This window comes from Bubalus bubalis, chromosome X (genome assembly GCF_019923935.1).
Source record: "Bubalus bubalis isolate 160015118507 breed Murrah chromosome X, NDDB_SH_1, whole genome shotgun sequence".
NCBI lineage: Eukaryota > Metazoa > Chordata > Mammalia > Artiodactyla > Bovidae > Bubalus > Bubalus bubalis.
The window spans coordinates 136,998,745-137,131,688 of record NC_059181.1 but is presented as its reverse complement, the minus strand read 5'-3'; the positions used below and the strand labels follow the sequence as shown (position 1 = coordinate 137,131,688).

General features: G+C 47.3%; 2 protein-coding genes across 8 annotated transcripts; one reads left to right on the top strand and one right to left on the bottom strand.

Moving 5' to 3' along the window:
* Positions 1 to 22,894: 22,894 nt before the first annotated feature.
* LOC123465423 lies at positions 22,895 to 111,560 on the bottom strand. Of its 5 annotated transcripts, none has more exons than XR_006640655.1 (4): positions 107,308 to 111,560; positions 86,339 to 86,390; positions 70,788 to 70,911; positions 49,936 to 50,997 (listed from the first exon to the last, which is right to left on the bottom strand). XR_006640655.1 is itself a non-coding variant. In XM_045164487.1 (2 exons), exons 1-2 carry the CDS (start codon positions 74,857 to 74,859, stop codon positions 50,628 to 50,630), a joined length of 648 nt encoding a protein of 215 aa, XP_045020422.1. In that variant the 5' UTR covers positions 74,860 to 76,079; the 3' UTR covers positions 49,936 to 50,627. The 5 variants fall into 5 exon arrangements, 1 of the variants encoding a protein (XP_045020422.1); XR_006640654.1 differs by lacking the exon at positions 70,788 to 70,911 and adding an exon at positions 65,358 to 65,515 and having other exon boundaries at positions 107,308 to 111,549; XR_006640656.1 differs by lacking the exons at positions 49,936 to 50,997; positions 70,788 to 70,911 and adding an exon at positions 22,895 to 24,078 and having other exon boundaries at positions 107,308 to 111,551.
* Positions 73,801 to 83,038, top strand: APLN (apelin). 3 transcript variants are annotated; one of them, XM_025276901.3, is made up of 3 exons: positions 73,801 to 74,191; positions 79,822 to 79,993; positions 80,594 to 83,038. In XM_025276901.3, exons 1-2 carry the CDS (start codon positions 74,125 to 74,127, stop codon positions 79,986 to 79,988), a joined length of 234 nt encoding a protein of 77 aa, XP_025132686.1. In that variant the 5' UTR covers positions 73,801 to 74,124; the 3' UTR covers positions 79,989 to 79,993; positions 80,594 to 83,038. The 3 variants fall into 3 exon arrangements, with proteins under 3 accessions (XP_025132686.1, XP_044793168.1, XP_025132687.1); XM_044937233.1 differs by having other exon boundaries at positions 73,979 to 74,191; positions 80,650 to 83,038; XM_025276902.2 differs by having other exon boundaries at positions 73,979 to 74,191; positions 79,822 to 80,008.
* Positions 111,561 to 132,944: the final 21,384 nt, after the last annotated feature.

Below are 132,944 nucleotides of genomic sequence, written 5' to 3'. Positions count from 1 at the left end.
TATCAACAAAGATGCCACATCTATCTGTGATTCAGGCCTCCCCACATGGGAATTTCTGAGCCATGCCAGTAAACAGCAGATGAGGGGCGCAGTGCCATTTGCCACACAAAGAATGAAAGAATGTCACAGCCCTTCACAGGTGGGTGGGTTTAGGTTATCTCCCTGAGGCAGGTCATTATGTATGCCTATAATAGCAAAAGCGGCAAAATAAGGGTTACTTACAGTCACAGAAGCAGATCCAGTGTGAATTCAAAATTAACCTTTGCAGTTACACTGCCAGGGAAGTCCCTCATCAATGTTTTAGAATTTTGTCAGTTTGATGGGTGAAAATTAGCCTCACATTCTTTTATTTACACTTACCTGATTGCTAGTAAAGGTTAATTATATTTTTATATGTTTTATATGCTTTTATTTGCCCTTTACTTTTTTCATTCTGAGTACCAAGGAAAGCCTTGGCTCATTTTCCTATTGGGTGGTTTGTCTTTTTCTTATTGATTAAAAAAAAAAAATATTTGGGACTTACCTGGTGGTTCAGTGGTTAAGACTCCAAGCTTCCACCGCAGGGGGCATGGATTCAGTGTCTGGTGAGGGAACTAAGATCTCACATGCTGCATGGCATGGCTAAAAAAGAGATCTTTATATACTTTGAATATTTTTCCATTATCTGTTTGACATATGACAAATATTTATAAACCACAAATATTTTCTTCCTTTTAGCTTTGTCTGTTTTTGATTTAAAAGACTTAAATTTTTTATGTAGTCAAATAATCTATCAAGAGATTATTTTATAATTTCTAAAATTTGTGACTTACTTGAAAAGGAAATGTTATCTCATATTTTCTTCACAGTTTTAGATTATTTTTTATGAGTGCATGTGTGCTTATAGCTCATTATTTCATCTGGAATTTATGTTTGGTGGAGGGATTGGGGGCAGGAGGAAAAGGGGGCGACAGAGAATGAGATGGCTGGATGGCATCACTGATTCGATGGACGTGAGTCTGAGTGAACTCCGGGAGTTGGTGATGGACAGGGAGGCCTGGCATGCTGAGATTCATGGGGTCGCAAAGAGTCGGACACGACTGAGCGACTGAACTGAACTGAACTGAACTGATGGTAAGAGGTACAAATTCAATAGTACTGTGGCTTTCCCCTCCCCCCAATTTGAGAACTAATTGTCACAACACCATTTATTGATTAGCATACATGTGTGCGTGCTCAGTCACTTCAGTCATGTCTGACTCTTTGTGACCCCACGGACTGTAGCCTGACATGTTCCTCTGTCCATGGGATTCTCCAGACAAGAATACTGGAGTGGGTTGCCATGCCCTCCTCTAGGATCTTCCTGACCCAGGGATCAAACCTGGGTCTCCTGAATGACAGGCAGAGTCTTTATCGTCTGAGCCGCCAGGGAAGCCCATTGACTAGTATACCTTTCCTCAGTGATGTGCAATGCCTTTTTAGTGTGTATTGTATTCTCATACATACCTGGGACTGAACTAGACTGTTTTCTTCCATTGATCTGTTTGTTACTGTGCCATCACACTCTTTAAAAATTTTTTTTTAAATTTATTTTTGGCTGCCTTGGGTCTTTGTTGCTGCATGTGATATTTCCCTAGTTGAGCCTAGCAGGGGCTACTCATCACTGTGGTGCATGAGCTTCCCATTGGGGTGACTTCTCTTGTGGCGGAGCACAGGCTCGAGTTCAAGGACTCAGTAGTTGTGGCACATGGGCTTAGTTGCCCGTTGACACGTGGCATTTTCCCAGACCAGAGATGGAACCCATGTCTCCTGCCTTGGCAGGTGGATTCTTAACCACTGGACCACCAGGGAAGTCCCACAGTCTTTTAATTAGTAGAATCTGTGTTGCGTTTTGAGAGCCGGTAGTGCAAGCCTTCCCCCTCCCAGCCCTTTTCAAATACTTTTGTCATAATGACATATTTTCTGCTCTACATGATCTCAAGATCAGCTCCTCAAGTCCCTTAAAAATCTATGTCATGATTCAAGTTGAGATTGCCTTAAATGTATGGGTTAATCTGGGGGAAGTGTCTGTCTTTCTAAGATGACTTCTTTTTATTCTGAAACATTTCATGTCTTTTTATTGATTCAGGTATTTTATGCCCTTTGGTTATGTTTTCCATCCTGATCCTCCTCCACTGTGGCCCGATTTTAGCCCCTACCACTCCACTCCAGCTGCTCTTGTTAGAGTCAGCCCTGAGCTTTGGAGATTTGGGTGTTCCCCCACAGAGACTGGGGGACTGTGTCTACTCCCTTTGAAGCTGAACAGGTTTTTGTGACAATTTTGGCCAATAGCATGTGATAAAAGTGACACCATGTGGCTTCTGAGGAGAGGTCAGAAAAGGCTATATGGCTCCTGCCCTGTTTGCTGGAACATTTTTTTTAATGGAGGTGAAATGCACATAATATATAATTAATCATTTTAAAGTGAGCAATTCAGTGACATTTAGTACATTTACAGGGTTGTGCAACCACCACCTTTATCTAGTTCAAAACATTTCCACCACTCCAAGATGAAACCCCACACCCTTTAAACAGTTACACCCATTCCTCCCTCTCATCTTCCCATGCTTGACAACCACTAATCTACTTTCTCTCTGTAGATTTACCTATTCTGGAAATTTCAAATAAATGGAATCATACATTATGTGATCTTTTGTGTCTGGCTTCGTTCACTTAGCATAATGTCTTCCAGGTTCATGCAAGTTGGATCAATAGCTTATATCAGTACTTCATTCTTTTTATGGTTGAGTAATATTTCATTGTATAGATATATCACACTTTGCTCATCCATTCATCCATAGATCCAATCCAAATTTGGGTTATTTCCACCTTTTGGCCATTGTGAAGAGTTCTGCCACGAAAACTCATGTACAAGTTTTTGTTTAACACCTGTTTTTAATTCTTCTGCGCCTATGCCTAGGAGTGATTCGAATTGCTGTGTCATATGGCAATTATGTTCAACTTTTCAAGGAATCACCAAAGTATTTTTCACACCTTTTTACCTTCCTACTAGCAATGTATGAGGGTTTCAGTTTCTCCACAGCCTTGTCAGCACTTGTTATTTTCCATTTTTAAAATTAGAGACATGCTGATGGGAGTGTGAAGTGGTAGCTCATGGTTCTGATTCACATTTTCCTAATGACTGATAATGCTGAGCATGTCTTCAAGTGCCTTTTGACTATTTGTATATCTTCTTGTAGAAATGCCTATTCAAGTATCTTATTCATTTCAAAATTGGTTTGTTGACTTATAAGAGTTTTTATATATTCTGGACACTAAACCCTTATCAGATTCATGGTTTGCAAATATCTTCTCCCATTCTGTAGGTTGCCTTTTCACTTTCTTGATATGGCCTTTGATGAACAAAAGTTTTACATTGTGATGAAATTCAATTAATCTATTTTTTCTTTTGTTGCTTGTGCTTTTGGTGTCACAGCTAAAAAATCCATTGTCAAATCTGGGAGGTCATGAAGATTTACCTCTATGTTTTGTTCTAAGGGTTTTATAATTATTTCTTTTATATTTATGTCATTGATTCATTTTGAGTTAATTTTTATGTAATAGCCTTGGTATCCTTATTGAAAATGTATTGGTCATAGATATGTGTTTATTTCTGGACTCTCAATTTATTTTATTGGCTTGTATGTGTGTATTTATGCCAGTATCACACTGCTTTAGTTACTCTAGCTTTCTAGTAAGTTTAGAAAATGGGAAATGTGAGTACTTCAACTTTATTCTTTCTCAAGTTTGTTTTAGCTCTCAAGGCCTCTTATGATTCTACAGGAATTCGAGGCTCAGCTTTCCCAGTTCTGCAAAATAGACCATTAGAACTTTTTAAAATTCATTTTTATTAGAGTATAGTTGCTTTACAATGTTGTCTTGGTTTCTTCTGTACAGCAAAGTGAATCAGCTATACATATACATATATCCCCTTTTTTTGTGATTTCCTTCCTGTTTAGGTCTCCACAGAGCTTTGAGTAGAGTTCCTGTGCTGTACAGTAGGTTTTATACGTAGTAGGTCACAAAGAGTCGGACATAACTGGGCGACTGAGCAACAAGAAGTGTATATATGTCAATCCCAACCTCCCAGTTCATCCCACCCCCTCTTTCCCTCTTGGTGTTCATATGTTTGTTCTCTATGTGTCTCTATTTATGAAAGGGCCACTGGAATTTTGACAGGAATCATGTTGATCACTTTGGGCAGTATTGCCATCTTAACAGTATTAAGACCTCTAATCCGGGAACACAGAATACCTTTCCATTTATTTAGGTGTTCTTTAATTCTTGTAAGCAATGTTTTGTACTTTTCAGTATACATGTCTTTCACTTCATTGGCTATATTTACTGATATATATTTTATCTTTTTGCATGCTATTATAATTGGAATTATTTTCTTAAGTTCTTCTTGGATTGTTTGTTTCTGGCATATACAAATGCAGAAGCCTCACTTTGAAAGCCTTCAGCTGCCAGGTCAGCAGCCCACCTATATATAGCCTGAGACCTCCATACTGTGAGAAAGCTCAAGGTAGCCCATGCAGACACGTGGTTTGGAGGGGCCTTGTGACCACATGGAGAAAGAGAGCTGCCCGGCTAGGCCTCAGCTGCTCCACCGCCTCTGTTACCCAGTGTTCTAGCTCCAGTCACTTTAACTGCGATTGTGCGAGAGACCCTGAGCCTGACTGCTCAGTGCCCCAAATTCCCAATGTGTGCAAACTACAAGAGCGAGTAGGATAGATAATACAGTGATTTTTGTTGTTTTAAGCCATTAAGTTTTAGAGTGACTTTCTTAAAAAACAAAAACAAAAACAAGAACAAACAGCAATAACCAGAATAGCCTTCTAATGACAAAATTTAAAAGACCATTTTAAGGGCGCTGACCTCTCTGTGGTAGTTGATCTAGTAGAAATGTCTCCTCCTTTAAACGTTCCCTTTCTTTGATGTCCTTGACAATTTTTCCTGGTTTTCCATGGTTACTTCTTAGTCCTTAGTCCCTACACTGCTTTATATTCTCCACCTTAAATTTTGATGCCTTGCCCTCAGCCATCTTCTTTTCTCTTGTATCTCACTCTCCCTGGACAATCTCACTGATCTACCAAGGGGATGCCAGTCCACACCTCTTTTCTGAGCTCAAGACTCATAAAACCAATTGCCCCTGGACCATTTCCCCTTGGATGTCTCACACTCACCATTTCCAAAATGGATCTCTTCATTTCTCCTGTACCCCAACAGGTTTTTCATCCAACATCTCCAAGTTCCCAACTCTGTGACTGGCATCCCTAGCCACCCAGTTGCCACAGCCAGAACATTGACAACCACTTCAGACCCTTCCCTCCCCTCTGCCCTCACAGTCAGTCAGGTACCATATTTTGTCAATTCCACCTCTTAATACTTTTGAAGATCTTTGTGGTTGTCTTCCGAAGCATCTGCAGTCTCCGCTGATCAGCACAGACGCACATACAATCTTCCATAATCAGAACAGACATACCCAAGCCCCAGCTACTGTGGTCCATGAGCTTGGAGCTGTTTCCTTCAGCCAAGAAAGTGAGCTGCTAGAGCAGCTCCAAAGTCTTACCCACCAACCATGGGTATGGAGGCCAGTTTGAGGAGAAGACAGTAGAGGCAGGCAAACCAGTTAGGATTGGTGGCAATTGCTCCATCTCTGCCATTCCCTGGCTCTGTGACCTTAGGCAAGACATTCACTTCTCTGAGTCTCACTTTCTTCTGTAAAATGGAGATAACAATAACTTTTAAAAATTATTTATTTATTTGGTTGTGCCAGGTCTTAGTTGCAGCATGTAGGAGCTTTGATCTTGGTTGTAGCATGTGGGATCTTTAGTTACGGCATGTGAGGAGATCATAATTTTACCTATTTACAAGGTTGTGGCCAGGATTCATTAAGATAATGCATATGCAACATTTAGCACAGTGCCCTGCACACAGCAAAGGCTCAGGATCAATAAATGACTGTGGAACCTTCAAGAAGGAGGCGTAGATCAGCTCGCTTTCTTTGCTGAAGACAGCAGCTCCAATTCGTGGACCATGGCAGCTGTGGCTTGGGAACGTTGTCGGGTCCGAATAGGCAAGACTAAATGCGCGTTCGTATTGATTAGGGTTGAGGGCAAATGTTGAAGAAGACATTAGCATTGTGCTCCTGAGCTCAGGGTGGCAGCTAGGGGCTGGAGAGACTGAACCTGCCCAAGTGGAGCCTGCATGCCTGGGGCTAGACAGCAGAGGGCAGCAGAGGTTGATTCTATCACAGTTCCCTGGGTTGAAGTTGGGGTGGGGAAGAGAAACCTAAAAAGAGTACTCGGGATCCTAATTTCAAACTGGGCTGGGGAAGCTGTTCAGAGAAGAGACATGCTCTCGGGATCACTCTCCCTTAGGCTCTGGAATGAAGATGATTCATGAAGTAGGGCAGCTTTCAAGGGGCCGAAAAAGCTTAAATTTAGGGGTGGAACTTAAGTGAGTAAGTTGGGATGTTCTCCAAGTATATTAAAGAAATGCATCTATCCTAGTCTTGTGTCCATTTGGGCCTTCTCACTTTTCTTGTAGTCCCACTGGTCCTTCTAAGGGCAGAATTATCAACTGGGGACCCTAGAGGGTGGAGACACCCTTATGTGTGTTTGGTGATGGATTTGTAGTATAGGTAGGGACCACATTCCTAAAGTAGGGATGAAAGAAACCTCAGCCTCATAAGAAGGGAAACCAAAACCTAGAGAGAGGAAATGACTTGCCCAACGTCACATAGCTAAGATTCAATGTCAAAGGCAATCCTCACTGAGACCCTACAGGTACTGCCACACACGTTATACACATGACCTCACTTAACCCTCACAGTAACCTTATGAGGCCGAATCAGATGTTTTCTTATCACAGGAAACTGAAGCTCAGAAAGCCTAAGCCGTTTGCCCGAGGTGCAGCCAGGATATAAACCCAGGCTGTTTCCTAGGGCTGTTTTATTAACTACCTTGTTCTGCTACTTGCCTAGACCAAGGGTTAGGTCTCCAGACTCCCAAATCAGGGCTTTTCATCACTATTCTACATTGTCTTGGATGGAAATCCAATTTTAGTAAGTCAAATCCTGGTCTTAAGTATAATAACTGCGGCAGTTTGCTTCTTTAAGTGGATTTTCAGTTAATTCTTTTGTAAGGTAAATACCCCCATTGAAAAAATCTCCTCTCATCCATAATTTACCTTCTCTGTGATGTCCCTATATTACGTGAACTGTCTGGGGAATGTGTATTTGGTATGATTCCTACAGAACATTAATGTCAATACGTGTTCTGCTTTAAGTGGTGTCTTTCTCAGCCTGTCTGCCTTTCCTGGTTCACCTTCCTATGTCAGACTGTCAGCGCAGGTCCAGGAACAGTGAAAGAAAGTTAGTGAAAGCAGTGAGATTTTGGGACGATGATCATCTATTTTGTTTTCCTTGTACTATTGCTTGTTGTTGGCCGAGCAGCCATTCTTATGCTTATTCAGTATCTGTCTGCATGGAGGCATGCAGAAACACATTCATTCATTCATTCAATACTTGCTGATCCCCTACTCTGTGCCAAGCACTATGCTAGATCCTGGGGATACCATGATGAGCAAAGTGAACACTGTCCCTGCCTTCATTGAATTTTAAGTCTAGATGCACAATACGTGCCCTTCTCACTGGGACTGGGCATCGCCCGCCTTCTCCATCCCCACTGCCTCAGCTTGAGCTCTTGCCATCTGTCTCTTCCTTGGGTCCCTGCAGCTGGCCTGCCATCTCTGCCTCCTCCCAACCCCCACCCCAGCCTGCACAGAGCAGACAGCAGCAGACGGACTCCACCTTTGAAAACATCCCTTTCAACATGTCACATCCTTCCCTGCTCAACCTGCTCAAAATCTTTCAATGACTCCCCATTTCCTGTCAAATGGGATCCAAATTCCTTCACCATCTGGCCAGAGTCAAGCAATTCCGCAAGCCCATCCTGCCCTATCCCCCCTCCCCTCTCTTATTTCCTACCTGTTCCTCTGCTCTAGGGAGGGTCTTCTTACTGTCCCTATACACTGCTGCCTCATTCCGAGGCCATACTGCACTTCCATCTCTGACAATCCCATCCATCCTTCAGAGGTACCACGGCCTGCAGGATGCTTGCCCTAAAACATCCCACCCTTTTCTGCTTCCCTTCTCTGTGATCCTGGGTCCAGGTCCTGGATGGTGTGAGACTCAGACAAGAGCCATCATGGGCAAATGCTTTGCATTGCCTAATGTGAGGCTGTCTTCATGTGACTTCTCACAGCTACCATTTATTGAACATGTATTCTCTGCCAGACAGTGGGGCTCAGTGGTTTGCAGGCATCATCTCACTGAATTCTCCATGAAACACATAATATTTATTAAACCCATCATTCAGATAAAGAAACTGAGGCTCAGAGAGGTTAGCGATCTAGCCCAAGATTGCACTTAAAGATTGGTCCATCTGGGGAGCCTGTGCTCTTTCAGGAGATGGTCCATTGGACTGAGCCAGATTGAATCCCAACTCTGTTCTTTTTAGCTCCCTGTGGTTCAACACGAGATGGCCTTGAGGGTATTTTACACTTGGCTTTTAAAAAGTTCTATTGATATTTCCACTGCTCCTGACTCTCTGTTTCTATTTTATTGTTATTTTATTGCTGTAAGCCACCTGAAATCTTTGGGAAACAAGGTGTAAGTAATTCAATTTGATGCAAATAGGATGCATTTCTTCTGTCTCCACTCCCAGCATCCAGGGGAGAGGTGGGTACCAGTACTGTGGGTGAGCATCATCTCACTCTGGGCTCTCTGGGACCTTGAGGAAAAGGCAATACAAGTCAAAAGCCAAAGGTCAGTTCCTTCTGTGAGATAAAGGGTGCAGAGTCGGTGCCAGGTCCTCTAGCAAAATGCTAAGCTGTGGCACGGACTCTACTTCCTTCCCTGGTTTTATTTTTAAGGAACCATCAGGTGGTGGTGGATGATTCATGCTTTACTTACTCTTCTTGTTTATTTCCCTTCCTCGACCTTCAGATTTTTTTCCTTTTAATGTTTGTTCCGGGTTTTGACAAAGCGCTGAGGTACTTGACTTGCGTTGGTAACTTTTTTCCTCCTTAATGTCTTCTCAGGAATAAAAATGAAAGGAAATGACAGTATTCCAAAACTATCTTTTATTCCATCAGTGGATAGATTGCACCTGCTACTCCTAAGGTCACTCTATGATTGTTTCCTTTTACAGTAAAACCTCATTAGAAGACACTCCATGAGTACCAAGTGCAGGTGGCTTGGGCCTTACCTGGCCTTACTTTGCTCACTCTCAGCAGCAAGAGTTATCTGAATAAATGGGCTCCATGCACTGAGTTTCCATACTTCAAGGCAACAAACTTTGTTACTCCTTTGGCAGCATCATTTGTGTACAAATGATTGATGCTGGGGAATCTTTTCATTCAGGCAAGTCTCCTAAGAGCTCGATTAGGTTACAATTTGTTAGCCTACTTGGAGTGATCGTGAATTATTCAAAGCAATAAAGCTTTGTTTCTTTACGAGTAACCTACAATACAAATGATTCACTAATTTGAAGGGCTAACTCCAATTAGTTTGAGTAAGTGAAGTTGGACTGCATTCAATAGCAATTTATCGATTTCTTTAATCATAGAAATCGCTCTCACTAGGCAAGAACACTTTTTAACAGCCCCGGCACTGTGGGAAGGCAGGGTCCCCCTGAGACAAAGATGTGCTGGCCACTCACCCATCCTTGAGATGCAATGTTAGTAACAGGGATCCCTTTCAACTGATATACATCCATATACTTGTTTTTTTTTTTAATGATTTTATTTATTTGTGGTTGTGCAGGGTCTTCATGCTGCGTGGGCTTTTCTCTAGTTGCCGCGAGCAGGGGCTACTCTCTAGTGGTGGTGCGTTGGCTTCTCACCACAGTGGCTCCTCTTGCTCCAGAGCATGGGCTCTGGTACCCACAGACCTCAGTAGTTGCGGCTCCCAGGCTCTAGAGCAGCAGCCCAGTGGCTGTAATGCATGGGCTTAGCAGCTCTGCTACAGGGGGGTCTTCTCAGAATGAGGATGGAACTCGCATCCCCTGCTTTGGCAGGGGGCGATTGTTTACCACTGAGCCTCCAGGAAAGCCCCTGGGCATATTTTAGATTCTAGTTTTCCACACTCCTATCTGGTGAGAGAGGCCTGGGAGCTGGGAGTCCTCAGCCACAGTCTTGGCTCCGCCATCAAAAGCTCTGGGGCCTCCGGCGAGCGTCTGTTCCTCCCTCAGTCTTGTCCAACTCTTTGCAACCCTGAGGACTGTAGCCTGCCAGGGTCCTCTGTCCATGGGATTTCTCAGGCAAGACTACTGGAGTGGGTTGCCATTTCCTTCTCCCATATACTTGTTTTAAAACAATATTTATGTATTTGACTGTGTCGGGTCTTAGTTGTAGTGCACTGGATCTTATTTTTATTATTTTGATCTTTTAATTTATTTTTTTTACAGTTGTGCTGGGTATTTGTTGCTGTGTGGGCTTTTCTCTAGTTGTGGAGAGCAGGGGCTACTCTCTAATTGCAGTGCAGATTTCTCACTGTGGTGGCTTCTCTTGTTGTGGAGCACAGGCTTTAGGGCTCTCAGGTTTAGCTGCCCCACAGCCTGTGGGGTCTTCCCAGACCAGGGCTTGAACCTGTGTCCCCTGCAGTGGAAACACTGAATCTTAACCACTGAACCACCAGGAAAGTTCCACAATGGATCTTTAGTTGTGGCATGCAAGCTCATAGTTGTGGCGTGTGTGGGATCTAGTCCTGGACCAGGGACTGAACCCAGAGTCTTAGCCCCTGGACCACCAGGGAAGTCCTCACATCCATGTAAAATGTGTCTGAAATTCATGGTCAGCATGTGGCTGGGATGGAGGATGGGTTCTCTGTGATACTGACCAAGTTGCTTTACCTCTCTAGGTTTGAGTTCCCTCATTCTGTGACAGTATACTTAGCCTGTGAATGTGACTAGGGACAGTCAGTGGCCAGGGTTAGGGCTCAACCCTGTGGGTGAAGAACTAAGCAAAGGGATCTGACTGCTTGCTCACTCGCAGCCTGATGCTCTACCCCACTGAGCTTAAGATAAAAGACACTACACTAGAGGAGACTAGAATTACAGGACAAAGACATTAAGGAAGGTGGGAAAAGATGCTGGATAACTCTTATTCCCTGCCCAGTACTTAAGCACTTTTTGTGAAGAAGGCAAGAAGGAGAGGGTCACTTTCACAATCATTGGTGTTGGCAAGGCCTTCTCAGATTCCAAATAAATATTTGAAATGGGTGCCTTTGCTGTGAATTCCTCCCTGGGAGCCTCTGGCCCTGGGGAGCTGCAGGAGCTTGTTTCAGCGAAGCTGTCTTTTCTCTGCCTATAGTCAGGGTGGGGAGGAAGGGAGATGGGCTGGGCCACCTTGGCCATGTTTGACTTACCGAATGACAATAGAATTCCTGCTCAGAATGCTAGGGAAATGGGTTTCTCTGATCTCCTGGGAGGAATTGTAATCACCAAGTTTTGAAAAGCCTAGGGAATCTGTAACTGAAGGCTGCCTTTCTTTGGGGACAGGAAGAGACAGACACGGAGGGTGAGACTGATAAGTTCAAGGGCGTGAAGCACTGTTTCCCTGGCAGGATGCTGGGGCTGGCCTGGAGAAGAGGAGGTGGTGGTAGTGGGGAAATCTACCCTCCTTGATCTAAATGCTCAGAGCCACCCTAGGAGGTCATTACCTTTATTATCCCCTCTTTACAGATCAGGAAACTGAGGCACAGAGAGAAACAGAGATCACACAGCTGGTGAGTTACAGAGCTGATATTTGAACCAAGGACTGACTCCAGAGCCTCCAGCTGTGGTTACTGGCCACATGGAATAGCAGGGAAGTATGGAGAAGAAAGGATGGGGCGGGTTTATGGTAGCATGGCACCTCAAGGGCCCTGAGATGGCCTCCACACCAAAAGGCAGTATAGTGTCGTGGGGAAGAGCATGCATCAGTGAGCCGACAGTCCCAGTAACTCATCTGGGTTCAAATCCCAGATCTGCTGCTTCCTGGCTTGTGACCTTGAGCAAGTTTCTTGACCTCTCCATACCTCAGCTGCTTTGTCTGTGAGATAGGGATGTAGGGGTAATCATAGAACCCACTTCCTGGGGTTGTTGTGAGGATTGAACGAATTAATACAGGATTGAATGAATTGATGCCTGACATCCCAGTGAGGACCACCTAGCTAGTTAGAACCTTGTGTGGCAATGAAGTGCACAAGGGTTAGGGCTGTGGTTGGCTGGGGGCTCTTTGAGCCCTAGTTCCTCCCTGCAACCCACTTTGGGGTTCCTGTGAGATGTAAACCAGGCAGTGCAGAAAGAGAAGGGCGCACAGTGAGTCCTCGATTCCCCACAGCTGTTTTTGCGTAATTACATCAGCCTCCTGCAACTCACCCTAGAATCCACATTCTTCTGTTGACGTCAGTCTGGGAGTTCAAACATTAAATGATTGGATCTTTGGCAAGGGATGGGGAATACCCTTTGCTATGCAAAGAATTTTTTAAAGTTAATTTTTGTTGGAGTAGAGTCGATTTACAATGTTGTGTTCGTTTCAGATGTACAGCAAAGTGAATCTGTTACACACATACATATATCCACTTGTTTTAGATTCTTTTCCCATATAGGCCATTACACAGTATTGAGTAGAGTTTCCTGTAGCTCGGTGGTAAAGAATCCATCTGCAATGCAGGAGACCCGGGTTCTATCCCTGGAAAAGGGAATGGCAACCCACTCCAGTATTCTTGTCTGGGAAATCCCCATGGACAGAGGAGCCTGGTGGGCTATAGTCCATGGAGTCGCAAAGAATTGGATATGATTTAGCGACTAAACAACAATAACAACAACCCTGTGCTATAAAGTAGATCCTTATTAGTTATCTATTTTACATATTATTGTTGTTTAGTCACTAGGTCGTTTCCAACTCCTGTAGCCCACCAGGCTCCTCTGTCCATGGGATTTCCCAGGCAAGAATACTGGAGTGGGTTGCCATTTCCTTCTCCAGGGGATCTCCCTTACCCAGGGATTGACCTCAAGTCTCCTGCATTGGCAGGCGGATTTTTTTACCACTAAGCCACCAGGAAATCACTATTTAACACGGCAAATAGATGGGGAAACAGCGCAAACAGTGGCAGACTTTATTTTTTTGGGCTCCAAAATCACTACAGATGGTGATTGCAGCCATGAAATTAAAAGACACTTGCTCCTTGGAAGAAAAGTTACGACCAACCTAGACAGCATACTAAAAAGCAGAGACAGTACTTTTCCAACAAAGGTCCATCTAGTCAAGGCTATGGTTTTTCCAGTAGTCATGTATGGATGTAAGAGTTGGACTATAAAGAAAGCTGAGTGCTGAAGAACTGATGCTTTTGAATTGTGGTGTTGGAGAAGACTCTTGAGAGTCCCTTGGACTGCAAGGAGATCCAACCAGTCCATCCTAAAGAAAATCAGTCCTGAATGTTCATTGGAAGGACTGATGTTGAAGCTGAAACTCCAATACTTTGGCCACCTGATGTGAAGAGCTGACTCATTTGAAAAGACCCTGATGGTAGGAATGACTGAAGGCAGGAGGAGAAGGGGACAACAGAGGATGAGATGGTTAGATGGCATCACTGACTCAATGGACATGAGTTTGACTAAGCTCCGGGGGTTGGTCATGGACAGGGAGGCCTGGCATGCTGCAGTCCATGGGGTCACAAAAAGACATGACTGAGTGACTGAACTGAGTGTGAATATGTCAATCCCAATCTTCCAATTTATCTCTCCCACCCCTCTTACTCCAAGTAACCATAAGTTTGTTAAGAATTTCATTTTTAATGCAATTGACCTTAGGCTTTGCTGATAGATAGTGACAATGGAGAGAGGCCATGGCCTCAGGTACCACTGGGCCCAGATCCAGAGCCTCAAGAATCCAGGCCTGCAAGGCGGTAGAGCCCATAGGGACAAATAACTCAGCTTCCAGAGCCAGACCCGCCTGGGGCCAGTCCTCCGTCTTTCGCAGACTGTGTGGCTGGGGCAAGTGACTTCACCTCTCTGGGCATCAGTTTCCCCATCTGGGCTGCTGTAGGATTAACTACCTAAACACGTGTAGAGAGCTTAGAGCAGTGCCTGGCACATAGTATGAGTATTGTTGATTTATTTCCCGAGAAACCAGGGAGACAAGTAAGAGAAGAAGGAAGGCAGGCACTCCTCCCCACCCTTTCCCCTTCCCCACTGGCTGGAAGATGCTCTGGTCCAAATGGGACATTGAAGCCAAAATAGCACAATAAAGGAGAGGAAGCGCTCGGGGGGAGCAGATGGGCTCCCCATTGCCTCCCATGGAATGTGCTGAGTCTTCAGGAACGGTCTTTGGCAGTCACTTCACACAATCACGGAGCAAAGGGAAATGATCAAGTCTGTCACCAGGGTCAGTGCCAATTTATTTAAGAAAGTGGTGAGGCTGAAAAGGAGGATGTAGGGAATGGGAGGCCCCCGACATTCTTGGAAGCAGTTTGCAAAACGGCAGCGATCCCAGGTGAATGGGGAAACCACCCCTCCACACACGCCCTTCCACAGTCCCCAAGGGAGCAACCTTGACCAGATGCTGGGGTTGGAGGCTGTGAGCCAGGCCTGGGAAGGGGGCTGGTGGCCTGCGTGGGCTGAGTCCAGTTGGGGCTCTCGTGCTTTCTTTATTCTATTCAGCAAACTTGTAACAAATGTCCACTGTGTTCCAGGCACTGGGCCAGGAGCCATGGGAGATGCTGGGAAGAATGATACAGGTGAGGTCCTTGCCCTGGGAAAGCTCACAGAGGACAGAGGTGATGCTCATTATACCCGGGGAAAGTATCTGAGAAATACTGAGGGGTCAGAGACCAAACGGCCACCCCTTCTCCAGGGAGTTTACCTGGAAAACAGGGGATGTCTGGAAAGGATAATGCTTAACATGGAATAACCTCCTTTGCTGGAATTAGCGGGGGAGTTATTTCCTGGGGAGTGGAGGAGCCATATCAGACTGTAAACTCATTAAAGAAGAGGCTTATGCTTTTGTCAATCCCTGGACCAGTCATTAGCCTGGCTTTAAACCTAAAGAGACCCATAGGCAGAGCATTTAGAGATGCCATGCTCACAAGGCCAAGTGCTCCCCCATTCTTGAATATCTTAAAACATCTGAGTTGGATTAGTGTAAACACTGATTGACCATGAATCATAGAAAGGCACATGGATGTCATATAACCCAGTGGTTCTCAAAGTGTGGCCCTTGGACCAGTAACATCGGCATCATCTGAAAACTTGTTAGAAAGGCAAATTCTTGGCCCCATTCCTTATGTACTGAATCAGAAACTCAGGCGGGGGTCCCAAAAAGCTGTATTTTGCAAACCCCCTAGGGGATGCTGATGCATATTCAAATCTAGAGACCAGTACTTTAACCCAGGGGTCTTTAAAAGGGAATCTCTGCTGCTGTGGAGGTTCTGGGGGCAACTCTGGGGAGGAGAGAAGTAGCCCAGTTTTCATCCGCTTTATATGTTGAGCTGTTCTGTCGGGCTTTGTTTAAAGAAAGTACTTCAGACTGAAAAAGTTTGAAAGCCATGACTCCACTTCACCTTTCCCGCCTCATCACCTGTACAGATGGGAACACAGAGGCCCAGAAAAGGAGGGTTCTGGGAAGCAGGACGGACTAGCAGCCAGGCCTCCTGACCCTCAGCCCAGGGTGTTTTGCGGCATCTCAGGCAACCCCCTCATGAGAGAGGAAAGAGGAAGACTAGCCTTTGAGCCATCTGTTAGTGAGATCCTGGGGTCTGTCTGTTTCTCTTTCTAGTTATGCCAGGATAGGCCAGGGGCTTCAGGAATTCTTGCAGGAAGCCCTTCTGGTTCATCTTTCATCCTGTGGCCCAGGCTCGGTAGCCCCAGACTCCCTCGTGGCCAGCCTGACTCTCCCGCCCCCACGCCAACACTCATCTCAAGACGGAACATCACGGGGGGTCTGCCTGAGCTTCCAACCTCTCCCTCTATCCCCCAGCCCACCCTCTCAGGCCCACCTGATGCCTGAGACCCTGTCCAAGTCTGCATTTCCCTGCCTCCATTCCTTGCCCAGCCCAGTCCCAGCCCTGCTCCGTCAGTGCCATCATGCTATGAACTGGGGTCACTGGCAGCTCCTCCTGGGAGGTCACTGGAGTCTGCACCATGGCTCTCCCTTCCCAGCCTCCAACATAGCCAGGCCTGTGGTCCCAACAGACAGCTGGGGCAGGGGAGATGCTGTTGAGGTTGGGGTCTGTGCTACTTGCTGCTGGCTCCTCTCCAGACCCAAGGACCCAGCTGGCACGACTCACCCACTTCTGCCTGTGCCCTTTCGGATGCCAGGCATCATCTCTGACTTAGGATTCGAGCTTCTGCCACTTCTATGACTTTCTCCAGGGCCATCAGTGCAGCCATCTTCACAGTGCAAGGGAGAATGCAGCGGCTCCTCAAGGTGCCAACTGAGGACAACACCGAGGTGGGACAGGAGTCTCAAGCCGCTGAGCGTACGTGAACAAAGTCAAGGCCGTGGCAGTGTGGTGTGTGAGTCAGCTGCTTGGCTCTTCCCTTCTGGATGTGTGTGTATGTGTGGGGGGTGGATTCTGGAGGAGGGAGAGAATGAAGAGAAATTGGAAACGTGACCACTAAAAGGCTAACATTCATAGACCCAGCCAGCTCATCCCTCCTGCAAAAGAGTGCTTGAAACCCTAGCCAGGCCCACCCCTGGCCGACCTCTTGGCCTCTGTGGACTGGCTTATAGCAGGAATTTTACAGCTGATGAAGCCGGGTAGAGTGAGGGCAATAGCTCAAGCTCTGGCAAAGACATTCACATCTGAGCTCAGTCCCTCACTAGGTGATCAACTTTCATGAGGGACTCCACCTCTTTGAACTCTGGTTTCCTTAGCTCCCTCAAAGGGATGGTAATATTAGGTTGAACCATATGAAAATGCTGGGTTAAGAAAGGTTGAAAAGTGCCAATGTCATATTGGTTCAACCCAGTAGCCCCTTTCTTCCAGTGTTGTTGTGCAGATGAAATAAAGGCAAGATACAAAATTGTTTATCCCAGTGCCCACTGGGATAAGTGGGCACTAAAGTGTCCACAGACTAATAAGTGCCCACTAAAGGGTAGTGGTGATGATGATGAAGACAGTGGGTATCTGACACCTAATATTGGCCACAGACTGAGGCCCAGGTCTGGCCATCTCACAAATACAGGTCTTGGATAAACCAAAATATATCAGTGACATAATCTGAGGGGTTAAAATGGAACCTTGGCCAAACACTCCTCCTCTCTGGTCTGGGTCAGCTCTTAAAATTTCTTGATTATTATAGGTCACTCTAGTGGTAAAGCCACTCTCCAATGATGGCTCCCAATTAAGAGTCACAAAAGAGGAATAGAGTCAATCAGTGACTCATTCATTTATTCAACAACAAGATCAAGAGCCTATTATGTGTCAGACACTGTGCTGGGTGGAAGAAGCTATGGTCCCTGCCCTGGAAGAATTTGCAATTTGGTATAGGAGAAAACCCCAGCACAGGCACTGAGAGTCCACTGCTGACAAGTAGCATCATCATGAAAAGTGTATCCCACGACTCGTGGGAGTACTGAGAAGGGATCAGCCGACTCTGGGGATCCAAGAAGGCTACACAAAAACAAATGTCATGCCAGATGGACCTTAAAAGATAGGAATTCCTTGGATGGAGAAGGTGAGGCACTAGAAGGACATTTCAAGCAGAGGAAACCTGACATGTAGAGAAATAGGTTTACAAGGGGGGAGTGACTGAATTTCAGTGTGTCTGGAGTATGGGGTAGGGAAGGGAGTCTCAGGAGCTGAGCTGAGGCTGAAGGGGTAGGTTAGGGCTGAGTTAGGAAGTGTGTGGTAGGCCCACCTAAAGGGCTTGAATGTGATCCTGTGGGCAATTGAGAACCAACAGATAAGGGTTTCCCAGAGTGTGCAAACAGATAACAATCTGATTCTGTCTAGAGTCGGTCCTGGGAATCTGACATAGAAGGGGTTTTTTAATTGTTAGTAATAATTCTCAACTTTATTGAGGCATGATTTACATATAATGGAAGGCACCTATTGTAAGTGTACAGTTCAATGAGTTTTGACAAATAGATATTATACCCACGTAACCAGTACCATCTTAGACTTGGGCAAATGGGGCCCCTGCTCCACACCCTGCATCTCAAGGGTGGGGGACCATGCTTTGCAACACCTTCATTACAATTTTCCAAGGTCTCCTTTCGTGCCTAGTCAGGGGTCAGCAATATCATCCAGGTGAGGCTGGCCAGAGTACAGAATGGGTTGCAGGTTGGCAGGAGACCAGTTTCTCCCCTTCAAGGCACACTTTGAACCTCTTGACCCTTACCCCTCCTGCTTGGGTCCCCCAGATACCCCAAGGAACTTCAGGATTCTCACTTGTGGGATCATCTATGGCACTCACATTCTTGGGACCTGGTTTCCAGAGGGCAGCATGGCAAGGAGATTGATTCACCAGCCACTGCAGTGTTTCTTTGACACAATGCATGAAATGGGGCAACCAGCTGACACACAGGTTTTGGATGATTCAGATAGTCCCTATAGACAGGGGCCATGCAAAGTGTATTTTCCCAGGTTCTGAGCACCCAGGGAGCGGCCACTGTAAAACCATCACTGCAATCAGGATTGACAACATTTTCCTCGTGGTAAAAAGTTTTCTTGAAGACCTTTCCAGTCTATCTCACTCCCACTCTCTATCCCTGACTACCACTGTCCTACTCTCTATCACTTTAGGTTAGTTTTTCCTATCTTAGAATTTCAAATAAATGGAATCATACAATATCTAGCCTTTTGTGTCAGGTTTCTTTTAGTTAGCATAGTACTTTTGAGGTTTTCCATGTTGTAGCATATATCAGTAGTTTGTTCTTTTTTATTGCTGACTATACATTGTATTAATATACCATTATATAGGTTGCATATCAATACAATTTGTAACGTATATTGATATACCATTGCATCAATATACCATCAGTCCATTGTATACCACAATTTATTTATCTATTCACCCATTACTGGTCATCTAGCCTGTTTCCGGAGAAGGCAATGGCACCCCACTCCAGTACTCTTGCCTGGAAAATCCCATGGACATAGGAGCCCGGTGGGCTGCAGTCCATGGGGTCGCTAAGAGTCGGACACGATTGAGCGACTTCACTTTCCCTTTTCACTTTCATGTATTGGAGAAGGAAATGGTAACCCACTCCAGTGTTCTTGCCTGGAGAATCCCAGGGATGGGGGAGCCTGATGGGCTGTTGTCATGGGGTCGCACAGACTCAGACACGACTGAAGCAACTTAGCAGCAGCAGCAGCCTGTTTCCATTTTGATTTTATTTTTTTATAAAGCTACTTTGAACAAGGCTTTCTGTAGGCATATGTTTTAATTTATCTTGGACAAATACCTAAGAATGGAATTACTGGGCCAAAGCATTGGCTTATCTTTAATTTTATGAGAAACTATTTAACTGACTTCCACAATGGTTGTACCATTTTATACTTCAGTCAGCTATGTAAGAGAGTTCCCATTGCTTCCACTTGGTATTGTAATTATTTTTTTTTACTTTTCAGCCATTCTAACGGATGTGTACTGGTATCTTACGGTGGCTTTAATTTGCATTTCACTGACTAATGATGTTGAACATCTTTTCATGTGTTTATTGGTCATTTGTATGTCATCCGGCATGAAGTATCTGTTCTTTTTTTTTTTTTTTTTTTTTTTTTGTTATTTTTGTGCTGAATCTTCATTGCTTCTAGTTGTGGAGAGCAGGGGCTACTCTCGAGTTGCAGTGCATGGGCTTCTCATTACAGTAGCTTCTCCTGTTGTGGAGCACGGCTCAGTAGCTGTGGTACCTGGGCTTCGTTGCTCCACAGTATGTGGGATCTTCCCGGACCAGGGAATGAACCTGAGTCTCCTGTGTTGGCAGGCGGATTCTTTACCACTGAGCCACCAGGGAAGCCCTGAAGTATCTGTTCTTTAGGTATAATTTGCAGACAATAAAATTTGCTCATTAAAAGTGTGCAATTCAATGAGTTTTGACAAATGAATGTGTGTGTATGTGTGTGTGTGCTTGTGTATTTGTTAGTTGCTCAGTCATGTCCAGCTCTTTGCGATCCCATGGACTGTAGCCCACCAGGCTCCTCTGTCCATGGAATTCTCCAGAAAAGAATACTGGAGTGGGTAGCCATTCCCTTCTCCAGGGGATCTTCCTGACCCAGAGATCTAATCTGAGTCTCCCGCATTGCAGGCCATTTCTTCACCGTCTGAGCCACCAGGGAAGCCCTGACATACACCCACATAACTAGCACTACCAACCTAGAAATTTATCAGTAGTCCTGATCTCTTCAAAGCACCAGCTTTTGGTTTCATTGAATTTCTTTTTTTTTTTTTTGGAGGGGGTGTGCTATTTCATTGATTTTTTGCACTTTTATTATTTCCTTCCTTCTACTTACTTTGGGCTTAATTTTCTCTTCTTTTTTCTAGCTTCTTAAATTTGAAGCTGAGGTCATTGAAACATCTCCTAACTACTGTTTTAAGGGTGTCTCACAAATTTCATATGTTGTTTTCATTTTTTCATTTAAAATTACTTTCCAGTTCCTTCTTGATTTATACTTTGACCCATGGATTATTTAAAAGTGTGTCATCTAATTTCCAAACAGTTAAGGATTTTCTGACATCTTTTTGTTATTGACTTCTAATTTAATTATATTGAGGTCAGAGAACATATTCTTTTTTATTTCAATCCTTCAAAATTTATTGAGACTCATTTCATGGCCCAGCATGTGGTCTATCCTAGAGAATGTTCCACTGTGTTCAGAGAAGAATGTGTATTCTGCAGATGTTGGGTGCAGTGTTTTATTCATGTCAATTAGGTCAAGTTGATTGATAGTGTTGTTCAAGTCTTTTATATCATCATGGATTTCCTGTTTACTTTTATCAGTTACTGAGAGAGAACTGTTGAATTCTCCAACTATAATTATGACTTCAAATACTTCTTGTTTCAGATCTGCAGTTTTAGCTTCATGTATTTTGAAGTTTGTTACTAGGTACTTAAATATTTAAGAACGTTATATTATTCTGATGAGGCGACCCTTTTATTATTATCATTTTACCCTTATATCATCATTATCATTTACTCTTGGTAATATTCTGTGTCTTGAAGCTTACTTTGAAGTTAATATAGCCACCATTGGTATATATTTATCCATCATTTTAGTTTTAACCTGTGTCTTCATACGTGAAATATATTTCATATAGACAGCAAAAAAATTGAGGTTAATTTTATTTTTAATACATTAGGATGATGTCCAATACTTTGGCCACCTGATGCGAAGAACTGACTCATTGGAAAAGACCCCGAGGCTGGGAAAGATTGAAGGCAGGAGGAGAAGGGGACGACAGAGAACGAGATGGTTGGATGGTATCACGGACTCAATGGACAGGAGTCTGAGCAAGCTCCAGGAGTTGGTGAAGGACAGGGAAGCCTGGCATGCTGCAGTCCATGGGGTCACAAAGAGTTGGACATGACTGAGTGACTGAACAACAGGATGATCTCCTTTAATAGTACTGCTTAGAGTATATTTACATTTAAGGTCGCTGTTGTTATGGCTGGCTTTAGGTCACCCATTTCTGTATTTGTTTCCTATTCTTCTCATCTATACTTCATCCGCTTTTACCTTTTTCTCTGCCTTGTTTTAGATTATCTTTTGAAAAAAATTTATTTTGAAATAATTATGAAAGAGTTGCAAAGAGAGTAAAAAGTGTTCTCAAATACTTTTTAATCTAACCTTCTTTACTGTTCACATCTTACATAAACATGCTAGTGTATTTATCAAAAACTAAGAAATTCACATTGGTACAGTATGATTAACTAAACTACAGATTTCGTTTGGATTTTCCCTTTTCTATTCCAGGACCCCATCCAGGATCCCACATTTCAGCTGTTCATCATGTCTCCTTAGGTTCCCCCTGGCTGTGGCAGTTTCTCAGATTTTTCTGGTTTTTGATGACCTGAACAGTTTTTAAGAGTACTTGTCAGGTATTCTATAGTGTTAAGTCTCTTCAGTCGTGTCTGAGTCTTTGAGACCCTCTGGACTGTAACCTTCCAGGCTTCTCTGTCCATGGGGTTCTCCAGGAAAGAATACTGGAGTGGGTTTCCATGCCCTCATCCAGGGGACCTTCCAAACCTGGGAATCGAACCCGGGTCTCTTCTGTCTCCTGCATTGGCAGGTGGTTTCTTTACCACTAGCGCCACCTGGGAAGCTTGTTCCTCAGTTTGCGTTTGTCTGGTGTTTTCTCTTGATTAGTCTGTGGTTATGGATTTGGGGCAAGAATAGCACTGAGGGGATGTGCCCCGTCATCCTGTTATATCAGGGGATAGATGAGATTAATGTGACTTACTGGTGATGTTAACTTTCATTACTTGGTTAAGGTGGCTATTTGTCAGATTTCTAAACTATAAAGCTACTGTTTTTCCCTTTTCAAAAAATTTAAACTATATGCAAGTCACTAAATTCAGCCTACACCCAAGGGGAGGGGAATTCAGCTTCACCTCGTGAAGGGACAAGCATCTAGGAATAATCGAAATCTTTTATCTTCTATTTTATCTCCATCATTGGCTGCTTACCTGTAATCAGTGTTTTTTGGAGTTTCTCCAGGGCTTAAAGCAAACATTTTTATCCAAAAAAAACAAAAACATTAATTCAAAAAGACACCTGAACCCCAATATTCATAGCAGCATTATTTACAATTGCCAAGATATGGAAGTAACCTAAGTGTCCATTAGATGAGTGGATAAGATTTATATACACAGTGGTATATTACTCAGCCATTAAGAAACCAAAATTTTGCCATTTGCAGCTATATGAATGGACTTGAAGGGCCTTATGGTAAGTAAAATACATCAGCGAAAGACAAATACCATATAAGTATGCTGTCACTTATATGTGGTATCTAAAAAATACAACAAACTAGTGAATTTAATAAAAAAGAAGCAAACTCACAGATAGAACAAACTAATAGTTACCAGTGGGGAGAAGGAAGGGGGAGGGGCAAGACAGAGGTAGGGGAGTAAGAGGTATGAACTATTAAGTATAGAATAAGCGACAAGGATATGTTGTACAACACAGAGAATACAGCCAATATTTTATAATAACTACAAATGGAGTATAACCTTTAAAATTTCTGACTCACTGAACTGTATACCTGTAACTTATATAATATCATACAACTGTATTTCAACTAAAAAATCAAGTCAAATCAAATAAGCATTTTTAACTTACCATAATCTATCTTCGAATTCTGTTCTATGACTTCATGTACAAGTAACAGCCTTAACACAGCATGCTTTGATTTCTCCTATCCTTTGTGGCATTGTTGTAATACATTTTGCTTCTACATATATTATAAACCTCCAAATACATTGTTATTGCTTTAAACAGTCATTTAGATCTTTGGAATAATTCATCCAGGTGAAATTCACAGAACAGAAAATTAACTATTTTAAAGTGAACAATTCAGTGGCAATTAGTAGTCAATTATCTTTTAAAGAAAAAAAATTTAAAGGTTGAAAACAAGTCTTTTCATATTTATCCACGTTTACCATATATGGTGCTCATTATTGCTTTTCTTAAGTCTGACTTTCCATCCGGTATCATTATCCTTTAATCCGAATAACTTCCTTTAACATTTCTTGTAGTATATAGACCTTTGAATATTTTAAAGATGTCACCCATTGTCTTCTGGCTTGGAACATTTTGGTTGAGAAATCATGGTAATCTTTAGCTTGGTGTCCCTGTATGTAAATGTGTCTTTTTTCTAAGGCTGTTAGCATTTTCTCTTTAGCTGTGGTTTTCAGCAATTTTCTATGACGTACCTTGGTGTGATTTTCTTCATTTTTACCTTTCCTGAGGTTTGTTGAGCTTCTTGAATTTGTAGTTTATTGTTTTCATAAGATTTGCCAAAATTTCAGCCATTATGTATTCCTTTTTGCCTGCAGCTCCTCCTGGAACAATAATTACACATATGTTAGTATCTGTGGTATTGAAACATAGGTCACTGAGGCTCTGTTAACATAAAAAAAAGTTTTATTGAGATATAATTCATGTACTATACAATTCACACATTTAAAATATGGAATGCAATGGCTTTTAGTTATAAATAGATATGTGCAGCCATTACCATGGTCAATTTTCGAATATTTTCATCTCCAGTGAAATTCCATATGCTGGCTATCTCCCATCCCTAAGCAATCACCAATCTACTTTCTATCTGTACAGCGTTGCCTATTCTGGAAATATCAAATAAATGCAATAATATTAATTGTGGTCTTTTGTGGCTGGTTTCTTTCACTCTGCATAATGTTTTCAATGTTTTTCCATATGGTAGTATATATCAATACTTCTGACTTTTTATAGACAGACAGGGAGGCCTGGAGTGCTGCAGTTCATGGGGTCGCAAAGAGTCGGACACAACTGAGCGACTGAACTGAACTGAATATACCTTTGTATGAATATACCACACCTTGTTACCCATTCATTCTGTTAACTTTTAATCAGCCTTTTTGTTTTCCTCTCTGTGATTCATTTTGGATAGTTTCTATTGCTATTTCTTTCACTTCACTGATATTTTCTTCTGCACTGTCTAATCTGCTATTATGCCCATCTAGTGAATTTTTTATTTCAAATATTATATTTTCACCTATTCATTTAAAAATATTTTAAAATATATATTTAAAAGTTTAAATATATAATTTAAAAGTTAATAATTTCAAGTTAAAAAAATAGAACTACTATATGATCTAGTAATCCTACTTCTGAGTATATATCCAAAAGAAATGAAATCAGAATCTCAAGAAAATATCTGCAGCCCCATGTTCATTGTGGCATCATTCACAATAGCCAAGATATGGAAATGACCTAATTATCTGTTGATGGATGAGTGACAGATAAATGGATAAAGAAAATGTGATAGATATAGGTATATCACATTGCTATCTCTTTTTTCTTTATTTCTATAGTAAATATTTATTTATTTTAATTGGATGCTACTTACTTTACAATATTGTGGTCGTTTTTGCCATACATTGACATGAATCTGCCATGGGTGTACATGTGTTCCCCATTCTGACTCTCCCTCCCACCTCCCTCCCCATCCCATCCCTCAGGGTCATCCCAGTGCACCAGCCCTGAGCACCCTGTCTCATGCATCGAACCTGGACTGGCGATCTATTTCACATATGAGAATACACATGTTTTAATAGTGTTTTTAAACGAATCTCAAGTATGTCTTTTCGTGCTTACCTACTTCAGTACGTGTCTCTATATCAAGCCATGAGGCTGTATATTTTAATATATACTATTTGTAAATTAAAAAATAAATAAGTAATAAACACATTAAATATATAATTTAAAATTTCTTTCCTCACCATTTTCATGTTTTCCTTTAAATCCTTGAATATATTTATATTAGACGTTTTATTAATAAAAGTCCTCTGTCATTTCTGGCTCTGTTTCTACTGACTGATTTTTGCCCTGGCTTTGAAAGCAGCACATTTTCCTGCTTCCTTACGTGTCTAGTAATTTTTTTATTGGATCTTAAATACTGTGAATGTTTGAGCATCTGGATTTGATGTCTTCCTTTAACTCTGTTTTGGAAGTCAGTTGAGTTACTTGCACATCAGCCTGAGCTTTTCCAGGCTTGTTTTTTGGTTTCATCAGAGCAGATCGAGAGTAGCATTTATTCCTGGGCTGTGTGTGCTGTGCTTAGTCATTCAGTTGTGTCTGACTCTTTTGCAACCCCATGGACTGTGGCCCACCAGACTCCTATGTCCATGGAGATGCTCTAAGCAAGAATACTGGAGTGGGTTGCCATGCCCTCCTCCAGGGGATCTTCCCGACCCAGGAATCGAACGTGGGCTAGCTTATCCTTATTGCTAAGGTATGATGTTTCTTGGGGTTTCTACTGAATGCCCTGGATTTTCAAAAGGTTTCTTTATGCTGGCTGGTGGGAAATTGAATGTCTTTCAAACCTGTGAGAACTCTGGGAATGTCAGCTTATAGCTTCGTGGTAGTTCTTTGCCTGACTTTTTGGCATTCCATCCTATGTGTGAATAGCTTACTGTCAAGCAATCCAATCAAGTCCCCATGCAGATATCTAGAACTCTTTCTCTGTGTTGCTCCCTCCTTTCCAGTACTCTGCCTTGCAAATTCCAGATTTCTCAGTCTCCCAAACTCTAATGTCTTCCTCTTTAACTCACAGAGACCACTGTGCTCTTCGAGGGTTTTTCCTTCTCACTGCACGGTCCAGAAAGTGCCTCCAGACAGAAACCAAGGGCTGTCACAGACTTTACCTTATTTATTTTCCTTCTCTCAGGGATCACTGCCTGTTGTCCAATATCTAAAAACAGCTGTTTCATATAGTTAAGTTTTCTAGGTGTTTTTTTTTTTTTTTTTAATGGCAGGAGAAAAAGTTTGGTACGATTTGCTCCAACACAGTTGATATCAGAAGTCACAGGAGAGATTTTTAAGCAGGGATATGATCATATTTGTTTTGAAGGAAAACCTGGTGGCCATCTGAGAGTCTCTTGAATGGACAAGAGGTAAATACCTAGATAGAAAGACAGAAAAGGAGATTATTTAAGCTGTCTGTGAAGGAGCTGATGGTGGTCTGAATGGGAAGAGCAGCAGGGGAACTGGAGAGGTGTGAAGACATGAGAGCTCTTTAGGAGGTGGGACTGGCAAGACTTGCTGAGAGATTGCATGTACATGACAGGTGAAATAAGGGGTTCAAGATGACCCCCACTTATGGTAGTGCCATTTACTGAGACTGAGGAAGAAGCAGCCTTGTTTTTCTTTTTTTAAAGGAGTATATTGTCTGTAGTGAGTTCAGTTGTGGACATATGGAATTTGAGTCGCTGGTGAGCTGCCCTACCAGAGGAGGCAGTTAGATATGTAAACCTGGGATTCACAGGAGAGCTGGTGGCTGAAAAAAATCAATGTGGGGTTTATGGCATATACATGACACGGTAAGTGAGGCCACGGGAATGGGTGAAATTGTCCAGGGAGAGGGTGTCCAGTGACCAGAGAGGGCAGCCCTAGACAGAGTGAATGTCTTCATTTCTACTGTAGAGCTGGATGCTGAGAGAATGGGCCACAGCTCAGAGAAGTTGTGATGGGGAGGAAATGGGATTAAGTGGGAGCCCTGCTCATCCTGTCCCTGGAGAAGAAGCCCTGGGGGGTAGGGGGCTCAGGGCCCAGGGATGGGAGTAGGGGTGCTAGGAGAGAAGTCATCAGGTCCCAAGGCACATTCTGCTCACTTCAGTGTTCCTTTGGTTTCTGTCTGGCCCTGCCTGTCTCACCTCCAGGCACTACCATTAACAGTAGGACAAAGAAATGGAAAACTAGGGCAAAGAAATGCATAATAGAAATAGAAATAGTTTCTAAACCCCAAAGTAGGAGAAAACCTCAACTGGTATTTTGGAGGCGACAGGCAGCAGTTGCCACTCCGTCTCCACAGGCCAGCATTGTCAACTTGGCCCTGCGCCCTGCAGCTGGGCCCTGCGGGCTGGCCACACTCCAACCCGCCCACATATCTTCCCCCCACTTCTGGCACTGGGAACCATGCCAGCGCCTCCCCAGGCAGCCCGCCGTGTGGCTAAGCCTAGGGAGCGAGTAGGAGGACTCCAGAGCGACTGGGACAGGGAGCAGCAGAAAGGCTGCCGCTCTTTGTGGTGCTGGCAGGGATGGTGAGCCCAATCCTGTGTGCCCACCCTCAGTGGTCTCCCTGACTCTTCTTTCCTAATCTCACTCATGCCTCCTGGAACTAAGGAACTAGCCATGGTGTCACCACCCAACTCTGACTTGAATTCATTCTCTGTTGGCCTATTCTTCCATTGGCTCTTGTCTGTCTCCTCAATGGGCTGGGGGGCCCTCCCAGGCCCTGGACCTGCCAGCAGTTGCTATTTGTTTGATTTCTCCACAGTCCACCTAGCTTGGAAACACGCCAGGGCCACGCTGAAGGGACCCTTCTTCATCAGCTTTGCCGTCAACTTTGCAGTCAACTCAGATACGTGGTCTGCTGACTGACTTGTGATGAACTGCAGTGTTCCTTTGAACTGGGGAGCCTCTTGGGGCATGGACAATAAGACCTGGCTCCCCCTGGCTTCATTTGCACTCAACTTCTCAAGGGCATGGCTTTTGGGTAGAGCAAGGTACAGCTGGATTTCTTTTCTTTTTTTTTTTTTTTTTTTAGGTCCTGCTGTGGGTCATGTGGGATCTTAGTTCTCCAACCAGGGATTGAACCTGTGCCCCCTGCCTTGGGAGCACAGAGTCTTAACCACTGGACTGCCAGGGAAGTCCCTGGATTTCTTTTTCTGAATTAAAATAAATAATTGGCATTGAAACATGTATATTACTATATGTGAAATAGATCACCAGTCCAGGTTCAATGCATGAGACAGTGTGCTCAGGGCCAGTGTACTGGGATGACCCTGAGGGATGGGGAGGGAGGTGGGAGGGGGGTTCAGGATGGGGAACACATGTACACCCATGGCTGATTCACGTCAATGTATGGCAAAAACCACTACAGTATTGTAAAGTAATTAGCCTCCAATTAAAATAAATTAATTAATTTAAATAAATAAATAAATAGTTGGGGGCCCTTCCAGACCATCAGCAGTGAGCCCATACTCATCCCCTCCCCCAGACCTGGGAAAACAATGCTCTCTCTCCAGTGGGTACTGGACCTTCTGGGCTGCAGGGGGCATGTGTATCGACAAGGCTACTCATCTTGACCCACTGCATCTTTGACTTCTGTCAGTGGAGGTTCTCGGAGAAGCAGACATCAAGATAAGATTAAATGTGCAAGTGCTGTCTTGGGGGAGACCCCTGTGAAGGATGCAGGGGAAGAAGTAGAAGCAGGCAGGGAGCATCTTCCCATCCCAGTGCAGGACTGATCCCTGAGAAAGGAGAGGAGGAAGGAAGGAAGCACGATGTGAGGCTGCTCACATCACAGCCTGGTTCTGAGAAAGTTTAGATCACCGGGAATTACCTGAGCAAGGCTTGCTTATTGGAGGAGTCTTGTCCCAGGGATGGGCTGGGATTGGCATCCTCACTGGACTTAGTCCTTGGCTGGGAGCAGCCTGGGGGGAATTTGGCCTTAATATAAACACCACCGTGGATCCCAAAGTGGAATCCCTGGGGCTGTTGGTGACCTCTGCTTCCCACAGCAGCAGGTTTTCTTGAGGGAAACTCTGAGCAGCACATATCCATGCCCACCTCACCCTCCCTGCAGCCTCCTGGGCTTCCCCACTCTGCCACCTTGCCTGGGACCAGTCTTCACTGGTTTGTTCCCAAGGCAATCGTTTCTTCCCTTCCAGCCAGACTTGGGGCCAGACGATCTGCCTGGGCCTCCTCAAGCTCCTCAAGCAGGGCCCAGGCCCCCGATCCCTGCCTGGGTGGAGAGCTGCTTGGAGCAGGCTGGGAGCAGGGGCCAGTGGGAAGGGGCTGGGTGCTTTGGTTCACCCACCGGCCAGGTGGTCAGTGCAGAGACGTTAACAACAGCTCCCAAAGGAAGGCTGCTGCTACTTCTGTCCTTGGTCTGTGCCCTCTGTTCTCAGGTAGATCTGGAAACCCAATCCTTCTTCCCTAGGCCTTCAAGGAAGCCATGACCGGTTCCTCGGGGAAGTACAGATGAACAGCTCTCTGAGTGCTCTTGGCCCACCTGTGTTGCTTGTGGTGGGAAAAGGGTAAAGGGATGGGCCAGTGGGCAGCGGGCAGCTGACCAGAGCCAATGGAAGATCCAACCAGGATCCTGAGAGAAAATATTTCCTCTGGAAGGATAGCCATGACGCTGGCCCAGCTGGTGGTTTCTCCTGGCCCAAACATCAGTCTGCTTTGGTGGTAGGCCCCCAGGATCTGGTCTAATGCCTGGGACACAGTGGGTGCCCAGAACCTGTGGGTGGAACAAGTGTCTTCTCCTGGTTTGCCCTCCAGTGATCCCCTTTACCCTCCACTAGAATGTCAAGTTCATGAGAGCAGGAACTTCGTGTTTTCCCTGCAATATCCTAGCTCAGAGCTGGCACTCAACAAAGAGTGTCCATTGGGTGCCAGAGCCCTTCTCCCAGGGGCACAAGAAGAAGGAAAGTGTAGGCCCAGTCCACGAGAACTCACAGTCTACTGGGGAAACACAGCCTTGCAGGCAGCAGATGGTGAGCCTGGATTTACTCTGAAGCAGCTAGACATAAGGACTGATTTAAAAGAAAGCTCTGAACAAGAACATAGCTGACCACAGCTGGTTGGTGGAGACTTTGGTGTGGAGGGGGACATTGGAATGACTGAGGTGAAAAGAGCTGGCTGAAGCCAGCTGCCGCACATTTCCTTTCTAGGCTTCTTATTTAAGGGGAACACATGTGCTGACCCAGAACTCTGGACACATGGCTTGGATGTGGGAAAGTGGGACTGGCCTGGAAAATCCGATAGGATGCTTCCTAGTCTCGTGCTGGAACCGCTCATGGTAAAGAAGAGCCCAGAGGGAGGCCTGTCTCTCTGCTGGTGGCTAGGCCAAATTCCCAGGCAATGGGTCTTACCCGTAGGCCTGTCTTTGGCTCTCTTGCTGGAGGTTGGCAGAAGTCAAGTGTATCGAGGAAAGAGAAAGGCTTCTTGGACCCACGAGAGGGAAGCAATACAGTCTCTGCCCCTGCCACCCCTCAGAGGCGCATCCTCAACATGACAGCACATCCCTTCAAGTCCTTCAGCCTTGATCCGTCAAGAGAGAACACCTTATTCGTTCGCACATTGCCTTTGGACTCCAAGTTGTCACTGCCAGCCTGAGACTGTAAGTGCCCAGAGCGCAGGTTCCAATGCCCTGTCATTTGCTGGGAGATTATTCTATGCAACTTCAGATGCACTAAGGGCTCTAACTGAATGAAAAGGAATTAATGAACAAATGCCACTCCCCTGAGATATCATAAGGCTCTTTTTCCTATGTTGGGAATGGTATGGACCTGAACCTTTCACACTCCATCTCAGCAGGCAGACTAGGGTTGGGGTTTAGGTTGAGGTTAGGGTTATGGTTGAAATAGGGCTTAGTCCATGGCTAGGGCTAGAATAAAAGAAGTAGTCCCCACTGGGATGGAATCCAGTCTTTCCCCCTCCTCCCCACCCCACTGGGCCATATCACCCAAGGCTGCTTCATGAATCTTTGAGGAAAAGCTCAAAGTTCAAATTTTTAGCTGGAATTAAAGGTATGGCAGTCTCTATTGATGCAAGAGTTACAGGTGGAGCAAGAGTCAACCAAGTCATGGGGTCACAAAGAGTCAGACATGACTGAGCAACTGAGCAACAACAACAGCAACGAAGATTCAGCCACGATTGGCTGTGAATGTGGCAGTGGTAGTTCTTTCAGGAGCTGAGGCTTGGCAGAGAGCAATGTTGAGAGGAGGGAATGGATTCGTCTGGAGCGGGCAGGTTCTGAGGGGGAGACCTACGGAGGGACACCTTGGTGAGGGCTCCAGCAGACAGTCTTTGGTTTCCTCCTCCTCTTCCTCTTGGCTGACACCATGTGATAAGAATTGTGCTTACTCCTTTGCAGACATCTTATTTTGTCCGCAGGACACTCTACAAGCAAAGTCTGATATCATCCCATTTTACAGATGAGGAAACTGAGGCTGAAGAACGTTAGACAACTAGTCTACGAGTTCAAATGGGGCTAGGGGTGGGACCTGGCTCTGACTGACTCCAGAGACTTTATTACTGCCATCTGCTCACTCAAGTTTCTCTTGGGGTCTAGGCTTGCTGTGGGTGTCCATGGGACAGGTGATACTTCTGACGCAGAACTGTCCCAAGCCTGACTCATGCATAACACCCTTCTGTCCAGTGCCCCTACAGCTCTACTCCCCTGGAGCCCTTTGGTCCTCCTGGGCCTCCTGGGAATTCCAGCAGGTCCACGTGAGCAGAAGCTTGCTCCCCAGGGTATGTGATATCTCTACAGACTCACCCCAAAACGACTGGGGTGGGACCAGCCTCCAACCCCTGCCCTATCCTGCTCCTCTGCCTCTCTTAGCCCTGCTGTTCTCAGCAGTCTTCCTGCCTCCTGATAACTGTGGGAGGATCTAGCAGCTTGTGCATGAGGTTAGCTGGCCCCCGTCCAGGCTGAATTTCACTTGGTTATTTCCTAACCATATTTCTAACCTCCTCTAGAGACTCAATCTCAGTCTTGGCTGATTCTGAGCAGTCCAGTTGTTAGCTTCTCTGTGGATTTCATTAGTATCTTCTTTATTGGCATCTTACAAAGTTTTTAATGAAGGTGTTCCTGCAGAGTGAGCCTGGAGCGGGTCACTCCGGTTGGTCAGAGTTTGGTGTTGATAAAGCCAAGCATGTGGGTTCAGGCACACCAGGCCTGCTGAGCTGAGTGGTGCTGGGCTGCCAACCATAGGCTGAGGCTGAGCCCACAGGCTGACTTTGGGGACCTGAACCCCGGGTGACAGTGGGTGTGGAAAGTCATACTAATAAACAAACCAGAGTACCTGTAGAGATGCTGCCTTAGAAGTCTGGCCCCAGGTGTCTGCCTCCTCCCTCACCTCCCTGCCATCATTACACAGGGTTTAACGCAGGCCTGCACCCTCCTGCATTGGGAAGATGGTGTAGTGATGGTGTGCAGAGGGGAACCGGTCTGGACCCTGCTCCCTGCCCTGGCACTGGCAAGGCCCTGTGGTTTCAGTGTTACAGTATCTCACTGGGGGAGGGCTTTGCTGCCAGACCTGCATGGGAACTTTCTTCTCTGCCCTTCCTTCTCCTTCTTCCCCCTGAACTGACCCAAACTGGACCCTCAAGGAGTACATATGGCTCACCTGTGGTGTTGATGGCTCCTCTGGTTGGAAAGGGCCACATCTGCCTCATTTCCAAGATGGTACAGAAAAGTGGGATGGGACCCTGGTGACCTTGTTGCCCTGTGTGCCCAGCCCTCTCTGCTCCAGTGGTGGAAATGGCTGGGTGGGCGCTGAGGGGCCATGATCCCTCCCCAGGACCCTCTGGGCCCATTTACAAGGCCCCACAGGGTAAAGCTTGTAGCTGGAAAACAGGGGCAAGCACCTTGGCTGCTGAAAGGCTGGGTCCACGCTGTCACCCTTGTTAGCCTGGATTCTCCCCTAATAAAAGGGCCCCTGTATTCTGGGACAGTAAATTTATTTTGCAGCCTCTGTGAGTTTGTAGACTATGGCTTCTATTCTGTTTATGATTTTTCTATTACTATTTTTCTCTGCCTCCTAGGGGCTGAGTATAAGGGAGACAGATAGCAGAGTCCAAGGGCCACTCCACCAAAGGCTGCCAGCATCACCTTTGCTTCATCTGCAGTGCCAGGCTGCTGTGTCACCCAACTGCAGGGGTGGGGGACATGATATATGCAACATGATGGGTGCTATGGACTGTATGTTTGTGTCCCCCTGAAATTCATGTTGAAACTCGAATCCCCAGTGTGATGTTATGAGGAGGTGGGACCTTTGGGAGGTGATTAGGTCATGAGGGTGGAGTCCACATGAATGTGATTAGTGTCCTCACAGGAGACAGAAGAAGGGAGCTTGTTTCTTGTTTCTCTCTCTGTTCTCTGTTGTGTGAGGATATAATGAGAAGAAAGCCAACTGAAAATCAGGAACAGGACCTTCACAAAGAACTAGACCATGATGGCACTCTGACCTCGAACTTCTGGCCTCCAGGACTGTGAGGGGAAAAATTGTTGAAGTCACCTAGCCTCTGGTATGCTGTTATAGCATCCTGGGCTGATAAAATAGGAATCTTCACAAAGGAGGTGATTCCTGGCCAGGGGGCTGAAGGGTCCATCCTTTTTCCAGATGGCCAAAATCAGGAGGGCGATGCTGGGGGATAAATGCGGAGGGAGATGCTGGGGGTGCATGAACAGCACGAGCAAAGGTGCACAAGCAAGAGCAGCTGGGTGGGCTTGGGGACCTGCAGTTATTTCGGCACAGCTCTTGACTTTGGCCTCCCAGTGCCTGGCACTTGGCTGGTGCTTAGAAGACACTGGGTGAATGAATCCATCTCCATGCCCGGGGGTACCACATGCATCTGTAGAACTCCTGAGCCTGTATCCCCCGCTAGACTGAAAGCTGGTCAAGGATGGGTCTGTGAGGGAGTAGCTGCTTAGGGTGGCACAGAGGGTTGAACTGGGACTCTAGAACCCAGTTCTCCTGACTCTCACCTCGGTGCCCTTTTCATTCCGTCTCATTTCCTCTCAGTCCACATCCATCTCTTCCTTCTGTAGCCCCTTCTGTGCTCTCAGGAAGAGCCCCTTACACTCACATGACTCCTCAGCTCTTGTCTTGCACAAGAGCTATTTCTAGCTCATGTGTTCCACCTGTTTCTTCAACTAGACTGTCAGCAACTTCAAGGTCGAGATTGGGCCTCTTCTGTGTTCTGTGAGTTACACACTTCCTACACCACACTCTCTTGCCTCCTTCCCCAAGAGCTTTGTGGGCTCATCTTTCAAGGGCTGGCTAACCCAAACTTAAGAGTTCCAGACCTTTCTATGTACACACCTGTGGCCCTGTCCATGCCATGTACAGGGAAATCACCTTAGTAAGGAACCTCCACTGTCCCCTCCTTTCGGGAGTTTGCAGTCAGGACAGGGAGGGAAAATGGCCTCCAACATAGCAGAAATGTGGACCTCTCTTATTTTGTGAGTGTGTTCTTGAAATGTATGTGGGAGCTGAGTCCGCCATTGGATGCGCTGGGAAAAAGTCACTAACTGAGGAAATCTGATGGTGAAATTTTTTAAGCTAATGACATTGAATTTATTTCACATTTCCATGGTATCGTTGGCTTATTAGGGTTTGAGTCTATTCATTTACCAGTTATCTAATAAAAATCCATCCATCCCAATGAATCTGTCCATCCCAGTGAATTCCAATATACAGGAATTAATTTTATCAAAAGGAATACTTGTATTTTACTTGCAGTAACTTCTTTTTCAAAGTGACAAACACCCTAACGGACCCACTGTGTGATATTATGACTAGAAGCTGAATACAAATGAAAGTGGGCCTTACTGTTCTTGTCCAATAGATGGTTATTGAAGTGTGTTTAGATTTGTATATAAATGTCACTAGGGCCTACAACCTAATTTCTCCAATGGACTCTACCCATAGAGTACAGGGAATCAGATAGGCTGTCTCTGCAACCACTTCTGCCTCTTACTTAGTGATGTCAGGCACATGAGCTAGCTTTTCTGGTCCTCAGTTTCCTTGACTATAAAATGGGGACAATCAAAGCAACTGCCTTGTAGGGTTGTGATCTAGGTGAACATGGTGCTGAACGTCAAGGGCATGGAACACCTGAACTGGGCAAAGGTAGGGACTGAGAAGGGTAAGTAGCTCCCTCCTAAGGTGATCCTGAAGCATAAACACATTCCCCTAAGGGCAGTTCTCCCCACCATGCCCCCACAGGGGAAATGATTGTACTCATTCTGAGGCAAGGTGGGAGTAGGGGGAGCAGTAAGGGCCAGATTCTTCTGTGACACCCTATGGGCAGGGTGTCCACTGGCGCTGGATGCAACCATATAAACATAAGTATTAGCGAGAGCTTGCTTTCGGAGCTCATGCACTTAAAATAGAATGGTAGAGACACAGATGACATTCAGACCTGGAAAGCTTCTGGAGTCCATGAGGCCCTCCCCTATCCCGGGCTTGCTGAGGTCGGCTGCAGCGGTACCAGAAGGCTCTTTCCAGTGGGCCTGCCTTTCCACTTGCAGTGCCTGCAGCTTCTCTGATGGAGGGAGGGCTTTCTCCAGCACCCTGGTGCTTGCCCAGACCGACCCAGGGCACGCCCCCCTCCCCAACCCCAGGGCCAGCATCAACTGATGGGGGATGGGAATCAGTGGGAAAATGCTCCACCCTCCTCCCATCCCAGCTATCCAGTGGAGCACTTCTCGGGAGGGTCCCCACTCTCTCTCAGTCAGTCCCCAGCTGGTTGTGCCTGAGGCCACTGGCTATTTAATGCCCCGCTTTGTGGCTTCTCTCCCTTTCTTACTTTCTCTGTTTCCAAATATGTACTTCCTGTGACCACCTCCCCAATCAACTCCCTCAGCCCTACTCTTTGTCTCTGGGTCTGCTTTGAGGGGGAATCCAAACTAAACCCCTTTTTCTGTCTTCTGCAATTCTTGAGTGAGCCAGGTGGGCGGGGAGACAGGAACCTGAGGAAAGCTCCTTACAAAAGAAATAGAATCAGCCTACTGGACATTTGTTTTCCAAGCACTTTCTTTCACCTCCATCCTTCTTATCCAAAGTGCAGAGGAGCAGCCAGGGCATCACCTGGGAGCTCGAGAGAAATGCAGACCCACCCCAGGCTGGCTGAATCCAAACCTGCATTTTGAACAAGATCCCTAGGTGGTTCGCGTGCCCCTTAGAGTTGGAGAAGCCGCATACTGCATCTTTCTCCAGTCACATGAAGATCCTGTGACAAAGCATTACCATTTGTAGTATGTAGTGGCCCCCCAAATTCATGTTCACCAGAACTTTAGGATGTGATCCTATTTGGGGCCTCCCTGGTGGCTCAGTGGTAAAAAATCTGCCTGCCAATGTAGGAGACACAGGTTCGTTCCCTGCCTGGTCCAGGAAAATTCCACATGCCCTGGAGCAACTAAGCCCGTGGGTCACAACTACTGAGCCTGTGCTCTAGAGCCCACGCTCTGCAACAAGAGAAACCAGCGCAGTGAGAAGCCTGCGCACCACTAGAAAGTAGCCCCTGCTCACTGAAACTAGAAAAAAACTTGCAAACCAAAGAAGACCTGGCACCGCCAAAAAATAAAAATAAATAAATAAAAATTAAGAACATGATCTTATTTGAACTTGGGGTATTTGCAGATGTAATTAGTTAAGATGAGCTCATACTAGATGGGGTGGACCCTAAATTTGATGACTAGTGTCCATATGAGAAGAAGACAGGATGCACAGAGACACACACAGAAGCAGGGCACATTTCAGAGACTGTAGTTACGGTTACGCTGCCATAAGCCAAGGGACACCAGGAACCACCGGGAGCTGGAAGAGGCAAGGAAGGATATGCACTAGAATCTTCGGCCCAGAGGACAACTTGATTTTGGGCTTCTAGGCTTGAGAGCTGTAAGAGAAGAAGTTTCTGTTGTGGGAAGCCACCACATTTGTGGTACTACATTACAGCAGCCCCAGGAAACTAATAGACTATTCTTTCCAATTTCACAGCCACAGAGGTGGTAAAGTCAAGACTTGACCGAGGCCCAGTTTATGTTGCTGAGTCAACGTGCTGTGGTAGGTGCCAGGCCCGGGGGGCCCCAGGAGCACTTCCAGGGCCAGGTTCTTAGACTGGGCCTGTTCCATGTGGTCACCCAGGACTTGGAGGCAGCCACAGGGACATATGACTCAGGGGTGCAAATGACATGAGGTTGGGAGTGATGGCTGAACCAGGACTCGGAAAGATTTAGGCAGGTTGGAACAAGGGTCCCAACACTAGATGATGAAACCCCACCAAGATGAGAGGAAAGCTCAACGCTTAGGTGACAAAGAACAACCATACAGAAATAGGATAGGGAGAGCTAGCTTGACAGATGTTCTGATGGAAACAAAAACTAGAGCAGGAGTGTGGGTGGTTTATGTGACCTCAAGCTCAGCTGGAGCTGAGAGGGTGATGCAGTTAGTGGAGTGGGACCGTAGCCCTCAGCTGCATCAATGGAAGTGGGATGCCTATCCCCAGCGGGTGGGGGCAGCATCTTCTGCTTCCGCTCTGTGTTGCTCTTGCCACCCCTGGAGGACCAGGTCAAGGCAGGGGCACCACTTTTAAAAAGGACTGCAAACTACAGTGTTTGTGGGGCAACCAGAATGGTGAAGATTCAAAAACAAGAGTGATAAGAGCTGCCATTTATTGAATACTCCTTATGTGCCAGAAACTGGGCGAGGTGAGTGAGATAGGCACTGTCTTGTCCCCAGGGGACGCTTACAGCCTGCTGACCAAGGAACCTGGAAGCTGATAAATACATGTATTTATTTAGAAATGTATACATGCTACAGAGGAGTGCAGGGTGCTCCGAGAGCACTAACCCAGAGAACCTGACACAGACTGGGGATTCAAGTTTTCACCTTTGAGCCCATTTATGAAAGCTGACTAAGTGCTACCCAGGGGAGCATGGTACCTTTGAAACAAAACACAGCAGGTTCAAAGGCCCTGGGGCACATTTGAAAAACAGAGAGAAGAGTTGTATTGAGGGATGTGGCTTGGTTAGTGAGGGTCTTGGAAACACTGTTTTGGCCATGTTGTGAGGAATGGATTGGAGAGAGGCAAGAGTGGAGACCAGTTAGGGAGGGGTTGGAGACAGCCTGGGTTAGTCTCCTATCACTGCTGTAACAAATCATCACAAAATTAGTGGCTTAAAATAACACAAATGTCTCCTCTTACAGTTCTGGAGGTCAGAAGTCTGAAAGGAGTCTCACTGGGCTAAAATCAAGGTATCAGCAGGGCTGTGTTCTTCTGGAGGTTCCAAGGAGAATGCATTTCCTCCACCTCTTCAGGCTTCGACAGGCTGGCCACATTCCCTGGCTCATGACGCCTTTCTGTCTTCCCAGCCAGCAATGGCCAATCAAGACTTTTTCATCAGTTGGGAATCTGCCTCCCTCTTTTATGTCTAAGGACCCTCATTATAATGGACCCATCCACATAACCTGAGATAATTCCTTAATCTCCCTGTTTTAAAGGCAGCTGATTAGCGATTGTAATTCCTTCTTGCCATATAACATAGCACATTCATTGGTTCTGGGGATGGAGATGGAGATGTCTTCAGGAGGCCATTATTCAGCCGACCACACATTCTGATTTACATACATCACCTCATTTATTCCCCATGACTCCTCCCATGAAGTTGGTACTATTATTACACCCCTCCCCCATTAAAAAGAATTTTTTTTTGAGGGAACCACACAGCATGTGGGACCTTAGTTCCCCAGTCAGGCATTCGAAACAAGGAGTCTTAACCACTGAACCAACAGGAAAGTCCCCTATTAGTCCCTTTTTATGGACAGGATACAGAAGCTCACAGAGGTGACCTACATAAGGTCACACAGTTGGGAAGTGGCAGAGTCCAGAGTCAGATTCCAGGCTGATGTTGCAGATCCTGTGATCTTAGTCCCTGCCCCATACTGCCTCTCTACGCAGAGGGCAAGGGGAGCTGACTTCTGGTGTGCAATGGGCTAGGTCTTACCCAGAGTCAAGTTCTGGGTGACTCCAGAAGGCAGAGCCAGGCCAATACTTATAAGTTGTGTGTGTGTTAGTCACTCAGTCATGTTTGACTCTTTGCAACCCCACGGACTGTAGCCTGCCAGGCTTCTCTGTCCATGGGATTCTTCAGGCAAGAATATTGGAGTGGATTGCCATTCCCTTCTCCAGAGGATCTGGAGTAAGACAAAACTTTTTCCATTTCTAAAAAGTTCTTTGTGGTGATAAGCCTCAAAGAAGTTGGAAGTTGATCCTTTAGCAATGGAGAGTCACTGAAGACATGCTGAGAGAGGGTTCTAGAGACAAGAACGTGTGGATGAAGACTTTCTTCTTTCTCAGGTGAGAGGAAGGTGAGCATTGAGGTGACAAGAAACTCCCAGGCAGATAACCAATCATAGGAGGAGGGAAATCAAAGGTGGCCTCATAACCAGATTCAGAGTCAGAATCTGCAAGAGTACCAAAGAGGCCTCCTCTCATTTGGGGAAAGGAGCACCCCACACCTTTCCCCCTCAGATCCATCCATCTGCATCTGCCTGAAGGACCATCTGTTCATGAAATCTCTCTGTCTCTTCCAGGTGGGATCTTTTATGTTTTCCCACCTCTGGGAGAAACCTGCAAGGCTCACTTTGCTTAAATGGAGCTGAGATTAGACTCTAGCCTTGTGCCTATTGCTTGGATGTCAGGGCCCTGATCAGTCATCACCACAGGTAGCCCAGTGCAGGGGAAGAACCAGGCCAAATGTTTTCAGTGACTTTGGGGGGGCCCGTTTGGGGTCTGCCCAACAACACTTGTCCTTGGGCCCCGTTCTAGAGTCTTGAGCTGTGGGGAGTCGGGTTATATGACACCCCCACTGCAACAGCCTCTCCAGGCTGCCACTTCTGTAAGGCGGAGGTAGCCCTGGCTCTTGGCTTGGGATGGTCTCTTAGGAGAACAATGGGCAGGCTGGTGCCAGTGGGGATGGGGAAGTTTTGCTTCTTAGCAACAAAGGGAGCATTGGAATGGAAAAGAAGCCCGGGGGCTGCTGGGACTCTCTAGTTGGTTATTTCTCTCTGCTCCTAGACAGCTCCAGGCAGCATGGGGACCTGGACTCCCTCTGCCTAGCCTGTGGCTAACGTGCCTCCCCCGGAGTGAAGGGGGGTGGCCCGTGTGTCCACCACCCTGTGGCGAGGATCCAGCCCTTTCCACACCAGCGCGCTGCCGAAGGCTTGCAAGCTATTCGGGGAGTTGCACAAACTGGAAGAGGGCTGCTGGGGAGGGGTCGGAGGAAGGGTGTTGGGAGAACTGAGCTGTACTGCCGGCAGCTGCAGGGTGGGTGGCTGAGCACTGTCTTCTCTGGAGGGAGGTCAAGGACACAGCTGGAGCCTATTCGCAGCTCCCTCCCTCCTTCCTACAGTGCTGTGATAATATAGCTCCTAACACTTACTGAGCCCTTAGAACAGGGTCTTAGCCAGACTCTGTTCTCAGCCTTTTCCATGGATCATCTCATTTAATCCTTCACAACAGTCATATGAGACAGGGCTATTATTATCTCTATTTTAGAGATTAAATAATAATACTTTTAAAACACCCTAAGGCACGCAGAGGTTAAGTAAGCTAGTAAGTGCCTCAGCCAGGATTATGAACTCAGAGTTTGGCTCCAGAGGGTGAAACTAACCAGGCCTTGCTGCCTGTCATGTGACAGGCTGGCTACATGGTCCCACCTTTTGGGGCTGCCCTGTGAAGTGTCCCTTCGAGGCCGGCCCTCTTGGGGCCTTCCTCATGCTTTGAACATTATAACAGCCACCAATGTACTGCGCGCTTACTATGCACCAAGGATTGTGCCCTTTACAGGACTGATTTTTATAATCTTCACCACAACCCTGTGGAACAGATATTGTTGCTGCCTCCATTCTACAAGGTGTGGAAACCGAGGATCCCTAAGGTTTGATAACTTGTTCAAGGTCAAGTTAGGATATAGCAGAACCAGGATTTAAATTTGAACCAAAGTCTGACTCTGCAGCTTTTTATTCATTCATTTATTCAACCAATCAGCCTTTCATAGACTGTCTGACATATGCCAGGCACTGTGCTTGGCATCAGTGGGTATACACAAGGGCAACAGTTCTATATGTCTGACTATCTCTCTAGCTTAGACTGCTGTCTAGAACTGTGGACTTATGAATCCAACTGGCCACGTGACATCATTCTGAGACTAATGTACTCAAAACAGGACTCTTGACCCTTCCTCCAAAGTCGCTTGTGCAAAGCTTTCCTTAATTCTGCAAATGGCATCATTATCCAGGCAGTCGCTCAATCCAGGGCTTGAAAATTGAGACGCTATCATTTTTTTCCTCCCTTTTTGGCTATGCTGCACGGCACTAGGATCTTAGTTCCCTGACCAGGGATCAAACCCATGACGCCTGCACTGGAAGCTCGGAGTCTTAACCAGTGTATACCGCCAGGGAAGTCCAAGAAGCCAGCTTTGAATGCTTTCTTTCCTTGACCCCTGACATTTAATCTAGTGTCTGGTTGACTTGATCTCAAACATATCCTAAATCTTTTCATGTTTCTCCTTCCCTTATCCCCTCACCAATCCATATCCAGAGGGAAGTCAGCATGAACATAAATACATCAATCACATCATTTCATTCCTCTGCAGATTGCCACGTGCTCTGACCTACATGGCACTGCCTGAACTGAGTACTCTGTTGCCACCCTGGTTCCCTGCCCTCTCCCTCCTCTAACAAGCTGAGCTCTTTCCTACCTTTGCTTTTGCTCACATACCCCTCTCTGCCTAGACTGTTCTCCCATCGGATCTCAAATTATTATTATTTTTTGGCCACACCATGAGGCATGTGGGATGTTAGTTCACTGACCAGGGATCAAACCCGTAGCCCCTGCATTGAGTCTTAGCCACTGGACCACCGGGGAAGTCCCTAGGTCTCAATTTAAACGTCACCTCTTCAGAGAGGCCTTCCCTACCCAGTTTCTAAAAAGTAGTCACTCTCTTCTCTCTGCATGGCTCTTATTACCAAAGAATATTTTCTTAAAAAAATTTTTTTTCTCCTTGCCTATCTCCCTCACCCACTAGAATAAAAGCTTCATGAGAGCAAGGTTGGCCCTGAGCATCTGAAAGAGTACGTGGCAAATAGCAGGTGCTCATTAAGTATGGTGGCAGAGTTGGGGGGTAGAGCAAGGTGGGGGGCACACAGAGCAGTGGAAAATCCCTGGGAAATGACAGAGGAACAGCAGCCAAGAAGCAGCAGAAGGGACTAAAGAACCTTCTGTGAGCCCGGGCTAGGGGGCAGGGAGGCCTGAGGCTTCTAAGTTTCCACTCTGCCAGTCACTAGCCAAAGGCACTGAGCTTCTCTGAGCCAAAGCTCCCCCAGTTGACAACGGGAATAATGGTATTGTCACCTAATAGGGTTGTTGGGGGGTGTGGGGGACTCTGCTCGAACCCTCCAATGGCATCCCAGCTCGCTCTGGGTAAAAGCCAAGGTCACTGTAATGGCCTCCACGTGCCACACACTCCCTCCCCCCTCCTCCCTCTCCACTTCCCCTTTGCCCTCATCTCCTACTACTTCCTCTCACGCCTTTCTTCCAGCCCTGATGGCCTCCTCCACTTCCCAACTGCAGGGGCTTCAGCTTGATGTTCTCTCTGCCCAGAAAGCTCTTTCTCCAAATACCTGCGGAGACTCAGCCCTCAGTTCCTCCAGGTCTAGTCTCAAAGGTTCACCTCCTCGGTGAGACCACCAAGGGTAACACCGTTTGACACTGTGCCCTCTCTGCCTTCTCTCACTTCCCACAGGCTGGCATGATGTGAAAGTGAAAGTTGCTCAGTCGTGTCCGACTCTTTGCGACCCCATTGATTATACAGTCCATAGAATTCTCCCGGCAAGAATACTGGAGTGGGTAGGCTTTCCCTTCTCCAGGGGATCTTCCCAACCCAGGGATTGAACCCAGGTCTCCCGCATTGCAGGTGAATTCTTTACCAGCTGAGCCACAAGGGAAGCCCAAGAATACTGGAGTGGGTAGTCTATCCCTTCTGCAGGGGATCTTCCCGACCCAGGAATCAAACCGGGGTCTCCTGCACTGCAGATGGATTTTTTTTACCAACTGAGCTATCACTTCTTTCCTTCATGTAACCATTTGTCCTCCCTGTTAGAATGTAAGCTTCATGAGAGCAGGGAGTTTAGCTGTCTTATTCACTGCATCCCCACAGCCCTCAGCATATAGTAGGCATCCAGTCAGTCTGGATTGAATGAATCAATGAAGGGCTGGCATAGTGCCCAGCATATAAAAAATGTGTGGTAAGTGGCAGTTATTATTACAAATGACTATGTGTGGTCCCCCTTCCTGTGTCCGTGGCTTAGCACAGAGCCCTGCACTCAGTTGGCATGAGTTGAAAGAAGAACTCTACTTGAGGTAGAAAGTCCTCTCTACCTGCTACAAGACAAAATACAAAGACACGTGCTCTAAGAGTGCAGAGGAGGGAGGGCAGGACCGCAGGCAGTTTCTAAAAACCTGATCTCCAGACTCATTCCTGCCCCCAAAAAGGAAACAGGGGACTTCAAGCAAAGGGCAAGTCCCACAGAGGAGCACCAGGGAGGCTGCATGGCTCCTCTGCCTGGGCCCCTGGTCTTGGAAGGGGTCTGTCACTAGAATTCAGAGGGCTCATGAACTTGGATGGGGAAAGCTGCATCTTTATTTCTGCTCTCTCTCAATTCCATTTTAGCAGTTCCTTCAATCATGAATGCAGGCAAAAACCCACCATGATCTCAGAGGGCCTGTGACTCGGCCACCAACAGGAATCACATATGTTTTCATATCATAGTGAGTGAATCTTAAAATGTCAATATGCTCATCACTACTGTGAAATTATGATAATTGTAAGGCTCACTGCTGGATCTTGTTATTTAATCTGCTGAAAATGAGGCACATATATCACAAATTTTAAAAATATGTTGGCTGTATTTCAGTCTCATGGGTTTCCATTATAATCCTCTGTATTTTATTTTATGTATTTAAAAACATTATTCTGAGAAGGGAGGAGGGTTCAGGCTTCACCAGACTGCTAAGGGGTCTGTGGCACAAAAAAATGCCAAGAGCTCCGGGTTAGAGCATGAGCAGTGTGGTTGCAATTGGCCCCAGCTCTCTGGTGACTTCTTCCAATGGGAACCTACATACTCGCATGTGCTAAGTGGATTGGGGCAGACTCTTTCCATTCCTGGATGGGGGAATCCCCTTCCCCCACTGTCTCAGCTTCTGTCATTATGTCTGTGAACTGACTTGTCAAATGACTGGTAGGCCTAGGGTCTCAAACTCCTTCCTGGGAGTTTGATCAGGGCAGGCATTGGGTCTCTAACTCCTTCCTGGACACACTGTACCATCCAAACTATATTGCTCACTGTTCCCTGGGAGAGCTTCACACATCCTACCTTCTTACCATCGCCTCTGCCATTCTCTCTGGCTAGAATGCTGGCCCAAGGTCATGCTACTTAAACAGCAGATCTTCCAACCATACGGGCAAATAACATGTTTTCATGCCCTCAAGGGGCTTCTCAGGTGGCTCAGTGGTAAAGAATCCGCCTGTCAATGCAGGAGATGCAGGTATGATCCCTGGATCAGGAAGATCCCCTAGAGAAGGAAATGGCAACCCACTCACTCCAGTATTCTTGCCTGGAGAATCTCATGGAAAGAGGAGCCTGGTGCCAGTCTTTGGGGGTGAACTGCGGTCCATGGAGTGGCAAAGAGTTGGACATGACTGAGCATGCAGCACTTTCACAGAATCATCTTTCAGGATTTGAAATAGCTCAACTGGAATTCCATCACCTCCACTAGCTTTGTTCGTAGTGATGCTTTCTAAGGCCCACTTGACTTCACATTCCAGGATGTCTGGCTCTAGGTCACACCATCGTGATTATCTGGGTCATGAAGATATTTTTTGTACAGTTCTTCTGTGTATTCTTGCCATCTCTTCTTAATATCTTCTGCTTCTGTTAGGTCCCTACCATTTTTGTCCTTTATCGAGCCCATCTTTGTGTGAAATGTTCCCTTGGTATCTCTAATTTTCTTGAAGAGATCTCTAGTCTTTCCCATTCTGTTGTTTTCCTCTATTTCTTTGCACTGATCGCTGAGGAAGGCTTTCTTATCTCTTCTTGCTATTCTTTGGAACTCTGCATTCAGATGCTTTTATCTTTCCTTTTCTCCTTTGCAAACAACAGACTGGTTCCAAATAGGAAAAGGAGTACGTCAAGGCTGTATATTGTCACCCTGCTTATTTAACTTAGATGCAGAGTACATCATGAGAAACGCTGGGCTGGATGAAGCACAAGCCAGAATCAAGAATGCTGGGAGAAATATCAATAACCTCAGATATGCAGATGACACTACCCTTATGGCAGAGAGTGAAGAGGAACTAAAAAGCCTCTTGATGAAAGTGAAAGAGGAGAGTGAAAAAGTTGGCTTAAAGCTCAACATTCTGAAAATGAAGATCATGGCACCTGGTCCCATCACTTCCTGGGAAATAGATGAGGAAACAGTGGAAACAGTGTCAGACTTTACTTTTTTGGGCTCCAAAATCATTGCAAATGGTGACTGCAGCCATGAAATCAAAAGACACTTACTCCTTGGAAGGAAAGTTATGACCAACCTAGATAGCATATTGAAAAGCAGAGACATTACTTTGCCAACAAAGGTCTGTCTAGTCAAGGCTATGGTTTTTCCAGTAGTCATGTTATGGATGTGAGAGTTGGACTGTGAAGAAAGCTGGGTGCTGAAGAATTGATGCTTTTGAACTGTGGTGTTGGAGAAGACTCTTGAGAGTCCCTTGGACTGCAAGGAGATCCAACCAATCCATTCTGAAGGAGATCAGCGGTGGGATTTCTTTGGAAGGAATGATGATAAAGCTGAAACTCCAGTACTTTGGCCACCTCATGCGAAGAGTTGACCCATTGGAAAAGACTCTGATGCTGGGAGGGATTGGGGGCAGAAGGAGAAGGGGACGACAGAGGATGAGATAGCTGGATGGCATCACTGACTCAATGGACATGAGTCTGAGTGAACTCCGGGAGTTGGTGATGGACAGGGAGGCCTGGCGTGCTGCGATTCATGGGGTCGCAAAGAGTCGGACACGACTGAGTGACTGAACTGAACTGAACTGAGCATGCACTCATGCCCTCAAAACCCAATGTTCTGGAACCCCACTGAATACTTGCTCAAACACTTGAGCTGATCCTCAGCCGCTTCTCTGAGGAACATATTGGTTTTGCCCTCAAGCATTTTAGCAGCTTGAGGTAGGCAGTGGCCTTCTGTCGAGGCAAGAATGAAAGGAGAGCATATCCATTTTCAAAACAAAATGGCAACTCCTCTACCTGGGTCACCATTCCTGGTATGCAGAGCACCCAGGTCTGAGTTTTAATCTGCAGCACAGAAGCCTGCCCTCTGAATACTCACCAAAGAGCTCAGCCTTGACCCCATGTACCCAGCATCTGGTTCCCAACACTAATCTTTGGATAAAGCTCAGTCACCATGGTAATAAAATGACAGACCATAGACTCCAGGCTGGATAATAAAGAAGTGAAGAAAGCAGAGGGCTGATAAAGTAGGGGAAATAGAAGCATCAATGGATTGGACGCCCAAAGAGATAGAAGAACAGTTCTGGTAACAAACAAGCAAACTGGAAGATGTGGAGGTAGCAGAGAGCTGAGGCTTGAAAGTGAATTTTATTTATTTTTTTAAAAAATTATTGGAGTATAGTTGATTTACAATATTGTGTTAGTTTCTGCTGTACAGCAAGGTGACTCAGTTATACACATACATATATCCCCTCTTTTTTAGATTCTTTTCCCATACAGGTCATTACACAGTATTGAGTAGAGTTCCCTGTGCTATACAGTAGGTCCTTATTAGTTACCTATTTTTTATATGAAAGTCTTAGTCGCTCAGTCATGTCCAACTGTTTGCAACCCCATGGACCGTAGCCCTCCCGGCTCCTCTGTCCATGGGATTTCCCAGGCAAGAATACTGGAATGGGTTGCCATTCCCTTCTCCAGGGGATCTTCCTGACCCAGGGATTGAACCCAGGTCTCCTGCTTTGCAGGCAGATTCTTTACCATCTGAGCCACCAGGTAAATGTGTATCTGCTAATCCTAAACTCCTAATTTATCCTTCCCCCACGTCTTTCCCCTTTGGTAACCATAAATTTGTTTCCTGTGTTTATATTTCTACATCTATGTTTTTTTTTTCTGTGAGTCTGTTTATGTTTTATAAATAGATTCATTTGTACCATTGCTTTTACATTCCATGTATAAGCAATATCATATATTTGTTATTCTCTGTATGACTTCACACAGTATGATAATATCTAGGTCCATTCACGTCGCTGCAAATGGCATTATTTCATTCTTTCTATGGCAGGGTAATATTACATCATATATATGTATCACATATTGGAAGAGTGATTTTTATTAAAGTGGCATAGTTGAGAGCAATATCAGGGCTTAAGTGTGGCTGGGTAAGTGTAGCTTGAGAAAGAGTGCAGAAGAGATAAAGGTGAGGAAGTTAAGGAACGCAGAGATGGAGGCATTGAAAGGCATGTTCGTATGGACATGTCATCTGTGATAGTGGGGGCGCTTCTGGAGGAGAAGAAAATCATGAACTGTTTTCCCAAAAGTCTTTAATGAATGAGAGGGAGTGGGGAGAGATGACAGGGATTGGGAAGGGGAAAGGTTAGTACAACCTTATAGTATGGATCTTGGGAGAGCAAGCCATTAAACATCCTTCAAGGTCTCTCCTAATTTTTGCCATTCTCTGATCTTTCCCCAGTTGACCAGGTAACTCCCCAGCTTCAAATACCTCTCCTGAGGGCTCCCAAATGAATATCTCTAGCTCTGATCTCTCTTCTGAGCTTTAGACAGCCTATCCCACTGCCTACTTGATAGCTGCTCTGCTTGGACCAAATCTATGACCTTCCTTCCAAATGTGGTCCACTTCCCATCTTCTGCATGCTGCGTGTTTGTGTGTTCAGTCATGTCTGACTCTTTGCGACTCTATAGACTGTAGCTCGCCAGGATCATCTGTCTATGGGATTCTCCAGGCAGGAGTAGTGGAGTGGGTTGTCATTTCTTTCTCCAGGGGATCCCCTATCTCCATGCTACCAATATCAATTGTCTAAGTCAGAAACTTGGAAATTATCCTTGACAGTTACTCCCCCTCTCCATTTCCCATGTCCAGTAGATTATTGAGTCCTGCTGACTTCACCTCCTAAGTAACTCTTGAGTTCATCCAATCCTTTCCAGTACCATCCTGGCCCCAGTTATCATCATCTCTTACCTGGTCTAATGAATTAGTTCTCCACACATCTGCCCCCTCTGGTCTGTTCACTCTGCAGCCAGAGTGTTTTGAATGCAAATCCAATCATGTTACCTGCCTGCTTAAACATATCAATGCCTTTCCATGCTTCTTAAGATAAAGGTCAAAAGACTTATGGCTCTATGTTCATCATAAGATTCTCATCCTTAACTCAACATTAGAGCCACCTGTGGAGACTTTAAGACATTGATACCTAGGAGAATTCCTGGTGGTCCAGTGGTTTGGGCTCTGTGCCATGGGTTCAATCCCTGGTAGGGGAACAAAGGGAACTAAGGTCCCACATGCTGCAGTACGGTCAAAAAAAAAAAAAAAAAAAAAAAAGGATATTGATGCCTAGGTCCAAACCCAGACCACTAAATCTGAATTTTCAGGAAGCCAAACTTGGGTATATTTCTCTGAGGATTTTAATTTTCAGCCAGAACTGGGAACCTCTGCTCTACATAGGTACCTCCCTACCGCTCCAGTTTCTTAATGGCACACATGGCCATCTTGACTCTGTTCCAGCCACACCGCCCTGCTATTAGTCTCTTGGACTGGAACATTCTTCTCCAGCCCACCCCTTTCACCTAGAGAGTGACAATTCATCTTTCAGATTAAGGGGTAATTAACTGTCATTTTCTAGCCCCCTCCCCAGGTACACATTAAATCAGATTCTTTCTAGCAGTCATCCAATCATATATTTGCATTTTATTTCGGTGGTTACTTGATTACTAAACTGTCAGCTCCGTATCTGTCACTCACTGCTGAATTCTTATTAGGTAGCACAGTGGCCACCACAATATAATGGCTCAATAAATATTTGATGGTTGAATGAATGAGAGGTAAGATGAAGTATATGAAACCATATGAGCCAATTATATTCTTTGATCACAACTGAATTCCTAATCTAGGTCATATACTGAACCCCTGTGGTTGGGCCCAGTATGGAATCAATGTCCTTGATTACAGCCTAAGTCCCTTTTCACAGCTGCTTCCACCACTGGCTCTCAATCCTGGCTGCCCATTACCATCACCAGAGAAGCCTAATGAAAAACAAAAAAAAAGCTGGCCCCACCCCAGACTATTTAAATCAGAACATCTTGGGGTGGGGCCTGGCCTGATTCGTTTTTTTTCTCCTAGCTTTACTGAGGTATGATCAACAAATTAAAAGTGTGTATTAACATATTTTGGTTGTACAATATGATGTTTTCTTACAGGTGTGCCTCATGATGATTTGATCTATGTATACATTGTGAAATGATTACACAGTGGAATTGACAAATCCATCACTTCACATAGTATCTTTTTATTTTTTTATGGCGAGAACACTTAAGATGACTCAACCATATTCAAGTGTATTGGGCTCCCCAGGTTATTTGAACTGGCATAGCTGCAGTCAAGAGCAATGCTGTGCCCCTTGCCCCTCCAGGTGTGGTCTAGGGCAGCAGCTGGGAGCTTTCTAGGAATGCAGAGTCTCAGGCCCCACCCACCTAAATCAGAATCTTCACTTTAACAAGGACCCCAAGCGATCTGTCCAAGCGATAACGTTTGAAAAGCAAGGCCAAGGAGCCGGGCAGCAGAGTGTGGACTTCCAGGTGTCCCCAGTTTCCAGGGGAGTGTGTGGCTGCTTGGTTGGGAGCCAGTCTCCACTCTTCCACAAGTCCCAACTTCACGGCTGCCTCCGCGTTTGGCTGGGCTGCTGGGTCGACATCCTAGCGTAGCAGCGTAAATCAAGTCTTCACATGGACCAAAACTCCCGACCTGGATAGCAGCAGCAAAACCCAGCTCTGGATTTCATCGGGAGAGCTGGGAAAAGCAGAGTATGTTTGCTAGGAGCCCTCTGTGACGAGTGGGAACAATAGAAGAAAGCATCAACCCTCGCGGTCCCGTCACGTCCCTGCACCCAACTACCCGCGGGGCTGGGCCTAGCAAGCCCTGCCCGCTTTGCTGAGCAGAGATGCTTGTCCGGGAATGGCTCTCAGAGCTTCTGCTCCCTGCAACTCTCCCCGACCCCACCCCACCCCTCTCCCCTCCCCTCCTCGGAATCAGACAGGTTCCGAATGTCTGCCTGGTTTTGGTCCGATTCTTGGGCTGGGTCGAGTAGGTGGAGCCGGGACCCCCTCGTTGCCCGACCCAGCCGGTCAGGGGAGACGTGAGCCCGGGGCTGGCTGCAGGCCCCAGGACGCCGGCGGGCTGCTCTGTCCCCCGGATCTGACTGAGCGCGTGGCTTCCCGGGCTGGCTGGCACTGCCTGCGCTGCCGCCGGCCCGCTGGTCCCGTTGCCCGGCCAGGAAATGTCTTCTTACTGGAAAGACGGCTGCTGTCTGCTGCGGCAGCGGGTGGCAGAGTCTGAAACCAATTTGCACAAGCCCTGGGTGACCAAAAAACTTTGTGTTCGTTTAGGGGAGTGTTCCGCTAGAAGCAGCGTGTTTTTTTTTTTTTTTTTAAGCCACCGGTAGGGTCCCAGTTCGTAAATGAGCCCGCCCCAACCCCACCCGAGGAGGGTGACAATGTAGGAAGCATTCCCACGGTGGAGGAGACTTTCACATCACTGGAGGTGCCGAGTCTCAGCGCCCAGGACACAGCCCCTCCAGAGCCAGCTGTTTGCCATGTAACTGAGAGCTGAGTCCTCTGAGGACACTGGGACCGTTGTGTAAACACTCTCCTTGTCTCTCCAGCAGCTGAGGGAAGCCAGGGCACTCAATTGTTGCTCAGCCAAAGTGCCAAGGTGCCTCCTTCTAAAAGCCGCAGGCACTGGGTCCTTCCCTGGAGGACACATAGCTTCTGAGAAAAGCAGACCGTGGCCCCTTTCACGGGAAAACATCTATAAAATCCCGTGCCTGGATGCTCAGCACTGGCCCTGAGGCTTGTATCCACCTGCCTCCATCCTGGCATTGGTTCCCTGGGCATGGGCCTGGTTGCCACTAAGAAACTGGCTCCCTTGTCAGCTCACTCTCACTCCCTGCCTTCTTTCTCCTGTTTCCTTAAGTTTTTCTTACTCTTCTCTTGTTCTCTCCAGCTTTCTTCATCATCTCTCCCCATTCATTCCATCTCTCCTTCTCTTCCTTCCTCCTCCTTCCTTCCTTATTCATTAAAAAAAAAATGCACTCATCAGGTATTAGGGCTTCCCTGGTGGCTCAGTGGTAAAGAATCTGTCTGCTAATGCAGGAGCTGCAGGAGACATGGGTTCGATCCTTAGGTGGGGAAGATCCCCTGAAGAAGGAAATGACAGCCCCCTCTAGTAGTCTTGCCTGGGAAATTCCCATGGGCAGAGGAGCCTGACAGGACACAGTCCATGGGGTTACAAAAGAGTCAGACATGACTTAGTGACTAAACAACATTAGGTATTAAGCACTGTAGTAGTCGGCTCGGGTTGCCATAATTAACACACCGTGGATTGGGTGGCTTAAACAACAGAAATTTATTTGCACAGTCCTGGAGACTGGAAGTCTGAGATCAAAGTGCCCACATGGTAAGGTCTTGGTGAGACTCTCTCCCTGGCTTGCAGCCTTTTTCCACTGTGTCCTCATGTGGCCGAGGGGAGGGGGATATTTCTCTTTCTCTCTTCCATTTCTTATCAAGCCACAGTACTATGGGATCAGGGCCCACCCTTATGACCTCATTTAACCAGATGAGAGCAGTATTGTTAACAAAGTGTGGACAGAAGGCAAAAGGAGAATGGAGGGGCAGGAGTGAATAGATGCCTCGAGAAACCAAGGAGGGTTTGACAGAAGAGGTGACTTTTGAGCTGGCTCTTGAAGCATGAGAAGGAGTTTGCCAGACAAAGAAGGGAGGAACTCTATTTCAGGCAAAACGAGTGGCATGTGCAAAAGCATAAAGTTGTGAAAGGGTGTGGCCTGCTTGATGAGCAGTGAAAATTTTTGTAGTAGTAGAGATGAGAGTATATAAGGAGGTGTGGCAGGGGATGCTGGAGATGCAACATGGAACTCTCTTGTGAAGGGTTCAAGCAAGAAATGATGATGGCCCACGCTAAGGTAGGGACAGTGGGGATGGAAAGTAAGAACAGAATGCTGGAGACATTAGCGAGACCAAATTAGCTGGCTGAATGGTGGAGTGAAGAGGCAGCAGGGAAAGCAACTCCTGGATTTCAAGCTTAGGGGACTGGCATAATGGACTGAGATATGGAAGGAAGAGTAGGTCTGAGGTGGGGGGTGAGAGTAGACACAGCAACTGTGAGGTATCTCCAGGATATCCTGCGGAGGTAAACTGGATGTGGTGAGTGAAGTAGGAATGGAACAAACTCTATGTAGGTTCATGAACATGTGTGAGGAAAGTATTTGATGCTCAGGAGAGAACTATGCCAAATGATTAGAGGGACTGGAGCTTAGCATTCACACAGGGCTGGGAATAATGCTGGTTCCCATCCAGCGAAAACTGAGTCATTGGTGAAAGTACACAGAAGGGTCTTGCCTTGGTATTAGAGAGTAATTAGTTCTACAATGAGCACTGCTCTGGTCTCATCTAACAAAGCTTAACAGCAAGACCCAAGAGGGATCAAACAATTTCCAAGAAACGTAGTTAAGTCCAAGAACAAAGTTCGAGAGTATATATAGCAAGGTTTCTCAACTTCAGAACAACTGACATTTTGAGCTAGATAATTCTTTGTTGTGGGGGCTGTCCTGTACATTGGAGGGTGTTTGCCATCATACCTGGCCCTACTTATTGGATGCCAAGACCAGAGAAACAAAGCCATCCCTGGTTGGGAATCACTGATTGTAGGAATACAGTCTTAGTAAAGAATCCAACAAAGTAGAACTCACAATGTGTGGCTCCAAAAAAAAAAAATTACCTGGCATTGACAGAGCAGGAAACTAAGGCCAATAAGAAGGTGGTAAATCGTTAAGAAGTCAAACCAGAACTGACTTACAGTTAAAACTGGTAAACAAAGATACTAAAACAGTTATTGTAACTGTATTCCAGATGTTCAGAAAGTTAAGTAGAGCCATGGAAGGTATCTTTTAAATACCCAAATCAAACTTACAGAGGTGAAAACTACAACATGTGATGTGAAAAATACATTGGATGGAATTAATGGCAGATGAGACACTGCAAAAAAAAAAAAGGCTAGTGAATTGAACACAAAGCAGTAGAAAGGATTCAAAATGAAATACACACAGAAAAGAGAATTTAAAAAAATGAACAGAACATCAGTGAGTTGTAGGAAAATTCAAGTGGCATAATCTAAATATAATTGGAGTCACTGAGGGAGAAAAAGAGACAAGAGGGAACAGAAAAATATTTGAAGAAATAATGGCCCAAAGTTTTCCAAATTTGATGAAGATTATAAACTGAGAGATCCAAGGAACTCAGCAAACTCCAAGTACAAGAAATATGAAGCAAGTGACATCAAGACACATCACAATCAAATTTCTCAACATCAGTGATAAAGAGAACATTTTAACAGCAGCCAGAGAAAAAAAGCATTTTGTGTACAGAGAAACAAAGATAAGACTTCTCATTGTAAACAATGCAAATGAGAAAACTATAAAGCAAAATCTTTTTAAAAACAAAGACAAAAACCCCTGTTAAGCAGGGATTCTACATCAGGCAAAAATATCTTTCAAAAAGGAAGGCCAGGGAATTCCCTGGTTGTCCAGTGGTTAGGGCTTGACCCATTCACTGCCAAGTCTGATCTCTGGTCAGGGAACTAAGATCCTGCAAGCTGCCTGGCAGGGTCAAAAAAAAAAAAGAAAGAAAGAAATACCAAACAGACACATACTACCAGTAATGGAAGGAAGATGATAGTAGATGAAAATATGGATCTACGAAAAGGAAGAAAGAAATATTAATAGTAACCATATGGGTAAATATATAAGATTTTGAAAAATTATTTAAATATCTTTGATAGTGGATTATTTAAGCAAAAATAATAATAATGCAGTGTGTGATTTATAATGCACATAAACAAAATGTATGACAAAAGTGGGAGGGGAGAAAAGGGCATATATTTACTATTATAAATATGTTTTCATGGTATAGGTTATGTGGTATATACCATTTGAAGATCAACTGAGGTAAGTTAAAGATGTTTACTATAAACCTAAAAGTAACCACTAAAATAATAAAACAGAGTCATAGCTGATCAACAAATAAATGAGATACAATAGAATCATAAAAGATATTCAATTAGTCCCAAAAAAGACAGAAATAAGAAAAAGAAAAAGGAAACAAAGAACAGATGGGACAAATAGAAAACAGATAACAATATGATAGACTTAAATCTAACTATATCAATAATTAATTGAAATGTAAATGATTTAAATACCCAAATAAAATGCAGAGACTGTAATTGGATATAAAAGCAAGAACCAATTATATGCTGCCTACAAGTACAGAACATTCAGAAAACTAAGATCATGAAATCTGGTCCCATCACTTCATGGGAAATAGATGGGGAAATGTGGAAACAGTGTCAGACTTTATTTTTCTGGGCTCCAAAATCACTGCAGATGGTGATTGCAGCCATGAAATTAAAAGATGCTTACTCCTTGGAAGGAAAGTTATGACCAACCTAGACAGCATATTAAAAAGCAGAGACATTACTTTGTCAACAAAGGTCCATCTAGTCAAGGCTATGGTTTTTCCAGTAGTCATGTATGGATGTGAGAGTTGAACTATGAAGAAAGCTGAGCACAGAAGAATTGATGCTTTTGAACTGTGGTGTTGGAGAAGACTCTTGAGAGTCCCTTGGACTGCAAGGAGATCCAACCATTCCATCCTAAAGGAGATCAGTCCTGGGTGTTCATTGGAAGGACTGATGTTGAAGCTGAAACTCCAATATTTTGGCCACCTGATGCAAAGAGTTGACTCATTTGAAAAGACCCTGATGCTGGGAAAGACTGAAGGCAGGGGGAGAAGGGGATGACAGAGAATGAGATGGTTAGATGGCATCACCAACTCAATGGACATGAGTTTGAGTGGACTCCGGGAGCTGGTGATGGACAAGGAGGCCTGGCGTGCTACGGTTCATGGGGTCGCAAAGAGTCGGACACGACTGAGTGACTGAACTGAACTGAACTGAACAAGTACAGATCTTCCTCTACTCACTTTGGGGTTATGTTCCAACAAACCAATCATAAGTTGAAAATTCATTTAATACACCTAACTTATTGATGCTGGGAAAGATTGAAAGTAAAAGAAGTGGGTGGCAGAGGATGAGATGGCTAGACAGCATCACCGACTCAATGGATGTGAGTTTGAGCAAACTCCAGGAGATAGTGAAGGACAGGGGAGCCTGGTGTGCCGCAGTCCATGGTGTGGCAAAGAGTTGGACATGACTTAGTGACTGAACAACAACAACACTGAACATCATGGCTTAGGCAAACCTACCTTAAACATGGGCAGAACACTCACATTAGCCTACAGTTGGGCAAAAATGATCTAACACAAAGTCTATTTTATATCGATAAAAAAGTGTTATATATCTCATGTAGTTCATTGAATACTGAAAGTTACAAACAGAATAGTTGTCTGGATACAGAATAGTTCTAAGTGTATTGATTATTTACCCTCATGATCACTTGGCTGACTGGGAGCTGTGACTCGGTGCTGCCATCCAGCACCACAAGAGAGTATGGTACCATATGTTGCTAGCCTAGGAAAAAAAATCAAAAATCAAAATTTGAATTATGGTTTCTATTGAATATGTATTGCTTTACACCATCATAAGGTCGAAAATCACAAGTTAAACCACTGTAAGTCAGGGGCTGTCTGTAAAGCATTTTAGCTATAAAGTTTAAAATAGGTTAAAAAAGTTAAAGTATGGGAAAATGATATACCATGGTAACACTAATCAAAAGAAATTTGGAACAGCAATATTAAATGATATTAAGCAAAAGTTAATATCAGAGATAAAGGTCATTTCATAGTGATAAGTGGATCAATTCATTAAGAGGACATGACAATCCTAAGCATTTATGCACCACATAACAGAACTTCAAAATACATGATGCAAAAGCTGACAGAACTACAGATAGAAACAGAAAAGTTCAAAGATACAGTAGAAAATTTCACCTCTCCTCTTTCATTAATAGAATGAGTAGGCAGGAAATCAGCAGCAAGGATCTAGAAGATAAGTATAACACCATCATCCAACTTGATCTAATTGACACTTATAGAACATTTCATGCAACAACAGCAGAATACATACTCTTTTCAAGAGCATACAGTACATTTACCAAGCTAGATAGATAATATTCTGGGCCACAAGTCTCAAAAATTCAAAATAATTAAATCATACAAAGTATATTCTCTGACTACAATGAATTTAAATTAGAAACCAATAACAGAAAAATCTCTGAAAATTTCCCAAATATCTGGAAACTAAATCACACACTTCTAAATAATCCACAAGGCAAAAAAGAAATAAAAATGTAGAGACTATTATGAAATGGATAAAAATGAAAACATGAAAGAGATGGGAATACCAGACCACCTGACCTGCCTCTTCAGAAATCTGTATGCAAGTCAGGAAGCAACAGTTAGAACTGGACATGGAACAACAGACTGGTTCCAAATAGGAAAAGGAGTACGTCAAGGCTGTATATTGTCACCCTGCTTATTTAACTTATATGCAGAGTACATCATGAGAAACGCTGGACTGGAAGAAACACAAGCTGGAATCAAGATTGCCGGGAGAAATATCAATAACCTCAGATATGCAGATGACACCACCCTTATGGCAGAAAGTGAAGAGGAACTCAAAAGCCTCTTGATGAAAGTGAAAGTGGAGAGTGAAAAAGTTGGCTTAAAGCTCAACATTCAGAAAACTAAGATCATGGCATCCGGTCCCACCACTTCATGGGAAATAGATGGGGAAACAGTGGAAACACTGTCAGACTTTATTTTGGGGGCCTCCAAAATCACTGCAGATGGTGATTGCAGCCATGAAATTAAAAGACACTTACACCTTGGAAGGAAAGTTATGTCCAACCTAGATAGCATATTAAAAATCAGAGACATTACTTTGTCAACAAAGGTCCGTCTAGTCAAGGTTATGGTTTTTCCAGTGGTCATGTATGGATGTGAGAGTTGGACTGTGAAGAAGGCTGAGCGCCCAAGAATTGATGCTTTTGAATTGTGGTGTTGGAGAAGACTCTTGAGAGTCCCATGAACTGCAAGGAGATCCAACCAGTCCATTCTGAAGGAGATCAGCTCTGGGATTTCTTTGGAAGGAATGATGCTAAAGCTGAAACTCCAGTACTTTGGCCACCTCATGCGAAGAGTTGACTCACTGGAAAAGACTCTGATGCAGGGAGGGATTGGGGGCAGGAGGAGAAGGGGACGACAGAGGATGAGATGGCTGGATGGCATCACTGACTCGATGGACGTGAGTCTGAGTGAACTCTGGGAGTTGGTGATGGACAGGGAGGCCTGGCATGCTGCGATTCATGGGGTCGCAAAGAGTTGGACACGACTGAGCGACTGAACTGAACTGAACTGAACATGATTTGTGAGATGCCACTAAATGTCTATAGTAGAAAAGAAGAAAGGTCTCAAATCAATGATTTTCAGCTTCCATAATAAAAATCTAGAGAAAGATGAACAAATTAAACCCAAAGTAAGTAGACAAAAGGAAATAATAAAGATCAGAATAGAAACTGAGGAAATAGAAAAGAAATAAATAATAGAGAAGATAAATGAAACCAAAAGCTTTGAGAAGATCAATAAAATTGTTAATCTCTAGCCAGACTGATCAGAAAAAGAAGAAAGAAGACACAAATTGCCAATATGAGGAATGACAGAGGTGATATAACTACTGATTCTACAGATATTAAAAGGATACTAAGGGAGTATTATAAACAATAAATTTGACAACTTAGATGAAATGGACAGGTCTCTTGGAAAACACAAAAGCTCACCCAAGAAGAAATGGGTACTGTGAATAGCCCTCCATTAGGGAAAGTGAGTTTATAGTTAAACACATGCTACAAAGACATCTTCTTGGCCAAATGGCTTCACTAATGAATTCTATAAAACATTTAAAGAAGTAATACCAATTCTATACAAAGTCTTCCAGAAAGTTGAAAAGGAAAACACAGTTCCCCATTAATTCTATTTGTGTTTATTATCAGCATTACCACGATAACAAAACCAGAAAAAGACATAACAAGAAAACTACAGACCAATATCTCTCATAAATACAGATGTAAAACTTTAACAAATCAATGTAACTAAATATATAAAAAGAATATAGCCACATCAAGTGTGGTTTTTGCCAGCAAGGCAAATTTGGTTTACCATTTGAAAATCAAGCAGTTGTAATTCACCATATTGATGAACAAAAAAACTCTAAGCATGTGATTATTTCAATAGATGCAGAAAAAGAATTTGACAAAATCCAACATCTATTCCTAAGGAAAACTTTCAGCAAGCTAGAAATAGAAGGAAACTTCCTCAACTTGATGAAGGGTATTATAAAAAACCTACAGTTAACATAACATTTAATGGTCAACTACCGAATTCTTTCCCTCTAAGATCAGGAGCAAGACAAGGATGTCTGCCCTTATTCAACATTTTACTGGAAGTTCTAGCCAATGCAAATTGTTAAGAAAATGAAACAAAAAGCATCTAGATAAGAAAGGAAGACGTAAAACTTTATTTGCAGATAACATGATCATCTATGTAGAAAATCTACTGAGATCTACAAGAAAGCTACTAGAACTATGAAGTGATGTTAGCAAGGTTTCAGAATACTAGATCACTTTTTATTTCTATATACTAGCAACAAAAATAATTGGAGATTGAAGTTTTTTTTTTTTTCTTTTTAATTCTTGGCTGCGGGCCCACAGCATGTGGGACCAGGGATTGAACCCATTGGAAGGTGGAGTCTGAGCCCCTGGACTGCCAAGGAAGTTCCAGAAACTGAAGTTTTCAAACAATGCTGTTTACAATTCAATAGGGAAAAAATAGCCTTTTCAACAAATGTTGCTGGAACAAATGGATATCCACATGCAAAAGAATGAAGCTGGTCTCCTTCCTAGCACCATACATAAAAGTTAACTCAAAATAGATCCTAGGCCTAAATGTAAGAGAGGTGAAACTGCAAAATTTTTAGAAGAAAACATAGCTGTAAATCCGTATGCCTTTGGATTAGGCAATTGTTTTTTAGATATGACACCACAAGCAAAGGCAACCAAACAAAATATAGACACATTGGGTTTAATCAACATTAAAAATTTTTGTGCATCAAAGGACACTATGAAGAAAGTGAAAGAGTGCACAGAATGGGAGAAAATATTTGCAAATCATACATTTGATAAAGGTCTAGTATCCCACAATATAAAAGAATTCTTACAACTCAACAATAAAAAGATAAAAACTCAAGTAAAGACTGGGCAAAAGGGACTTTGCTGATGGTACAGTGGTTGAGAATCTGCCATGCAATGCAGGTGGCCTGGGTTTGACCCCTGGTGGGAGAACAAAGATCCCATATGCCAAGGATCAACTAAACCCATGTGTCACAGCTACTGAAGCCAGCAACCTCTGGAGCCTGTGAGACACAACTAGAGAGTCCGTGCATGGCCATGAAAGGATCTCACATGATGCAATGAAGATCCTGTATGCTACAACTGAGACCCAATGCAGCCAAATAAAATAATAAATAAATAAATACATGAAAAAACAATAGCAAAAGATCTAAACAGACACTTCTCCAAAGAAATCTCTAAATGGTTACACATGAAACATTATTAGTCATTCAGTTCAGTTCAGTTGCTCAGTCATGTCTGACTCTTTGTGACCCCATGAATCGCAGCATGCCAGGCCTCCCTGTCCATCACCAACTCCCGGAGTTTACCCAAACCCACGTCCATCAAGTCGGTGATGCCATACAGCCATCTCATCCTCTGTTGTCCCCTTTTCTTCTTGCCCCCAATCCCTCGCAGCATCAGAGTCTTTTCCAATGAGTCAACTCTTCGCACGAGGTGGCCAAAGTACTGGAGTTTCGGCTTTAGCATCATTCCTTCCAAAGAAATCCCAGGACTGATCTCCTTTAGAATGGACTAGTTGGATCTCCTTGCAGTCCATGGGACTCTCAGAGTCTTCTCCAACACCACAGTTCAAAAGCATCAATTCTTGGGCGCTCAGCCTTCTTCACAGTCCAACTCTCACATCCATACATGACCACTGGAAAAACCATAACCTTGACTAGACGGACCTTTGTTGACAAAGTAATGTCTCTGATTTTTAATATGCTATCTAGGTTGGACATAACTTTCCTTCCAAGGAGTAAGTGTCTTTTAATTTCATGGCTGCAGTCACCATCTGCAGTGATTTTGGAGCCCCCAAAAATAAAGTCTGACACTGTTTCCACTGTTTCCCCATCTATTTCCCAGGAAGTGATGGGACCAGATGCCATGATCTTCGTTTTCTGAATGTTGAGCTTTAAGCCAACTTTTTCACTCTCCTCTTTCACTTTCATCAGTGGTCATTAGGAAAATCAAATCAAAACCACAGTGAGATATCAGTTTACATTGCTAGGATGGCTCGAATAAAAAAAAGTAGAACAATAAGATGGTAAGATGAGTAAAAATAGGAGCCTCATGCCTTGCTGGTGGGATTGTAAAATGGGACAACTGCATTGGAAAATAGTTTGGTAGTTCCTCAAAAGGTTAAATATAGTTACCATATGAAGGTAAAAGCTCATAGGCACATACCTAAGAGAGCTGAAGATACACATATATACAAAAATGAGTACATGAGTGTTCATAGAAGCATTTATCACAATAGTCAAAAAGCAGAAACAACTTACTGATGCATATGACACTATTAATACAGACAACATAAAGGAATCTCAAAATAATTCTGCCGAGGGAAAGAAACCAGCCCCAAAAATGCATACTGTGCTATTCCATTTATATAAAATTCTGAAAATGCAAACTATACAGTAACAGAAAGAAGATCAGTGGTTGCCTGGGGACGGGGGACTGCAGAGGGGATGAAGTAAAGGATTACAACAGGGCAGAAGGAAACTTTAGGGAGTGATGAAAACGTGATGGTGGTGATGGCTTCATGGAGATACGCATATGCCAAAACTTGGCAAATTGTACACTTTTTGTACAGCAGGCAAATGTGAAGGTTACTGTATGTTGATTATTTCTCAAGTAAAACTATAATACAAAATTTAAAAAGGAGCAGGTTTGCTTACTTTTTTATTTGCCCATGCTGGGTCTTAGTTGCGGCAGGCGAGATCTTTGATCTTCCTTGTGGGATTTTTAGCTGCGGCATGGGAACTCATAGTTGCGGCATGTGGGATCTAGTTCCCTGACCAGGGATCGAACCCAGGCCCCCTGCATTGGGAGCTTGGAGTCTTAGCCACGGGACCACCAGGGAAGTCCCAGAAGCAGGTTTTTTGAACAGATGAACTGCCAGGTCCTTTCCAGCTCTGATTCTGTGATAGCTATTAGAGGGGATTATCCCAAAGCCTTGCACCGCAATGGTGCTTTGTAATAGGATGCCCAAATCACTGAGATTAAACAAGATTTTGTTTGAATTATTCATAAACAGGCCTTGTTCTTTACTTTCTGGGACTGTGTAGACAGAGCCCCAAAGCCCAGTTGAACGACGGAGTAGGGAAGCACACCCTCCAGGCAGTGGGAAAACGTCCAGATCAGAGGAGGAAACTGGGGAAACGACAGCCTAATGAGCTCTGCTCTTTCTAACTTCTTTAAGTCTATGATTCAGAGGATCGGCTCGTCATGGACATTCCAGACCAATGAGGCATCTCAGGACCATGAATGCATAGACATCCCAGGGGAAAAAACAATGGAAGACAAGGTGGAAATGAGAAATGGCCTTTTTAGGTCTCTTGACCCAAATGCAAGGAGCTGAGAGGATATGGAGGAAGAGGTGGAAGTGTCCCTTCCCTGCAGGAAAGGAGATTATGACTTGACAGGGTCTGGGGAAATCAAATGCAAGACACTGAAGAACTGGAATGTCAGGCCTCCAGGGATGCCTTCTAGATGGACGTGCCAGAGGAGAAGGAGGAAGGAGGTGATCCCCTCCCCGCCTGTTGGCAGTGAAAGCCAAGAAGGCAAGGAAGGGAAAGAATGAAAAGCCCAGAGGCACGCTTCAAAGTCATCTGTCAGCTGGGCAGCGCCTGAAGCCAGTGCCAAGGTTGATGGATCACCTCGTGGAAAGCACGAGCGGAGATGGACCCAGCCTGAGAGGCTGTCACCCTCCCCTCAGCCCGCAGCTGGAGCAGATGCTTTAAAGGAAGACGATGAAAACCCTCGATGCCCAGGGTGATTCAGGGCAATCTTTACACCTGAGGAGAGTGGCATTTTCTTTTGATCCCAGAGGATGATAAGTTAGGAGCTGCAAGTCTGAAGCAGGGGAATGGAGTGTCCATGTAATCTTATCCTACCCAGCAGAACTCCTACAGAAACTCTTCTTCTAAAGGGTCCTTTTTTGCTTCCACCCTCAAATCTCCTGCTGCCCCAGACCCTGGGCAGGGCGCCTCCCTGGCTTCCAAAAGGCTGATGACATTGGTCAATGTCATCATGATTCCCTAAATGAGTAAGGCATCTCATGGTTTATAGAGCCCCTTTCCCTCCATGATCTCATTTTTCTCATCATTCAACCCTGTGAGATAGGCATTGTTTCTCTCGTTTTTAGGAGAGGAACACAAGCTATGAGAACACAGATGTTTGGATGAATTAATTAATTCATATATTCGTTCAAATAATGGCTGAACACCTGCTATGTGTTGGACACCAGTTAGGTTCTGAGGACAGTGATGAAACCAGACAGCCACAGGCCCTTGTGGAGCTCAATAAATTGGGGTTGGTGGGGAAGGTAGGTGAGGAGAGTTATTGATACAATGCAAATCTAATTGCAAACTATGAGAGATATGATGATTTCTCAGCTGGTCTGGGGGCTAAGGCAAGCATCGCTTAAGGAAGTGGTATTTGACCTTAGAGCTGAGCTGATGCTTGATGGGTGTTAGCCAGGAGAAGATGGAGTGGAGTAGAGAGTTCTCCAAGAGGAAAGGACATGGCAGTGCAGATAGAAAGAGGGAGAGAGGCAAGATAGGTGGCTGGCGCCTTGCAGGCCATGGTCAAGAGTTGGGTCTCAACCCTCAGAGCCACTGGGAACCACAGAAGACTGGCAAGCTGAGCAGGCCAGCCTAACTATTCTGGTTGGTTTGGAGAATGATGTGCAAGGACTGATGGGGCTTAAATGAGGATGGGGCACAGAAACATAGAAAAGTATACAGATTTGAGAGATATTGGGAAGCAACATGGACAGAAAGTTCATGCTCTTATGATTCCAGCATGCTGGGGATACGAGCGGAGGTAGTGGGGTGCAGTGGGTTGAATGGGAGTGCACAAAAGATATGTGCATCTCTAAACCCCTAGAAACTGTGAATGTAACCTTATTCGGATAAAGGTCTTTGCAGATATAACTAAGTTATGGATTCCAAGAGGAGGTCAGCCTGCATCATGCAGGTGGGCACTAAATCCAATGGTAAGTGTCCTTATGAGAGAGAAGCAGGGACTTCCCTGGTGGTCCAGTGACTAAGACTCTGGGCTCCCAATGCAGGGGGCCCGGGTTCCATCCCTGGTCAGGGAACTAGATCCCACATGCCACAGCTAAAGATCCCATGTGCCAAAACGAAGACTGAGGATCCTGCATGCTGCAAGTAAGACCTGGAACAGCCAAATACATAAATATTTTAGAAAAGAGAGAGGCAGGAGGTCACACAGACAGACAGAAGGCCATGTGAAGATGTTGCAGCCCCAAACCAAGGGATGCCTGGAGTCATCACAAGTTGAAAGAAGCAAGGAAGGATTCTCACCTAGAACTTTCTTGATTTCAGACTTCTAGCCTCCAGAGCTGGAATAGAATAAGTTTCTGCTGTTTTAAGCCACCCAGTTTGTGGTAATTTGTTACAGCCACCTTCAGAAACTAATATGTGAGATTTTGCTGTAAAATGGCTACCTTTCTTTTTCTTTTTTTCCCCCCAAATGTTACCTTTTTAAAGTTAATACATTACTGGGCTCTCTCTTTCTGTGTTCCAGAAATGTATGGAAGACGAAGTGAGACATCAAGAGGCTCTCAGTCTGTGATCTGGGTTAAGACCCATGCGGTGACGATGCCACCTCTGATCACCGTAGGGGTAGAAACTCGCATCTGGGATGGAGCAAAGCTGACCAAGATTATCTCGCTAGCTTAACCTCATTATTTCAGAGCTCTAAGCGCACAGCCAAACTGGTCATAGACTTAACACCTAGTTCCCATCCATCTTTGCTCTGTCTCAGCACACAAAGGTACCAGATTTGAGGTGGTATAATACCCCACCTTATGTAAGTCTGGTTAAGATTAGCCAGCAAAGCAAGAAGAAGAAAGGTTCAATGGCCCACTGGACCTTGGAGATAAACCTGCTCATTCGGGAGTGGCCATCCTACTTCACAGGGCCTTGCTGCTTGAGGAAGGAATTCATAGGCCCCCCTCGGGGGACCAGTGTATTTATAGACCCTGGAGGAGAGGAAGGATGGAGGCTCCTGGGAGACGTCATAGAGGATGTGCAGAGGAAATGAAACTGTTCTGAAAGACCAGCAGGAGGAACGGGGACCTGCGTGGCTCTGGGCGAGGCTGAAGGATCAGAAGGAATGGGCAGGATGCAGGGAAAAGGGGCAACTCTGTGGGGCTGGGGTGGCGGTGGGGGTGGAAGAGCAGTTCTTTACCTTCTTGGAGGCTCCCTCTTGGGACTGGATCCCGCTAGTGAGCAGTCAGTCCGTTGAAAATATTTGATATATTGCCAGTGATCTGAATTCCATTGCCATAATACCTTTCAGAAACATAGTTGTGTCATGTGAGGCGTATCTGTGAGGGAACCCTTGATCTGTTAAATATATAAGAGAAACTGGGAATGTATGTTGTTTGCAAAGAAGTTGGAAGAAATGTAAACGTTGAATAAACATTTCTGGGACATTTGGAACCCATTTGCAAGTGGCAGAAACATGCCCTGTGAAAGGATTTAGCACGCAAGGGGACTGAGTTATGGAATTAAAGCCAGGGATGTTAATAGAGGTAGTGTGGTTATGCTGCAAAATGGCTACTTCTCCAAGTTTTGCAAAAGTGATAACTTATAATGTTTAGTATTTGACGCTGCATGCTTGGGGCAAGGGCAAGTGTGAGAGGCAAGACCTTTAATCTGTTGCCAGGGTTAGGATCCAGTTGATGATAAAGACTGGGAGGGATTGGATACCAAGGCGAGGGGAGAATCATACAGCTAGCTGAAGAAGAAATCCTGGCAATGTCCCAAAATCCCAACAACCGGCTTTTTCCCCCCAATTGGTCATTAGGATCTTTTGATTTATAGAGTAAGTTTCAGGCTAGTTTCCATGTAATTAACATCATGGTTTCACACTCAAAGTGGGAAAGTTAATCCTTGAAGATGTATTAAGTTTCTACTGTATGGCAAACATTGTGTTGGTTGCTCTGGGGCATATAGATGAGTTAGAAAACTCAATTCTAGCCAATAGAATTGGAAAGACAAATACTTAGTAGTGAGACAGTGAAAATTCATGTTCTCTGCTGGTGCTGAGCCAAGCAAAGATCATTTGTCAAGGAGCTAGTTAGTGAGGCACCAACCAGCAGCTGGCCTTTTCTGCTGTTTTTCAAGTTCCTGTTAAGTAGCTACAGAGACAGCGGAAGCTTTGAGGCTCTTCTTAAAGACTTTTCACCAAGGTTGCTGCTACTGAACTTCTCTGATCATTAATTTAGCTTATGTCTTAGGGAACAAATTGGTTGAGTGATATTGGGAAGGTTCATTATTATGATGTGCTCCAGAAGGCCTGACTGTGAATGAGAGTCCGTGACTAACCACAGCCGTTCTGAGTGGCTTCACAGTCAGCCGGGGCACTGCTCAGCCAGTGAGTGAGTGACAGCTGTATGCAGGGAAGGCACCGAGGGAAAAGCAAGAGACAGGAGTCAATGAGATCTAGGTCTCCGTCCCAACTTTGCCACCCGCTTTCTGTGTAACCTTGGGCAAGTCACTATTCCTTTCTGGACCTCAGTTTCTCTATCTGCATAATGAGGGGGTTGGGACTCTTTCTGTTAGGGAGATTTCTCTGAGTACTGGCTAGGCTTATCACTCTCCGGATGTGTACTTGTCACTCCACTTTTTATATTACTCCTGTTAAAATAGCCACTACCAATTGGGGGTGGGGGGAGTTCACATCTTTGTGTTATTTCTGCTAACTCTTGCTGTTGACCCATCTCAGAACCTGTTGGACAGGCTGTGATGACTTTGCCCAAATAAGGATACCTGATATTTATCATAAACTCAGATTGATTATTAACATGACTGTACTGCCTGGAGAATCCCATGGACAGAGGAGCCTGATGGGCTACAGTCCATGGGGTTGCAAAGAGTCAGACACGACTGAGTGACTAGCACACATACAGTTCCTTCCCGCGTTCAATGAATATTTATTGAGTATTTGCTTTGAGCATTAGCACTGCTGGTAAGAACACAAAAATGAGTAAGACATAGCCTTACTATCTCATACTGTTGTTAAGATATACACAAATACCTATGAGAATATATAAAATTTATATAATGCTTGCCATACTAGAAGAGTCAAGCAGTGTACCAAGTACTTCCTAGGTATTGTTGGGTTTAATCCTTTCAATTTTCCAGGGAGCTAAGCCCCCCCTTTTTTTTCAGATGAGGAACCTAAAATTCAGAAAGCTTAAATAATTTGCTCTAAGTTACCTATTTAGGGAGAGTGGTGTTATTTCAGAACCCAGAAGCTTAACCACTATGCTTCACTGCTTCCTAATTTGATTCAAGACAGTAACGAGTGTAGTGTTAGAAGTGCGAATAGGGCTTCTTGGTGGTTCAGGAGTTAAGCATCCACCTGCCAATGCAGGGGACACGGGTTTGACCTCTGGTCTGGGAAGATCCCATATGCCATGGAACAACCAAGCCCATGTGCCACAACTACTGAGCCTGCGTGCCTGGAGCCCACACTCTCTGTACCAAGAAGAGCCTGCACACTGCAATGAAGGGCAGCCCCTGCTCACCACAGCGAGAGAAACCCCATACGCAGCAGCCAACACCCAGTGCGGCCATAAATAAGTTAATCTTAAAAAAAGAAGTGCAAATAAAGTGATATATTAGGCTCACAGAAGTGAGAATTTGCTTCTCAAAGTTCAGTGAGGGAAGTGTGTGGTCTTCCAGGTTCAGCAGACCTGGGAAATTTTCTTAACTTCTGTTAGCCTCAGTTGCCTCATCTGTAAAATGGGAATGGTAAGAAGTAGGACTACTTCATGGGCATGAGGATTAAATGAGTTAACATACATGAAGCATTTAGAACAGTGCTTCACATGCAGCAGATGCTCAATAAATTTTAGCTACATCCTCCTCCTCCTCTGTGGGGACAGAAAGAGAGGAATGGGCTACAACAGGAACGCACTCTGAGGTTTCAGTGTATGAACCTATGAGTTGAAACTTGGGTTGTTACAAAAACACTACTTTGAAGAATTACATGCACCCCTCTACTGTTCACTGCAGTGTTATTTACAAATGCCAAGATGGAAGTAACCTGTGTCCATCAACAGATGAATGGATAAAGAAGCTGTGGTATCTATTCAATGGAATGTTATTTAGCCATAAAAGGAGTGAAATCTTGCCATTTGCAACAACATGGATGAAGCTGGAGGGTTTTACACTTAGTGAAATAAGTCAGACAAAGAAAGACAAATGGTGTATGATATCACTTATATGTGGAATCTAAAAATAAAACAAACTAGTGAATATAACAAAACAGAAACAGACTCACAGATACAGAGAACAAACTAGTGGTTACCATTGGGGAGATTAGGGGGGAGCGACAAGGTGAGAGTAGGGGATGAAGAGGCACCAACTACTGAGTATATAATAAACTGACTACAAGGATATATTAGATTGTACAGCACAGGGAATATGGCCAATATTTTAGAAACTTTAAATGGAGTATATGCTTCCCTGGTGGCTCAGATGGTAAAGCGTCTGCCTGCAATGCGGGAGACCCGGGTTTGATCCCTGGGTCGGGAAGATCCTCTGGAGAAGGAAATGGCAACCCACTCCAGTACTATTGCCTGGAAAATTCCATGGATGGAGGAGCCTGGTAGGCTACAGTCCATGGGTCTCAAAGAGTCGGACACGACTGAGCGACTTCACTTTCACTTTCGTAGTCTATAGAAATGTTGAATCACTATGTTGTACACCTGAAACTAATGTAATATTGTAAATTAACTCTATCCCAACAAAAATTTTTTTAAAAAAGAAGGTTGGGTTGTAAGTTGTCAGAGGGGATCCCTTTTTGAGTTGGCTCTGAAGCAAGGTGAGCTCTGTGTGGTGGTGGTTTAGTTGCTAAGTCGTGTCCAACTCTTGTGACCCCATGGACTGTAGCCTGCCAGGCTCTTCTGTCCATGGGATTCTCCAGGAAAAAAATACTGGGGTGGGTTGCCATTTCCTTCTCCAGGGGATCTTCCCCACCCAGGGATTGAACCTGGGTCTCCTGCATTGCAGGCAGACTCTTTACCAACTGAGCTACGAGGGAAGCTGGAGCTCTATATAGAGCAGTCAAATGAAACAACTAAGCCCATATGCCACAACTATTGAGCCTGCGTGCCTAGAGCCCACACTCTGCAACGAGAGAAGCCCCGCACACCACAATGATGTACAGTGTCTTTTTTGAGCCAAAGTCACGAGAATGTCTCCTTGCTTGAAAGGGTGGAGCTTGATACTACTCTGGGGAATAGGACATACTTCATCATAATACTATCATAATACCATACCTGGGAGGCAAACCTCAAATTCCTATCATGCATTAACTTCCTGGATCAAGTGTATTCATCAGATTAACTCCAGTAGAGATGGGTGCTTTGGGGGAATAAGATAGTGAACAGTTCTGATGACTACTAAGAAGAGAGATATGGATGGAACAGGGCAAAGATAGAGCTGTTCTTTCCTGATCAGTTCCAAGAGATCAGAGGCCAGAACCCAAAGGTAGGTGGGTGGGTGAGGGGATCTTATCAGTAAAAGGAGAAAACTAACATTGACTGAGCAACTACTGTGGCTGGGGCCTGTGCTAAGTACTTTACAGGCATTATTTTGTTTATTCTCCCAACATAACGAGGTAGGTACTATTATTACCCCCATTTACTAACTGAAGACACTTAGGCTCAGAGAGGTTAAATAACTTGCCCAAAGTCACACAACTAAGGGTTGACGCTGAGAATCAGGATTTGAATTCAGGTATTTGAAATTCCAGAAACTGAGTTCTTTCCGATACACACACTGCTCACTGCAACCCAGAGGACAGGGAGTCAACCAAGCAGCAGAGGCTGGTGGTGAAGGCATACAGAGGTCACCAAGCAGAATGGAATAGCTTGTGCACAGCGCCCATGAGGGGAACAAGTCACAGGCTGGCTTCACAGGGGTCCGATATCTCATCTCTGTCTTCAACAGTACACTGGATCTACCCTGGTCCTCAGAATTGCCTCTGAACTTGATTGGAAACCGACTCTTGCCCCTCCTTACAGGCTCCAATTGCAAGAATGCTGCTGCCTCAGGGCAGGAAGGTGGGGACAGCAACTTGCACCTCCTCCCCACCCTTGGAGAAAAGAAAGAAAGAAAGTGAAGTAGCTTAGTTGTGTCTGACTCTCTGCGACCCCATGGACTGTAGCCTACCAGGCTCCTCCATCCGTGGGATTTTCCAGGCAAGAATACTGGAGTGGGTTGCCGTTTCCTTTTCCAGGAGATCTTCCCGACCCAGGGATTGAACCTGGATCTCCTGCATTGTAGGCAGACTCTTTACTGCCTGAGCCACCAGGGAAGATAGCAAAGACCTTTAAACGTTTATTCTGCTAATATGAACTCAACAGTGTCCTCTTCCAAACAAAAGACAGTGCATAGTTCTACCAACAGTCAGTTATTTCTTCAACAAGTTGCCTCCAAGTGCCAACTTTGTGCCACACACTGCGTGAGTTGCTATCATTCTGATGACCTTCAAGTCTAGTAGGTGGAGACAAGTATGCAAACTAGTTATTTGAATAAGCTACTGAGATATACAGGAACATACAGGGGTTTCAGGATGACTAAGCTGAGTTGTATCCCTTACCTCACAGGCCTTGGTTCTGAAATGGGTATCCTGGTGATGGACCCTCTCCACAGGCCCACAGAACATGGCATGCAGATACAAAAGTGCAGGCCGAAATAACTGCCAATGAAAGTTATAGCCATAGCTGTTAAGAAGAAGATAAAGTTACTGTTGGCAAGAGTGGACTGAGAAAGGAAAAAGATGAGATCTAGAAGACTAAGAAAGGAAAAAGATGTGATCTTGGATCCAGGACTGGAAAAATGGATGCAGTTCAGTGAAGTGGAGAGAAGAATTAGATTAAAACATAATTCTCCCACATGGTCAGCTCTTTAAATCTTGCTTTTGATGCATGCCTTGGGAATTCCCTGGTGCTCCAGTGGTTAGGACTCCAAGCTTTCACTGCTGATGGTCTGAGATCAATCCCTAGTCAGGGAACTGAAATCCCACAAGCTGCACAGCGCAGCTTCTATTTACTGAGAGTTGTTTGCCTTAAATTTGTATTTGGCTTTGCTTTTGTATGTTGTTCCCTTGAGCATTTTGAAGACAAAGTAAGGTGGGGAAAAGAATTATAGAAGAAAGAATGAGGGGCTTCCCTGGTGGTCCAGTGGCTGGGACTCCATGCTCCCAACACTGGGGACTCAGGTCCGATCCCCAGGCAGGGAAGTAGATCCCGCATACCTCAATTAACACTCAGCACAGCCAAATAAATAAATAAATAAAGTAAGAAGAAGAAAGAATGATTGGACTACTCTAGCCCAACACTGTCCAATAGAACTTTCTGCAATGGTTGAAAGGTTCTATTCTGTGCCGTCCAATTCAGTAGCCTCTAGCCATAGGTGGCGGAGAAGGCAATGGCACCCCACTCCAGTACTCTTGCCTGGAAAATCCCATGGACGGAGGAGCCTGGTAGGTTGCAGTCCATGGGGTCGCTATGAGTCGGACACGACTGAGCGACTTCACTTTCACTTTTCACTTTCATGCATTGGAGAAGGAAATGGCAACCCACTCCAGTGTTCTTGCCTGGAGAATCCCAGGGACAGGGGAGCCTGGTGGGCTGCTGTCTATGGGGTCGCACAGAGTCGGACACGACTGAAGCGACTTAGCAGCAGCAGCCATAGGTGGCTACTGTGTCATTGGGGCCAATCGCATCAGAGAGGGCAGCTCTTAACCACTTAGCAAATAGCCCATCCACACCCTGGTTAAGGAGCAATTAAATATGAACGCTTCCATGAACGGACTTATGGGGGCGCTCATTCGCAAATTCCCGGGCTAGTTCCATCAGCGGTTAGGGGATCATGGTTCCTAAAAAGCATCCCACAAGGGTTGATTTCCGATTTGCACGGGTATGCGATTTGCACGGGTACCTTCAGGTACATTATCTCATTCAATCCCCTAACAACCCTGAAGGAGGTAGCACGGAGATGATCATCCCCGCGAGATGCAGTAAATCTAGGTGACAACAGCAAGGCCCTGCAGCCGTTGAGGGTGAAAACTAGAGGTCCCCTGTTTCTCCTCCACAAGGGGAATGATCTCACGTTGCTAATGCCCACTGCTCACCGCCTGGGCCTCACGGATGAAGAGGTGAAGACACCTCTACCTCTCCTGTCTCTGCCTTTTTCCTACTGAACTGGGGCCAATCTGGCCGTAGCCTATGAACAAGAACCTTATATTATCCCCTTCCCACTACCTTGATGTAGGCAATAGAAAGCGTTTTGAAAAGATCGTTTATATATTCAAAATTATGTAGGGAGCACCAACCATGCCCCAGCCATTGTTCTAGGCCTGGGGATTCAGCTGTGAACAAAGCAGAGACCCGCACCCACTCCGGAGTTGACAATTACCGTGGACAGAGACTCCTAAAAAGTTGGGCCTACACTGGATTGTCTTAACATTTCAAAAAATATGTTAAATCTACGGTGGTCTCTTACATCTTCAATGTCATACACACACACCATTCAAGGTGTTTTTTGTGAAAATCTGGACTTGCCCTTCAAGCAAACTGCTTGGCCAACTGAAATGTGGAAACACCTTTCAATTTAGTCTTTTAACATGTGTTGAGTGCCACCTATGTGCAGAGCCCGATATTGGGGACTTTGGAGAGAGGCATAAGGATGAGAAGACAAGGTCCTATCTTAGGGGGTTCCCAGGGCGCTGAAAGGCAGTTCCTTGTCTTGGGAGCTCCAGGCTGTAGGAAGGGACAGTCTAGACTGGGAAGGCAAACAACTTCAGGACCCACTTTCAGAGGGGAGTCCCAAGTACATGCAAAATGAATCCAGCCTAGGCTGTCTGGAATCGGTAAATGGTCCCTTGTTGTGATAATGGGGAACAAGAGAGCAGATGCCCTCTCTTAGGAACTGTCGCATGTCCCAAGAACGAGGAGGAACCGGGGCAGCCTCTTCTGGATTACGCTTTATCCTGGCAAGTCTTCTGAATGAGAAGTGGAAGGATGGGGTGGGGGCATTTCAGTTAGAGGGTGCCTCCTGCAGGGATAGTAGGAAAAATGGGGGCACCGGGCACAATTCAAACCCAGTTGAAGACAGAGGAGAGAGGCGGGCCAGTGCCTGAGGGTCTCGGCTAAGTCCTTACAGCTGCGGGGTGGCCTTGCGGATGGACCGAGTCAGGGGTAGAGGGGGCGAGTGGGGGCAGTGCCTCGGTTCCTTGACAGCTGTTAAGGAAGCGCGGCGACAAAGGGTTAAGTGTGCCCCGGACCGCCCCAAACGCTTCCTGTGTTTGAAATCCTTCAGGTCTCCAGAACCCTCTGGCCCCCGGCCAGGCGGGCATTGTCCGGGGAGCCGCTTGTGGGCTGTCAGAGCGGCCGCGCCGCCTTTGTTGTGGGGCCACCTCGAGGTTCCCTCTCGCTCCCTGGCTGGGGCTGCCGAGTGCGTGCCGGGAGGGGGGCGGTGTGGGAGGCTCGCTCCCTCTCCCTCTTCCTGGCCCCCCCTCCAGCCCTCCCAATGACCACATGACCAAGTGGGCTCGCGGCCAAGCCACAGGCTACAAAATGCAGCCCCTGGAGTGAGCGGGGCGCATTCCCGCTGGCAGCCTGAGCCCCGGGCCGTTGGAGCCACAGCCGAGCCGCCAGCCATTTGGAACGGGCTCGCCACCGCCCCCGGAGCCGCCGAGACCAGCTGGGCGGCGCTGCCCCGCGGCGGGAGAGGGAGGCTGCGGGAGACAGGAGGCGGCGGCCGGCCAGCCCGCGGCGCGGCTCGGGGCGCACGGTCTCGCGGCCCGGAGCCACGCGAGCTCCGCGTCCTGCATCCCGCCCGAGCCGCGGCTCGCGCCTCCCTCGGCCCCCGGCCTCTCCGCCCCCACCCCCGCCCCCTGGCCCGGGCCGCGCGGCGGCGGCCGGCGGAGCAGCATGAATCTGCGGCGCTGCGTGCAGGCGCTCCTGCTGCTCTGGCTCTGCCTGAGCGCGGTGTGCGGAGGTGAGTGCGCGCCCTCCCGCTAGTCCGCGCTGCAGACCCCGCGCTCCCCGCCCTCCGCCCCGACGCTCGCTCCCTCTCCGCCTCCCGGGAGCCGCGCGCGAGCCGTACCGGAGCCGCCACGCGCCGGGCCGCCCACTGACAGGGCGCCCGGGGTCAGGGGCCCGCCGGCCGCGGACACCGCTCCCTCCGGGGCAGTGGGGGGCTCGGCTCGGCCTGGGGCCTCACCCGCCCGGAGCCTGGCCCCTCCCGGTCGCCCCTCTCAGTCTGAGGAGCTCAGGGCCGCAGGAGTGCGCCCCGGGTCCCGCGCCCCGCGCCCCGCGCCCCACGTGCTGCAGGGAATCGGGGGGAGGCGCGTCCCGCTCCCCTCGTGGATCATTGGAGGGAGCTGACCTGAGCCGGGTGGGCAGGGCTCCCGCGTGGAAAGTTAGGGGCCGCCGGCCGGTCCAGGGGCGCGGGCCACTGGGGATGATGTGCCAAGATGCAGACGTGACACTTGTTGCATAGGCAGGAGCGCGCGGCGGGGGCGGCGGCGTGGAGCCCAGCTGTTGCTCCTTGCAGCCTGCATGTGAGCTGAGGCAACCTACCCTGGGCCGGGCCGGGCAGGGCCGGGCCGGGCTGGTCTCCTCCCTTACCCCCAAGTCCTGTTTGGTCTGCTCTCCTGCTCCCATACGGGAAGGCTCTCCCCAAGCCTCGGTCCCACCGCAGGGACTCAGTACTTCGAGATCCTGGCTCCCTCCCTCCTCCCCTCCACCCCAGGCATGGTCATGCTGCGCTTCAGTCCCCCTGTCTGCAGGCACCAAACAAGGCAAGAGTGCCTGACCCGGTCGATACCACCAGGTAGCTGGCCCCCACCTGCACCACAGCCCCACCTGGCATACTTGGCAGTCATCCCTAAGCCCGGTCTCCACCCACAGCCAGCCTCCCGGTCCAGGCTGCCTGTCTGTGCGTCAGTGTCTCCTGGGGCTGCCAGCTCCCACCTCCATCTGCCACAGTCCTGTGATCTGGCTGTCACTGCTGCCTGACTGGCACCAGAGAATAGAACGCCCAAGACCAGGTGGACTAACGCCAGTGCCAGGGTTGGAGTTTCTGGGAGGTAGGAGCTGAGGGAGGCAGAGAGCAGGGCAGCATGTTTCCTAGAGGCAGGCTCCGGGTCCCCCTTGGTTCCAGGCCCTCCAGAACACAATGCAATCTTGGAGGCTCTGAGGGGCCTGGCGGGGCTCCGCCTCTCTCTTTGTAGGTCACCTGCTTTCTCAGCTCTTTCTTGCCTTTGGCATTGCTCTGGCCCCAGGGAGTCCTGCCTGGCTTCTCGGGAAGGTGACTTGGTTGGCTCTGGCACCACCTGCCTTCAGCTAGCTATCCAGTGGTCTCTCTTTTCAGGGCCTTAGCCCTGGGTCAACCACCTCCTTGAGAAGAAGGGGAGCAGGCTTTTTCCTGACAAACTCCTGTCAGGTGGACAGTGGCAGAAAGTGAGCAAAAGATACAAATGAAGGAGCCCGCAGGGACCTGCCCTCCGGGAGCCTGCCGCCCAGAGAACTTGGCAAGACAAGACACCCAGGGGACACCACCACTGGCAAATGGCCCCAGGTGGTGCCTTCAGGGAGAGTGGGTGCAGAGAGGGCATCCCAGAGGAAGCTGGGCCTGCCTGATCGGCACACTTGGGGCTCCCCCAGAGCCTCCAGGGAGACTGTTCACTGACCGACCAGCACTTGGACCCTTTAGGTGTCCAGCTGTTGGGGTAGCACTGAGGTAAAGGCAGAGCTGGTTTCAACAGGAGGGAAGGGGCTGTCTGTTTCAGACCCTGCCACGTCCTCCTTCAATTCACCTTTTTTCATTAGTTCGCCTTATCTCCACAGCCTGCTTTGGGTAAATTCGTTGCCCTCACTTTTTGCTTAAGGCAAGCACTGGAAACTTCCCAGGCTCCCCCTGCCTCTTCACCCTGCCCCCCCCACCCCAGCCTCTCTTGGAGCCAAGGAGGCCACCTCCGTGCAGGTGGCCACCAGCCCAGGGTCCAAGGACACAGGTCCTGCTGTTCGTGCCTCCTGTCCTGGGTCAGAGAAAGAGCTTTTCTGAAGCACCTCACCCCTGGCGCAGACTCACATGCTGTCCACAGCCCGGGTCCCCAGTCAGAGTTCCAGGCCTGAAATCCATGCTTCCTCCACAACACTGTGCCCTGACTTGGAATGCACCTACACCAACACACACAGACTCCTCCGCTGCCTCCTGACCTGGGATACACTTTGCTCTTCTGAGTCTGCAAACTGCTGAGCCAGGGCCAAGCAGCCCTTGGTCTTTGTCTGAGCACCTCTCTCTCTCTCTCCTGCCTCTCCCCAGCCCCAGCTGAGGCCTGGCCACCATGACAGCATGAGGACAGACTCTGACCTCTCTGACTCAGGGAGGGGGCGTCTCCACTCCATCCCCAATGCCTCAGAGCTAAGACCCCAGGTAACCTGAGTCAGTAAGGGACTAACGCAGGTGAAGCAGACGAGCAGGGCTGCCAGGGCAGGTGTCTTCAGTGGCTTGGCTGGCATGGGAAGACGGCTCAGGGCATGGGGCTCGGCAGACAGAGGAGGGGCACCTCATCCCGGAGACACATGCAGGACCCCAGAGCAGTGGAGGGGACACAGCCAGTGCCACTTGTGTGGGCTTTTAAAGCCATCACAAGACAGGCTGGATGGCAAGAAGAAAAAAAATGATACTTCATTCCAAGTGAGGATGGCATGTTCCTGAAAAGTGGCACACACCTCATTGTGTGCTGGCAGGGTTGGAGTTCATGTGGTGTGAAAAGCAAGCCCTGTTTACCCCTGACTGTGGTTCACAGTGGAGATGCTGATGGCACTTCGGTCCCTGTAGGCTTGCGACTCTTGGCTGGATTGCCCTAGCCTTCCTTTAAGTAGCAGATGAGTTAGAGGAAAATATTTAAGTTCACTGGGGATGACCCAATTTCTACAGGGGAATTCTCTTGTATAGCCAGGACCTCTGCAGTGATGAGAATCAGAAGCCTCTATTGGCCCCTTTAGACAGGACAAAGCCTGGGTTTCAGGTGTCAGCTTATCTTAGGGTGAACCAGACTCAGAATCAAAAGTAGGAAACAGGTGGGTGATAGGATCAGGGTGGGAGAGGAACTGCAAACTTCTGGCTATGAGGAGGACCGTGAGCCCCCTGCTCAGTGGGGTGCAAGATGCCTGGGGCTTCTGGGTGACTGCTTTCCAGGGTCCGGCTGAGAGCTCAGTCAGCCTAGGTAGTTCTTCTTTGCAGCCCCAGTGTCTAGACATCTCCCTGGCTAGAGTCTGAGCCCAGCAGCCATGCTCCTCATCCTGGCTCTGGGCCTCCCTCCGTCTTAGGGGCCTCCCCAACCAGGCCTCCCTCCCTGATTGCCACCACCACTTACAGCCCTGGGTCTGAGCATTTGCAGATGATACCCTTCCCAGCTGGGCACTGTGACTCTCTTCTCATGGCCTGCTGTTCCTGGGACCATAGCCTGTGCCATTGGTCACCCTTCAGACTCAAGAATCAAGACCTCATTGAGACCTTTATGGTCTTTAGGGTGCTTCTGTGTGCCTGGCCACACCCTCAGCACAGTCCTTTTTGCCCCAGAGTTTCTCTGGTACTAACTTTTCGTTAGCATCATTCCTATCCTCTTGCAGAGGGCAGGACAGCCTTGAGGGGGCTCCAAAACACAGGGCAGAAGCTGAAGCAGCTGGGGTGGGGGGCTGAGTGAAGGGGCTTCCCTCCTGTCCCTATACACGTTCCAGCCCCTTTGCAGAAGGTAGCCCCACGACGGGAGGAAGCAGCCTCCTGGCCCCTACTGCCCCAAAGCACAAAGACAATTTGTGTTTGAATTTACATTAGGTGCTGGGTTTAGGGGACCACATTAACCCACCCCCAACCAGAAGCATGAAGAGTGGCTGGTAAACAGAGAGGTCCTAATGGGCTTGTGACTCTTCTGCGGGAGGGAGGGTGAAGGGCTAGAGAGTGTGCGCATGCATGTCTGGGCCAGCACTGGAGAGCGGTAGGCCCCAGGGGCCTGGGCAGGGAGGGCCCTAAGGACAGACCTCGCCTGCTTCTGGCCTAAGAGGAGGAGAAATGCCTGGAAATTGTGTGCAAGTGGAGGGGGAATCACAAAAGCCGACTAGCCAAGGAAGGAACTGGAGCATGGGGATGCTGGAGGCAGGGAGGAAGGAAAGGAAGAGCTGCCAGGGGTATAATGGGGGAACTGGCAGCCAAGGGGCGGTTATATGGAAACTGTGAGCTAGTGGTGGAGACTCCTGGATGGATAGAAACAGGTCTCGAGAGAGAGGGATATAGCTGGAGGCGAACCTGCTGGTGTGGGAAGAGGGAGACTGGGATTCACGATCGCTGGCCTCAGAAGCTGTATTTGCCTGGAGCAGCCCCATCATGGGCATTGCCTAACACTCTGCTGGTCTGTCTCTCGCCCAGCACCATCACCACTCCCCGCTCTGCTGGCTTCTGGTAGCTGGCTTGTCTGTGGCGTGCCAGCTCGCCTGCCCTGGCTGGACGTCAGCCTCCATGAGAGGTGGCCCATGAGTCTCGTCCCTCATCGCACCCAGGAACACCCAGCACCACTTGGATTCTATCGGCAGGGCTTGCTCTGGCATTAGGAGGTTTCTACTCTGTGCACAGATGTAGAGGGGAGCCCCTAGAGCAGAAAAGAAGCCAACTGGGATCAGAATAGAAGGAATGTGCATCAGACACAGGATGGGGGTATGATCTGGGGATGAAAAGAGGTGTGGTAAGGGGGGCAACTTTAGCAGCCCAGCCCCCTTCCCGATGCACTTGCTGCTTCAGGTGACGTTCACTCATTTGTTTACTCATTCATTTGTACAATATTTATTGGCCTCTGAATCTGGTTACAACCTGAATAGAATCCAGCATAAGGCAGAGTCAGAGACCACCCTGCCCCCCTGACACAGAGAATCAGAGACTGCCCCCCCAGCAGTCCCCCAGTCACCCACCAGGAGGCCATGGGAGCAAGTGAGCCCCAAGATGGCTAGATACTGATGACATGCCCAGGGGGGAGGTCTGAGAGCTCTAGGACTCAAAAGTGGGTCACCTGCATATCAAAGGATGTACAATGACATCATGTTCCAGATTTGCTTTAGAATACCTCTGCAAAGAAAGAAACAGGAGAACCAAAGCATATGTAACTCCATCTGGATCACTGTTGAATCTAGGTGATGGCCACGTGATGGGGGGAGTTCATTTCATTGAAATATTGTGTGTCGGAAATGTTTTCAGTGTATCAGTTGCCAGGGTGCAGTGGGAGGTATACTGTCTGCCATGCCCAAGCCTCAGTACAGTCCTGATACCCCAAACTGCACCTCTTGATGACGTTCTGAACACAGAACGTGTATTTGTGCCCATCAGAAACATGATAAAACTCTCAAAAGGACATAAAGTCAAGTGTATAATTCGCAAGATGTGAGTCATGGGTTCCATTTGCCCCAGAACAGTGTAACGGTTGCAAAAAGTTCATTGGTTCATGGATTGAAAAAGAAAAACTATGAGAGCGCCACCTCATGAGGAACTGCCCCTCTCGGCCGGCTGTGAGGCCGGGCCTCTGCATCAGCCTTTGGGGATGACTGGCTTGACTGGCTTTCTTCTTCCTACAGGACCCCTGCTGCAGACTTCTGACGGGAAGGAGATGGAAGAAGGCACCATCCGATACCTGGTGCAGCCCAGGGGGCAGAGGAGCGGCCCAGGGCCCTGGCAGGGAGGTCGGAGGAAGTTCCGGCGCCAGCGGCCACGCCTCTCCCACAAGGGCCCCATGCCTTTCTGAAGCAGGTACTTGAGCCTCTGGTGAGTGGGTGGCACAGAGGGGCCAGGGGAGGAACAGTCTGGAAGCTGGGTGGGCCTGCTGCTGATTGCTGGCCAGAGACCTGCACCGGGCAGTCCCAGCCCCACACAGAGCCCTGGGGCTCACAGACAGGAGGCTGAGGCTGGAGAGGGGCTTGGCGCTCCCCCGGGAGTCAGGTGCTGGCTCCTGTCCGCCTGCCTGCCTAGACTTGGGCTGGCTGGCCCAGGTGGAGTGTTCTGGAAGACTGGGGGGGGGGGGACGCGCTTTGATAAGCTGGGGAGGGGTGCCCCAGGGTATGTGTGTGAGTGTGGATCCTCACCAGAGGCGGAGAAGGAGGCAGGGAGCTTTGGGGGTAGCTGCAGGCAGAAGACAGAAAGAGAGCTGCCTGGAGCTATGGGAGGAGAGGTTAGAGGTGACCTTCTGTCCTTCCCGCTGTCTCCGGGACAGGGGCCCCAGCTCAGGGGCCTGAGGTTTTAGGTTCAGGCTTGCACAGAGCAGGGTGAAGGTGGTCTTTTGTCCCGCCCCGGGCGGTTCCTTTGACCTAGGACACATCAATGACTCCTCTCTGGTCATTTTTGTCTCTTTAGGACCGAAGGGGCCACCACACGCCCACCCCCTGTGATTTCTCTCTACTCCTCCATAGATCGGCCTGCTTCTCTGGAGCCCTCACAGCCGTTCGCCTCACCTGGCCCCTCTTCTAGCTGCTCACCGGCTGGCTCTCCTCCCCCACTTGCCTTCCCATCAAGGATCCATTCAGCCCGATTCCTGACTTGGGAGACCTCGCACTGGAATACCAACCCTCCCCTGCTCTAAGCCCTACCTCTTCTGTCTGATACCCTAATGCCTAACCCTTCTCCGGCCCTTCCTGCCTCAGGTATGCCCTGCGGGCTGGGTGGAACCCTCCCTTCTTCAACTAGGGCATCAGCCTTCCCCTGGCTGCCAGAGGGGCACAGGGAGCCAAGCAATGAGAGACTGTAGTGAGAGGGGAGAGGGATGGGGTGTTGGCATGCAGACAGGGTGCCTTGGGGGACATGGGAATGGGGGCTTGGCGCTCTGGTCAAGGAGGAGGTGAAGCACCAGAGAAGAGAGGAATAGCTACTGTGGTGTCTTCCTCCTCCCTGAGTTTGGCCCAGTTAAGGAAAGAGGTGAAGGAGAGGGGCCATGCTGTACTGGGTTGGCCAAGAAGTTCGTTTGGGCTTTCCATAAAGCTGTTATGGATACTTCGTCACTTCTCTCACCACCTTGCTGTGCTGCCTGACCGTCCCTCTCCCCCTACCCCAGCTAGTTTCAGCTCCAACTTTGGAGGGGAAGAGATGGGCCTGAGGCGGCTCTGTACCCTCCCAGGAACGAAAGCCAAGCAGGACACTTGGTTTTGCCAAGAATCACAGACTATCAGAGCCAAAAGGCACCTTGGAGATCACTTAGCTCCACCTCCTTATGCAAACTCCTGCGAAAAGCAGAGGCCTGGAGGGGGATGGTGACCTGCTCAGTGTCACCAGAGCCAGAATGAGGGCTCAGGTCTCCCGCTCCCACATGAGGACATCCTCTTCCTTCTTGATGAGGCTTTCCGAAGCCATGAAGTGCCTTTCTCCCGGGGTTGGGGCTCAGGGTGCCCAGGAATGGGGAGGGAACTGGCTGTGAGCTGCCCCATGGTGGGACGGAGCTGTCCCAGCCTCCCTGGCCTCGGGTCCATTCCCCAACCTGGCCTGGAAAGTTCTATGACTGGCCAGCCACTCCCATTCCTGTGACACTCGCAGACCCCAGGTATTTTCATAGCGGCAGCTCAGGCACCGAGACTCCCAGGAGCCAGGAGGTGGCCTTAACCAACTGGACTCAATAGCCTTCCCTTCATGTTGACAGGACTTTCTCTCCCAGTGGCCTTTCCTTGGGGAGGGGGGGAGACAGAAAGGAGAGAGGAAAGAAAGGGAGGGAGGGAGGAAGGAAAGATGGGAGGAAGTGTGGATCTCAGCAGGCTTTCTTCTGAGAGGCCTGGGAAGGAGAAAAGGGAAGACAGGAGCCTGATGGCCACCCATGTATGTGTGGGAGCAGGGGGAGTCAGGGCCCCCCGAGTCCCACAACAGATCCCTTTCGCCTATACCCGAACCCTTCCCCTTCCCTCCACTGCTGCTAACGCTACTGCTGCTGCTGCTGCTGCTTCAAGGCCCACCCTGGGGAACCAGGCTGGGCACCCGCTGACCCCCCAATGCCTCTCAGCCTGGAGTGGGGGCTGACCAGTGTCCAGAAAGCCTCTTCTGCCATGGATGCCCCCACCAGGAACTGGGCCGTTTTCCCCTCTTCCTCTCTGCTTCTCCTGTCGCATCAGTTGCCCAGCCCTGTGGGGAATGAGATGGAAAGGGATGGCTGGGAAAGTCTGGGGACACGAGCAGTGGGGATGCTGAGGGTCTGTCTTATTTAAAGTGGTTGTGTGTGATTCTTAGACTAATTTATACAAAGTTATTAAGGCCCTTTTCATTAAGAAAGCCTTCCCTTTCCCTAGTTGTGTTCACTGTGTTTGTAAAGATTGTTCAGTGTAAATATGTCTTATAATAAAGAATGAAAAGCTGACAATTCACCCTTACTCTTGGAGGTCACTTTCAGGAGGGGCACACCTCTCCCCTGAGGTCCCCAGTCCCTCCCCACCCCCAATGCCCATGAACTTCACGCACAGGGAAGGAAGTACCTGCCTTCTCTTATCAGTTCCAGGTCTGATGGCTTCTAACTAATTTGCCAAAAACTCACAAAAAGAATCGCTATACTTAATGACCAGTTCACATAACATGCAGTCCAGTTTTAAGTGTGTTGGCATCAGTTTGAATGTCCTAATTGTTATGTGCAGTGTCCTTTAAAGGATTAAAAAAATTTGTTTAAGAACATTCTGATTAAAGGTGGGATTTCTACTAAAAATTGTTTTATATCCTTGGTGCGTGCCTTCTTCTATTTTTATCTACTTTTGAACACTCCTGGGACTTTTTAGCCAGTTTGCCTTTCTTGAGAAATGTTCTGTTTCCTGCAATAAATACATTTGATAATGACTTTGTATGTATCATTTTATGTCTCACAAAGTAGAGTTGCTTGATGCACAAGATAGCCTGAGAAATAAAATGCAAGGAGTTTGATGCAATTCTGCCCCATCTGTCTCACTTCTTCACGCTTGTTGTCAAAATGCCAATATCTTGGAGAACAGAAAAGAATGCTGGGTACATGCTAATTTAGTTAATCAACTCATTAGGTGCACACAGGCATACACAATCCAGAGTAAAACCCAGCGAAGAGGAGACAGGAGTGATCCAAAAGGTACCTTCAAGTTTTGTGGGAAATTCTACAGATTTGACAGGTATTTAGTTCTAGAAATATACAATTTGAAGAAAGGGTCTTGAGACACTTGCTAAAAAGTCATAAAGCTGCTCAATGAAAGGTCAAATAGAAAATACCACCCACCAGCACACACAGCAATCTCATCATTGACAAAAATGTTGCAGATTGTGACAGTGATTTTAGAAAACGACATTATGTTGGAAGTGCCTCTTAGGAAAATTGGTACAAAATGCCGTCTTTCAAAATTACTACTTTGACTTTTAGGCAAACTGGTCGTCAAAGGAACTGGTTTTAGGCAAGGAGGTTTGGGGTGGGCTGGCTTTATGCTGATTGGTCTGTTACCTCCCCTAATCACCCCCAAAGCTCTAATTTCACATGAAACCAAGGAGGGGGTGGGCGGTGGCAGGACAGAACAACTTAATACTGACCCGTAAGTGTGTAGCCCTGTAACAGTTTACAGAGCTCTTTGAAAAAAATATCAAATTTTTTATTATCCTAACAACTGTAAAACACAGACCCCCCATTTTACGAATGAGAAAACAGGCTAAGAGAACTTGCCCAAAGGCTCAGAGCCAGCAAGTGAATCTAGAATCTGGACTTTGAATTCTAGAATGTAAACTCTTTCTATAGTACTATGAAAGATCCCCTAATTAGAGAGAAGACTTAAGTACAAAATGTACTTAAACACCAGTAAGTGCACTTGAAATAGATGGTGTGGTGTGGACTGGTGGAATCAAAGAAAGGCTAATGGAGACTGACCAGCTAACACTGGCCCCAGAAGACCCAGTTGCGTTTGGTAAAGTTGGCAGGAGGATGGTGGACAGTGGAGGTGGGGACAAGGAAGGGGAGTGGCTACCGGGGTCCTCCAGGCACAGTTCATCACTGGATGCTAGTGAGTGGTGGTAAGTCTGATCTCCTTGGACCAGACGATGAGGAGAAGTAAAGCTGGTGGCTTTCTGTAAAGATAGGCATGCATGTGTGCTAAGTCACTTCAGTCATGTCCGACTCTGTGCAACCCTATGGACTGTAGCCTGCCGGGCTCCTCTGTCCATGAGACTCTCCAGGCAAGAATACTGGAGTGAGTTGCCATGCCCTCCTCCAGGGGATCTTCCCAACCCAGGGATTGAACCTGTGTCTCTTGCATCTCCTGCATTGGCAGACAGGTTCTTTTTATCTACCTGGGAAGTATAATTAGACATCAAACCCAAAGAAGGTGGGACATAAGGGTTGCCACCCTTTGGAGATATCTTGACCAAGTAAATACAATAGAATCAGAGTAGGGGGGGTGGAGAAGGCAATGGCACCCCACTCCAGTACTTTTGCCTAGAAAATCCCATGGACGGAGGAGCCTGGTAGGCTGCAGTCCATGGGGTCGCTAAGAGTCGGATGTGACTGAGCGACTTCACTTTCACTTTTCACTTTCATGCATTGGAGAAGGAAATGGCAACCCACTCCAGTGTTCTTGCCTGGAGAATCCAAGGGACGGGGGAACCTGGTGGGCTGCTGTCTATGGTGTCGCACAGAGTCGGACATGACTAAAGCGACTTAGCAGCAGCAGCAGGGGGGTTGTTTTTGAAAAAGAGAAAAAAAAGAAAAAGGAATTCACTTTTTGTTCACTGATTACTACTGGACCAAGATGTGGAAGGGCGTGGGGGGAGGCAGATAAACCTGAAAAACAACAGTTCTTCAAATCCACCTGGAAATCAGACAGTCCCCAAAAGGCAGAGATTAGGGAGGTAAACAGACTCAGGCTATACAAGGCTTCTCAGGACCCCAGGTGTAGTATAAAATGAGCCATAGCCACTTAGATGTGTAACATTTCAGATTCTCCCACAAGCCCTGGCTGACTCGGTACTGCTAACTGGGGCTGGTCATTCCGAGGTGCTTATAGAATTCTATTTTTCAGGCCTGAAGTTTATCCAACTGAAATTTCTCAACTCCAAATTTCTAAATAGAGTGAACCTCAGCTGACTGCCGAAGGGCATGGTGGAGAAGACTTACTACCTTCTTTTGTGATCCTAGAAGGGGCTGCTGACTGAGCCAGCATTTTTCTGGAACCCCTGAAATGGAAGGTCTCTCCAGGGTTCTTTGAAAAACCAATTTTCCCTACATACTGGCCAGTGCTCAGAGAAGGACACTCCTGACTGCTGCCTTGGACATCAATCAAAGGCCAGAGGGGCATCTAGGGCATATCCTTGAATGTTTCAAATCAGGGATCAGTGAACTTTTCCTGTAAATTGACTTTGCAGGCCATGAGGTCTCTGTCCCAAGTCTTCAAGTCAGCTATTGCCCTTCAAAAGTGGCCATAGACAAAATGTGAATGAACCACAGTGGCTGTGCTACAAAACTGTATTTATAAAAACAGATGGTGGGCCATAGAAGCCTTTCTCATGTGGAGCATCAGCAAGCCCTCCAACAGAGCCCTTGAACCCTTGTCTGGGGCCCAAAGGGAGGACTCCCATTCTGCAGCAAGGTCTAGAATTAAAAGCAGTTAATCAACTTGTTAGGAGCTGGCTCCTGTTCCATGCTATCTGACCATAGATATACTAGCAGAGGGCTGTCTGTGGAAGGGGAAGTCTGAAGTCAGATCAGGGCTCAACTCCCAGCACCACCACTCACTTCTCTGTGAGACCTGAAAGCTGGTGTTTCAGTGAGCCCCATTTCCTCTGTGGACAGGATCCTCTGGCTTCTTTTGAGCACTATGGCCAGGATGGAATGCCACGATGCAGGTCAAGTGTTGGGCACCGTGCCTGTCTCATGTATGAGCTCCCTAGTGGGAGGTAATATTATCCTCAGTAAGCCTCAGTCTAACCTTGAGAAGTGGACAGGGCAGCCATCATTGTCCCCAATTTATAGACGGAATAACAGGCTCAGGGAGGTCAAGTCACTTGTTCGGACTCAGAGAGCCACTAACTGGCCAGGGCAGTCTCAAAGTTGGCCTTGTTCTCGGCTCAGGTTAGCTGCCTACAAAACCCATGGGATTCACAAGTGGTGCTAGTGGTAAACAACCCACTTACCAATGCAGGAGACAGAAGAGACACTGGTCAATCCCTGGGTCAGGAAGATCCCCTGGAGAAGGAAATGGCAACCCACTTTAGTATTTTTGCCTGGAGAATCCCATGGGCAGAGGAGACTGGCGGACTACAGTCCATAGGATCGCAAAGAGTCAGACACGACTGAAGCGACTTGACACACATGTGCACACGCAGACAATCCACAGGGCCTACCTGAGCATGGATGGCCCTCAGCACTCTCCCCTGTGGCAGCGTTACCTTGGGCAGCACTTTATCCGGAATTTCGGAGTTGGGCACTTACTCAAGAAGAACTGCCTGGCGCCTAGGTTCCTTTCTACCAGAGGCCAGGGACCCAGAAACCTGACTTCCAGTCCCAAATCTGCTTTTGCCCAGGGCTGGCTGGGCAGCTTGGCAAAGTCTCCCCTCAGCCCCTTCTGGGTCTCAGCCTCCTCACCTGCTTTGGCTGCCTGGAAAGAGGGGGGTGGTAGGAAGCTTTGTTGTGGTCCCAGCAAACAGCAAAGATGCTTCAGAGGGAATCAGTGCTCTGGGAGAAGAAACTGAAGAAATGGTGGGAAACAGGATCCCTGGCCAGTGAGGAAGTCCATGACTGGGTTCTGTGGGTCTTTCTAAGCTTCCCTTGGCCCCAGAGGCTGCTGGAACCTTCATTTAATTTTATTTTTAAATTCAATAAAAGTCTTTATTGAATTTGCTACAATATTGTTTCTGTTTTATGTTTTGGTTTTTTGACTGTGAGGCATGTGGGATCCTAGTTCCCTGACCAGGGATCGAACCTGCACACCTTGTACTGGAAGGCAAAGTCTTACCCACTGGTTCACCAGGGAAGTCCCTGGAACCTCTGTGTTATACTTCTCCCATCTTGCAAGCCAAATGCTTTCTGACCTTCGCTGAGTGTGAGAGAATGGGCAGGCTGCAGCCCAGTGGCCTGAAGCTAGTGGCTCAGCACTTGGGATCCTAATCCCAGCTTGGCCTGTAACTGGCTGTGTGACCCTAGGCAAGTCATTTCATCTTCTGGGGATCCCAGTTCCCCCTCACCTATTTTCACAGGACAAGAATTGCAGCTCCTCCTCCCTCAGATTTACAGAATCCTAGCAGAGCAGAGCTGGCAGGCTCCTGAGAGGCCCTTCAGTCTGCTGAGCCTCTTCCTTTTTACAGAAAGCTGGGCTCAGAAAAGGAAAGGGACTCACTTAGAGGGACTCGCCAAGCCGGTCCTAACAGACACGTAGGGAGCCAGCGCTTCCTGGGTGCCAAGCACTGTTCTGAGTGCATCGCCTGTCCTAGCTAACTTAGTCCCCATCATAACTCCACTTTACAGCTGAGGAAACTGAGGCACAAAGAGACTAAGTTCGTCTGAGGATCTTCTGTGGTATGTAACGGAATAAGGACCCAGGTGACACTGTTTTAAAGGAAGCCAAAGGCACTAGTGAAATGCCAAGCAGTTACTCCCCGGGGATGGGGAAGCCTTCACTCTGGGTCCCTCAGTCCAACGGCAGCAGCAATACTTGTGTCTGTGGGATCTGGGACACTGGCCTGACCTGGATGAAGAAGCCAGCTTTCCATCTAGGCAGGGATGTCTCGGACTCCTACCCCAGCAAGTGTGGGGACAAGTGTCAGTGACCCTGGCTCTGTCATAAGCTTTCCTACCCCTATCTCTAGACTCCCAAACTTTCTCATAGCCTAGAGTCCTCTTGGGGCTTCCCAGGTGGTACTAGTGGTAAAGAACCTGCCTGCCAATGCAGGAAACACAGGAAACACAGGTTCAATCCCTGGGTTGGGAAGATCCCCCAGAGGAGGGTATAGTAATACACTCCAGTATTCTTGCCTGAAAATCCCATGGGCAGAGGAGCCTGGTGGGCTGCAGTCCATACACGACTGAAGTGACTTAGCACACACACCTTTTTGGGAACTCCTAAGCTGAATGATAAGAGAAGAAAAACAAAGCAGGGAGGGGAGAGAGCACACAGGGATGGGGGATACGGGGAGGAGGCATCTCAGGAGGGAGTGCTCACCTCTGGGTCCCTTGTACCTCCATTACCTCAGATGCTCCTTTCCCCAGGAGTTTCACACTGATTCCCCTCCTACCCCACCCCAAGGTGACTCTGGGCTACCCCGCAGCCCAGCCCTATAGCCCTCTCTACCCCCATCCCAGCTCCCGAATGGCCTGTCAAGTTTCAGGTCCCATGCATTGTGCAAGTTGCAAAAGTAGCTCCAACTCGCCTCAGCTGAGGCTAATATTTTCAGAACCAAAGCACAAGAAAAACCTGTTCTGCTTGCCCCCACCCAAGACTGATTCAAAAGAATCAATTTCCTGGACAATGAGCTCAACAAAAAAAAAGCACCTACTCTGTGCAGGATGGTAGGTGAGTGACTGCAGAGAAGACTGTTCCTTTCCTTGCCTCTGGCAAGGGTGGGACCTGACTGCTGCCATGGTCCCAGCAGTAGTGTGACGGAGTGAGCATCTCACGTATCTTTCAGGAAGCAGAGGCTGGGAAGGACTTGGCCTACGTCACCCAAACCCCATTTCTCGGTGCACCTCTAGTCTCCCCAGCCTTCCCTTCCCTGGCTCTCTGCCTTCTCTAATTCTCCCAGTCCTTCAAGTGCCAGCTAAGGCCGCCTCTCTTATGAAGCCTGACCAGATGCTCCTCCAGCCCTCAAAGTCACGGGCAGGCGATGCCCAGATAATCCAGGCTTGTTCCTCCACCAAAGCCTGTGTCCTTGCCAAATATATACTTTCTGGCCAGACTGAGCATGACCTTTACCACAATGGAGGTGATGATGCCCAAAGTGATGACTGATAGGGGAATCTAACGATAGCACCTTTCCACATGGGGCGCTGTGCTGTGCTAAGTCACTTCAGTCATGTCCAACTCTGCAACCTTATGGACTGTTGCCCACCAGGCTCCTCTGTCCATGGGATTTCCCAGGCAAGAGTACTGTGGTGGGTTGCCACTTCCTCCTCCAGGGGCTCTTCCTGACCCAGGGATCAAACCCACGTCTCTTACATCTACCTGCATCAGCACGGGATCTGGAGGCTTACAAATCCTGGCTCCTCCAAGCACTAAGCCTGGGTCACACTTCACCTTTCCGGGCCTCAGTTTTACTGTTTGTACAATGAAAATGATAATCCCTAGCTTCCTCACAGGCTTGTCGAGAGGCTGAAGTTTCTGAAGTGGAAAAGTTTGCTACGCTACAGAGGTGATTCAGGTGTGAACAATGCCTACCTCAGAGGGTGCCCAGTTTGTCTCCTGCCAAGGGCCATAGAAATTCATTTCTCAACATTCAACAAATGCCTTTGAGTGGGTGCTCTGTGCCACATTCCTTGAACCAGGTGAGGGAGACCTGTGTTATTCAAAAGTCCCAAGGGCAGGTCTGACCAGGATGGTGTCAGGGCCCTGTGGGCAAGCACAGGACTCGAGGAAGTTGATTACAGAGAAGTGGCGGGATCCAGCTGGGGAGGAGAGTCTGAGACGCTTCCTTGAGAAGTATGTGGCAGGAGACGTCAGAGTGAATAGAGAATAAAGCAAGAAAAAGGAAGTCCTGGCAGAGGGAGCCCACGGCTTGGAGGGAGTGAGCATGTGTGATTTATTCTTAAACCCATTTCACAGAAAGTGGGCCCTGAGAGGCGCTATGATTCACAAAATGAGAGATTCCATTCAAGTCGTGTGTGCTAGCTGATTCCCTTCTGAGCTCTTGGCTGGGCAGAGCGACAGCAGGGCCCTGCTATGGTAACTAAAATATCATCTCATTAGCTTGCCCAAGGCTCTATCGATTTCATCAGCTGGGCAGGAGGGGCTGAGGCCCCACACCCACAGGACTGGGTGGCTGGCTGTGCCTGGGCCAGCTCTCAGACTGGCTGGACACTTGGCATGCTTCTTAAATGTTCCACTTTTCTTGCGCTCCACCTCCCTTTCTCCTCCTAGGCCCTCCGTCCACTGGTGAAATTCAGTGTGGCATGAGAGGCTGCTCCCTGCTGGTCGAGCCTGGGAATGGCAGGGACTTCTCACTGGCCACTGAAGGAAAGTTCCTGAGGTCACCTCAACTCTGTGGTTCACCGGGAGGTGTGAGGAAGGGCAAAGACCAATGTGTATGTGGAGGGCAACCAACTGGAGTTAGTGAAAGCTGACTGTTTTTCTTGCTTCTGCTGCAGGACTCTGAGTCTGTGAATGATTTTGTGGGTGTGAGTGTGGAGGTCCCATGACTTGAGAAGGTATCTACAGGTCATGCGCACAGGTGGACTGTGTGTGTGAACACTGTGCGGGCAGATATGTGCGTTTGCTCCACGGCATGCACTGTATGTCTGCATGCTTCCTGCTTGTGCCTGGAAGAGGGACAGAAATTACCACCTAAGGATGCCAGGCTACAATTCTCCAGCTGGTGGCTTCAAAAGGTGGCATTCCGCTCTCTGAGTCCAGGCTGGGCCCTATTTGCCTACATACCAGACTTTTCCTAGGCTGTCTGGGTCTTGGGCTTTCCCGAAGAGCCTTTCCACCAGTTCTCCCCCAGCAGGCACACCCCTGCACACCCGCAGCTACTGTGGGAATCTCACAGCCTCTGGAGGCAACAACAAATCTGATTTCTGCACGTGCTCCCAGGAGAGGCCCAAAGGAGCATCCCACTGCCTGGCAAGGCCCAATCCAGGGCTGTTCTTTCCCAGTGTGCTCTAGTGCCGCCTTCCTGGGTATTTCTGAACATTCCGATCAGTTAATGGCCATGCCATGCTGGTTATTAAAGATTATCGGTCACCCCTGTCCATTTCCTATACTCCCAGGTTATATATATATATATATATATATATATATATATATATATATATTAACCTGGAGCTTCAGGATACCATGAGTATTACTCTTGTTCTCCAGCCTAACAGCAGGTTTTTCTATTTAAACAGCCCCCTTCTTCATCACGTCTCCAAATGGCATGAAAACACTGGTCCACCTTACTAGTCTCAGCAAGCAAAATCACTTGCTCAGGCCACCAGCCATCAGTTAAATACTTGCGCCATTAGGTTGAGAACAGAAATGTCAGATCAGAGTCTAATGACTCCCTTGGACTTTGCCCAAAGGCCCAGCTTTCTTAGTGAGATCAAAGGGATGGGCGCTCAGAAGGATTCAAGTTTAGGTTCAAGTAAGAACACATGAACAGGCCTGGCCTTGTCCTTTGCCCATGGGTAATGCACACCAGCCACACCCACAGCATTTCTAGGAAACACCCTCTTCTGCTCCCTGGGCCTCAGCTCCTCCTAGGAAAAATGCGAACTGTGCGGAGCTGCTGTCCACAAGTTACTGCCCGGGCAGGGCTCCTCGGCCTGCCCCATGACATGCCCCTTCCAACTGCCATCTTCCCCATATGGCGGCCCTGAGGACTGCCAGGCAGTGTGATGGAAAGGAAGCTCCCATCCCTGTTCTGCCCCTCGGCAGTGTCACCCTCCCCCTCCGAGTTTGGCCTCTCTTGTCTGTAACGTGCCGATGATCACTGTACCTCTTGAGTTGTCTTGAGGCTCAATGGAGTCACTGATTCCCAGAGCTTGGAGACGGAAACCATTGCTAGAAGCAGGTAAGGAGTGAGAGCTCCCCTCAGGCAGCTTCCCAACAGGGGATCTTGCAATCTTAGCCTTGCCAGAATCTCTTTTTTATCCCCAAGGTGTAACCAAGTCCTGGGGTTGACAGGGACCTTAGTTGAGCAATCAGTAGATAATAGCAGCTACTATTTATTGAACACTTATTATATACTCTTATAAGTGCTTTGCATATATTATACTCATGTAATCCCCACAACAGCCCTTGAGGTAGAAACTCTTATCATTCTCGTCTTATAGTCAAGGAAACCAAAGCTTGATAACCTTAGGAAAATTGCCCCAAGTCACCTAGTGAGTCACTTGGGCCAAGAGTTGAAGCCTGGCGTTCGGCCCCCAGAACCTGTGTTCTTAATCATTGTGCTCGATGGCCTATAGACAGTCTTCACTGAGCAGCTGTTTTGCTTCTGCTTGCATACCTCCAGTGATGGAGAGCTCACTACTCACCAGCGTAGCCTATTCTGACTTCATGCAACTGTGACTGCTAGAATCTTCATACATGTCTGGCCAAGCCTTTGGTGGTCCAGACTACACAAAGATCCCAATTTCCTGAAGACTCAAGTAGGGTGTAAGTTAAAACAGGAGACTACAGAAGGAAATATTTTCCCTGTATCCCTAGACACATAGAGGCCCTGTGATTCCATTCCCTTTGGCATGCCAATATCTTCTCCTCAAATGGAGACTGAATCAGGAAGTAGGATGGTTACCCCCATCTCATTAGTCATTTTTCAACTGGGGTTAGTGAGTGAGAAGATGGTTCTATAGTTAGAAGCCAACACATACATTTGCATGCTAAGTTGCTTTAGTCGTGTCTGACTCTTTGTGACCCTATGGACTGTAGCTCTCTAGGCTCCTCTGTCTATGGGATTCTCTAGGAAAGAATACTGGAGTGGGTTGCCATGCCCTCCTCCAGAGGATCTTCCTGACCCAGGGATCAAACCTGCATCTCTTATGTCTCCTGCATTGGCAGGCAGGCTCCTTACCACTAGTGCCACCTGGGAGTGGGTTGCCATTCCCTTCTCCAGAGGATCTTCTCGACCCCAGGATCAAACCTGGGTCTCCTGCCTTGCAGGTGGCTTCTTTACTGTCTGAGCCACCGGGGAAGCACCTAAGACATACACAGCTTTCACTGTATTAATAGGTAGCCAATGAATGCTGAATGAATGAATGCACAAATGAATGAGGCTCACAGCCTCCTTTCCGGCCAGCCTCAATCCCCTGGAAGAGTTAGTTTTGCATTGTGCTTTGAGATCCTTAAAAAGCACCATTTCCATGGTAACGAAGCATATAGATCTGCCACTCTGCAGGGCCAAATTCTTTCCTGTCACACTGACTCTGAGCTCGTCCAAAAAAGATCCTAAACTACCTTTGGTGCCCATGGAGTGGGGCACTGTCGATTGGGAGGCTTGAGGAGTGGGCACTGCCATGGGCGGGTCCCCCAGCGCACATCTCCTCTGGGGAATTCCTGGGCTGATCGACCTTGCTGGGGTTTCCATGGTAACAACACTAGGCTAATGGGTTGCCAGGGTGATGGTGTGCTACTGCTAAGATTGCACGGGACCAGACCACACAGGGCCACTGAGTTGAAAAGATGCTAATAACACCTTTCTGAGTCTCTATGGCAACAACACTCAAGCACCGGGTAGGCTTTGTCCCAAATGCAGATTAGGCCCCCACCCACCACACTCAGCAAGAACACCCTGGGAGGCAGGCCACTGGTCCAGTGTCCTGGGGCTTGGCTCCTGCTGTTCCCCCCAGGAGAAGAGTCCGCCAGCCCAGCCTTGTCCCCCCTCAGAGGACCCCTCTCTGCCCCAGGCCCCTCACCATACAGGTCTGGGGTGTCTGGCTGAAGCAGCCAGGGCTTGGGCCATTGGGACTGTCAGGGAGAAGTGCCAAGGCAGGAAGAGGGCTCGGGCTGGTTTTTCATGGGGGAAAATGAAGTCTTGGATACCTCTGGGGTCGGGGACATGTCCTGGTATGGCTCCTGCCAGGCCACTGGACTCACTACCCTCTGGGGCTAAGGAAGCAGCCAAGGTGCCATGTCTGCCTAGCAAATCCAGGACCATGAGGCCAGAGTTTTCAAACTACTTTGAAAGCTGTGGCACATATGAATTCCATCAAAGTTGGATGGGTGGGGGCATTCCCCATTCAGTCTTGTCCTTCTGCCTACCACAGTGTCCCTGAGGAACCTTAGCTTCTGTGGAACATAGTCAAAAACCTCTGCTTAAGCCAGTCCAAATGGAAAGATTAACTGGTGACCAAAGAGGGCAGGTGACTTGCCTAAGGCCCCACAGCCAGTCATTGTGAAAGTAGCTCAGTCGTATCCGACTCTTTGTGACCCCTTGGACTGTACAGTCCATGGAATTCTCCAGGTCAGAATACTGGAGTGGGTTGCCATTTCCTTCTCCAGGGGAATCTTCCCAACCTAGGGATCGAACACAGGTCTCCTGCATTGCAAGCGGATTCTTTACCAGCTGAGTTACAAGGGAAGCCAGGACTGAAACGCAGGACTCTCATGCTGGTAGGCCCACTGTCAATAAACCAGTGTGTTATGCACATCTGATTGACCTCTAACTTGGGCTTTTTGAATTCTCGAAGACCCCTGGGGCTTCTGTCTTTCTATTTATTTATGGAGGTTTTAATAAGGATCTGTGGGGACAGGCAAAAATGTTTAGAGTGGACCTTCCAAATTTGACATTTTTGAGCACCTGCTGTGTGCTACACATTTTACTAAAACATACTTTCTGTGCTAGGTGTCATCTTATTTCTTTATAATAATCTATTTAGACAGGTATAATTTTCTTCCAGGACTTCCCTGGTGGTCCAGTGGTTAAGACTGCACACTTTCAATGCAGGCAACGTGGGTTCAATCACTGGTTAGGGAGCTAGAATCTGACATGCCATGTGGCACGGCCAAAAAGAAAAATAAATTATCTTCATTTAGCAGGTGAGAAAATGGAATCCTCGAGGGTAACTGAAGATTGGGTCTATTGAATCTTGAGCATGTCTTCAGCAGAGACATCGCCTTACTAGCTCCAGCAGGGGATTGTGGGATGAATGCTGATCATGGTCTATCTCTAGTGACATTGAGCTGAGACAGGTGGATGCATTTGAAGTATCAGAAACCCCTTACTACCTTCCCCCACCCTGTTCCCCCCAACTAAAATCACATCTACCTCTGCCCCATCGGAGATGACTGGAGAACAAATCGAGTCTCAAAGGGCAGGCATCTGTTATTCTTCACAACCTGACACAGCTGCTGGCCACAACAGGCAGAACATCTTGTGAGTTGTGATTGGGGAGCGAGATGATTCCTAGTTGCCATGGAAACTCAGGGGAAGGTGTCGTGAACACCGCGTCCATTACACAGAAGGTCTGGGGCAGAAGCACATGGAGTTACCTCCCAGTTGGTGGCCTGGTGGGTGTGGCCCCCCTTTGTCTGCCCCCAGGAACTGCCAGAGTGTGCAGGCTCCCGCTGGAGACTTTCCAGGGATCGCTGCCTCACACCCTCCTTCATGGCACAGCTTCCCTCCTTCTCTGGAGCTTGTCTGCATTTGCTCCTACTGCGGGCCAGTGCGGGGGCCTGGGAGTCTGAGCCTCAACTCTGGGTCCCAACTCTGTGACTCTGTGTTCCCAGGCAAGTCATCTGACCTCTCTGGGCCTCAGTTGTCCTTTCTGTAAACTGGGCTGTGTCAAGAATCAAACTAGATCTCAGCTGAAAGAGTCAAGTGCTCAAGGGAGACCTTCCCTGGCACACTAGACCAGGCTTGGACTAGATCTAGGTTTGGCCCCTCTTCGGGGTGCCTGTGGCCCTCTCACTGCTCCTGTGTGGGCCCTGGTCCCACGGCTGTGTCACTCCTGGTAGCTGCTCTCTGTCTCTACACTGGGAGCTCTGTGACTGCAGGCCTCCCTGGGGCAGTCTCCTTAGGGCCCTGCTGTCCCTACAGCCAGAAGGGCATATACTGTAGGAGTTAAGAGCGCAGGCACTGAAACCAGATGGCCACTATCGGCTGTGAGACTATGGGCGAGGTCTTGAACTTCTCAGGGCCAGTTTCCTGATCTGTAATACGGAGGTGTTGATAGTGTGTGTCACTGCTGTGTGTGTGTGTGTGCATGTGTGTGCGTGTGCCCACGCGTTTGCTTGGCACTAAGTAAATGCTCCATAAAAATTGTAGGAGAAAGCAAGGAGGGAGCTCTCTGCCTCAGTTAAGGGTGGGGCTTCCCTCCCTTTAACCCCGCCCCCCATTGTCCCCACCCCCATTTCCTGTCAGAGCTGTGACCCCTGAAAAGAAAAGCCCAGCCAGGCTATTCCAGTCTCACAGATCTGAACCCAGCAGGACTGAGTTTTATACCCCTGTGGCCTTGTCCTTCCCCCACTCCTGCAGCAAGAATCTCTTTCATTTATTTACGATGCATTTGTTAAGCACCTACAGTATGCCACTCCCAGGCCTTCTCAAGCATTGCCTACATCAGCTCCTTCACACTCTCCTTAGCAATACTCCCGCCTTAGCATCGCATCTCCCTCAGACTATTCAGCCTCCCTCCCTCTCAGCCACTCAGTAGCTCCCTCTTCTTTGCCTCATTTTCCTTATCTGAAAATGAGGCTCTGAAAAGACTCTGAGGACCCTTGTAGCTGAGGTGGTTCCAGATGGTCGGGTGTTCTTGGCTCCTTGTCCTGGGGCCAGGGTAAGTTGTGGGTATTGTGTGTGTTGCTGTGTGTGAGTTGTATGTATGTCCTGGAGCTCACCAAGGGCAGGGCTTGGCTTCCCTGCCTGCTGGGCAAGACACAGCCCCCCTGTCCCAAGGTGCTCCAAGTCTTCTGGGGCAACGTTAAGGCCATGGTGAGGGGAGGGGGGTGGAGCTGGAGTTCCCAGAGGGAGGCCAACATCTCCACAGTGAGTTTCCAAATGTTGCCAAAGTCAGGAGAGTCAGCCGCACTGAGTGGCTGAGAGAGGAGCTCATGAGGACCACCCCTCCACTGGGAGAGTCAGCCTTGGGGGCCTTGTTGGCCCACGTTGACCAGGCAACTGTCCCCCTACGCTGCCTCACAGTGTTTAATCAGAATCCCATGGACCCTGGCATATATGTCACCAAGCCACTCTGCAGGGTCTTCCCCACACCCCTCTCATATCCCAAAGCTGCTGAATTTGAGTTACAGCCCCCTTGGCAGTTGAGGAATTCTTACTCCTTCCCATCTGCAACCCTGCCTTAAGTGAAACTGTTGTCCTTCATCAGTCCCCTCGGGGTGAGAAAAGCTCCTCAACTTCACAGGCAGGAGGGAGCCAAGGCTGATTGTTGAGCAGTGGAGTAGCATGCTGAGAGCACTGGGGCCCAGTGAGGAAGCCACACGGACTTGAAACACTCGGAGGTAGAATACCTGAATTCTAGCCCTGGTTCAGACAGCCCCTCTGTACACCTGTTTCCTCAGGGGTAAAATGGGGGTGATGCTATAACTTGCCCTGCTAACATTTCTGGGTTGGTAAAAGCACCTGTAGCCTACAGGGCGCTATGTAAATGCTCGCAGCAATTGACAGGTTTCCCTTTGTCCTGTCCTAGGGGGGTCTGGCTCCACAATTTCTCCTTCCCCCTCCACCATCTGCAATGTTCACCTCTCCATTGGCTCCTTCCCTTGACCTTCAAATGTGCTAGGAGCTTCTCATCCCTTCACTGATAGGCACTTCGCTCTCACTGCCAAATCTGAAAAAAAGAATCTCTACCAGATATCTTCATTGGCTCAACTCAGAGTCGTCCCCAAGCTCTGCTCTCTGGCTCTGCCCCCTTCCCCAACTCACCGTTCATCTTTCTTAGTGTGTGTCTCTGTAGACACTTGGTCTCATTGACCCCTCTCCACCTAAGTCCTCTGGTTTCTGTGGTAGGCAGCCTCTATGATGGTCCCCATGATCCCCACCTCCTGAGATTCCCACCCTTGTCTATTTCTTCCCTGGAGTATGGGCTGAAGCTAGTGACTCGCTTCTCACAAATAGAATATGGTCAAGGGCAGGTCCGGAGAAGGCAATGGCACCCCACTCCAGTACTCTTGCCTGGAAAATCCCATGGATGGAGGAGCCTGGTAGGCTGCAGTCCATGGGGTCGCTAAGAGTCTGATACAACTGAGCGACTTCACTTTCACTTTTCACTTTCATGCATTGGAGAAGGAAATGGCAACCCACTCCTGTGTTCCTGCCTGGAGAATCCCAGGGATGGGGGAGCCTGGTGGGCTGCTGTCTATGGGGTCGCACAGAGTTGGACACAACTGAAGTGATTTAGCAGCAGCAAGGGCAGGTCAGGAAGCAATAGGTAGAATTGGACATGGAACCACAGACTGGTTCCAAATAGGAAAAGGAGTACGTCAAGGCTGTATATTGTCACCCTGCTTATTTAACTTATATGCAGAGTACGTCATGAGAAACTCTGGGCTGGAAGAAGCACAAGCTGGAATGAAGATTGCTGGAAGAAATATCAATAACCTCAGATATGCAGATGATACCACCCTTATGGCAGAAAGTGAAGAAGAACTACAGAGCCTCTTGATGAAAGTGAAAGAGGAGAGTGAAAAAGTTGGCTTAAAGCTCAACATTCAGAAAACGAAGATCATGGCATCCGGTCCCATCACTTCATGGCAAATAGATGGGGAAACAGTGGAAACAGTGTCAGACTTTATTTCTGGGGGCTCCAAAATCACTGCAGATGGTGACTGCAGCCATGAAATTAAAAGACACTTACTCCTTGGAAGGGAAGTTATGACCAACATAGACAGCATATTCAAAAGCAGAGACATTACTTTGCCAACAAATGTCTGTCACTAAAGGCTATGGTTTTTCCAGTAGTTATGTGCGGATGTGAGAGTTGGACTATAAAGAGGGCTGAGCGCCAAAGAATTGATGCTTTTGAACTGTAGTGTTGGAGAAGACTCTTGTGAGTCCCTTGGACTGCAAGGAGATCCAACCAGTCCGTCCTAAAGATCAGTCCTGGGTATTTATTGGAAAGACTGATGTTGAAGCTGAAACTCCAGTACTTTGGCCATCTGATGCAAAGAGCTGACTCATTTGAAAAGACCCTGATGCTGGGAAAGATTGAAGGCAGGAGGAGAAGGGGACGACAGAAGATGAGATGGTTGGATGGCATCACCGACTCTATGGACATGGGTTTGGGTGGACTCTGGAAGTTGGTGATGGACAGGGAGGCCTGGCGTGCTGTGGTTCATGGGGTCACAAAGAGTCGGACATGACTGAGCGACTGAACTGAACTGAAGGGTGATGGGCTGCTTTCTCCAAGGTTAGATTGTAAGACTGTGACCGCTGTCTTTCTTGCACTCTCCCATCATCTCTCATTTGCTGGTGCTGTGGAAGCCAGCTACCACGTTGTGAGCTGCCCTATAGTAAGGGCAGCTGACAGCTGGCAAGAAACAGAGGCTCACCAGTTTCCTGATCTTTAAAATGGGGATACCGGTAGTATGATACCTACTTTATAAGGTCAAGTGAGACTATGCAGAGGGAGTGCTTAGCATAGCAAGGCAGGTATTTTATGATCCATAGAAAATTAATTTTCTCAGTTCCAAATATGTGTTAGAAATAATGTTTGCTGTCAATTTATTTTCAACCCATACTCCTGTGGTGAAAAGACTATAAGTTAGTAGATCCAGTCTATAGTGATGAATAGGCCAACTACTTAACCTCTCTGGTTTTATTTTGGTTCTGTGAAGTAGCTAGTTAGGGGACCTCTGAGTAGTTTTCAGTTTTAAAGTTCCGTGTTAGGATTTTTTCTGATTAATTTTTAAACAAAGTTTTAATAAAATTTAGCATCATGTCTGACTCTTTGCGACCCCATGAATCGCAGCACGCCAGGCCTCCCTGTCCATCACCAATTCCCGGACTTCACTCAGACTCATGTCCATCAAGTTGGTGATGCCATCCAGCCATCTCATCCTCTGTCGTCCCCTTCTCCTCCTGCCCCCAATCCCTCCCAGCATCAGAGTCTTTTCCAATGAGTCAACTCTCTGCATGAGGTGGCCAAAGTACTGGAGTTAGGCAATGTTTAAAATACAGGAGGGTATGGAAAGTGATACATGTACCTATCATTCACTTTAAGAAATAAAACTTAAAAAAAAAGAAACAGAGGCTCTCAATTTAATAGCCAGTGAGTGCCTGGAGGCCCCTCCAAAAGCCTCATAAGACAGCTGGGAGTGACCATCCTCCAGGTGAACCTTGAGGTGCTTATACCTGGCCATCACCTCGACTGCTTGTGAGAGAACCTGAGATGGAGTCCAGCTAAGTGTACCCCATTCCTGACCCACACAAACCATGAGATAAAAATGCCTGTCATGAGAAGGAGAAATATCATATGACATCCCTTATATGTGGAATCTAAAAAGAAATGATACAAATGAACTTAGTTACAAAACAGAAAGACACTCACAGACTTAGAGAAAGAACTTATGGTTGCCAGGGGAAAAGGATAGTTAGGGAGATTGAGATGGACATGTACATACTGCTATATTCAAAATGGATAACCAACAAGGACCTACTGTCTAGCACAGGGAACTCTGTTCGATGTTATGTGGCAGCCTGGATGTGAGGGGCGTTTCGGGGAGTATGGATATATGTATATGTATGGCTGAGTCCCTTTGCTGTTCACCTGAAACTACCACAGTATTGTTAATCAGCTATAACCCAATACAAAATAAGAAGTTTAAAGTTTGAAAAAAAATGCCTGTCGTTTGAAGCTGTGAAGTTTGGGGGCAACTTATGAAGTTCAAATTATTGCTGTTACTTTCCAGCAGTTTGGACAACACGGCTAACCAAATGTCATCAAGGAGAAATCTGGCTGGGCCCAGCTTAAACAGGGCACAGTGAAATCAACAGATATGGTTTATTTCCTAATACCTTGGAATTAATGATCCCAGACACACAGATGGAGGTAAACAGAAGCACTTAATCACTTTGTATCTGTATGCCCAGCAGCAGAAAGCATTGCATCACACTCCATGGAATCAGAAAAAAAAAAAATAGCTAGAAATTCAAACAACCTAAGTCCATTAATAGGGGACTGGGTCCATAAATTGGGGCATAATGGAACAACGACATTATAGAGTTAACTGGAAGGAACGGTATGTTTCAACATAATCAATCTCAAACAGGAACATGGTATCATTTATATAGAATTTAAACACTCATAAAGCAATCATAGAAATTGTTTATACACACTGCATAATAAAAACATTAAAAATGTGCGCAGAGAAGATATAGGTTCCTTTCCTGAGTTTCAGACTCATGTACCCTACTGCCTATTTAGACATCTTACAAGCTTCTCAAATATGGCCACAACCACCTGCCTGATTCTGCTCCAACCCCCAAACCTGCTCCCCCTGCAGGAAATGGCAGTAGATGACAACTTCAAAGTGGATCAGGTGGAAATCTTTTGAGACGTCCTTGATTATTTTCTTTTTTTCACATCCCACTCCTCCTGTCTAATCCTGTCAACTCTACCTTCAGAATAGATCTAGATTCTGCCATGTCTCACCCACCGTTACCTCTGGGGCACACCATCGCCTTTCACCTGGATTACTTTGAAGACACTCTTAACTGGTCTCCCTGTCTCTGCCCTTGTCCCCCTACATTCTATTCTCTACACCGCAGCTGGAATAATCTTTTACAATCTAAATCAGATTAGGTTGGGCCTCTGTTCCAAACCCTCCAGTGGCCCTAATCTCCCTCATTACAATGGCAAATAAGGCCCTTAGGATCTGGCCTCCATTATATCTTCAGCTTCACCTCCTGCTGCTCTTCCTTCCAGTCCTCCACTCCAAATACACTGGCTTCTTCATTAGTCTTTGCTCGTTCCAGGCATATTCCTACCACAGGGACTTTGCATGTACTACTTCCATGTCCATCATGTTCTTCTGGATATAAGCACCGTCTACTCCTTCACATCCTTCAGTATCTGCTTAAATGTCATCTTCTTGGTCAACCTTCCCTACTCACTGTATTTAAAGCTTCAAACCCTCTCCTAGTCACTATTCCTCTTTCTTCCTTTATTTTTCATCCAATAACATTTAGCACCATGTGTCATATTATCCTTTTTGTTTTTGTTCAGACGCTAAGTGGCGTCTGACTCTGCGACCCCATGGACTGCAGCACTCCAGGCTCCCCTGTCCTTCACTGTCTCCTGGAGTTTGCTCAAATTCATGTCCACTGAGTCAGTGATGCCATCTAACCATCTCATCCTCTGTCACCGCCTTCTTGTCCATTTTACTGGTTTGTTTATTGTTCTCCACCTCCTCTCACTAGAACATAAACTGCGGAAGGGTCAGGGGTTCGGTCTGGGGTGCTCTGCACTGCATTCTCAGTGTCTATGAGCCTGGCACACAGTAGGTGGGGTTGGGGGCAGCCTCCACCCAGGAAGTTGTTGTGCCTATTGTCAGGGAAGGCTTCTAAAAGAGCCTCGAGTCACATCCACAGTGGCAGTAGCTTCTGGCCCTGCCACGCCTGACGGCTTTACGGGGAGAATGGGTTGGGTGGGGTGTGTGTACAACAGTGTGTGCAGAACTGTGTGGAAATGGGTAGGATGGGGAACAAGGGGTACAGGTGTGTGTGTGTGGTAACTGTGGGGTGACTGCACTCAGGAGGGAGAGAAAGGCCTTTAGGGTCAGCCGAAGAAGCAGAGAGCAAGTCAGTGCCTCAGATTCGTCCTTGGCCTCCAGCAGGTGGACTTTTGGCATGGCCAGACCCTCCCTGCAGTGTCCTCTGAGAGATCCGCATTGGTAGTGACTATTTGGCCAAGCATCTCTGAGGAGGTGGAGGGGAAGCTTCAGGCATTTCCCCTCCTGAGTCAAAGGAATGCCAGAGAAGCCTTGAGAACAATGGGGAGCCAACAGCCCTTCGGTGGCCCCGTGACGTGGGCCTTGAGGGGGGCTCACAGCTGCCGGCCAGAACCCAGGGCAGGGGACAGGGGCTGGCGGGGATACAGAGGAGCCATGGAATCCTTGAAGGAGGAAGCCGGAAGCAGCTGGGGATGACACTGATAGGCATTTCCTGCCTCAGGATGCCCTCCCGCTTTCTTCACTGCCGCTGCAGCTGCAAAAGCAAAGATGTCGCTTCCCTCTGGCCCCAAATGCCCGTCCTAGAGGTTGGGAGCTGTCGGATCCCCCTCCAGCCTCCCTCCCTGTCCCTGAGGAGAGCAGGCAGCTCCCTCAACCCTCAGCAGGGTGCCCCATAGGCGTAAGGGAAAGCTGGGCCTGCCTGACCCTGGGTTTGCTCTGCTTTGCCATAATAAGGGCTGCTTCTGAGGGCTTCGGGGTCTGGAAGGTTGCTTGCCCTCTTGTGCTTTCCCTGGGCCCCTCCTAGTGTGCTCTGGCTGGGCACTGCTGGCCTTCACCTCTTCACCTCATGTCAGTGTCTCAGTGTACAATGCTAGGCCTCAGGCCAATGGAGGCCTCTCACTCTGGACAGTCTAACCCACATGACTTCTCTGTTCTAGGACTCCTCAATCTTTTTACGCATTGCAACTCACTCTAAGCTTCCCAGGTGGCTCAGTGGTAAAGAATCCACCTGTAATGCAGGAGATGCAGGAGATGTGGGTTTGATCCCTGGATTGGGAAGATCCCCTGGAGGAAGAAATGGCAACCCACTCCAGTATTCTTGCCTGGAGAATCTCATGGACAGAGAAGCTTGGTAGGCTACATTCCATAGCATCACAGAGTTGGACATGACTAAGCAACAGAACACAATCACTCTGAGTATGCTTCTGTTGACATACTTGGGTTGTGATAACAACCAACCCCCCCTGTCCCAACCTACACACAGACATATGTGGTAATCATGGCTGCACCTATTCATGATCCTCAACGGTTGCTCAAGGGTGGGAAGACAGGCTGGGGGTCATGCGTGATTCCCAGCCCAGAAGCTATAACCCACTTTCTCTCCCATTTAAAAAGGCCTGCTGGGATGAAAGTGACTTTGCTCTGTGGGGAACTCTGACTCTACTTTTATTTAAATAAGAATGATGCTGAATCCAATCTCATTTATCACAAAAGGTCACTCGTCTGCACTTAGCTGTTCTATGATTAGTCATACACGTCACAGCTGATCTGCCTTAACTCTGTTGTTGATGGAAATGGCCTCATCCAGAACCTTCTCTCTAATTGAACTGCATAAGAGAGGTTTCAGTGAGTGGCCATTTCTGGATGTCTCCACCAGGGTGGGGGTGAGTCCAGATGGCGGGCTGCACCAGGGGGACAAGCACCCAGACCATACACACCACAGCTACAGTTTGGTTCAAGCCATATTGAACCCTGGGAAGCAGCCTGCTCACCACCCCCAAGGCATAAGCTACCAAGCTGGACCCTATTCAGAGAGGGCCAAGTAAAGGATCCAGGAACAGAATGCTGTAGTGTCTGAAGACCAAAGACGAGGGCATGCATCAGGCGATGCCTGGGAGAGAGACAGACACAGAGAGCCCCTCAATGAGAGAAAGGGAAGGGTGCTGAGAAACCCCATGGATCTCTGTTGTCCAAAACAGTCACCAGCAGCCACATGATATGTGACTGGTGTCAAAGAAGACACCTCATTAGTGTAAAACACACCAGAATTTGGTGGGGGAGATAAATTAGGAATTTGGGATTAGCAGATACACACTATTATACATTAAATAGATAAACAACAAGGACTCACTGCATAGCGCAGGGAACTCTATATCTTGTAATAACCTATAATGGGAAAGAATCTGAGAAAGAATGCGTATATATATATACAACTGAATCATTGTGCTGTACACAGGAAACTAACACAACGCTGGAAATCAACCATACTTCAATTTTAAAAAAGGGTGAGAAAAGACACACCGGAATTTGAAAACCTGGTATTCAAAAAATGTTAAATACCTCATTAATAATTTTCATATTGAATACATGTAAAAAGGACTATTTTGATAAATTGACTTAAATAAAGTATACTATTAAACATATATAATTACAAAGAGGCACAAGGACCCTTTATTCTGAGGATGGTTTCACAGGTATACACCTATGTAAGATCTTAAACTGTACACCTTAAATATGTGCAGTTTATTATACATCAATTTTACTTCTCTAATGTTGTTAAACAATACTTTAGTAGCTCCCTCACTGCTACCCGAGAAGATAAACAAGAACTAATTTCACCCGTTTACTTTTTTTGATGCCGCTACTAGAAAATTTTAAATTACATCTATGACTTTCATTATACTTCTATTGAACAGGGCTGATCTAGTGATTGTAGACCATTTTACATATCATGAGACTGAGGCGCAGAGAGGGAAAGGAGCTTGCTCATATAATGAGGTGGAGACATTTTTATTCCTTAACGACAAGAATCCACAGGGCTAGAACTACCTATGTTGGTAAAAAGACTTAGACAAAAGGGTCCCAAAGGCTTCAGGGAGTGGAGGAAGAACTTGGGGCAATCTTAGGAACCCTGGAGGGAAAGAGTAAGGAGCAGAGAGGAAGAGAGACAGAGGAGACGGGGAGCTGGAGGAAGTCTGTGAATTGTGTGTGATGTGACTCCTTCCCTGGGGGTCCATCAGTCAAAGACCTTCAGTCGATTCTACTCTTGTTTTCTTGATGGGAAGGGTCTAGGTTTCTTGCCTTGGTCAATAGGGTGGAAGTCAATAGGGAGACCACGCCCAAAGCTCCAGGAACCTGGGTGGCACAGGAGGCTGTGAGAATATAAATCTTATTTATTCCTCCACCCTAAGGAATTGACCAATACCTTGGATACAGTTCTTGATTTGCTTGGGTCATGGCCTGGGGGTGGGGATGGGAGAACTCAAAGTAATATCATTTAGATCTCAAGGGGCATGCATAACCTGGTAACTCTGGGATCCCTAGTATGGTCAGAATTTCAAATTTAAGAAGAATATGATCAGAGTGACTGCAGCTGTATTTCCCTCCTCCCACGCCTTAATTCAGCAATCGAACTAGAAAGGATTAAGGAAGCTTCTACTGTGTGCAAGGCCAAAACTTTCACCCCATCATGCTAGGTGCTATGAAGTGGACGGAAAAGCCACAGTTGCTTGAAGGCCACAGAGTCATTTCAGCAAGTGGTGGCATAGGCAATGAACAAAAATCTGAACAGAGTAGTAAAAGGTATATGGGGGTGCTTGGGGCCACCAAGAAAACAGCTCAGCACCCTCATAGGGCCCAAGGCCCCAGTGAATGATGGGTCTGATTCAAGGAGGTGCTAAATGTGTCTATAATCGCTGGCCAGGAGGGAGGGGGGGAGGAAGAGAGAGCATCTGGAGCCCAAGGTCAGCAGAACTGGGTCAACCATGCAGGAAGGGGAGCAGTGGGCTGCCCTGGGTGGGGGGCAGGAAATCTCTGGGGTTTGGCTTTGAGATCCTGGTCAATCTGGCTGAGAATCCCAGGATGAGAGGGGGCACCAAGCAGCCCGAATGTGGTCCAGAGTGTATTTCACCACTACCGTCAGAGGCCAACATGGGGTCTGCTGTCGACTGTGCCCCAGCCTGGAGGGCCTGATCAGGGAGTGGTGGTGGATCCATGTGAGCCGGCCCCAGGGGCAGCACTCATACCTCCCTGGTGATGGGTCCCCCACCTTCCCGTGGGGGAGGCCAGCCAGGACTGAGGAGCAACTGTGTCTCCCCCTGGATCCCATTATCACCCCTTCTCAACTCTGGGCAATCATTCCCCAAGGACCTAATAAGCACCTCCTGGATATAAGGCCCTGTGGGAGTTACAGGAGGGATTGCAGCCTTTAGGTGACTGGCACATGTACGTGTCTTGTTATGATACCAAGTGGGTCCCCAGGACACATCCAATTAAAACCCTGTGGAAAGTTAGAGGAGGGAGAGAGTATTTTCACTTGAGTGGATCAGGAGGACTTCATGGAGGAGGTGGCATTGAAGCTGACTTTTGAAAAGAAGTTGGATTTGGATATGAATTACTAGTCCCTCATATAGTGCTTCTGATTTACCAGATACTCTCCTGCATGCACTACACATGGTAACTCATTTAGGGTTAGCCACAATCCTACGAAAGAAGAACCATTATTATCTTCAGTTAATGGGTGTGGAAATGGAGGCATAGAGGCTATACAGATGGCAAGCAAGGGAGCCCAGGATCAAATCTAGACAGAGTCCATGCTTGTTACCACTAGACTACACTGTCTCTTGGATGGGCAGAAATGGGGTGGGAGCAGAGTGGTCCAAGGAACAGAATAAGCAGACAGTCAGGGATGCAGGAAAAGATGGCCCCCTCCTGGAAAGAAGAGATGATCTATTAGGACTGAAGTGTTTGGCACATGAAGGGAGAAGTCCAAGATGGGACAGAAAAGGAAGGTGGTTTCCAGTTAAGTCGCCAGGGATCTGACGGCAATGAGTCTCCAACACTCACCTCAGCCCTGATTCCAGAGGGGGAGGCACCCCACTCTGAAGCTGGGCCCAGCTGAGACAGTGCTGTCCAGTTCTTGGGGGGCTTTGCCTAGGGCAAAGGCACTGAGGAGGGTGTTCATCCGGGGACAAGAATGGAAAATCCATCATGCTCAAGGCAGGAAATTCCACAGTGAAGGCCCCTTGAGCTGCATCATTGCAGCAAGACCCATCGCCCGTGCAAGGCAGGTTCCGTTCGTTTGTTTGAGGACCAAAGGTTGTTTTTACCCTGCTCTGCCTATGTTTATATCAGGGGATATTTACCATCAAAACAAAAACAAAGTCCAGGCAGCACTCCCGCCAGTGCAGCGATCACGGAACCCTTCTCTCTGGCATTTCTGGCTCTCTCCCACCTGATGGATTTCTCAATTGAACAACATCAAAGATCTCCTTTTCTGGTTTCCTTCTCATCTTAAAGGGACTGGCGCTGAGAGGAAGCCATTTGACTGTGGAAGAAAAGTTGTTTCTAGATTTGGCACCCTCTCCCATGTCCAACCTGGGTGAGAAGTGAAACAGGCTTGTTCCACAACCGCTGCTACACAAGCAAGGACAGGGAAGCCAAGGTCTGGACCCTCGTGCTCCACTGCCAGCCTGGGGAACATCCACAGCCCCGAGGCAGCAGCTCTTATTGAATCAGATTTCAGAGGCTGAAGGGAAAGCAGGAGAGGTGACACTGGGGGCCTGCGGTCTCCAGCACAAACACCTTTATTCGGCAGATGAAATAACTGAGACTTAGAAGAAAAAAGGGATGACGATGAGACCCAAAGGATGGAGAAAGAGTAGGGATGCGTGCAGAAAATAAAGGATACAAAGAGAAGAGAATGTGAGGTGGAGAGAAAGGGCGACCTATGGCCTCTGCAGCCATCTGGCCCAAGGTCCCTCTCTGCCTTTCTGCTACCCCTACCTCTGCCCTCACCTGGCTGCTTGCCCTCTTGCCTGCACCTGACCCACATCTCCTTCCATCCTCACTGAAGGCCTGCTGGTCCCCTCCACCAGCCCTCACACAGATGAGTGCATCCCAACCCGGCCAGAACTCAATCTGCCCGCCCCATGCCAATCCCTCCTCTCCTGCAGCGTCCAGCCCTACCCCCACTCCCCAAGTGCAGACTCCTTCTTCTGCTGCATAAAGTACAGGCTGCAGAGTCCAGCACTGGGCTATGGACAGAATCCCCCTAGACTTTCCTCCCTCCCTCTTGCGCGAGGTGGCACCCTCCACCATCAGCCAGGGCCGAGACCAAGTCCCCTCTTTTTTTCTCCCTTCCTCTCCCTCCTCCTCTCTCACCAACAGCAGCCAACAATGGGCCATGCTGTCATGCCCAGTGAGACATACGATAAGATCCAATGAGCCTCCCCATGACAAGAGGGATCCACTAACCGCCAAGACTAGGGATAACTAAGGACGGGGATGGGGGAGTGGGAGACTGGGGGATTGGCAGGTGGCAAAAGAAAAGGGCCCAAAAGAGAATAGGAAGAGTCTCGGACAAGGAGAGGAAGCCGTTTCCCAAAAAATGGTAGAGAGTGATGACACTGCCTGTGGCCCAGAAGCTGAGGAGAGGAACAGAGACACAGTGGCCTCGGCACCACCTCCGCGGGGGAGCAGCTCCCAGCACCCCTAGCTGCCGCTCTAGCACTGGAGGGAGTATGGACCATGCGGGTGTGGGTGGTGCACTGATCTGGGGATTCTCTCTGGCCTGGCCTCTGTGGGGACCACACCACATGCTTGAGTGCCCGACTGCAAGGTCTCATGGGTGTGGCAGCTGGATCTGGGCAGGTGATGAGCAGAACCAAGTTGGCCCCTGCTGGCCACTGCTGGCTCATCTCATTTAATTTGGACAATTCGGTGAGGAAGGTGCTGCTTTTCTCTCCATTTTACAGATGAGAAAATGCACCCCCAGAGAGCTTACAAGCGACCTGTCTGAGGCCATAGAGCACGTGGGTCATGGTGGGACTGGTATTGAAGGGCAAGTCAGTCTGATGCTGGAGTCAGGCTCATCGCCCCGTGTTGCACTGTGCAACAAAGGCAAGAAGCTTCGATCAACAGTCGTGTGCTCGAAGCACAAGACAGGAATTGATAGGTGTGAAGGTCTGAAATACAGCCCCCCTTCAAAAGTACACACACACACACACACACAGAGGCACACACACAGGACACACACGTGCACACATACACACACACATGGAATACACGCACACACACACGTGGAGTGCACACACACAGGGCACACACGCACACACACACATACATTCCAGGCTTTGGGAACATCTTTTTGATGCAAATGTAACAACCTCCAGCAGGGAAGAGATTGCAGAGCGCGCCCCTGGTGGTCGGAGGGGGATAGAGGGCCTATGGCAGGGCTGCCTCCACAGTAAAGATACAAAGTCAGAAGGACAGACACAGCTGAAGCACTCAGCAGGGAACTGCGGAGTGAGGGTTGCCCCTTTGAGACTTTGGGAGCTTCTTGTGGTTGTTCACCCATCCCTTCAGTTGCAGGAGAAGCACAGGGGTGGGGTCACTTCAACACAGCAGCTTCCCAAGCCCTGGCAGGGTGGGTGGGTACCCTTGGTCTGAGCTAGTGGTGCCAAGCCCCACCCACTAGCTGCTGAGCACGCGGAACATCCACCTCCCAGGCCCTGGCAAGCCAGCCAGTGCCCTAGGTCTGTGTATACAAAAGTCTCCAGCTAGGCCACAGGAAACACCCTCACTCCTTCAGAGGTTTGCCTGTGAGTCACTTTGTCAGTAAGGCCTGCCCAGGCCACCCTATATAAAAGGGCACCTATCCCCAGCTCTCCTTTTCTTTTCTTTACTTTTCTCCAACAGCATTTATCATCAAATGATATGTTATACTTATTCGTTTTCTTTATTGTCTGTTTATCTCTCTGGCACACTGTATGGATCATGAAGGCAGGGAAGTTTAGGCTGTTTTGCTCACTGCTGTAGCCCCAGTACCAAGAACAGTGCCTTGCATAGAGTTGGCGCTCAAGAAGAATGTTGATTGAATGAACTCACTGATTTCTACTATTTTTGAGCATGATGCAAAATATGATGGTGTTCACAGTCTCATGCGTTCTCAGCCATTCCAGAGGGGCAGGCTTGGTATTTGGGAATACAGCCAGAAAAATGGTCAGGGTGAGATACTAATTTAAAACAAAAAAAATCTTATAAACATGATTTCCCTGCCAAGATCAGTTACTGCAATCGTCACTCTGAAGGAAGGGCCTCACTGAGGTTTAAAGTTCTTCAATCACATACAAAAGCCATGAGAAAATTCAGGAGTGCCCCGTTCACACACAGGTCACCTCCAGCAATGTTGTTTATCACGACTACCAGCAGACAGGATCTAAACTGCAGTAGGAGCTGATAGAGAACTTCCTAAGCAACTTAGGTCAACAACGACCACAACAGAAACAGGGGAACTCCCCGGCTAGTGACTAATAATAGCTCATTTCATTTTCACTGGCTGGGCCACCTCAGGCAACTTACTTGACCTCTCTGAGCCTTAGTATCGTTGTAAAAATGGGAATGATAATAGCGCCTCCCTCATAGGGCCGCTGTAGGGCTTAAAATGAATGAATAGATGTAAGGTGCTTGGAACATGGTAGGTAATAAGCATTATACAAGTGTCACTTATTATTTGTATAGTTCTTTCTAGACAATGAATGTATAAGGTGAGAATCTTTGTCCTCTGCCCCACCACGTCAAGAATGACACATATGAGCAGAATATGTTAGCTATTGATACTGTTATCAATATAACAGTCATGAGGAGGAGAACAAGGAGCAGGAGGGGTACATGTAATGTCACTACTGAATTGATGAGCCTTCTATAGGAACTGCAAGCTCCATGAAGGCAAGCAGGGGCCAGGATTGCCTAGATCCCTACAACACAGTGGGCATTAAGCTTATACACAGCAGGTGCTCAACTGAATCTCACGTGTGACTTTCACCCAGGGATTTGGGGACTTTCCTGCCATGTTAGAACTCAAATATTCTTATATGTGAGTCAGCCTTGGCCCTCCCTCCCACAGGGGACACAAAGGATAGAGACATCACAGTCTCCTCTACTTTCCCTGGGGAAACTCAGTTCAATAGGTCCAGACCTGAGAAATCACTTGCAAGCCATTCAGAAGGAAGTAATCAAACAGGTAGGCACAGTGGACTTCCCTGGCAGTCCAGTGGTTAAGAATCCGCCTGCCAGTGCAGGGGACGTGGGTTCGATCCCTGGTCTAGGAAGATCCCACCTGCCATGGGGCAACTAAGCCTGTGCACCACAACTACTGAGCCTGAGGCTCTGGAGCCTGTGCAGCTCAACTAGAGAGAAACCCGCATGCCGCAAGCGGAGAAGCCCAAGCACTGCAACAAAGAGCCTGCACATCCAAATAAGACTTGACCCAGCCAAATAAATAAATGGACTAAAAATATTTAAAAAACCCAAGTAGGTGCAGATTGTACTCATTGATATAATACCAAAGAAATAAACCTACTGATGATAAAGAGTAGCTGTCTATGCGGTGGCTGGGGGGGGTGGTGGGAGACTTACGGCTTTTTATGGGTAGTCAGACCTCTATGAAGTGGTCTGAACTTAGATTTGAAAGATGAAAAGGAAGCAGACTGCAAAGATCTGGGAGAAGAACATTCCAGGCAGAGGGAACAGTAAACACAGAGGCCCCAGAGCAGCCAAGGGTTTGAAGTCTCTGGAAATAGAATGGAGGCCAGCGAACCTGGGTCGTTAGGCAGAGGGGTGAGGTTGGAGAGGCAGGTGTGGGCCCTGTGAGCCTCCAGGAGGGAAGCCGTGACCCATAGTCTCTCTTCAAACAACCTGTCAGAACACATTGCTCAAGTATCCAGTCGTTAAGGTAGCTTCCTGAAGACTTGTCCTTGGCAACGATTGTTAACTCCCTTGTTTGTATATGTGTAGTGGAACATGACGGAGAAGGCAATGGCACCCCACTCCAGTACTCTTGCCTGGAAAATCCCATGGACAGAGGAGCCTGGTGGGCTGCCTTCTATGGGGTCGCACAGAGTCGGACACGACTGACGCGACTTAGCAGCAGCAGCAGCAGGGGAACATGAGGGCTTCCCAGGTGGTGCTAGTGGTAAAGAACCACCTGCCTACCAATGCAGGAGACACAGGAGACTCGGGTTTGATCCCTGGGTCGGGAAGATCCCCTGGAGGAGGCATGGTAACCCACTCCAGTATTCTTGCCTGGAGAATCCCCATGGACAGAGGAGCCTGGCAGTCTACAGTCCATAGGGTCACAAAAAGTCAGACACGACTGAAGTGACTTAGCACACACGCACGCAGTAGAACATGAATTTATAAAAAATAAGAAACGGAGCTTTGGGAAGGGAAATATGCAATATGTCAGTTTAAAAAAATGGAATCCAAAGCCTGGTCTCTGCCCAATTCATCTGAATTTCCTGAGTCCCTATTGATATAACTGTGAGGAAACGTTTGTGTCCACATCCTGGGCAGGAGACACAGTAAAACCTCAAAATATCCCAACCACAGGGACAAATTTCCTACCCTCCCACCCCCACCCCCAAGAATCCTATTTAGAATTGGGTTCCATGTCTTGGCTCCTCAAACCTGCCTGGAAGGCCACGTCAGGAGTTTGTTTCCTCCCTTATATCTCAGTGCTGCTACTCTCTCAAAATGTTTCTTCTTCACCTGACCCTGTCCAGCAGACCATGTGTGGCAAGCATCGTGCTCAGCAGATATCCGCTTGCTCCCCGATGCTTCCCAGCCTCCCTTGGAGTTAAGTTTGGTCCACGTGAGGAATTCTGACTGAGAGAGAGTTGTTGGAAGCCATGTACATCACTTTGGGGGCTGAGGGGCTTAAGACTTGTTATCAGCTCTGACTGAGTTGTGTCTCCGCTTCATATGTTGAGGGCCTAACTCTCAGGGTGGCTGTATTTGGGTTCAGGAAGGAATTATGGTTAAATGAGGTCATGAGCATGGGACCCTAGTCTGACGGGACTGTTGCTCTCATAAGAGGAGACAGCAGGAAGCTCGCAGTGAGAAGGTGGCCGTCTGCAAGCCAGGAAGAGAGCTTGTTGCTGTTGTTCAGTTGCCAAGTCATGTCCAACTGTGTGCGACCCCATGAACTGCAGCACACCAGGCATCCCTGTCCTTCACTGTCTCCCGAAGTTTGCTGAAACTCATGTCCATTGAGAGCTTTTACCAGGAATCAAATCAGCCAGCACCTTGATCTTGGCCTTCCCAGCTTCCAGAGCTGCGGGGAGTAGATTTCTGTTGTGTCAGCCACCCAGTCTGTGGTAGTCTGCCATGGCCGCCCCAGATGACTAAGATTCGAGCTTCCCTGTCTCTCTCCTCCCTGCTGTGGAGCTCTTAGAGGACACATGTTCCAGACAGCCCTGCTACCTGTCACTCAACTTGCATCACACTCTGCATGAACAAGAAACAAGCCTTTCCTGTGGTAAACCACTGAGATTGCAGGGCTTCTGTGTCACTGCCACAAACCTGGCCTACCTAAAGCAACGCACAGCGGGAGAGAAAAGGACGCAGAGTAGACCGTATTTATCCAAACAAGAGCAGAAGCAGAGGAGCGCCACCAGCACTTGTCCCTCTGGCCCAGCTTGCCCCTCATGACTGTGTGTGGATCCAGTGAGCCCAGGGTATTCAAACAGATGCAAATCAAATCATGCTTTCTGGGTCCCAGGATTCAGCCAACAATGAAGATGTAAACTGCTCCAGGAATTCATGGAGCTCTCAAGTGAGAAAACAAGAGTTCTTGCTGCTAAAAAGTTGGGAAACCCTGGGAGATAAGGCATTGTCTCCAGACAGCCTCCATTGAAATGCACACCAGTTCCCTGGAAGGGGTCACTCATTTATCCACTAACGACCAGGAGGCACTTTCTTAGGGATCCATTTCTCAGGGGAGGGCTGGAGGGACAGGCAGACCACACAGCTTGGCCCAGGATTACCTCTCCTCTACCCATGGGGAGGTTTGAATTTCATCAGGAGTAGGAGGGTCATTTCAAGACTTCATTTTCCCTGTGACTTCTCAGTGGTATGCCCCTCTTGGGTCAGGCCACCTGTGTGACCATGTCTTCAGCCCATCCGTGAGAGAGGATGGAAGTGAAATTTGAGGCCTTGCTTTTACTCATTCATTCATTCATTCATTCAAATGCTTGGCAAGATTTACGAGAATCTTCTTCTATCTGACCTTCCAAATTCGTCTCCCCATTTAAAGCCAAGCTTAACCCTAACCTTCCGTAATAAGCCTTCCCTTACTCCCCCTTCCCTTCTAATTCCTGCTGATCTAATACCAATAGCTCTAACCAACATTTACCTCATACCACTACACACCAAGCCCTTCACTAGCTCGTACGACCTGAATGCCATCTCATTTGATCCTCTGGATCCTGAGGGGGGAGGGTGTTATCATCCTTACTTTATTTTTTTTTTTTTTTTTTAATTTTATTTTATTTTTAAACTTTACATAACTGTATTAGATTTGCCAAATATCAAAATGAATCCGCCACAGGTTTACATGTGTTCCCCATCCTGAACCCTCCTCCCTCCTCCCTCCCCATTCCATCCCTCTGGGTCGTCCCAGTGCACCAGCCCCAAGCATCCAGTATCGTGCATCGAACCTGGACTGGCAACTTGTTTCATACATGATATTTTACATGTTTCAATGCCATTCTCCCAAATCATCCCACCCTCTCCCTCTCCCACAGAGTCCATAAGATTGTTCTATACATCAGTGTCTCTTTTGCTGTCTCGTACACAGGGTTATTGTTACCATCTTTCTAAATTCCATATATATGCGTTAGTATACTGTATTGGTGTTTTTCTTTCTGGCTTACTTCACTCTGTATAATAGGCTCCAGTTTCATCCACCTCATTAGAACTGCTTCAAATGTATTCTTTTTAATGGCTGAGTAATACTCCATTGTGTATATGTACCACAGCTTTCTTATCCAATCATCCTTACTTTAAATCTGAGGTAATAAGTTCAGAGAGGGCAACGGACTTATCCAGAGTCACCTAGTAGGGATTCCCTGGCAGTCTAGTGGTTAGGACTCTGAGCTTTCACTGCCGAGGGCTCAGGTTTGATCTCTCTTTGAGGAACTAAGATCCTGCAAGAGTGGCATGGCCATAAAAACAAAACAAAGCAAAAAAGCTCAAAGTCACACAGCAGAACCTGCAAGATTCCAGGTGTATCCAATTCTAAGACCCTCTACTATAACCACCACACTCTCTTGCCCTCCACAGTTCAACTTCCGTTATCATCTGTTCTGAATTGCACTCCCCCCACCCAATCTCTGTAAGCTCTTCAAGGGTATGAACAGTTTCCTCTGGGCTTCCGTGGTGGCTCAGTTGGTAAAGAATCTGCCTGCAATGCAGGAGACCCAGGTTTGATCCCTGGGTGAGGAAGACCCCCTGGAGAAGGGCAGGGCAACCCACTCCAGTATTCTTGCTGGAGAATCCTGTGGACAGAGGAGCCCGGTGAGCTATAGTCCACGGGGTCTCAAACAAATAGACATGACTGAGAGACTCACACACACATACACACAGCTTCTTCTAATTGGTTAATAATTAGCACTTCTCCTTGGCCCAGCACTTCACAGTTTCTATAGGGCTTCTACATATTTGATGTCATCTGTATGGCTGAAGAGCTTCTTCCACTTCAGGGAATTCTGACATGGGGAGGCCCCCAGACAGTTCCCAGGTTGGGGGTAGTGACTGAAGAAAAAGAAAAGCTTGGTATGTCTGTACCCCACTGAGTCAAGACTCCACAACAAACCAGTTACACGGTGTGAGACTCCATCCCCGAAAACCTTCCATCCCTCTGAGCTTTTTTCACAGAGCTCTCGTGGCTGTGGTTTCCTTGTGGCCCCTCTAGGGTGAGGCTGAGCCAGTAGCTGGAGGAATGGAGGACAGGGTCTGGGGCCGGCATGGCAACCAACCTTGCCTTACACGGGCAGGCCCAGAACATAGACTTTCCTCCAGGGGGAGCCCGGATGAGGCCTGTAAGGAAGTTGCCCGGAGAATAGCACTCCTCACCTCCAACCCTCGCACCCCCCAAAAAAAGTCAAGCAAAGTTTTGTGACTATGAGGGAGGTAAGAGCAGTGGAAAGGAAGGTTGGAGACCTGTGTCTGAGGCCCAGCTCTCCCACTGACTGACTCGGCTAAAGAACAACCTCTCTGTGAGTGTCCTCAGGTGGAAGGTGATGGTGGTGCCGCCCTCAGAGGGCTGCAGGAGAAGCCAGTGAGATGCCATTGGCTGACCTGTGGGCCACAGGCCTCCTTGTTCCATCTCTTGCTGTATAATTTGGAGTAGGTCTCCTAAGCTCCCTGTGATTATCTGTAAGAAACCAAAGAATGCTTTAAACTATCTGAAGTGAAAGTCGCTCAGTCATGTCCGACTCTTTGCCACCCCATGGACTATAGAGTCCGTGGAATTCTCCAGGGCAGAATACTGGAGGGGGTAGCTTCTCCCTTCTCCAGGGGATCTTCCCAACCCAGGGATTGAACCCAGGTCTCCCTCATTGTAGGCGGATTCTTTACCAGCTGAGCCACCAGGGAAGACCAACTGTCTGAAAGCAGATATTAAATGGAAATATAATTTTTTTAAACTATCTGAAAGCAGAGGGCTGGTCTGTATAGTCTCACAAGGTCGCTTCCTGTTCTGTGTTTCCATGATTTAAAAACAAAACAAAACATAAACAAAAACTTGGAACTGGGAAAGGGAGCCGAATGCCAGGGAGGCAGCTTTCTGTACCACTCCCTCAACAAGCCAAACAAAACTGAGGTTATTCTGTCCCCTGGTGGACTGCGTTGCTACTGTAGCCGCTGCCAGGGCCTGCTAGGTTTCAGATCTAGGATCTCTTATGGCCATTCGCCCATTCATTCAGGCCTCACACGAATCGAGGGCCCCGCTCTGGGTCAGGCTCTGCGCTGTACACTGTGGGAACAAAGATGAATCACATTAGGACTCCTCTTTGAAGGGGCCTTGTTATGATGTGATTTCTTTTGTGTTGTGATTCCTACTCATATTCTGTGAAACACAGGATTTAAGATACATTTGTTCAGCCATCTTTAAGCAGTTTAAATTGAGTCACAGTGGCCAATGTGAACTTCCATATTAGTGGTTTTAAAGCATGTGGTATAGGACTGCGAGTGTCTTAGAGTGTCTTAAATCAAAGAGTGTTACTTACATAAGAAATTTGTTTGGCAACGTCCACAAAAAGACTTCACTGGAACAAGAGCAACTGATAGAGACAAGACACCCTGGGGCATAACTGTTGCACCCTACTGATGGACTTCTTAAAAAGGGACCACTGAGCTGAGCGACTTGAAGTTTCCTCATTGGAAGACCGGGCTCTGTGTTGCTGAGAGCTGTTCACAGGGTCGCTGCTGGAGGTACTACGCGAGCAGAGGGTGATCCCTGCTCACGCATGTGAGACCCATGGCCAGACCTGTGGCTGAACCTGAGACGGTGGCTCCTGATGCCTCGTCCCCGGGCTCCTCCTTGGAGTGGTTCCTTACTCCCCTTTCTATTTTCCCCACTCTGACCAACCTGTGCAATAAACCGGGTGAGTCGTGAACTGAATATTGGCTACATCTCTTTTTTATCTACAATTCCGTACTTCTTCCCTGACTTCATTGCTGGGCCTTGATTAGGGGGCTGCAGTCTCGAGGGACAGACAGACACACAGAGAGATCATTTTGATACAATGAAATAAAGGCTGTTAAAGGGTATTTTGTTTGGCTTGAGGGAGGGACAGGGGACATGTCAGGAAGAGATTGGCAAGAAGAGGTGTTGGTTGAGTTTGATGACTGGCTTTACGTTCTTTAAGGGCCTTCTGGACAGAGATGGGTGTGGGTGTGAAGGCACGGGACATATGTAAGTGATGACAGAATGTTTCATATGCTGGTGCCATAGTGAGGGTTGGGGGGGGGCAGTGGGAGATGACGTTGAGATCTGGCTGGTGTTCAAGGGGCGGAGGGTTTTGTGTGCCATTCGGATGGCTTAGACCCTATCCCAGGGCAACTGGGAAGTCCTTGAAGGGCTCCGAGCAGGGTACTGACAAGTGAATTTCCATGAGTTCGTTCTGGCTGCTTTGTAGAGAACGGGCTGTAGGAGTGTAAGGCTGGCGAAGCGCTTGGGAGGGCGGCCAGATTGAAAAAAAAAAAACAAAATAGAAGGAAAAAAAACACAGTATGTCCACTAAAATGGACATTTCAGACAGAGAACAGTTTTTAGTGTAAGTCTATCTCAAATGTTGTATGTGATATACAAAGAATCATTGTGTATCTGAAATTCAAATTTAACTGAGCATCTCATATTTTATCTGGAAATCCTATCCTAGAGTCATCAAGGAGAGATGATGGAGGCTTGGACTAATGTGGAGGCAGTAGAGTTGGAATTGAAGTGGAAAAATTCAAGAAGTATTCTGGAGACAGAAATGGACGAACTTGGAGATGCTGTGGATGAGGGAAAATGAGAAGGAAGCGTCAGACATCATATCCACTCTCAGTCTGAGCTGCTTGCTCTGTGTCTGGTCCTCTAACTGCACCCCATCCCAAACACCACACACACCGAGGTAAAGGGTTCTTCCTAAAACCTCCTAGAGATCCTTGAACCCAGGAGCCAAGATGTCCTGCAGTTCCCCATATGCCTCTGCTCAGCTCCTTGGCTTCCATATCTGCTTGGTTCTGAATTTTGGTCTCACCCTTTGTTTGGTCGTTTATCAGCAATGGACTGCAGCCTGGAGTGTCATCCGGGCCACCTTCAGGCTTCTGTTCTTTGCCTCTCTGTTCCACGCTCCACAACGACTGGCATGGGGTGCCCAGCCCAGGCCTCTGAGGTTGATTAGGACACATCTTTCCTGCCAGGGAGGAAAATCCCAAACAATTCCCAAAAGCCACAGGTTTCCTTAAGGCCTTCCTCACCACCAGAAGGCTAGGACTGGAATGGTGGCGGGGCTTCTCAGAGCTTCTTGTGAGCCAACAGCACCTCCCAGTGGTCACACAGCACACTGCAGGCTGAGGGGAGAGGACTTGAGCCGCTCAGTGGCTCAGTCGTCTGACTCTTGGTGACCCCATGAATCACAGCACACCAGGCCTCCCCGTCCATCACCAACTCCCGGAGTTCACTCAGACTCACGTCCATCGAGTCAGTGATGCCATCCAGCCATCTCACCCTCTGTCGTCCCCTTCTCCTCCTGCCCCCAATCCCTCCCAGCATCAGAGTCTTTTCCAATGAGTCAACTCTTTGCATGAGGTGGCCAAAGTACTGGAGTTTCGGCTTTAGCATCATTCCTTCCAAAGAAATCCCAGGGCTGATCTCCTTCAGAATGGACTGGTTGGATCTCCTTGCAGTCCAAGGGACTCTCAAGAGTCTTCTCCGACACCACAGTTCAAAAGCATCAATTCTTCGGTGCTCAGCCTTCTTCACAGTCCAACTCTCACATCAATACATGACCACAGGAAAAACCATAGCCTTGACTAGACGGACCTTTGTTGGCAAAGTAATGTCTCTGCTTTTCAATATGCTATCTAGGTTGGTCATAACTTTCCTTCCAAGGAGTAAGCGTCTTTTAATTTCATGGCTGCAATCACCATCTGCAGTGATTTTGGAGCCCCCCAAAATAAAGTCTGACACTGTGTCCACTGTTTCCCCATCTATTTGCCATGAAGTGATGGGACCAGATGCCATGATCTTCATTTTCTGAATGTTGAGCTTTAAGCCAACTTTTTCACTCTCCTCTTTCATTTTCATCAAGAGGCTTTTTAGTTCCTCTTCACTTTCTGCCATAAGGGTGGTGTTATCTGCATATCTGAGGTTATTGATATTTCTTCCAGCAATCTTAATTCCAGCTTGTGCTTCTTCCAGTCCAGCGTTTCTCATGATGTACTCTGCATATAAGTTAAATAAACAGGGTGACAATATACAGCCTTGACGTACTCCTTTTCCTATTTGGAACCAGTCTGTGGTTCTATGTCCAGTTCTAACTGTTGCTTCCTGACCTGCGTACAGATTTCTCAAGAGGCAGGTCAGGTGGTCTGGTATTCCCATCTCTTTCAGAATTTTCCACAGTTTATTGTGATCCACACAGTCAAAGGCTTTGGCATAGTCAATAAAGCAGAAATAGATGCTTTTCTGGAACTCTCTTGCTTTTTCGATGATCCAGTGGATGTTGGCAATTTGATCTCTGGTTCCTCTGCCTTTTCTAAAACCAGCTTGAACATCAGGAATTTAACGGTTCACATATTGCTGAAGCCTGGCTTGGAGAATTGTGAGCATTACTTTACTAGCATGTGAGATGAGTGCAATTGTGCGGTAGTTTGAGCATTCTTTGGCATTGCCTTTCTTTGGGATTGGAATGAAAACTGACCTTCTCCAGTCCTGTGGCCACTGCTGAGTTTTCCAAATTTGCTGGCATATTGAGTGCAGCACTTTCACAGCATCATCTTTCAGGATTTGAAATAGCTCAACTGGAATTCCATCACTTCCACTAGCTTTGTTCGTAGTGATGCTTTCTAAGGCCCACTTGACTTCACATTCCAGGATGTCTGGCTCTAGATAAGTGATCACACCATCGTGATTATCTGGGTCATGAAGATCTTTTTTGTACAGTTCTTCTGTGTATTCTTGCCACCTCTTCCTGATATTTTCTGCTTCTGTTAGGTCCATACCATTTCTGTCCTTTATCGAGCCCATCTTTACATGAAATGTTCCCTTGGTATCTCTGATTTTCTTGAAGAGATCTCTAGTCTTTCCCATTCTGTTGTTTTCCTCTATGTCTTTGCATTGATCGCTGAGAAAGGCTTTCTTATCTCTCCTTGCTATTCTTTGGAACTCTGCATTCAGATGCTTTTATCTTTCCTTTTCTCCTTTGCTTTTTGCTTCTCTTCTTTTCACATTTGTAAGGCCTCCCCAGACAGCCATTTTGCTTTTTTGCATTTCTTTTCCATGGGGATGGTCTTGATCCCTGTCTCCTGTACAGTGTCACGAACCTCATTCCATAGTTCATCAGGCACTCTATCTATCAGATCTAGGCCCTTAAATCTATTTCTCACTTCCACTGTATAATCATAAGGGATTTGATTTAGGTCATACCTGAATGGTCTAGTGGTTTTCCCTACTTTCTTCAATTTAAGTCTGAATTTGGTAATAAGGAGTTCATGATCTGAGCCACAGTCAGCTCCCAGTCTTTTTTTCAGTGACTGTATAGAGCTTCTCCATCTTTGGCTGCAAAGAATATAATCAATCTGATTTCAGTGTTGACCATCTGGTGATGTCCATGTGTAGAGTCTTCTCTTGTGTTGTTGGAAGAGGGTGTTTGCTATGACCAGTGCGTTCTCTTGGCAGAACTCTATTAGCCTTTGCCCTGCTTCATTCCGTATTCCAAGGCCAAATTTGCCTGTTACTCCAGGTGTTTCTTGACTTCCTACTTTTGCATTCCAGTCCCCTATAATGAAAAGGACATCTTTTTTCGGTGTTAGTTCTTAAAGGTCTTGTAGGTTTTCATAGAACCGTTCAACTTCAGCTTCTTCAGCGTTACTGGTTGGGGCATAGACTTGGATTACTGTGATATTGAATGGTTTGCCTTGGAAACGAACAGAGATCGTTCTGTCGTTTTTGAGATTGCATCCAAGTACTGCATTTTAAACTCTTTTGTTGCCCATGATGGCTACTCCATTTCTTCTGAGGGATTCCTGCCCACAGTAGTAGATATAATGGTCATCTGAGTTAAATTCACCCATTCCAGTCCATTTGAGTTCGCTGATTCCTAGAATGTCGACATTCACTCTTGCCATCTCTTGTTTGGCCACTTCCAATTTGCCTTTGGATTGAGTCGCTCAATCCCATCCAACTTTTTGTGACCTCATGGATTGTAGCCCGCCAGGCACCTCTCTCCATGGGGATTCTCCAGGCAAGAATACTGGAGTGGGTTACCATGTCCTCCTCCAGGGGATCTTCCCAACCCAGGGATCAAACCCAGGTTTCCCGCATTGCAGGAGAATTCTTTACCATCTGAGCCACCAAGGAAGCCTGAAGTGAGATGGGAGACTGGTCTTTGGACTGGTTTACAGGGAGAGGTTAACCATCCTGATCTCTTCCCTGGCAGGGCACAGTGGTCCTGCCCCTTCTGGTGGCCATCCATCAGGAGTTCTGTTGGCACTCCTTGGCTCTTACGGATCTGAACAGCACATCTGTTCAGTGAACCTGCTGGTAGAGAGGTGGCCCAAGGTTACACCTGAAGAATTGAACAACCAGGCCCTGAGGTCTCTGTCCTTGTTAGGACTCAGGGTTGAACTGGTCAGAGTCCAGTCTTTCATATTTGATAAAAACCAATAAAGGTAGCTGTGTTTGAGGATCCCCTCCCCATACGTGCCTGTGGAGGGGTGGTGGCTCTGACAGATGGGTTCCCCACAGTGGACATGTTGCCAGCCGCACAGTGGGCCTTGCCATCATCAAGGGTGACCGTCCAGCTCTCCAGCATGCCGCCACCCTCTCTGGGGTCTCGGCCGGAGAAGGAAAGAAACGAGCAAATGTCCCACCCACTCTCTCTTCCACAGCAGAGGCTTTGAGTGTGCAGCCAGAGCCAAGGTTCTGGGCCCCAATCTGGGGAGCTGAGAGACCTGGGGCCTCAGATGACCTTGCGGGCAGGAGCAGAAGGCTAGTCTGGAGGAATTTAAAAAGGAACTCGGCTCCAGAAATTCAGCTTCTAACCTTTGCTGTCTGACTCAAGGCACTTGCTGTGGGGGCCTGGGAATACCCCAGGCTGTGGGGGGTGGAGGAGGCTGAGGTGACCATTGACCAAGTGCTATCTGGCTGGAGGTGGTGTGCTCCAGGAATAGCACACCCTTTGCTTTCTAGCAGGATTTTGGCCATCAGCGTTTGCCATGGCCCCTGGGGGCCCTGGACTCTATTTTCCAGGGCCCAGGACTTTGGACAAATATGCAACTTGCCATTTGCCTCATCTGTAAAATGGGAATAACAATAACATTCACCTCATCAGTACATGAGTTAATACCTGTTTTGTTATTGTTGTTAAGGTGAGCACTTCTCAGAGTCTGAGATTGAGTCTCTGAAAGGATTTAGACACCAGCTAGAGTCTAAAGCCGGAGAAGGCAATGGCACCCCACTCCAGTACTCTTGCCTGGAAAATCCCATGGATGGAGGAGCCTGGTAGGCTGCAGTCCATGGGGTCGTGAAGAGTTGGACACGACTGAGCGACTTCACTTTCACTTTTCACTTTCATGCATTGGAGAAGGAAATGGTAACCCACTCCAGTGTTCTTGTCTGGAGAATCCCAGGGACGGGGGAGCCTGGTGGGCTGCCGTCTATGGGGTCGCACAGAGTCGGACACAACTGAAGTGACTTAGCAGCAGCAGCAGCAGCAGCAGCAGCAGTGTCTAAAGTGCCTTAAGTTCTCTTCCTTTCACTTCATCGCTGGGTCTCCAGTTGTCTACTTGAAAAATGAAACAGCGCATCTTTTCCATGGGCTGTGAATCTCTCAGAATGAGGACTTCTTGAGGTTCTGTGCATCTGGGTGGGCTGTGGGTGGAGACCATGGTCATGGTCATTGAGCAGTGCAGTGCCCCAATTATCTTCCAGTAACTAATGAACAATAGTTTGCCTGACCTCCTGGGCTGAGAGACTGCGATCTGCTTGTGACATCAACACACGCTCCGGAGTCTTTCACCTTGCATGAGCCACTGGCCTGCTCCATCCTATATGGTGTTTTAGCCCCACTTCCTGGCCAGTGCTGAGAGATACGCAGGTGAAAGGCCCCAGGGGCCACGTTCTATTCAGCAAGGGGGCTACCTGCTGTAGACCAACTCCATCAATGCAATTTCTTGCCATCACTGGGTTCCACAAGGCATCAGTCATCATTCATGTCTCCAACCTGACCTCCTCAGGTGGGGAAAGAATTTCTCAGTCTCTGATGAAGGGCATTTGTCTTGGTTTATGTGCGAGGTCTGGATCCAGCTCTATGGTGCCAATACAGCTTGAAAGTGAGAGTATCAGTCGCTCAATCATGTCTGATTCTTTGCGACTTCATGGACTGTAGCCCACCAGGCTCCTCTTTCCATGAGGTTCTCCAGGGAAGAATACTGGAGTGGGTTGCCATGCCCTTCTCCAGGGGATCTTCCCGATCCAGGGATTGAACCCAGATTTCCTGCATTGCAGGTGGATTCTTTACTGTTTGAGCCACCAGGAGGTAGCTTAGCAGAGTCAACACTTAGAATTGTGCACAGCAGTGGGAGAGATGCTCATGCAAGTGACGCACATGGGCACTAAGATGGAGGGAACAGCAGAGTCATGATTCCCATGAATCTCATGCTCAGCCAAGCTATCTGCTCATTGAGTGGTAGAGGGTGAAATTGCTGCACAAAATAGTGATTTTTATCTCTCTGTTCTGAGCACTTACATGTGAATTTCTGCAGTTTAAATGCCATGCGATGTGTAACTACCACCAGGGCCAACCTCTGGGTTTGTGGGTGCTTTGTTAGGGGGCCACAGCCTCTAGTGGTGGGCGGTTCAGACCACCCCAGTCTAGAGGAGGGGTCAGCAAATTTTTTTTCTGTGAAGGGCCCGAGATACTACATATCTTAGACTTTGTGGGCCATATGGTCTCTCTCGGGACCACTCAGCACTGATTTTGCCACACAACAGAAGCCATAGACAACATGCAAATAAATGAGCTTGGCTGTGTTCCAATAAAACTTTATATACAAAACAGCTGATGGGGCTTCTCTGGCAGTCCAGTGGTTAAGAGTCCACCTTGCAATGCAGGGGACACTGGTTCCATTCCTGTTCGGGGAAGATCCCACAAGTCTTGGAGCAACTTAAGATACTTGGGGTTAGGACTTTAACTCACAAATTTATTGGAAGTGGGGAGACATAATTCAACCAGTAGCCAGCTGTTTGGTCTCCTTTGTTTTCACTTCCTCTCCAATTGGCTGGCCAGAGATCATTCTGTCTCTCCCCATTCACAACTGCGTCTCCCCTGCCTCCAACTGCATCATCATCTCCAGCCCTCTTTCCCAAGTTACCCGTCTCCAGAGAAGATCTAACTCCTCAGCTTGCAGTGACAAATTCACCTCCCCACTGACTGTCCGTGAAAATTTCTAAATAACTTGGAAGAGGGGAGGGGGAGGAGTCAAGGGAGGAAAATGCTATTTAATTCCACCTGGTTTTCAGCAAAAGAGAAGGCTGACACCTCCATGGACTTTAGATGATTACAATGCAGTCTTGAAAAGATGTTTTTGTGGATTTTTCAGGCCATTAGTAAGAGATTATAAGAATAGTCACACTCCTCCAAATAGAAAGAAATTATCAGAAAATGAGAAGTCTCTATAGCTTTAAATACCAGTTTTACAGCTGGGGACAGTCATTCTCTGCCACCTACTGGCCACAGCTGTGACCGGTAAATGATCTTTGGTCTTTGGAGCCAGGGCCACCATAATTAAAGGTAGAGCAGTGGCCCAAGGTCCCTGAACGGCCCTTGTAAGTGTCTTTGTGCATGGACATGACTTACGGTGACATGGCCCACGGAGCCCCACGGCCCACGGTCAGGATGGGCCCCCAAGGCTGCCTGGTGGTGTTCTGGTCTGAAGTGCCAGAAGCCAGAGGAGAGAAGGCTGCAGATAAGAAGAACAGAGCAGGCCTGGGATGCGAGGAAGCCGCGAGCAGTGGGCCCGGCTTTGTGCCCAGGAGGCCCTCTCCAGCCGCCTACATGCCTGAGTAGGACACTGTGTCCGTTCATTCAACACACAAACATCTCTTTCTTTTAAGGAGTAATGTTTCCTTTAATCTTTTCCTGATATAAAAAGTAAAGCATGCTCATTGTAAAACATTTAGAAAACCAAACAAATATAAAAGTAGAAAAACATCATTCAGGTTGGCACCAGAGGGTGGCTTGGGGGGCTTTACTGCAACCTCCATTAGCACCCCCAAAGTCACTCCAAATACACATGCAACTTAAGGGAAACCTCTGCTTGCCTAGCAAAGCAGCTTGCAGTTTGAGGAGAAAGTCCCTAGCCCCTCTTTGAATGGCTTCTAAAGCATCCATTATAGAGTCCTGCAGGGCCCACTGCCCACAGTGCCACCAAACCTGGAAGTGACTACTGTCTGCCATTTTTGTGCCTGTGTGTTATCTTTTCTTAAATTTATTTTTTATTGAGATACAATTAACAGATAACTATATTGGTTTCCGGAGAAGGCAATGGCACCCCACTCCAGTACTTTTGCTTCGAAAATCCCATGGATGGAGGAGCCTGTTAGGCTGCAATCCATGGGGTCGCTAAGAGTTGGACATGACTGAGCGACTTCACTTTCACTTTTCACTTTCATGCATTGGAGAAGGAAATGGCAACCCACTCCAGTGTTCTTGCCTGGAGAATCCCAGGGACGGGGGAGCCTGGTGGGCTGCCGTCTATGGGGTTGCACAGAGTCGGACATGACTGAAGTGACTTAGCATATTGGTTTCAGGTGTACAACATAATGATTCAAGGTTTATATATATTATGAAATGATCACAATAAGCCTACTTAGCATCCATTGCTGCACACGGGACTTCCCTGGTGGTCCAGTGGTTAAGACTCCATGTCTAAGGTCGTACCTGCTGAGTGGCCCCCCACCGAAAAAAGATTCTACTGCTTCACAGAGTTCCATTTTTTTTTCCTGTGATGACTGACAACTTTTAAGACCTAGTCTCTTAGCTACTTTCAAATATACAATACAGTATTGTTCACTATGGTCATCATGCTGTACATTATATATCTTATCTTTATATACTATCTTTATATCTGATTTTTTAAAATTTAGGACATTTGGTACATACCTGCTTATATTTTATTTTCCACTCAATGGCACATCTTAGCATGTTTCCATGTCACCATTCCTCTGAAACATTATTTATAAATGCTGCATAGTATTTTATCCATAAAAATCTGCAATGTGTAGATCCACCTTCCAGTTTGGAAGTTTATGTAGCTTGCTTCCAGGTTTTGCCCTGATGGATAACGCTGGAATGAACTTCCATGAATCTATGTCTGTGTGCCCCTCTAGGATCATTTCTTTTTTAAAATATTTAATTAATCTGTGAATTAATTTTTACAAATGTATTTGGCTTCACTGGGTCTTAGCTGAGGCAGAGGGGGATCTTCATTGCAGTGCAGACTCTCTAGCTGTGTCTTGCAGGCTTCAGAGCATGTGGGCTTAGTAGCTGTAGCACACAGTCTTAGTTGCACCTTGGCATGTGGCATCTTCCTGGACCAGGGATCAAACCCATGTCCCCTGCATTGGAAAGTGAATTCTTAACCACTGAACCACCAGGATCATTTCTTAAAAGAGGAATTACCATCAATAGTACAGATGCTTCCAGGCTCTTTGATATACATGGCCGTATTTCTTCTAGCAAGGTGAGGCTCCTTTACCCTTTGACAAACAATAGATGTGTGGATTTTCCCCTGCCTGTGCCTATGCTAGACATAGGCTACTGGGTGCCAAACAGTAGGCTGCATGCTGGAGACACCTTAGCAAGAAAATTAAAAAAAAAAAAAGAATGTGGTGTCTGCCTCCCCAGATTTCCTGACTTAGTGGGAGAGAGCGACCCTGATCAAATAATGAACATAGAATTACAAACTGGGAGGAGTTCTCTGGGAGAGAGGAAAGGGTGTGAGGAGAGTGCAGTGCGTGGCGGGGGAGCTGGCTTTGGGGTGAGGGAGGCAGAGAGTAGTCAAAGACAGAAGTTCCATGTGGCTGAAGCCAAGAGGATCCGGTGGCCGAATGTGGGTGGAGGCTGCAGGCGAGCCGCTCAGACCCGCTGGGCCTTGTATTGACAGATCCCAGGAAAAATTCCAGAGAACTACTAAATAGTTTTAAACACCAGGGTGGTGTGGTCAAAATTGCCTTTTGAGAATCCCTATTTTTAAAATAAAAAATTTAAATAGTGGTTAAAAGCAAAACAACTAACATAAGATTTACCACTATTGGTTAATTTTATTTTTTTCCCTTTTGAGTGGTTATGGTTCAGTAGTGTGCAACAGATTCCCAAAATTTTTCATCTTGCAAGACTGAAACTCTGTCTCCATTAAATATCAACTTCCCATTTCTCCCTCCCCTCAGCCCCTGGCCACCACCTTTCTACTTTCCATGTCTATAAAGCTGACTAGGCATCTCAGGTAAGTGTGATTATGTAGTGTTTGTCTTTTTGTGGCTGGCTTACTTCACTTGGCACAATGCCCTCAAGGGTCATTTATATTGTACCATGTGTCAGAATTCCCTTCCTTTTAAAGGCTGAATAATATTCCACTGCATGCGTATATCACATTTTGTTTCTCTGTTCATCTGTCAGTGCACACTTGGGTTGCTTCTGTGCTCTGGCTATTGTGAATAATGGGTGTGCAAATATGTGTTTTAAGTTCTGTTTTCAATTCTTTTGGATCTATTCCCAGAAGTGGGATTGCTGGATCATATGACTGCCAGGGAAATCCCTCCTATGGTAGCTCTATTTTTAAAATTTTGAGGAACTTTGAGAACTCTTAGGAAGCAAATTCAGCAAGGCTAATTCTCTTGTCTACAAAACAATAGAAAATAGTACTGGATATTGCTGAAAGCTATCATCTTCTTGTATTACATTACTATACTTTACTAACTACACACACACACATGAGAGTCTCCAAAGTTAAAAGAGCTCAATATGAATAATTAAATGTTTACACATTTCAGGAACACCTATTGTATACAGACTTGTGTCTTTAAGTGCTTTGAGGGACAATATTTGTTAACCAAATGTTGTTGAGCTCTCGGTCTCTGTGAGGCATCATGGGGAAACCCGAAATATGCCTAGCTTGGGTTTCTGGGAAATCCCACTCTCACGAAGGTGGCAACACCACCCTTTGTTGTGTGGTGTGTTAGAAATAGAGGTACAAAGGGAAGGTTCTAAGAGTTCAAGGGAGGCAGGAGTCATGAGGAAAGGCTTCCAGGAGGAGGGGACAGTGGCTGTGGTGGGGTTTGGGCAGGTGGAGGGGTAGGGGCTGGAGGGTTCTAGGTGGCTGACACAGGCATGACAAGATCAATAGAGGGAGATTCTGTGGGTGAGATGGGCGGAAGAGACCCAGAGCTTTACTGCCAGGCTGAAGAACTGGCACTTCTGTGGTAAGCGGGGGTGAGGGGCCCAGAGGGGTTTAGGGGAATGACATCAAGCTGTGCAGTGATGTGTGTAGAGTAGACTGAAAGGGAGAGCTATGGGCAGCTGAGAAATTAGTTAGAAAGGGATTAGGTCATGAGGATTTGAGTTCGGTGGTGTGGCACAGGAGGTGGGGAGTGACAAGGAGGGGCTGGATGGAGGCTGTGAATGACTTGACCTTAGCTTCTTTTCTGTGGATGTCCCATCCCACCTTTTCTCCCTTCCTCTCTGCTCTCCTCTCCTCCTACCTTCTTTCCTTTCTCCCTCTCTCCTTCTTTAAAAAAAGTATTACATATATCTTACCTTATGATAATCAGTCTTACTCATTTAGGTTTCCTTCTGAACCTTGCATAGTGGCCTACAGTTACCAGAAACTTAATACTTGTTGGATTGCCATTGTTTGCTGATTAGAAGTGGGGCAGGTGCCAAGGCATGGAGTCAAGTCTGAGTGGTGAGAGAGAGCAGGATGCCAGGGGAAGCTGGTCAGGGTCAATGTCAGGTTGAATCTGAGCTACTGGCAGGTTATGCAGCTGACTTGAAATCTTGGGCTGTGCTGGGAAAGATTGAAGGCAAAAGGAGAAAAGGGGTGGCAGAGGATGAGATGGTTGGATGGCATCACCGACTCAATGGACATGAGTTTGAGCAAACCCCAGGAGATAGTGACAGACAGGGAAGCCTGGTGTGCTGAGCCAGACTGAACAACAACAACAAGCTAGAAAAGAGAGATTTTAAGGAACATCCCTGCCTTCACCCCCACTCTAGCTGGGGTGATAGTGTCTGTGTTTTAGAGCACAAATTTTGGTCTGGGGTCATATTTTGGTCTGCCACTATCCAAATACCAAATTAGGTAGTCTTTCTGAGCCTCTGGTGGCTCAGATGGTAAAGCATCTGCCTATAGTGCGGGAGACCTGGGTTCAATCCCTGGGTCGGGAAGATCTCCTGGAGAAGGAAATGGCAACCCACTCCAATATTCTTGCCTGGAAAATCCCATGGACAGAAGAACCTGGCAGGCTACAGTCCATGGGATCGCAAAGAGTCGGACATGACTGAGCGACTTCACTTTCACTTTCACTTTCTGAGCCTCAGGTTTTTTTCCACCTGTGAAAGTGGGATAAAGTGGTACCCTGTAAGGTGGTTGTCAAGGCTAAGGTGAGGTTAAATGTATTCATACAGCACTTGGGGCAAAGAATAGCTATAGTTATGAGTTATTACTATTATTAAGATTTGGAGAGGGAGCATAAATCACATGACTCCTGAGTAACGCCATCACAGCTTCCCACTGCACGGCGAATAAGACAGCCTCCTTCCTGGGCTCTGCACTTGGTCAGGTCCCTGCCTGCCTCTTGCCCAACCCCTCAGCTGTGTTCTGCCTGCCTGCCCCCTGAACTCAGCAAGCTCTCTGCTGCCTTAGGACTTTTGCATTTGCTCCTTCCTTGCTTGGAAGGTTCCTTGCCAGATCTTGTGCAGCTAGCTTTTTTCTGGGACAAGGGAGTATGTATGCTCTGTAATCCTCATTCAAATCGAGATACGGGATCTTTTGGCTTCCTGAGATTTAGATCTCAGCTCAGACATCATGACTTCAAAGCAAGTGTCCCTGAGCAAGTCCCCTCGCCATGCCCTCTGGCACATCACCCTGCTTTATCCTCTCTAGAGCTCTCATCGTGATCTCCAGTAACCCTGTGCACAGTTTATTTCTATGTGCATCTACCCTGGTCTGCCTCACCCTCCTGGAGAAAGTGCCACAAGAGCAGCCACTTTACTGTGTTTACTTCTATATCCTCAGCACCTTGAACAGCACCTGGTGCAAGGGAGAGAGTCAGTAAATACTTGAATGAATGGCTGGTGTAGAGGCTGAGAAAGGAGGGGTGATGGTGACAGGAACAAGGCCAGTGGGGGTGGAGGAGGTGGGGAGGAGGAGTGGCCTGGGCAGGGGAGATCACTTACTTCCAAGACAGGAGGGAAGGGGGAGGGATGAGGGGACCCTGCAGACATTTTGATATGCAGTGCAGGGCTTCAAGTGCACTGCTTCAGCTGACCGCTTTGACATTTTCACAAAGGGTGCAGTCACCTGCTGAGAGCTGAAGGGCAGCAAAAGAGGGGTCTGGGCTCTGAGGCTAGTGGAGGGTTTTGGAATAATTGTGCTAGTTGCATTTATTTAGCACTTATGCACCAGGCACTGTTCCAAGCCCCTCAGACTAGTTGATTTCATCTCATGACAATCCTATGAGGAAAGGCACTATCATTACTTCTATTTTAAGATGTGGAAAGTGAGGTCCAGGGAGGTCAATTCACTTTTTCCCAAGGTCAGACATTTAGGACATGGCAGTCTGGCTGTTGGAGCCTGTGTGAAGAACCTCTGCAGTTCCCTGCCTCCCTGGTCCCCAAGGCACAGGTATATGAAGGATCAGGAGGAGATGAAGAGGACTGTGGAATGAGTGGCACATGGCAGGCCCAGGGGCAGCCAGCCAGCCAGTATGCTGTGCCAGGAACCTAGGAATGGGAGCACAGAGTGAAGGGGACCACGGGGTGGGGCAGGTGGTGACTCAGGGTTAAGCATGGCAAAGATGGAGGCGAGGCTTTCTGAAGTACATGAGGGAGGGGGTTTCTGGGCAGAGAAAACAGCATCTGCAAAGGGCCTGGGGTGGGAAAGAGCTTAGCTCATTGGGAGGAGTGAAAGGACAGTGTCACAGTATAGTGGCAGGGATGGGGGATGGTGCAAACAGTCCAAAGTGGAGCCCAGGCATTGGTATTTTTCAAAGTACCCCAGGTTATGCAGTCGGTGTTGAGAACCGCTGATTTAGACTGGTTTCCAGGTGTTGGTCGTTGGGGGCCTGATTGTAGATGGCAGGGATTATATTTATTGAATTCATTTCAGTGCTCAGCATGGTGGTTTGGGGCCCACACTTTGAGAAACATGGTCTAGATGATTCTAGCAGCCAAGATGGGGTCATTGACCAGCACAGAGCCATGGGTTCAAAGTGTGACCTCATCTCCTCCCAGGGAACCAGGACCAAGGTGAGGAAGAAGGCAGCATCGGTTGGGAAAGGATCAACTTAGGTGAGCAGCAAAGGTGGTAACTGGGCGGTGGGGGGGGGGGAGCACTTTATCCCAGGCACAGGCAGAGGAAGTGGGGCTAGGAGCCAGGCACTGAGGGTGGGCAGCACAGGAAGGAGCAAAAGGAAGCCGGCGGTGGGCATGGGCAGAGCCATGAGTGGGGTTCCAAGGTTCAAGGCTCACCGCAATCAGGTGTGACATGCTGGTGATGGCACCTCATTATTCATCCTTTAATTGACACTTCAGTCCCACTCCCAAAAGATGTGTGGTGAAACTGAAATATGGAAGTATGGAAGGGGACTGGATGGTGTGTCTGTGGTGGGGGGAGGAGGGCAGCAGAGCAGGCTGAGCAGGTGTCAGATTTTA

Bases quoted from the DNA above. Each gene is read 5' to 3' on its own strand.
- APLN (XM_025276901.3), top strand. From the start codon at position 74,125: ATGAATCTGCGGCGCTGCGTGCAGGCGCTCCTGCTGCTCTGGCTCTGC. The intron at 74,192-79,821 runs GTGAGTGCGCGC...TTCTTCCTACAG, and splicing joins CCTGAGCGCGGTGTGCGGAG to GACCCCTGCTGCAGACTTCT.
- LOC123465423 (XM_045164487.1), bottom strand. From the start codon at position 74,859: ATGGGAGCAGGAGAGCAGACCAAACAGGACTTGGGGGTAAGGGAGGAG. The intron at 50,998-74,581 runs GTCAGCTCCCTC...AATTGGTTTCAG, and splicing joins GCCCTGCCCACCCGGCTCAG to ACTCTGCCACCCGCTGCCGC.